This window comes from Scomber scombrus, chromosome 20, assembly GCF_963691925.1.
Source record: "Scomber scombrus chromosome 20, fScoSco1.1, whole genome shotgun sequence".
NCBI classification, from domain to species: Eukaryota; Metazoa; Chordata; class Actinopteri; order Scombriformes; family Scombridae; genus Scomber; species Scomber scombrus.
The window spans coordinates 19,191,063-19,335,241 of NC_084989.1; the positions used below are offsets into that span (position 1 = coordinate 19,191,063).

Sequence of the window (144,179 nt, forward strand, 5' to 3'; positions counted from 1 at the left end):
AGAGGATAAGGATCACTCCCCACTACAGGTTGTATAAGTGGAACTGGCACTGCGTTTGATGACTGGATGAGACCCAGCAGCAGTCAATCTATCAAGCCCTCTGGCCAGCCAGTCCCTAATTGGAACACAATGAACACTGGCGAGGATGTTCTTTCTATTTGTGTACCAAAATGCGTCATTGAAGCAGTATTTATTAAGTTCCAAACAGGGAATGAAGAGCATAATCTTTTAGTGTCTGGTGGCTCATTTCTAGTCAAATAAACTTTCAAATAAAGTAGGTTTTATTCATCTTAAAAGTGCAACAGAAGCGCACATAAAAGTTATAAAAAATTATGTAGCTTTGACGATGAAAGAAATAGTTTGACAGTTTGGGAAATATGCTTGTGTGCTTTCCTGCCGAGGGGGAGATGAGCCTTATGTGAAAGTGGTATCAATCTTCTCTTCTAACTCTAACAAAACAGCTAATATGAATATTTCCCAAAATGTTGAACTCTTCCTTTAAAGACAGTGCCATGAAATAATAGATTTCAGGAGTAAACATGTTTTGTCTGTTGTGCCAGTGATGTGAAATAAAATCCTGCTGCTCCGTCTCTAACCACAGGCTTCATATGTCAAATTCACGGATGTGTGGCCATTCAAATGTACAATTCCCGTTTTGTTCCTTTTGTGCTGTGGGCAGTTTACCTGTAGCCTACTTTCTGCGGTCAGCCCCGTTCTCTGTTCCCTCGACGGAACACTACAAAGCCGCAGCATGTGAAACCTGCAGGGCTTTTTGTCTCATCTCGCTTTCACCAAAAACCTGCATCAAGGTGAAAGACGTTGGCCTCTGGGTTCCCAGGGCAGTGCGGGGGGCATTAGAGCTGGGATAAGTTAACCACCACTGCCAAGTGCTGATGTTTTATGATAAGAACACATGGGGGTGCAGACGGAGGTACAATGAGGGTCTTTGTGGTTCGGCCTGCATGGATAACACAAAACCAAAAGGCTGTGAAATTTGTTGAGTTTTTCCCTCTTTCTTACGTCACTCCTTTGACCCTTCAGGGGTCACGGACAAATGATAAAGCCTGAGTGAACTTAGGACTCCTCTAAAAGTATTAGTGAAGATCTTGTTTACCACCACAGATGGTAAACTTGAGGGCATTTTGAAAGCACAACAATGCAATTTGAGTGCACCAAGCCTCCTAGAACTTCTCTTTTGTCTGCAGTCACTCATATTATCCAAATAGCAGCTCATTTAACAGATCATTTAACATGGAGAGGCCTTGTAGCCAGAGCACAGGCATTACCTTTGACTTAAGACTAAAAATATGAGGAACTTGTTTGTCAAATGTGAGTAAAACTCAGTATGATTTGAGTTTTGAATTAAACAAAAGTCACTGGAACACACATAAGGATGACACTATAATACTGTATATTGTGTTTAACTGCAAGCCTTGGTGGTCTTTACATGGATCAGTGAATTTGGTCAGGGACGTCAGGGTGAACACTTCGACCCAGAGTCAACAAAAGAGACCCTAATTATATTACCACCTTTCAGTCCAGAAGTTGTATCCCATGGTCATGAAAAATAATCTGAAATCTTTACACTCTTAGAATAATATATGCGTGTGCATGCATGCGTGCCTGTTATGTGATGTGACGGCTGTTTGGAGTTTCAGGTGATTAAGAATCAAGAGTGCGTAGCCACATGATAACACTCCCTGAGTGCACGCTGTGTGAAGTGCAGCATGTTTCTGGTCTGTCGACATGCACAATTGACTCTCTTAGTCACCCTAACGATGGCAACAGACCCTACAAAATACTTCTGTGTATGTGTGTGTGTGGCGTATGTTTGTAGTTCAGAGCCCTGAGACTGCAGGTATTTGGATGTCTAGCCTCTCCAGTGAGCATTCTCTCCCAAAGATTAAGGGCTCAGGGTTTAATTGCAGCATAGCAAACCTTCTAAAAACACAAAACCACAGTGAATAAAGAAATGGTCCACTATGAAATGTAATTCAAAGTTACTTTTTACATTTGTAATTCTAAAAGTCTTGTTCTCATTAGGTATGCACACAACAGAGCAGTAGTGACTTTTGGTTGGTCGGTGAATATTTAAAAAGTATTTTTCTAATCATTTTTAAAGATAAAATAAACAGTTTATTCCAACTTTAAATTTCTGTTGAGGCTGAATTCTGATTTAGCTTCAAATTAGTTATAAACAGACACTCCAGATTTAACTTTTATGTCAGTTTTGCCTCACATACATTTGGTTCTGATTTCCAGAAAAGCATGGTTAAAGTTGGGAACAAACAGATACAGTGTGGCGAGGAGACGTGTTAGGCCTGCCTGCTGCACCCACTGTGTGTTTTCCATGAGTCAGAGTGGGCGTTATCCGGGCACAGGGATGTGACCGTCCATACGCTCTTTCCATCTGTCGCCAATGTCCTCTCCTGGTGGGAAGCATCTCTTTCTTTCATTTATCCATTTCTTTGTGTCTGTGTTAATCACGCTGACATACAAAAAGGGAAGGTGAAGCCATGACTCCATCACATCAAATACACATCTAAAAATATTTTATGAACACCAAGTGAAAATTATGAGTGGTTCTTTTGATCTGAAGAACAGTTCTTCATTGTAAAGCAGTCACACTTTCAAACATATATTACAAATGACAGATAGAAATGCAAATGGACTTTTTTTGTGTAATTCAAAGTGACTGTTAGAGGGATGGACAATACATTTCAAAGCATTTGCGTGCAGAAAACAAAACTGAAGCTTAATTTATTTTAAGCTGGACATAGTTGAAAGACAGTTTTGTGCTGCTAATGCAAAACCGTGCATAACTTGTGGTTTTAAGTCTCCTCAAACCTTGTACTTCGTCTTCCCACTCTTGCTGATGACACAGATATGCTGAAAAGGAGGAGAGGTGGGAGAGAGAGAAATTAGTTTTTGTCACTCCAACTTTAACTTTAACATTATATGACCGTAGAAAAAAACATTTGCATAAGATCATCCTGCCGTGAGGGAAATTACAGCATGTTCTGAGAGCCTCAATATGCCATATGCAATACAGCAAGATGAAGCCTGCTGACATTTAAAAGCAGGGAAGGTAATCTACAAAGTTATGACACATTCATTAATCTAACTTTGAGCTTCCCAGGGGATCAACTCATATTTCTTCTGTAGGATAAGGACAGATAAGAGGGGGAAGCTTTAACTCTGCCCAATAATGAGATCCTAACCCCGACATTCCACAGGTCACCCTCCTTCAAACTGTAGTAATGAATACCAACCCCCCTCAAACCTGCACCCACTATCATAAAGTACAGTAAATGCAGCATACACACCCACATGAATACACACACACACACACACACACACACACACACACACACACACACACACACACACACACACACACACACAAAGCTATGGTTATGCTAGGCTTAGTGTTTCACATGAGTCAGAGGTAAATTTGAGGCCACATCGTTACAGATATAAAAATGACAAAGTTCACGTAGGTTTGCGCTCACTAATTTCAGAGTTAGATTGACTGACTGAAATAAACTGTCAAGTAAAGTTGGTTTAAAGCACCAATTAGTCAGTGAGATGCTTTTCAGATGCAAAAGGACCGTGATTTTTCTTTCCCCCCTTTTTTTGTATGATATAAAAACGTAACAGGACTAAAAACTACTCTTTGAGGCTATACTGTACTTAAGAACAGCAGTGCTTTGAGTAAAATACCTTTACAATGACATTGTTAGCATGCTGATGTATAGCAGGTAGCCTATAATGTTTACCATGTTCCACTCGGGGCTAGAGTAAGCAAACCGTGAACCCAACACTGACACATCATCACCTTTTAAACTCTTAACCCTTCCATACTGTTCAGGGTCAAATTTGACCCATTTTTACATTAAAGAGCTGTAAAAACACCCTAGAGCTACACATTTCTTTTAGCCAGACTTTTCTTAATGTGACCGACAGTATACAAACATGGAAATAAAATGCTTTTTAAAAATCTTTGTGCAGCTGATACACATTTTTATATATGCAAATGTACAATTTTGACCTGTGTTTATTAACAACTTCAAAAGTCAGCATTAAAACATGTTGTTGTATTCATCATATTCTATAAAATGTTCTCCTGGACCATACAATAGTGACTGTGAATGTCTTTTTTCCACAAGATTCTTTTTTTTTTTTTTTAACCCAAAAGGATTAAAACCTTTATTAATGACTGATGGGGAGTCTATGAATGTGAATTGGTGTAGAGACTAATTATGAGTCAGAATATGAATAGTATGTAATGGTTAAGGCTTATTTCCACATCCAGACGTTATGGAGCAACATTATCATTCAATTGTGTCCAGGTGACTGTGAGACCAATATTCACACTCCTTTTGTTCTTCTTTTGCTCTCTACTAACTGCTGAGGGAAATATCTAAATGCTCCACTATGTTACCCCAGCTGACACTTACAATGTTCATTTGCTGTTTGGTGCAGAGCAGATACTTTACAGTTTTTTTTCTTCTTAGAGTTTTTTGTCTGAATTTAGCTGCCTATGAGAGCCAAAACAGTAAAGTTGCAGCCAGACAGCTAAACAATGAGCTGAAACTCGTTATAAATCTCCACCAGGCTTTACCGGACTTTAACAGGACGTTCGACTATGCGTCATCCGTGTAGCAATGGGAATCAAAGCCATGTCTATGCATGATTTGCCCCCAGGGTAGCATATAAATAGTGAATAAAATAGGACCCAAAATAGACGCCTGGGGGACCCCACAAAAGAGAAGTGAAAAAAAGAGGAGGAGGCATTTCCAAGCATTACAGAGAATGACCTCTGACAGATTGACAGATAGGAGATGAACCAACCCAGTGCCACATAAATGATGCTAACACAGTATTTCAGACAGTTGAGTTATTTTAGTGTTCATGCCCAGAAACCACCTGCATTAATTTAAGTGAAGTGAGCTGCTTTGCCTACATGTAAAGTCTCCTCAGGCAGGGACGATACCTGTTGGGTAGGTTTAGGTTTCAGAGAGAGGAGTGCATCTCTTTGATTTACTGTGTTTACTCCTCCCCCCCCCCCCCCCAAACAACCCCTGTGTCTTTCATCCCTTTCTCTTAGCTCTTCAAAAGGTCATGTGGTGTGCAATGGTGACTCGGGACTTACATTCAGGTCACGGAAGTATTCATTGTAGTCCAAGGCATAACCAACAACAAAGCGGTTGGGGATTTCAAATCCAACATCTATCAGAGAAGAAACTGTTGTGTTAAAGAGTGACATGATGTGTATAAAATCAATTCAGAAGCTAATTTGGTGTTACATAATATGTATGTATGCATAACACATGTACATGTGAAGAATTTAAGCAGAAGAGTATATATACACATCTTTTTCCTCTACATGTTTATCAGTGCTTTGTACAAGGTCAGAAATATAGATTTTCTGTCAGAGATTCTACTCTTCACAAGACGGCCTTAATTAAGCCGTCTGCAACACTTTCACTTCAAGGTTATACAGCAGCTTTTAGAAAAATGTAATTTGCAGTAAGTCACTAATGAATGGACAAGGTTGAGAAATGTTGATATATTTTTACTAATATGATTTGCGATAGGGACTAATCATTTTTTACATCATTATTATCATATTCAGAAAAACATACATGCTTCACTGTAACAGACATGGCGGTCACAGTACAATCAATGAAGATAATGGCGCCCATTCTGTAGTATAAATGGATGGCATTAAAAAAAGGGATACTTACAGTCTGTCAGACTTTCAGCTATGTTAGGAACCCTTTTCACCAGCAGACTGAAACACAGATCAGATAAAGAGTTATTTCCAAAATACAAAAGCTGGTACACATACAGTATTTTTATTCTTTTTTTCTGTCATACATTTTAATTTGAAGATCTTAACTCTAACTAATATACATCTTAACAATCGTAGCAATCCGTAAATGGGTACAGAAATGCTCACACTTGAATAGCATTACACACACAGAAGGAAGTCAACTTTCGACAGATGTTTATCGTGTCTCTGTCATCTTGGAGCGCATAGGAACTGCCCATGGACACGAGATAGGGACTGTGGATATGTGGATAAGTGATATCTCCTTTTTTTGTGCGTTTGTCACACACTTGGCATTTCCCCTGGTGAGGAAAACACAGATGATGACTGAAAAACTGACTCACCCTGCAACCTTGACCATCTTGGGTTCAAAGGTCTCCACATGCTTCAGCAGGGCGTTCATGGTCTTTCCTGTGTCAACTATGGCCTTAGGGAAGGGAAGAGCAAAGGAAAAGGGAGAGATGAGGAGGGAGGGATGTGGGACAGTGGATTGCTTTGAAAGAGGAGAAAAGTGACAGTCTGATCTACAAATGATGGGATATCTTCCTTAAACTGAGTAGAGTCCATATTCTGCACACACATAACTTTTTTGACATGACATTGAGCAGTCAAATATGTATCTGAGTTACTCACAGAGCTGATTGGCAACTATTTAAACCTATATGTAGTATATTGTTAGATTACCCCTGATGGGTGTAGCCTTACAAATACTTCCGTAGTTTGTACTTTTTGGGGTAAACAGCTCTTGTGATATCGTGCTGGTGTGTCTCCAACTTTTTACAACAGAAACACGATCTCAAAGAGAAAACACTTTGTTCTTTTTGTCCCTTTGTGAAGCAAAAAGCACAAGAGATGTGGCTCTTACAAGCACTATGGCTCCTAAATCAACAAGACACCAAAAGAAGTGCAAACAAAACACGATAAAAGCATCAAATACAGTGGTCATTTTGAGGAAATACTCCATAGAACTAATACTGATGGAAAAAATAAACACGAACAGCAAGTCAGTGAGATTGCTTGTTCTGGACACTCACCTCAACAATAAGCACACACTTGGTAACATGTGAAAAAAAAGAAGACAGAAACAAGTTAGTAAAACATCACCTTTGAATTTCCAGCAAATTGAAAATAAAGGGCTGGGTTGTTTTTGTGAAATTTACATTTCTTAGAGAGGGTATCTATGGCAACAATGTTGGCAGTATCATCAGCGCCTTAACAAAAACACAGAACTCATTCTGTTCTCCTCAGTAATGAACATCTGTGTCTACAGTGAGCAAAAAGTCACTTCTGAGTGTCCGGGGCGCTGCACGCTTTCACTGCTGCACGGTTTCAAGTGACTCCTTGTTCCCTTGGCTGGGTGTATGGGGCTCTTTGTGAGACCAGCAGAGAGTATCTATGGTTTGGGGAGAGTGATCGGAGAGAATGCAGGCGCCTGGCCAATGTTCTCTCAGTCTACACCTGAACACTGTTACATAAAACTCAGAGAAAGGGAAACGGGGACACGTAAAAAGCATGAAAACCCAAAACGTAACTAACCTGTTTTGCTGCATGCTCCAAACTATAAACATAATGTTCAGCCAAGTAAAGCACAACTGTGCAACAGCAATTCTTTTATTCTGTTTAGTATCATTATTTGGGATTTGTTTAGTTCTCCCAGGAGTTTTGAATTATTGCTGCAGAAAAGACTTCATTAATTAAGACTCAGTTAATTAAAATCAATGACTACTTTGGTGTTTTGCGCTACAGGCATTGTTGAAGATTTGATCATGGTGTTATTATGTTCTTGTTTACTTTATAGGATACTTATTAGGATATTTAATCAGTTAAAAGACTTTTTACAATGATATACTGTAGATGTATATTATAGAGTTACCTAAAATGTCTTGTTTTTTTCCCGACCAACAGCCCACAACCCAAAGATTATGAGTTTACTATCATGAAAGACTAAAGAAAATATTCACATTTAATAAACTGGAACCAATTTTTGCATTTTCTTTAAAAAAAAAAGAGCCAAAACAATGAATTGATTATCAAAATAGTTGGAAATGAATCATCTGTTGATTGACTAATCGATTAATGGACTGATTGCTTCAGCTGTAATATATTATGTCAATCAAAAATCTGTTTAGGAGATTACATGTTCAAGTTTAATTTCTTTCTGGACATAAAGTGATGCTATGAACCTTATTTGTTGCCTTAAGAACCCTTAGAAACGAAAAAGGTATTTCATCCATGCTCCAATAATCCACTCATCGGTATTTCAGACACCATTTTCCATTTACGACCATGCTAAACTTGAACTCAACTACTCAGATTACTATAATAACACTGCATGGATATAGAAATCTGAGTGCTACGACTTCACAGACGAGTAGGAATTACAGTAGAAATCTCTAACAGTGCTGTTTAATGCTGCTGGCTAGTATTCAGCTCACAGAAACCAGAGAGTCTGCTCATGTCACTTCGCTTTTACTCTGCTGTCATTTTGTTACCATTATTATAGATTTTAAAGGAGATTATGAATGTGGCACTGTATACAGTACTACATTCATACCCTACCTGGAGCTAAGATTCTAACATTTTTGTATAAGGCCTGCAAAGACTGATGACTGTTCATTTGTTTTTTGAAACTATGAGAGACTTCATGGGAGGTTTTCATTTCATATTTTCATCAAGGTGAAGGATTGTAAAAAAAACAAGCATCAACCTTATTATTGCAGACAAAGTAGAGTGATTCATGCTCTCTGTGCAAGGTGCTTGTCAACCTCTGTTTTTATTCCTTTTGACCTTTTTGCCCACAATGAAAATGCATCTCAGCTCGGTGAACATTCTGACAGCTCAGCTATTCATATACGGGATTTCAACATCGGACTTACTGTCTCGAACACTTGTGAGGACCTATAGTTTCTGTCTTATGTCTATCTCAAAGAATAATGTAGTTAAGGGAGGGATTATTCCTCATGATTCAACAGCCTGCATCCTCTACTGACTCCTCCATCCTCCCCCAGCAGAGCTCGGGGGGGATGAATAGTCAGTTAATCTGCCCTGTGGGAACATTCGTTTGCCTGAAATGTATATGAAGATTCATGGCCAGACTTTAACAAGGTGACACTTATCATGAGGTGTGCAAGAAGAGGACAGCTGTGAAGAGAAAGCTTCAAACTGGGACCAAAAAACTATTTATCTGCTCCCTGTTTGGGAAAAAACTTAGTTGTGTAGTTTGAAAAAAAAAAAGGCCATACTGTAGTTTCTACTTTATTCTAACTCTGATGTTCACCTTTATACAAGTGGTCACCTCCTGACAGTTTGACTGACAACTCCCTCTTGAGGCCAAGGTAGTTTCCGTTACAAAATAATCATCTAAATACCTCCCCTGACAATGAGCACTACCCCTTGACCACATAATATCCTAAATTAAGTGTAATTTACGCACACCTTTCCACGCAGAAAAGACAGATCGCTGCTTCCTACGATGTGCAGGTCTTCTGTTGACTGGTCATTCTGGGGAGAAGAAGACAATATGGAAGGATTATTCATATTTTGCTTCTTTTCTCAATAAAAATGATGTAGCTCAAGAGAGACTGTTTGCGCAAAATCAAGATGTATTCGTTTGATAGCAGAAATGACAATAAAAGCTCAGTCAGATAGTTAACGGGGACATATCATGCACATTTTCAGGTTTACATCTTTATTCCAGGGCTCTACTGGGATATATTTGCATGATTTAGATTTCAAAAAACTATTTATTTATCATATGGTGGCTCTTTATGAAGCCCCTCAGTTCAGACTCTCACTGAAACAGGCCGTTTTAGCCCCTGTCTCTTTATGGACCCCCCTTCAATGACCCCTTGGCAGATTTACGCCAAATCCAGAGGCTAGGTAAACAGTAATATTGGTATTTCACTTATTTTTCTAATCAAATGCAGCCATACAGGTTTGATCCAGAATCTGATCAGAAATATGCGAGTGGACGATGTGAACAACCTTAACCACAAAGACGAACAATCTGACATCTGTTTGATGGGGAAATTGTGTTCAAAGTAGGCAGAAGGCAGAATTTTCACATATGTTTGACCATGTTTAACATTTGACATCATAACAGTATCTAAATGACAGGAAATCACAAGATCATGTTAGGTCCCCTTCAGACCATAACACGTTTATCAAAGACACGTGTAACACTGTAACTTTCTCAATAATTTGGCTTTACTGTAAGATATTTAAAACAGAACAACACTAACGCAAGACAAGCCCACCGGGGGAGACTTATTTTACAGTAAGCATGAATGTAACATATTCAATTTTACATAAACAGAGACGGGCACTCAGCACAGCATTCAGCACTGAAGAATGACTGCTTTGAAGTTCCTATCACTTGGATAAAAGGAGTAGTGACATGGACAAAATCTCAGCCCTGGGGGCAGCTCACATGACGCTGTCATGACCTGTGAGATTGACTAACAGCGTCATCGCTTAGACACCGTCCTCAAAAGGAATGCTGCCATGTTGTTTGTTGACATCAAAAACAATCCTGAGTTCGTTCAAATGCCAAAAAAACAAGACTTAAGGTAGTAAAATGTGCGTACAAGCCAGGCACGTTGACCACATTTATCATTAATGATGATCCTACTGTCTGGGTCAACCACAAAAAAACTATCTATAATCAAATTAAGGCTTCACTTGTAGCTACTTGAACCTCCGAGGAAGCCGGTTCTGTAAATAAAGACAGGGAATCCTCTCCAGTGCTGTAAAGGGAGCAAAGGAATGTGACCACATGCAGCGAAATATAAATTAGATTTTTTTACAGTGCCAAAATACACCCCAGTATGATAAGTGAGTGGTGACAATTGCAAAGTGATATCATTGTAAACATTCATATCATTCCCAAGGCTAATTTTTCACTTTATGCATTCCATGTGCATGATATGGTATAGATATTCTGTAGATCTGCTTGTCTTGGCACAGCACCGAGGTTTCAATTAGCAGTATGGTATTTATTTATCTGATATCATGTCCTGAGCTCTGCAGTCTCTCCAAAATCAGCTGTCCTTGAGGTGTCCTGCCTGAATGGTCCCTTTCCTCATGAAACATATGCAACAGTGACATCTAGTGGCCCAGGAGACGCTAAGACAATTCAGCTTGCTGAGGGCTGAGTTAAAAAAGGCTGTTAAAAATGGGAAACTGTCTTTGGTGCATGAATGTAGGGATGCATTTGAGGAGTATTATCAAGTATCTGTTGAATATTATTTTTTACTATTAGAGCCCGAGCACTGACCAGTCAGTGAGGGACCTATTGCTTTTGCCAAGATTCTTATTATTAGGGCCCGAGCACTGACAAGTCAGTGAGGGACCTATTGCTTTTGCCAAGATTCTTATTATTCTTCTTGTTCACGTTCTTATGCCGCCAAATGAATCGCATTTTTGGTGGCCTGAACATACATGAAAACTCATGAAATTCTGCACACACGTTGCAGCTGGTGAAAATGTATTTAATTGAACGTGATTGGACGCAAGCGTGGTAAGGGGACTCGCTAGCGCCCCCACACGTCAGGTCATGTGACCACAAATCCTCTCGGATCTGCATGAAATTTTAATATGTCATAGGTCTCATCGGATCATTGGGAAATTAATTTTGTGGAATGTTTTTACCAAACAGGAAGTCGCCCACGCGGCGTGGCGTGCACCGATTTTCATTTTTCGAACACCGCTTTGAGGACTTTATGATGTTCTCAGAATCATGAAACCTGCCACGTAGGTTTCAAATCATGAGCTCTTTCATCTGATACCACATTTGCCCAACATTTTGCCCCAACAGCTCAGTAGCGCCCCCTAATGCCTTTATCCATTTTGTACATTTTACCAAACTCCTACACTCACCAAATTGTACACATACTTCAACAGTCACACATATTGACTACTGACAAAGTTTGTGAGTTTTAAGTGAGAAGATGACTCCACAGCGCCCCCTGGAAGATTTCAAAGTTTAAGCCCCGCCTTCTACATTGACATCGAAAAATGAAATCGACAACGCCTATGTATTATGTCCAGACGCACAAAAAAGCCTCTTGGACCCATACCATAAGTCCAACAGGAAGTCAGCAATCCAGGCAAAAATGCTCAATCTTGATGATTTTTTGGCCCTTCACCCACATTCCTTTGTGCTGAGAAGTCACCCAGACTCATTTGTGGTCTTAGTTTGCCATCTAATGGAGACATTAACCGCATCACACAATGTTCAATTAAAGGCACAGGAGCAAAGACATCTACATGCCAGTTTTGACAGCCCTGCCACTGCCGCACGCACCAACGTGCACGTACGGCGCGCGTTACAGTTGGGGGGGAAACTGGGGGGTGCAAGGTCCCTTCGACACTGCTTGCAGTTTTAATTTATTTTTATTATTATATTATATTATTATTATTTTTACTGTCCTGCTTAGTTTGATTTCCTATAATACATGATAAACTAAAACTAAGACAAAAAAAGTAAATTCCTCAAAATAATAACTAAACTAAAACTACTTAATCACTTGTTAAACTAAAAACGAAACTGAAAACTGAAACTGAAATAAAAAAAACAAACTGAAAAACTAAATAAAAAAATTCAATAAATAATAATAATTTAAAATAGAAATAAATAATAATAAAAAAATTAAAATTAAAAATTAAATAAAAACAAAACATAACTATAATAACTGAATATTTTCTTATATATTTTACCATTTTATAGATTAAACAACTAATTGATTAATTGAAAAAACAATCAACAGATTAATCCATTATGAAATATAAACTTTGGTTGCAGCTCCAGCTGGAACCACTTTTGCTTAAGTGACAATTTTCTGCCAACTGACTTATTAACTGTTTCAGCAGGATGTAAATGTATCACAGAGGGAAAATAAATCAGTCACATTGGTAGGTCTTAATACCTGATCTGCAAAAACCTCAAGCATTACATCACAAAGACTGCTTTATTTAGTATAATGTTTTAGTACACAGCACAGTTAACCTACCAGGTAACTCTTCAGACGGATGAACTCCACCCGCGTTTCAAGGTACTTGTTAGAGTTGCGGCCAAGAACCTTGATAAACTCCACCAGGTCTGAGCAGAACTTGTAGCCTCCCTTCAGGACGCAAAGAACCATGATGTTGCTGTCCCCGAAGTCTTCCATGATGTAGCGGGCCAGACGCTCTGTCCTGTGGGACAAATCACGTCATCGCAAATGATCAGAAAATTATGAAAAAACTGTCTCTCTCTCTGCATGTGTGCTGGCTGTGTTGTCTACCTGTTCATTATTACTCCATGTGGAATGTAAACACTCTCTATGTCTTCGTGGTAGTGTTCAGGGTAGGTGAACAGGTCCAGACTGTAACCTGGCCAGTCATCTTTTATCTAGGAAACACAACATACTGTTAGGCATGGTAGTGTTCAAACTACACAGTTTATACAAGCTGTAGCCTTTTGTCACTCCTCTGTTAACTTTTAAAATGTATTAATCATTGTATGACAGCACTATTATTGATTATGAGGATAGGCACAGCATTAGATAATGGTTAGAGAATTCAAGTAGTTGTCCCTGCACTGCTCAGTAGTCAAAAATACAGTTTAAAGTCAAAGCTAAACATCAGATTCAGCCAAACAAATGCTACAGATTAGGTTATTTATAGTTTATCTGTCAGAGAAATAAGGATAGTGTTTGATGTGGGAGGAACCCAAAGTTTGTTGGTCCTTAAATTCTAAATGTCTTGAAACTGTATAACCTTAATCAGAGAACTATTATACTGCTATTATTGACTTTGACCCAATTACTGTATATATTTTTATGGGTTGAGAATTACGTCAAGGTTCTTTAAAAAGTTGCAAATAGTGATTTTAAGGGATTCATTCAGAAAACAGCAGACAACAGCTGTAATAGTTGCACAAATAATGACAAAAACAAAAATGTTCTACTAATGTTTGACTGTCTTACGATATAATGATTTGTCTGACATTTCTGAATGATGCTCTACATAGTTTGATACAACAGGCTTTGTGTTACAACATACCACAATTCCTCTTTTCTTCCCTGAATTCTCCATCTCATCAGTCAACAGTCTTGTCAGGGTTGAAGGTTCAAGATAAGATACGGGTAGCAGTGACCCTTAGGGGAAAGACACAGAAATAACATATTGTATATACTGGATACTTGTAGTACAAGAGAAAGGCAGGAAGTACAAGAAGGAGAGAAACATTCGATTCAGTTGAAGCAGTATCCCCTGTAACTCAGGGGAACTTCATTCAAATCTTAACCTTACATTCTGTCTGTGCATTAACAACATTTTCAAATCAGTTATTACCAAAGCATGAACTTACTGTTTTGTTGCCGTCCTTCTCAGCGACCATTCACAAAACAAACGGGGGAAAAAACAAAGTCAAAAGTGTACGGAGAAGCCAGCCACATGGCTTGCGAGATCATGCTTCAGTCATTTGCATAAATAGACAGAGTTGTTTCAGCCGCAGAGAATTACGGGGATAATCAGCTTCATGTGATGCTATGCTGGCTCGTGGCCGCATCACAGGCCACTGCAGAAAGCGGAACGAAATGAACAAAAAGTAGCAACAAATGTTTGGTGCAGTTTCTATGTGGTACATTTTATTCAGTCAGAATATAGCTAATTTTAAAGCCCAACTTTTTTTGCAGAACAGTTTTCTGACATTATCCATTTATAAAGAAGAAAGGCTAAAAACAAGCAAGAAAGAATAATAATTGGTCATTATCCTTTGAGAATTTACCTTTGAATTTGAGTTATTTTAAACATTTACAGCTAACATAAAGCAGTGGAAACATTTTTTACCCCACTTGTCCCATGAATGATTTTGGTAACCTGCAATTTTTGATATATTACCACAGTCAGGTCACATTTCTGATTTGCAATAAATGAACAATGCACTAGCTGAAGTTTAGACTTTTCACTGATCATAGCGCAGTTCATACACATTTTTATTTCATGCAAGCCCATGTGGTTTATGGAGTACGGCCACAGCACAGTACATGACCAAGTGTCCTAGTTATTGCTGAGGAAGACGGTCTTGAATCTTTCAAAGAGGTTGATGTCGTTCTCCAGCTGCTTCATCGCCACCTCGAGCCGCTCCTTGTGCGCCTTCTTCGACAGGGTGTCTGTGACCAGCGAGAGGCCCTGGTACTCATGGTGCAGCTTATCCCAGTTGGACTTCAGGCGCTGGATAGTGAACCAAGAGAGGGAACAACCCAAACCAATGGGAAAGAAATATCACAATAAAGTCAGCTTGATAAAAAGTGTTGTTAAATGTTAAATCTGTCTTTGTGAGGCACTTACTTTTTAAAGTGCTATATAAATAAAATAAACTTGAAACTTAAAGCTGCTGAATGTGGTCTTCTAGTTGTAACATTTTCTGTAACATTTTGTATGATTGATGCTGGGCAATATGAGGCTATATCTCTTGCAATGAGTTATGTGAGTATTGGGACAAAAAAAAGAGTATTTTCCTGAAAACTTCACACAGTCAGAAATCATCTAATTCATCTCCTGTGCTCTTCCAGTCATTTCCAGATGTCTGTAGGACTCCTTGCTATTTTAGGGAATGAATTGTCACTGTGCAGCCGTGTGTTCAAGTACCTCCAGGATGGCGTGTCGCTCCTCATCAGACAGATGTTTCATGGCTCCCTGATCTGTCTGTTCTCTCACAAACTTGTCATACTCCTCCTTAGCCCTTTGCTCGTCTGCATTGCGCTGCAGCAGGTACTCGGGTACTTCTCCATAATCCTGCAGGGAGTAACAGGAAACAATGAACTTATACAATCATGAAGTTAGACTCCAAAGATGGATCATTTCACTTATAAAGAGAGGTATTTATTTGAGCATTTGTGCATATGACTCATATTTGTGTAGTCTCCAAGGATGTGTCTTAATAAAATCATATATTTTCTATATATTGACTGTAGCAGCTGTATTTCTGTTTCTCAAAATGTTTTTTTCACCCTTTTCTTGATGTACTTGGGGACAAGTCCTGAATTTTCGAGGCGCTCCTTGTGCCCCTTGTTGGTGTCTACACAGGTAGGCTGTGGTTTCATTGGCATCGCTGTGTTTGTCTTTATAAAGTCTCTCTTGGTATAAATGCCCATAGGTGGGTTCTCTGTCCTCGCAGGGACGGCTGGTTTCTTCATAGAGCAGGTGTTACAAACCTCTTTCGGACACTGTTTCTCTGAAAAAGACAAATATTAAAGGTGAATAATAATGATGAAACACATATTGATAAAATAGTCTGTTGGAGAACTCACTTTCAGGTAGTTTGGGCTCTTTTGAATGCTTCTTGAGGTATTTTTCCGGGGAGGGCCCCTCAACTTTTGGTGGTCCCATTGTCTTCATTGCATCCTTGGTTAACTTTTTCTCAAGAACAACTGATGGCCTGAACTTGGACATATACCTTTAGAAACAACACATTAGATCAGACAATAATACAGTATATACTTTTATCTTTTAAATACCAAATCCAATGCTTCCATTACACATAAAGTTAGCTACTGTACAGTATATAAGAAGCTTTAATTCAGGCCAGATATTAGCTAAAGATCCACTGCAGCTGTCAAAATGTAAAACTTTACATCAAATTTGACCATTATAATGTTGTTCTTTTTTAGGCTATACTGCTCTAGAAGTACCTTTGAGGTTTTTGAGTTTGAACCCTCTCTTTTGGTATGAGATTGTAGACGCTTTCCTGTGGATAAATCACTTCAGACATGTTGAATGACTTCAGCAGGAGCCGGATGAAATGTTCAGAAAAGGCACAATTACTGAGTTCAGCCAGTAAAAGAGCTAACTTGACCGAGATAACATTAGCTGGAGATTCAGTGCGATTTGTTTGACAACACGCTGCCGGCTAGTTGCTAGGCGACCGTGGGAGCAAATGTTGCATTCCCTTACAGTCGTAAAATAGAGTTTTTAGATAAAATTGCACCTTCTTACGATATCCAAGCTCCCCGAGTATATAAAGTTATGAGCTGTTTTGTTCTCATTTATAGCGCAATTTTCTTGTGTATACAACTCATTTTATTGATCTAATTAAGAGTATATTTATTCTTCATTCATTCTGCTACGTCAGTGCCACCTGATTTCTCAGCTGTCACCGAAAATTAATGTTTCAAATGATATATGTTGTTAATTATTCCAGATCTGATTATCATACTCTGCATGTGTTCATCTAACCGCTTTTAAAAAATATTTGAGTCATGCATTAAAACTTGGAGCACTACATTTTGTTGTTTTGACGAACTCCTGAACGCAACGTAAGGTCACTCGACATAGCAGTTTTTGCAAAACAAAAAAAACCCCTAAAACATAAAGTCTAACGTTCAATAACAATAGTGTTGAATTTTTAAGTGTCTTGTTATCTTTAAAAAAAATATTACAAACAGAACAAGTACGTACAATTATGTGTGGTACATTTCGACTTCCCAGGACAGATTCATCAGTTTTGTCCCACCAGGCGATCCGTAGTTGTTTGTGGACCGTGATCCTCCTGCAGAGTATTTGCAGCTGACTGCTGCTTTCACGTTTTACAGAAACCACGTTGTTACCACAGACTTTATTCAAACATTAATTAAAAGGGGGTTGAGATACAGAAAGCCTCCATTTCACGTGAGTGTAAAATAACATAACGTTAAAGGCATCATGTATGTTTAAAAGTATTACTAAAGACACGTGCACCTACTGTAGGCGCTGTAAATAGAACCCGAGGTAGCAACTGTGAATAATGTACATTAATTAAAAGTGCTGCGGCATTTGAAATGTCCTCTTAAATAGTATTTTCTCCTTCACAGGCAAATAAACAGATTTGCTGTCATTTCGCCTTTAAATGGGTTTACTGAATGCAAGTCAGCTTGCACTAAGAGTTGTCAGATGCTACCTGAGACCATTTCCAAACTCAAAATCATGGCTGTCCACCAAAGCCTCCCTGCTTGGGGACACGAACATCCTGCTCATGGGTCCTCCAGGAGCAGGGAAGACCACAGTGGGGAGGATAGTGGCCCACAAGCTGGGACTGCCTGTCATTGACGTTGATGACAACGTTTTGGAGACAACATGGAAGATGCCAGTTGCTGCCAAGCTGGCTGCAATCGGTGGAGAGCGTTTCCTGGAGGAAGAAGGACAAGCCCTGTGTAACTTCTCTGCCTCTGGGTGTGTTGTCTCCCTGACAGGCTCGAACCCTCTTCATGCTGAGGCGATGCAGCACCTCAAACAGACTGGGTTGGTCGTCTACCTGGACGTGCACAGTGAGGACATCATACAGAGACTCACCAGGATGAAGGTGAACAGGATAGTGGGCCAGGAGGCAGGGGTATCCATGAAGGACATTTTGCAATACAGGAAACAATTTTATGAGAAATGGCTCGATGTGCGGGTGTTGTGCGGAACAGGTGACACAGTGGAGGAGGTGGCGGAGAAAGTGCTGAAAGCTGTGGAGAGATATCAGAACCATGCTGGAGAAACATATGTGTCAACCAGGAGTGACAGCCGAGGATCATCCAATCAGAAAACATACTTCAGTGATGTGGTGGTTGAGGGTCTGGCGACAGATGGAGGCCTCTATGTACCCAAAAATGGCTTCCCAAAGATGGATGCTCGTGAATGGCTGCGACTAGCTGACATGTCATACCCAGAACGAGCGTTAGTTTTGCTTGAAAAGTGCATACACCCTTTAGATGTCTCTGCTGTGGATCTAAGAGAGATGGTATTTAAGGCATATGGGTCTAATTTTTCCAGTGAGGCCGTCGCACCTGTAAAACACCTGATGCACAATCAGTATGTTCTGGAGCTTTTTCATGGCCCCACCGCCTCATTTAAGGACCTCGCTTTGCAGCTGATGCCCCAGCTCTTTGCTTACTGCCTCCCATCAATGTGCAACTACCTCATCTTGGTAGCAACGTCCGGAGACACTGGAAGCGCAGTGCTCAGTGGCTTCAGCAGGCTCAGCAGCACTGACAGACAAAGGACCGGGGTGCTGGTCTTTTTCCCAGAGGAAGGGGTGAGTGACATTCAGAAGCTCCAGATGATGAGCTACAAAGAGGGTAATGCCCGGGCTGTCAGCGTCCTGTCAGACTTTGACTTCTGTCAGAGAAGCATCAAGAGGATGTTTGGAGAGTCCGGGTTGACTGGGTACCTCGCTGTGGAGTACGGCACGGTCCTCAGCACCGCCAACTCCATCAACTGGGCGCGTTTGTTACCACAGGTAGGTGATGATTACTGAGTTAGTCTGCAAGAAAAAATACTTTCTCAAATAGCAGGAAAAGCACAGACACTAATAACATTAATGGCATTAACAATGGTGCTATTTATACCTGGCATTTACTATTGTGAGATGTCAAACTATCTTCCTGCGAAAAAACCCATATTGTTAAATCATTAGATTATTTTTCCAATATTTTTTTTTAATTTATACATTTTCAAAAGCAGATTTGTAAGAAAATAGTATCCAATGCAGTTTTCTTTGTTCCTAAGAATATATGTTTTCATTTTTAAACCTCATTTAACGAGTTTTTTAATTGAAAACATGTTATACATAGTCACGAAACTTTACAATATTGTGACAGAAAAGGTCTGAAAACAAATTTAACATGAATCCAGACATAATTAACTCTCATATCCTGAATAAAATAAAAGATGGCACATTAAAAGTAATGTATAGAAAATACAGGTTAGCAGAGATAAAAGGAAAAAAAATAGTGCAACTAACTATCATTTTTATAATTGATTATTTCTGCTGAAAAAATGTCAGACAACAGATAAAACTTCCCATTACGACTTCTCAGAGTCCAAAGTGTCATCCTGTAGTTGTTTTGTCCAACCAGCAGGTCAAAACATTTTTTTTTTTGCATTAATAGACTAAATGACGAGCAAAGTGAGTTTAATATCCTATAATTGTCTCAGTCAATGTGATTTAATATGGACATTTCTGTTTCCACTTTTATCAAGCGACTAATTAACTTGAATGTCAACTCAGGGCGCTATGCTTTATTCTAGTGTTTTCAAGAGAAGTGACAATTTTTCTTCTGTTGTTTCAGATATTTTCTACCAGAAGACGTTTTCTCAGTTGCACAGAAAAATACAGTTTGTTTCAGTACATGCTCTAAAAGTTTTTGTGACACAACAGAATACTTTTCATCTTGCAGGTGGTTTACCATTCCTCCGCCTATCTCAACCTGTGCAGAGATGGTGTTATCACGTTCGGGGAGCCCATTGATGTTTGCATCCCTACTGGTAACTTTGGCAACGCCATGTCAGCTGTGTATGCCAAGCAAATGGGCATCCCGATAAGAAAAGTCATCTGCGCATCCAACCACAACCGCATCATCACAGACTTTATCAGCACAGGCGAGTACGATCTCCGGGGACGACCGCTGATTCTCTCTCACTCCCCGGCTATAGATATCCTGAAATCCTCCAACCTTGAGAGGTTTATCTACCACGTCTCAGAAGGAGACAGCCGTCTTGTTAAGGACCTGTTCACATGCTTAGACAAACAGCAGCACTTTCAGGTCCCTGAGCCTCTTCTTAGCAGGATACAGCAGGAAGTGCAGGCTGGCTGGTGCTCTGAAGACGACTGCTTGGCTTCCATCCAGAGCGTTCACACGCAGACGGGCTACGTCATGGACACACACACCGCCGTGGCGAAAGTTGTGGCTGATAGGCTGCAGGACGGCTCGTGCCCCGTGGTGCTTTGTTCCACTGCTCACTACGGGAAATTCGCTCCCGCTGTGTTCAAAGCGTTACAAATCCAAAATATTCCAGAGGATCCTGTGGAGCAGCTGAAGAAGGTGGGATCAACTGCATCCAGACCAGAAATACACAGAGACATGATGGCATGCCTGGAGGAGAGTGGCAGGAGGGGACACACTGTTTGTCAGGCAGATTATGGTGTGCTGGTAGAAGAGATGGAGAACATGATACAGGACAGCTTTTTGAAAGTTGTGTAGGGTTATTTTAGTTTCATCATGAATTTAGGTCAGAATGAATAATTTACAAATAGTAATATTACTCGTTTGATGTCCTATACATATTGTGTATCATTTGTATTACACTTTTTAAAGAAAATATTACAAAATTACAGGACGAAAAATGTTAAATCTTGCTCAAAAAGTGCAATAAATTCAAACAGAAAAAGAATAGATAAAATAAAAATGAATGAAAAGTTCCCATTATAGACAGTCCTGGTCATAATTTAAAGGCCATACTGGTTCTGCCAAGCTGAGCCTTTAGGGTTTAGTACTCTGATTACACTGTAATGGAGCCCTAACCGTTTTCTTGATTGATTTAAAGCCTGTTCTGTTGCTTACTCAACATTTCTTTACATCACTATCTGGAGTCATGGCCCACTAGATGGTGATGTCTACCTCTTGGCCACTGCTGTGTGGAAACCCGGGTGCCAGCATCTCTGTAACAGTATACGTGTATCGCAGACAGAGGAATTAATCTCTGGCTCACTCAGAAGGTCAGATAAACTAGTAAATTGTGATGCTAAATCAATATCTGCTGCTATGCGTGCTTATGCATTGTACTATAGAGAAAGTATATTTGTATTGTATTTCTTCAATAACTGTCCAGCTCCATTGTGTCCTTGATCGAGACACTGTGTTTCATATATCAGATTGTGCCAATTATTTCATCCTCTTACATCCATCTCATTATTTTTCTCTACTGATGTGAAAATAAATGAGATGATTAGAAAGTAACATGGTGGACTTCACAATATGTAATTAAAATACAGATAATGAATTGATCTCTGTGAGGTTTGCATCAATGAAAGCAGCTTAAAAGCAGGACCATAACTAATTTTCCATATATTTTTCTAACATAAATATTCTTGGAAAGTAATTGATCATTAAATATAACTCAGAATTCTTAATGTACAAGTATTAAACCACATGGAAATTGGTAATATGATACAAACACATTCATCCAGTCAACACTTCTTGGATTCTAACCAAATGGCTCCATTTTTTTGCCAGACATCTGCTAAAACAAACATCATACAGTACAGAGGAAGGGCGGAGTGGTCCCGAGGGCAATTTTCCACCCTTCGACGTCACTCCATCCATAACAGGAGAGTCCAGATATGAATCCGGTCTCTGTGGCTATCAGTCGAGTCATTTAAATCCAGGTGCTGCCTCAGCAGCTGTGGGGAGAGGAGGGAAGAAGATAAGTTTCATAGATCTCCAGGATTGCTTATGACTGCAGTTGTTAAAATAGATGGAAAGGCAGGCTAGATTTGACAAAGCTCTTTGCTAGCATGCCCTCTGATCTGGATCACTGTCTCTCTGTGTCATTTCCACAATTAATGTTTTCCACAAGTTTTCTATTCGTCTTTTACTGAATTTTACTTTTTTAAACATTTCTTGATTGTTGAATATCCCATCATATATGTAGGGCTAGGTATCAAACGTAATTATGCATTTGGTATGGACTAAAATATGTCTATAACATTCTATACATTCTATACTGTTGTGGAAATGGTCAGACAGTGAAAACTGCATTGACTGTCTTCTCAGATTTGTCCTCTTCACATTCTCAAATCAGAGATCACTGAAGGCCACAAGATACAGTCAGAAGCTCTATCACAGATTATGATACCAACATGCTCAGGGGAAATTTGGTATAAATAGTTGCTTTTGTCGTCTCATTATCTCACCCAGTCCTAATTATATATGCAGTTTTTCATTATAAATACCATCTTATGTCACATATCTGCAATTAGCAACTACACTAAACAGCAAAATGTGGCCACACCCTTTCTTCCTCTCCCTTTTGTTTTCTGTCAACTTTCAAGCGTCACCTCTTGAATGAAGGAAAAAAAATGCCCTCCAGAAATACTTTTAAATATTCAATCACTTCTTCATTTCTATATTAACATCAAGAGAGTTCAGTACAATGAAATTGTAACAAGGACATTTTTCAACACTGAGTGAGGGAAATGAGTGCCAGAGAGGTCTAGGCCCCCTTATCTCCAATTAAAGGACCAGTGTGTAAGATTTAGTGGCATCTATTGGAACAGATGTGGCAGAAATATAATATATAATATATTATAACATCATTTTAATAATATATAACATAAGTATGTTTTAATTACTGTATAATCACCTGAACATAAGAACTGTTCTGTTTCTGTAACCTTAGAATGATCCCTTTATATCTACACAGGGAGCCACCAAACGTTCACTCTAGAGAGGACCCTTCGCGTTTTTCCTGAGTTTCGCAGCCTCTGTAGGTTCTCCTACACTTCTGGATGCCACTAAATCCCACATAAGTCTTTATGCTACAGCATAAAATGGTATTTTAGATAGGTAAGTGCTTAAAACTTTGTGGCAACACTTTGTGGACGGCCCTTTCCTGTTTCAAAATGACAATATCCCCCGAGAGGGAGGTTTATAAAAAAGTGAAATTCCCATTCCACATTTAGCTTGACTGGTTTGCAGAGACCCTAAGCCAAATCCAACACTTTTTGGGATATGTGTTGAGTCATTGAGTCCCGCCAACATAGTGCCTAACCTCACTGATGCTGTTGTGGCTGAACGGGAGCAAATCCCTGCAGCCAGTTTCCAACATCTTGTTTGAAAGTCTTCACAGAACAGTCGAGGCAGTGCACGCCGATCATGTATGTGTGTAATATTCAGACTTTTGGCCACACAGTGTATGTTGGATTGGTTTGCCCAACGGTGTTTGTGTGAAAATAGGAGAATGCAGTCTCCATGGTTTGAGGTGATCCATTGCTCCTGACAAGAATCAAAGACCTGCGCTCTGGTGTTACTCGGCCTGTGGCGAACGGATAGAGAGAAAGTGAAAGGTGCAGACGGACATCAAGATAAATTATGACTTGGGCTGTTTTTTTGAATCAGTGCAATATATTACGATCATCCCCCCTCTGACTATATTTTAGTGTGTTCCTGCACATTTTTCCATGCTTACAGCATGACCGATCACTTTTTTGCTATGCATGAATATATTACATAGTACATGGTCACATACTGTAGGTTTCTTTGTAGTAACTCAGTGCTCATTCTTTCTCTTTCTGTCTCCCTTCATTCTGTTTCTATGGTTTGCTTCACTGTGAGCATTGGCCTTATTAATCAAGCTGCTTGGCAGGTGAATGTGAGGAATGGGTGGGTAAGAGTCTGAACGGGGAGGAGGGAAGTGTGCAGGTGCATGTGTGTGTGTGTGTGTGTACAAGTGGTGAAGGGAAAGAGAGAGCCAGCTGTTGCTCAGCACCTAGTGGCCCACGGCTGGGTGAGCAAGGATAATTGCAGGTACCAGCCTGTTCCCATCTCCTTAATGTGAACCTGTGGCATAATGGAAACTGCTCTTTCACAGTGGAGGGAAATAGAAAAGGGAGAGGAGGAAATTAACGCATCGGAAGAGTTTGGAAAGAAGATTCGGTGAACCGGGTTGATTTGAGGTTCTGCTGCCAAGAATCTTGACTCAAGCTTCTTTTTTCTTTGTGCTGAAATCCACTGTGTAGTGTTGAGATTTTGTTATACTTGCCAAAACTCTGAGTTTGGTCTACACATATGGTCCTTTCAGGTTTATACTGCAAAAAAGGGGAACTACTATTAACATGTGTCAATTTTAACTTGTTTATCTTTAAATATGCAGGTATTTGTAATTAGCTTCCCATTCAATGAACAGAACTACTTTGTGTAAATTACATTTAACTTAATGTGTAATGTTTATTACGATAACCACCGATTAGACCTTCTCAAATAATATAATTTGTATCTACTGGTATACAAATATAAACTTGTATACAGTAATAATGTAATAATTTGTGTAACTGTAGGATTTGGTCATTACACATGCTATATTCTGTACCATATACTCTTGCCTTTTCATTAAATTAGCAGATTTAATCACATTTCAACCATTAGGAGAGCATATCTTGTTATTATTAGTTATTATTCTATATATTATATCAGAATCAAAAAATCCTTTATTGTCATTGTGTAACCCACAACCACATTGGAAGTGCTACTCCCTTTGTGGCAAGCATACAAGACGTACATACATACGTACATACGTGCATAGATACATACATACATACATACATACATACATACACTAAAATAACTAAAATACAATAAAATCAATCTGAGGTGCAATGCTGTCAATAGAAATAGAATGAATAAAATACAATACAATCAGTCAGTCAGTCCGTCAGTCTGTCTAAAGTGCAGTGCTATTGATAGGCAGCAGTTATAAAGTCTGAGAGTTTAGATCAGCGATGACTCTGGGGAAAAAACTTTCCCTCAATCTGGTTGTACGTGCTCTGGCAGTCCTGTAGCATCTGCCTGAGGGCAGTTGCTCAAACAGTATGTGACCAGGGTGTGTGGAGTGGTTGCAGTGTTGTTAGTTGCCCAGGAGAAGTCATCAGACATGTGGAGTCCCAGGAACTTAAAGGTGTGAACTTGTTCTACACGGGCTCCATTAATCCAGAGCGGAGCGGGTTCCACTCTCTTCTTCCTCCTAAAGTGCAGGATGAGTTCTTTCGTCTCTGTGGTGTTCAGTTCCAGGTTGTTATCTGAAGACCATTCTGACAGTCTCTGGATCTCACTCCTGTACCCAGCCTCGTCTCCTTTAGTGATGAGAGCGACGATCGTCGTAACATCAGCAAATTTAATGATGGTGTTAGACGGGTGAGCTGGAGTGCAGTCGTGGGTGTACAGAGAATAAAGGAGTGGACTCAGTACACAACCCTGGGGTGCGCCGGTACTTATTGTGATGGAGGAGGAGAGGTGGGGGCCGAGCCTGACGGACTGGGAGTGGTTGGTGAGGAAGTCTGAGATCCAGTTGCAGATGGGAGTGGGCAGGCCCAGATGGAGAAGTTTGTTGACGAGGATGTCTGGCAGGATGGTATTAAACACCGAACTGTAATCCACGAACAACATCCTCACATACGTGTCTGTGCTCCAGGTGTCTTAGAGCAGTGTGTGTTGCCATGGAGACAGCATCCTCGGTGGACCTGTTTACCCGGTATGCAAACTGGTAAGGGTCAAAGGAGGGTGGGAGACTGGCGTTGATGAGGTGTGACACCAGTTTCTCAGAGCACCATGCCACCAAATTTCATCATATAGATGCAAAAAGGGGGTCAATTGGTTCACAAACAAAATGGATACAATACAGAAAAATGTGAATCTCATACAGTTATACTAATATCAACACAACTAACAAGTTAAACTGTTGAAGTCATACTTCTTCCAGTGTATTGTGTAATTAAAATTGCCCAGAGATCAAAGGAAGGTAACTTAGTAAACTTTGCCATTTCTAGTTATCAGTGTGCATTTCCTTCTAGTATCTTCTGAGTATCTAGATCTAACCATTGTGGGGTTTACAACTTCCTGACCTGGTGATTCAAATCTGATATGACAACACAGTGCAAACGTGACCGTGTTATCTCATTAACTAGACCGTTATACTGTTATATTGAAGTGTTTTCTCCATGATTAATGTGTTCTTTCTGGAAGCAAGAGCAGAACAATCAGCCAACACATCTCAACATTGTGTTCACCCGAGGCTTCACTGCTAATTACCTGAGACATTGATTCACACCCCAACATACCTTAACCAAGTGTGACGAATAGGAGGCAGAGAAAAGCTGACCTAATGAAGGTGTCAACAGGAGCTAGCCACCAGAAGATGATTTTTATTGGAGTACAGATTGAGTTCATTTGCATTTTGATGCAAACTCAGAGCTGAACAATACACATCGGTGCCTATCTGCTGTTAACGGTCTTTCATAAGCTAAAACACAAAAAGCAATGATTCAATTCAAGGTGAACACAATAACCGATGGGTCCTGAAACAGATTACATTTAACTGATGTGTCCATCAGGCTTCTGGCGACCGTCTGCCAGGATCCTCTCCTCTCTTTGATGAAGGAAAGAGAATCCATTTCTCACTCGGAGAATGAGAAATCAATGACCCTGAGATGGATCTGTGTGAAATGAGATATGAGCCTCGTCTCCCAGGACTCAGTGGGGCTCAGATTGACAGCTGACTGACAGGGGTTAACTGCCAGGGAAGGCCGACAGGCTCGAAGGTGTAAAACTGAACCTCTCTGACTTTTACTCCAAATATAAAGCGGAACTGAAGGTTAAAATGATACATGTTGAGGGCACGGCTGATACACGGAGGCCGGCTGTGGCATGAATCTCAAGTATTCCTGTAATGGACCGTACGCTAAGCCCTGTGCCTCTGTTGCTACGCCTATCAAGCTGTCCCTTTTGGTACAGTTTACATTGACAACCATGGCAGATTTACCACTTGAAATTCTTATTTTTGGAAGACAGAGATCGACAAAATCTGATTGCTGCCTAGTTTACTACTTGGTGGCATTTTTAAACAGTTTTTTGCTTGCAGAAGAAAATACTTTTAAGATAAGCACTAACTGATATGTTTGGCAAATGTAATGCTATCTCAAATAATGAGTTTGGCTGGATTTGCTAGAGTGTAAACCTCCTCCTGTTACCACTATAGTGAAGTATGAATCCTCCTTGAGGTTGTAAGTTTGCAGCATAGCAGAAAAACACACTGTTAAATCCATTTCTTACACTTTTGCTCCTGCATTTTTGGTTTCAGACAGGCTGAAAGGCTAAAAGAAAACAAACAAACAAGCTCTTTATATAGAGACTATCACTGTAAATACTGTAAAATGTATGCTAACACTTATGGTGGCTAAGTTACAATGAATGTTCAGGGGATTTTGTATTTCTTGTGATTCATTATTCCAGGAAGCTTAGCTCTTTTTGAGGAGGATTTGAATGAAAATGTCAATGTCAATGTCAATGTCAATGTCAATGTCAATGTCAATGTCAGTGTCAATGTCAACTTTATTTATATAGCACATTTAAAACAGCCAATGGCCTTCCAAAGTGCTTTACAGTAAAATAAACAGAAACAATAAAAACAAACAATAAAAGCAATAAAAACAATGAAAAACAAAATAATATAGAGAAATAAAACGGATAAAAGACCCAATAAAAGCGGCTATACTCCGCCAAAGGCCAAAGTGAAAAAGTGGGTTTTAAGTAGCGTTTTAAAAGTGGAGAGGCTGTTTGCAGTCCGCACAGTAAGCGGTAATGTGTTCCACAGAGTGGGAGCCGCAACTGCAAAGGCTCGATCTCCTCTAGTTTTTCTGAAGGATCGAGGAACGTCCAGTACCACCTGGTTAGCTGACCTAAGGGCTCTGGAGGGCTGATGCAGTTTAATAAGGTCAGACAGGTATTCTGGGGCCAGCCCATTCAGAGACTTAAAAACAAATAAAAGAATCTTAAAATCAATCCTGAATCTAACCGGAAGCCAATGAAGAGAAGAGAGCACCGGAGTTATGTGCTCTCGTTTCTTTGTCCCAGTTAGGAGACGAGCTGCTGCATTTTTAACCAGCTGCAGGCGGTTAAGCTCTGACTGGTCAATGCCGACATACAGGGAGTTGCAGTAGTCTAAGCGAGATGTAATAAAAGCATGGATATAAATAATTATATTTACCACAATGTTTGACTACAAACTTACTTTCATTTACAGTTCACAGCACTTGGACTTTAATCGCCAACATCAGACATAAACACATCATGCAATGATAATCTTAATATCTTTATTGCCATGTTTTTTGTTTCAGCATTGTCTTACACAGTAAACTAATCTAATTCCTTCATAAATGATACCAATCAGCTGGCCACGTGTGATTTGGTCATCTGATTGGTCGCAGTGATTTAGTGTATAGTTTGATAGAGTTGATAGCAGTGATTGATTATGAGGCGTCTTTGATAACCTGGGTCATAAAAAACAAAGTCTGACGTCTTTGCCCCGTAATTCTCTGTAAGTAATGGCAATGTCTCCGGAAAGTGTTGCCTATTTCCTTAAAGCTATCCTTTTGAATTGTCTTCTCCTTTATTTCTTGTCTGCAATGTCTTCCCTATCTTTTCCCTTTTACAGCCTCCATAAAGTATGAGATTACCAAAAGGGTCATGCTTGTCTTTCCTGTAATAAGGACCTGGCTAAAAATTACTGTAATTGATGAACTGAACTGAACTTCCGAAATATAGGTGTGTAAGGAGTTGCATAATTTGCACGGCCGCCTTTAAAAGGATGCAAGCCTTCCTCATATGTGCTGACAAATGTTTGAAGATGGGCTGCAGGCGCACAGACTGTCTTGCAAAGCCTCTGTCAGGCCTTTTTGAAAAACTTGGATCGTGTGTAGGCTCTTATCCTTTCTTTTTTTTGGTGATTCCTCTTATACTCTCGGCAGCACTTGGCGGAGGCTTCACTTTTCTCAAAGACAGGGAGGACAATGACCTTGAACGGCAATTCACACCCAGGAAAGGACCGTCGAAGGCAGCGAGAGCTTTTGTCCGGGAAAACTTTCCTAACAATGACTCAATGTTTTCAGAAGACAGGCTATATGACAAGGGCAACTTTGCATCCCTCATTGCTGTGCCGACTAACGGCTCTAATGTACTAGCAAATCCTGCCTTTGAGGACATCCTCAGACTCAACAATGAGATACTTAACATCACTGTGGACTATGGGAGACTAAGATTCAATGAGTTATGTGTCAAAGCCAATGGAGAATGTGTCTCAAATGTCATCCTAGAAATTATTAGGGCTAATGAAATCGACCAAAGCACCAACACCATCTACCCAGAACATTCATACGGATCCAGCTTGGTCTTTCTGGGTTTTGTGCTAGGTGGAGTTATTACAGATGCCAACAGCTCAGTCATAAGTGCTCAGGCTGTAAAACTCTTCTACTACTTAGAGAGTAAGGAAAGCCTGGCTGAAGCCTCAAAATTATGGCTGAGAGCATTCAAAGCGCTCTTATCAACTGAGACGGACGACAAATACATTGACGTATGTACCACATTGCTACTAATATTGTACTGAAAAAAGGATATTTCTGCATGTTGTAACCTTGCATTGACAGTCAGTTTTCTGTGCATTTTCAAAGCTAAAACATTTACTAATGTACTCAATACTAAGATTTTAACCTCACCATGTTTTAACTAATATATTTTATAACACTATAGCTCCCATGAATGCACCAATGGATACAGACTTGAAACACCTTAAAACAATTCAACACCACAAATTGCAGAGAGAGTTGGATTTATGAAATTATTGTGTTGTTTATTGATCAATTTGTAATAACTGTATCACAGGGAACTGTCAGTTTATCATCATTTTGGGTTATTTAGCATCAAGAACTTCTTCCTAGACAGGGATAAATAATATAATATAGTGTTAAGACATACCATTTTTTCCACTTCACTGGACAGTAATGCAATGCTGCCACAAGACTTATTAGTAACTGTTTTCATCATAAAAGCTGTATTACTCTTACTCTGTCAAATGTGGACTTTGAGTTTGATAAAATTTAAGGTTAAATTCTTCTAATGATGTCTAGTTGTACTTTATGTAAATTATATCTTCCTATGTGGTGGTCTCAAGGCTGTTTCAGTTCCCTCTCTGCAATCAATAAATATAATTATAGTGGAGAAACACTACATTTTCTTCACTAATTTAAGTTTAAAAAAAAAAAAAAAAAAAAAGACTACAGATATCCGTATCAGACTTAATTTGTGTGTATTTGTATTAAAACTCCACATTTCCAGGGACAACAAAAAGCATATGACAATATTGTCTTTAATGATATCTACACATCTATACTATACGTTCAGGTGTTTAAAAGTCATTGTGGAAATTGTAGGAAAGTCACTTAACTGAAACAGATTAAGTAGATTGTGGAATAGCTGAAATAGAGTCTAATAAATCATGACAGAATAACTCCTTGAATGCAGTGACTGCCATAAAATGTACAATATCTGGAAAGTAAACAAAGCTGCACTTTGATTCATACCTGAAGCCGCTGTAGTGAGGTATTGCTTTTGGGATAGGAAAAGCGTTTGCTCAGTAAATAAATACTTTTAAGGTGATACAAAAAAGCGTGCCAATGCATTTGCTAAACATATTAGTAACAGCCTGACTGCTCCTGCTTTATCTTTACACTTCCTTCTCATATAATGTGGTTGGCAAGGTTGAAGACACACTGCTTTGTCCTGAAATTCAAGCTGCGCTGTCACAGCGGCTTTATTGCTGTCGTGCCATCCATGTGTAAACACTGCTTTCTGAGTGAAGAGCTCATGTTGGCTTCCTTTCTGTTGTACACTATTGTAGGTGTCTTACTACACCTCCAAATCCAAGCAGGAGGAGATTGACAGTCACACCACAGATGGCTTCCCTTTATTCCTCATCACTTATACCAGTGCTATCACCTTATCGGTGATATCCTGCCTGAGGTAAGAAGTGATCAGTGACTGTCACACAACGAGTGATTTTCTGACTGCAGGCCAAGTCCAGGACACAGAGAGCTGCTGTTTATCAGTGTGACTAATACAGGGAAGCCACATAAAGGCCACAAGTAGTCATAATAACCATTTTAGTGCTGTGTACTTTAGTACTTTAGTACTTTAGTACTTTAGTACTTCTGTGTTGTGCAGGTTTATTGCAATATAAATGTGTTATGTTTTTATCTTTATTCATAGATGTGTTTAGTTTTTCTTTAGTTATTTTTTACACTGAAATTCAGAGGAGAGATATCATACATGTCTGCAGCAGTTATATTGTTGACAGGGACTGGACAAAATAACAGAAACAGTTGACATGCTGACATCTATGATAAAAGTGACATACAGTGATAAAGAGGAAAAATTACAAGAAAGTCAATCTTAGCCAATACTGGAAGTATTTGGCAATAACTAACCCGGCTCTGTCTAAGTTATCTGCAGGGACTTCTTTGAATCTCCTCTGGTTGCCTGACAGTCACTGCTGCTGCTACTGCTTTTGCACTTCAGTTTTCGTACTGATTGTACAGACATTTGGATATATAGTCAATGCCTGACAGCTAACTTTGCTGTCTTTACTCCCTCGACAGAACAGACAACGTGAGGAACAAGATGTGGGTTGCTGTCTTTGGGGTCCTGTCCTCTGGCCTGGCTATTCTCTCCTCTTTCGGCTTGCTGCTTTACTTTGGGGTGCCTTTTGTTATCACAGTTGCAAACTGTCCTTTCCTTATACTTGGTGAGAAAAAAAAAACACACCCTCTGCCTTTTTGTTCCATTGTTTGGAGTGCAACATCTATTAGTTTTCTGTTTTAAAGTTAAAGTTCAATAACCATATTTTGCAGAGTTCTGAATTGTTAACCACACATCATTATTTACCTGATTCATATACCTTTAGATAAATCCAACTCTAGCAATTCTGGTTTTTTTTTGAGCATTTTATGTTTTACACTTAAAATCTTGTAAAATGTTTAATGTCTCACATTTGAAAAAAATTCAAATTAAGTGCCTGTACATCAAAACTGTAGGTAATTTTACAACATCAAAATTGTTTTTTTCAGGAATCGGCCTCAACAACATGTTCATAATGGTGTCTGACTGGCAGCACACCAATGTGAATGACCCAGTGCCGAAACGGATGGCTCACTCTTATAAAGAAGCTATCATGTCCATCACCATCACCGCCCTGACCGACGTCTTCAAGTTCTTCATAGGCTATATGTCCGACTTCCCATCAGTGCAGTCGTTCTGCCTGTACACCGGCACCTCCATCATATTCTGTTACATCTACACAATCACCTTCTTTGGAGCCTTCCTCGCTCTGAACGGGAAGAGAGAAGCCAGCAACAGGCACTGGCTGACCTGCATGAAAATACCATCAGACAATTCTCCCTCTCATCCTAAGATTTATAACATCTGCTGTGTTGGAGGGGGCTATGATAAGTACACTGGTGCAGAAAAGAAGCAACCAGCGAGTAATTTCTTCAAGGTTTACTTTGGCCCATTTTTGAACAAACCATGGGTCAAGGGAGGTGTAATCTTCCTGTATGTGGTATATCTAGCTGCTAGTATTTATGGATGCACCCAAGTACAACAGGGGATTGAGCTTCATGATCTGGCAGAAGATAACTCCCATGTCACAAGATTTAATTTGAAGGATAGGGAGTATTTTACTGATTACGGTCCAAATGTGATGGTTATTGTAAGTGAGGAATTCCCATATTGGGATAAAACCAAGAGAAACCAACTTCTGGCATGCATTGATGACTTTAAAATGCTTCCTTTTGTAGATGAGGATGTCTCTATATCTTGGTTGCACTCTTACTTGTCATATGGACAAGAAAGACATTTAAACCTTGATGATAAAGAGTTTTTTCTCAAAAACCTTACTGAATTTTTTGATGTATTTCCTTTTTTCAAACAAGATGTGAACCTCACTGGAAATGCCATTTACGCATCCCGGTTTTTCATTCAGACTGTTAATATGACCAACTCCATTATGGAAATGCAAATGCTTGAAGGTCTTAAAACCACCGCAGGAAGATGCCGTGCCACGTCTTTATTGTTCTATAACAGAGCATTCATCTTCCTTGACCAGTACGGTGTAGTAGTCAGTAGCACGATTAAGAACGTCAGCGTGTTCACAGCTGTGATGCTGGTCATCTCTCTGCTGCTGATTCCAAACCCCCTCTACTCATTATGGGTGTCTCTTTCGATCGGCTCAGTGACGGCAGGGGTGACTGGTTTCATGGCGCTATGGAATGTCTCTCTTGATTCCATATCCATGATCGTTTTTACGGTCTGCATTGGCTTCACTGTCGATTTCTCTGCTCACGTGGCTTATGCATTCGTCTCCAGCAAGAAATCCAACCCTGACGACAAGGCGGTGGAAGCGCTCTCCAATCTAGGCTATCCAATACTTCAAGGTGCCTTGTCCACCATATTGGGAGTGACAGCGTTGGCTGTATCTACTTTTCACACCTTCAGAACCTTTTTTAAGATTTTTTTTCTGGTCATGTTATTTGGGATGGTTCACGGCATCATTTTCACTCCAGTAATTCTGACGTTATTTACATGTAGATCAGAGAAAAATGTAAAAGAATGTAAAAACGAGACTTTTCATGTCAGCAAATTATGACCACTGTTGAAGTATTGTAACTGTAGGCTACTGAAAGTCAGTAGAAATAGAAAAGATAGTAGAAATATTCCTATAATGCAAACGTTTTCTAATTGAATGAAGCCTTTTGTCAACATATTTATGGTGCATCATTTTTACATTATTGTCTTTAAAAAGAAGAGAATAATGCATTTTTTCCTATTTTATACATGATAATAAAGTTTTCTTTTTCATATTGAACTGTTTGCCTACTTTGTGTGCTCTTTGGTTGCAGAAAGTGACATATTCACAGGTGTTGTTAATTACATTAACGATGGCTGAGGACCATTAAGTGGCCCAGTGAGCCACCATACAGCAGGGCCCTATTACAAAGATATACTGCAAAGTCATTTATTCTTTGTACTATTTACTGTTTTATTATTGGACCTAATGGTGAAGAGTAAAACACATCACAATGGAACCCTTTAAAGATCATGCTTTAGTTGTACCAAAGAAATCCAACACATCATCTTTATGCCATTGTCAACTTTCTTTTGGGATGTTTTTAAAGATTAATCAACCTAAATGTGATATGGTGCCTCACTGCAGAATTTGTCCTTTTGACAATATCACAGTCATATGTGTGGCTGCTGTTGTTGCCCCTAAATTCCAGTGGTCATGGTTTCAAAGGTTCTAACACCATAAAGCTCTAATCTGCCACAGTAATCACTTAATCATATCAACAATCCTAAAAGTTATGGTCTGCTATGGAAAATGTTGAAACGTTATCTTCTTTGAGTTTTTGAAGATGTTATTAGATTTGTACCGTTCAGATGTCACATTATCCAAAGAAGTCTGCAGTGCAATTTGTCATTTTATGGAATTGGCATTGATAACATATTCATTATAGTCTCCAACTGGCAGCACATTGACACTCAGAACCCACGCAGATGGCTCACACCTCCAAAGAAGGTGATATGTCTGCCATAATCATCATCACCTTCATTCTGACTGATGTTTTAGAGTCTTTTTTACTGATTTAATTTTTGTCCTCTGAAGCATTTTGCTAAGAATCATATTTTTCACCAATATTTGGAACCTTTCTTGATGAAATAAGTGGATGTTAGTTGGCCTGGTCCCCACTAAATTGCTCCATTGGATGAAGAATGTGTTGTATAGGGCCTAAACAGCAATGGCATAGAGAGAGGACTTTGAATACAATACAAAGCAACAGACAGAGCTGCCTTCAATTTACACAGGCATATTTTTAGTAATAATAAGCTCAGACACATGTGATTTCAGTGCATGTGATAGCTACTGCCACACAGCTCTATTCCCATGAGGCTCTGGGCTTGAAAAGTAGACTGACTAAATTAAAACTAGCTGCTTTTCCAACAGTGGGATACATACAGTCCACTCTTTTAGCACCATGACTTATGAATTCCCTCAGACAGAAATAAATAGGAGGCCAGTCTAGGCTGCATTTAAAATCAGTTTTTTCACAATTATTTTATGCACAGTGGAATTGCTGTCTAGGGCTTGCAGAAATCAAGGTTTCAAGTCTTGGATGCAGCTGTACAGTATGTACACTGCAAAGGTAGACTGTAAAAAAAAAAAAAAAAAAGGTAATAAGTCTGGCAGCAAAGATACCCTACACAACATGACAACACATCTCCCAGGGTCACAGGGACATGTAATTTTTGGCAGAATGAAAGAATGTGAAATCACTTACAATACCAGACAGAGAACCCTGTCGATTAGTGAGATAACAAACATGATTTCATTACTCACCATACTTGAACTGTCAATCCCACAATACTATTTGTGTAGGTTAAAATTCAAATGCCACAGTAACATCTACACTGTATTGATTTCACAGTAACATCAGAGTACAGTATTATAGTGTCAAGTATTGAAGTTGAATGTTGTGTTGGAAGTTTAAATAGAATAATTTATTGAGAAATATTTGTTAAATCTTGTGAAGTCCAGGAATTATGTAAAATATTACCTCACATTTGATGTAAAATTACATTTGAATCTGTACAAATACAATGAATTACCATTCAAAAGTATTATATTCTGTAACATACTCATCTGTAAAATAATACAGACCATTTCCCTGCAAAATTACATTTTTTTTTTTTTACAGTGTAGGTTGGTCAAGAAACTTAGCAGGTCTTCAGGTTTTACCAACCCTGATGGCCAAGCGTTGCAGACTAGCTCCCAGTTCTGTCACCCTCCGTCACGCTTGTCTTCACTTCATCCTCTTTCCAGGACAGGATGCCTCTAGGCCACACAGCGTGACGTGACATGCCCCTACACGCAGGAGAGAAAAAGGAAGAACAACCTAAGAACTTGATCTAATAAGAAAGAGAGAGAGACTGATGGATTGGTGATGAAGTACAGAGTTAGCGAAAGAGATCAGATCCTCTTTCTGTGTAATTTGCTCGGCTAACACACGGAGCAGCCACAGCTTGCCTCAACAATAAATTAGTTTATTGATTAGTAACATATCTAGGTTGAAGGGAAGACATGACTGAATTCCCAAAGTGCCAACAAGCCCAGTAGTAGGTATATGAAAACATGTGTAAAGATGAAAGGCAATGTTTGGTTTGCCGCTGAGCTGTTTCTGTTGGACAGAAAAGACACTCACTCACTTAGCAACAATCCCCTACGGCCATAAAAATGTGAACTAAGTTGCCTCATGAGTTGTGAGAATGGAAAACTCAATCAGTCAAGTTAACTTAACTAGAGATCATTTTCAATAAACTTAAGTTGACTCAACAATTTGATCAGTTACATCAAAAATTATTATAATTATAAGTGCACAGGACTTAATTTTATGCTAACTTTTATCATGGTTTGCGTGATAATGAAAAGAAACAACAATGACTTGTCTTTACATGTAGGATATTAAAGTCACATAGAGGTTGCTTCATTCTGCTGTATGATGTTTTACAGTGTACACTTTAAGGCCCAACGTCTGTGGACACCTGAACATTACACATATGTGGTTGTTGAACATCATTCAAAAAGCATGGGCATTAATATACTTCTAGCCTCCACTCTTCTTGTAAACTGTCAAAAAGTATATGGACATTAGTAACCATTCACTATTGGCCACATTCCTGTCCATATCATCATAGAGACAGTCAAATATGGCCCCTAAACAGCCCAAGATACAGTTGACAAGAAGTTTATCTACAGTATATAATTGTGGAGAACTTATTGCATTTAGGATTATAATTTGTAGAAAGTGTGCATGAAAGTATTGAAAATATAAGAGAAATCATGCTGAAGCCAATAATCACAACGAGCACAACAAAAATATAACAAATGAATATATAATACATGAAAAAACTATTCAGGATGATGATACTGTACTGTCGATCTTCATGTAGGAATAGACTGGGATACAATGTTCCTCTTCTCTCTGTCATCCCAGTGTTTATTGTTTTGCAACTTTGAATAAAGGTGGTTGTAATTAAGGTTTTCTGTGACACTGATCACCAGAAAAAAACAACGACTCTTGATTACCAAAGTGACAGGAAACCTCGATCAATTTAATCCAAATGAAGTTCTCGATTTCGATCAAATCAGCCGAAGCTTACGCTTGATCTGTTTCAGCACCGGACAGCTCCTTCACAGCTCCACCAAACACTGTGCAGTGATTGACAGAAGAAGCGGCCATATGCGGATCAATGGCGCTTCTGGAGCCCTATGAGATGATGAAGAAGACAGGCTCTGAGAGTGCACAGCTCCTGATGTGTCTCTTCGTGGCTTTTATAGGCCTACTTAATGCTTGTTGTGGTCGGAAGAGGGCGGAGTGCGTTTGTCATCCAAGTGAGAAAGCTCCCTGACTCGGTGTCTCCTATAAAAAAAAAATATATAAATATAATAACCTACCCCTTCACCCCTCCCTTCCTCCTCGCTTTGATTCAGTCTATGTAGCCTACACGCAGGAGGAGAACGTCCGCAGCAAAGCCAAGACAGTCTAGTGAGGGAGAGAGAGAGAGAGAGAGAGAGAGAGAGAGAGAGAGAGAGAGAGAGAGAGAGAGAGAGAGAGAGAGAGAGAGAGAGAGAGAGAGAGAGAGAGAGAGGTGGGGGGAAACAGCTGCAAGCGGATACTCAACATCAACAAGCTGTATGAAGCATCTGTAAAGAAGAATAAGGGATTTGGCGAAAACAGCGAGGGGGTTCCTTACGTTTCTTCCCCCCTCTCTCCTCCTCTGCTTTTTTTATTTCAAGAACAGAGGCGTGGAGCTTGCGAGAATATCCTACAAGTGGTGAAGCGATGGTTTAGCGGAGCAATTTGGTAGATTTTCTTCACAGCACGACCGCCCGACGACACTGTAATTCCGAGCAGCAATCCCCCTTAAACATCTGTGGACGCTTTGCTGGAGGGAGATGGCTGTTTTCCGGCTGTCGTTGCTGCTGCAAGTGGGATTTGTGATCGGATCAAACCATGAATACGCGGACTGGTCAGCGCATGGGAAAGATATCAGAGCACAGGGGGCGATTTACGGCGCTCAGACTCACCGTCGGCAGCTGGCGCATCTCCGTGCGTCTCATCCTCCCGGGGAGACGGTGAAGCTGCCGCAGAAAATAGAGGAGTATCTCCCCAGGGTGGTCACGGCGTTTCTGCACACTGGGGACTCGGCCACCTTAAAGCACGCCAACTGCTCACGGAGGTACGAGCTCACCTCTCTGCGGGGAAGGTCACACGCCACCCCGCATTACTCCATGAACAGCGTGTTGGATACGGTGCTGCACGCCACAAACTTCCTCAACATGATCCTGCAAGCCAACAGGTCCAGGGAGCAGACTCTCCGGCGAGACATTGAGTGGTACCATGCCCTCGTCAGGAGTATACTGGAAGGAGACGCCAAGATTCACCGGGCTATTGTCACTTTCATAGCGGATTCGTCCGTGGAGGGGCCCTCGGTGCTTCTCCAAGCCACCAGGGCCGGTGGAGAGATAGTCCTCCAAGACCTCTCCAGCATGGCCCACCACCATCTGAACAACCGCACAGCAGACTCCGAGTGGTACCACGATGTCAAAGACAGGAAGAAACCCAATTTCCATAAGAGGGTGCTGAGCCAAGATTTGACATCAGTTGACAATTCTCTGAAAAGAGGAGAAAGTTTTATCCCGGACAAGACGCATGTCAGATGGTCTGCACCATACCTGGAGTGTGAAAATGGGAATTTTCTTCCCCGCTGGCTTTTGACTCTTTCTGCTGCTTTCTATGGCCTGAAGCCCAACTTGGCCCCAGAATTCAGGTAGGCACACTGATGGTTAAGGTTAAAACACACATAAAAACAAGCTCAGCATATCATCAGGTTTGCCCTTTTGCCATCAAGACTGTTCATAAAGCTTGACCTGTGATGACCTTACATATATTGTACTTACTTGACCTTACTTATGTTGTAAATCTAGAAAAGATTGTCAACTTAAAGGTGATTTCAGGTGCATTTGACCATCCCTACATCCCCAATCCTCATATATAAACCTGAATAGGGCACAGTAAGGTGATTGTGTAATCTTTTTCCTCCCAAAACATAACACAGCTTCCCAATGGCCTCCTCTTGTTATACGAGGGTTTTTTTTTCTTTTCTCCTCCAGTCTGACAAGGCGGCGGGATGCTAAAAATAACCCTTGATGTTAGTGGATGTAGCAGTGGTGGAAACCTCTGGCTACAGGCCTAATTCATTTTTCAAACTCGCTCAGCTGCATGCCTTACTACTACTGCCCTTTATTTTCCCTTCTTCAAGGAGGAGGCTGCTAAATCTGAGATGAGTCAGAACCTCCCTGAGATGAGAGAGAGGCAATTTGGGGGGGAAAAGTGCAGCAGGCAGCATCAGTAGATGCAGAAAAGCTGAAATATGTCTGATGTTTGGATGTTATGTACAATCCATGTCCTAAAGCCACCCCTGCTGCTGGCTACTGGTGTAATATGCCATGTCTATGTCAGCGGTTCTGATATGCATTGGGGTAGTCAAGTGTTAAGGCTCCATAGGATCCTGACCAACATCTTCTCAATGAATATTTAATCTGGATCGCTAGTTGTGTGTGTACTGCGTTCAATGAATCATTAATTGATACACTCGAGTCGCTCACAGGCAGGCACAGATTGCAAATGAGTCAAAACCTGCAGTGATTATACTGTAATAGGCTATCAGCTACCTGGTATTATCCCAGACCTAAAGCCTCTCAGAGCAGCTTCACACATTCACTTTCTCACTGAAGCAATCTGATTGTAAATTAGCCTGCACACTCAACTGATAAATACTCAAAGCTGTTTTACACCAGAATTCAAGTTTACAGCTTATTTTTGAACAAAAATGAGTTTTTCTTTCTCTCCAAAAGAATTGTCTTAGAGAAGCTTTGCCATCATTGCCGAAGGAGCAGTTTTGTGTGTGGCCTCTTCCATAAGATCGAAGGTGTGACACGCGTTGGTGTTTTGTATGGTTTCATGTCTCTTGAGAATGGCCTGCTCAGTAGCACTGAAAGGAACATTCTGCTGTGCTACAGTAGGAGAGCAGCATCCATTCATGATTTCCTTTTTCTTAAACAGAAAAGTTGAATGTTGCACAAGTCAAAATAAGGACAGTATCACATTTTGTCATCACTCCAAGTACAGTAAATAATACATTAAGGTCTGCTTATAGATCTTATGGATTGCTAGTGGAGCTCTCGAGGCAATATGAGGACATGATGGCGCTGCACCTTTAAGACCAATATTGAGTGGAATAGTTCAGTATTTGGGGAAATGTACTTTTCAGATCAGCTTTCTTGCTGAGAGTTGGAAGAGAAGGTCAATATCACTCACTTATCTGTATAGTAAATATGAAGCCTCCGTCAGCAGCTTAGCTCGGCATAGCACAAAGACTGGAAACAGCAAGTCTGGCTCATTTGTTTAACACAAAAGATGCAACATGTTAATCAGTGAGCTTTAGAGCTGCTGGAGGGCAGATTTTGTTACCTTTTAGACAGTGCCAGTCTAGCTAGATTTTAACAAAAAAATAGTAGTAGTAGATCGCCATGCAGTTTCAATTACCTATGATTTGCAAAACCTCGAAAAAATTGAGGTAGTCGTTGCCTTACTTATGTGTATACTTGACTTTGGAGATCAAATTGCTTACTTAAAGTCTTCTTCTGAGTATCCTAATAGGGTTAATATTGGACTATTTCAAATAGAGCTGAAATGATTAGTCTATTAACAAGAAAATAAACCGAATGTCTTTGTCTCTTGTACTGATGATTGGATAAAAAAAGTCATTTGAATACACCACCTTCGGAATTTTATACAACTTTCTGGCACTTTTTCAATGTATTTAATTGAGCAAAAAATTGCAGATGATCTATATTAAAACTAATTGTCAATATGATCCTAATTTCAGGCCACGTACAACATAATTGGCATTTCTTTTTCGCCATGCGCCATCCCTCTCTTAGTTTGTTTCTTGACAGCCATCTTTCAGTGTAGTAGCAGGCGGCTCATCAAGCATCCTCCCCGTGCATCAGCACCCTGTCAGATAAGAAACAGGAGAGGAGGGGAAATGCTGGCTAATATAGCTGCCTCAGACATCAGCTCTCCTCCGTTTCCCCTCCAGATGAATACACAATCAATACAACAATGAATTAATAATGAAAGATGTAGAACAACAACCCTGTATGGGCCATCTTGATTCCAGCCTTTTAAAGCTTCAGTCACTTCCTGTTCGGCGTGATGATGCCACAAGAGGAAAGGTGACTTGTTTTGAGTTTGTTATGTATCTGGTGTATGGAAATTTGAGCCCTTTTTCTCCTTTTTTGTTTTTTGGACACGCAGGTGCTAAACAACTAATGTGACTTGTTAGAGCAGGAGTGTGTGGACATGCGTTCTTGATAGATCGACCTGTTGTTTCTGTGAAGGTGTAAGAAATCTCGTCTCTTGCCGTCTGTCTCTTCAGCTGCACTAGAGGCACTTAGACCACACAAAGAGGACTGGCTGTTTTCAAGCGTGCAGCGTGTGTGTGTGTGTGTGTGTGTGTGTGTGTGTATGAGTGCGTGCATGCCATTGTTGGAGGTTCAGACATTCTTCAAGAAGATCGGGTATCGTCATAATTGGCAGATCACTCGACCTTAAGACACATAAATGATAACAAAAACAGTTTGAACAAACACACAAACTGGGAATTAGCAGGAATGGGATGCAGGAAGTGGATGTGCTCAGTGAACACACACAAACTCACCTTTCACAACACAGACGTTAATTGCTGTGAGGCTGAAGCTCAGGCAGCAGTGGCAGTATAATAAGGCAAACTAATTGAAACTTTAAAATAGTACGATCAAATGGTTAAGATGTTTTTTCAGCACATTTCTCTGAAGGTGAACCAGGTTCTAATTAGGTGGCAGGATCCTCTACATTTACGCTTGGCTTTGCTTTCCATTTTGCTGTACAAGCAGCTCGAGCCTGGACAGCCTGAGTGCTCTGGGACGCCTAGCTGTCTTGCAGATCAGGAGGCCTCGAGCTCCATAGAGGAGCCAGCAGCAGCATCTGCTTAGATGGACACCATCCAGAAACAAATAGGATGGAAACCCCACAATTCCCGGGGCTAAACGCGATAATGTTTGATGCTAAACTGAGATGAAAGAGAGGAGGGGGGGAGGGAAAAAAGCATCCATCAGGAAAATTAGTGGATATTTGTGGCCAAGCATAACAGAAAGAATGCTGATCTCAGAGCAAGAAGATCTCTTAAGGACACTGAAAGTATAAGTGCACCTGAAATGAGTCTTACCTTGTCGGTTTTCTACAACATGAAGCATGCAGGGGTGAAAGATCCCTAAGGTGCTCCTTCTCTCACTACTGACGTCACTGGGACTCCACTGCTCAGTAAGGTGGCCTGTCAATACGATACCTTCAGCAAGTAAATGTCAGCGTAATGGGAAGAAAATCCAACCACCCAGGCTTGCTAGTGTGCTGTAAAGAGATATTTTCCTAATAACACTGCTAATGAAGGGAATAATCTGGGTGATTTTGATAGTATTTCAGTATACTGGTGTAATTCAGTTGCCCTTCAAAGGATTATAAATCTGTAATATTGTTACTGTAGGTTTATCCTTTAGTAATCTGGTGTGAGAGAAATAGAGCTGTGGTATTAAAGAGGAGGCTTCAGAGTGGAAAACTGAAGGCAGTGATGGGTTTGAAAGGTATGAAGAATTATAGGAAAGGATTTAAGGAAAACTTGAAAAAAATTGAAAGTGGACTAAAATGTTACTCAAAATAAGGGATAATGTGTAAATGTAATGTAAAAAGTATTACTTACTAATTCCTTCCATAATGCTTATTATAGTAGATGCCTCATATTAAATGTATAAAGGGGGCTTAAGGGAAGTGGACAAGATGCTGTGACTCTGTATAACACAGATGTCATGTTGTCCTTTTTTTCATTCAGTGTATCTTGCTTATCAGATTTCCACACATGGATCATTACAGTTCCGTCCTGTTTTAGCCTAAAACTATCAGCGACAAAGGACAATTTTGAAACCCAGGGAAAAAACTACTAATTCTGCTATTGAATAAGGGAGCAAACACAGTATCAAGATAAAGTTGGACACCGCTTTTTGCATGAATTGTAAAAGTTATCAATGTTTAGGACATCATAGGATGGTAAAAGTGGAAATGTTTAAAAGTCATGCATTAATTTTCAACCAGAATTATACAAGAACTATTTTTTTCCCTTTCATGTGCACTGTCACCAGCTTCAATCAAACTATCAATCAATGGACTGACTCCAGCTATCAAAACTGTCAGGTTGCTTTTGTCAGCAGCACAAATATATTGAACCATCGTCCGGCTTGGCATTGGATCTCCAGAAGACGACTTTTAATGACAGTGAGTGTCAAGAGTCCAGCTATGACAGCAAGTGCCAGCTCTCTCTAAAATAAAATAAAAATTTATTAAAAAAAAGGGGGAAGTCTTTGTTCGCTTTCGGTGACAGCCGTTTCACCAGGGGCGTTGTGTCTTTTTTGATGACCACTGACAGAACTCAATAAAATGACCCAAATTGCCAGGGATGTGCAGGCGATGTCAGAGGGGCAGGTGCCTAAATCACTACTTTTGCGACACCGTCAAAGAGATATTAAAATGTATGTATTTAAAACAAAACCGTGCCTGAGGTTTGTCCAAACACTGCTACATGACAGTTAATTAATGATACATGCAAAAAATGTAGTATATTTAAATAAATTCCCCTCACATGTTAACCAGCTCAACTCTTACCTACTGACATCCTCACTTGCAGAAGCTCAGCTTAATACTGCTGACAAACATGCTCTTCCTCTGACTGCATGGCTGCTTCTCTTGCCACCATATTTGTCTTGTTTACCACCTCTCTACAGAAAGCATAATTGCCCAGTAATAATGTCCAATAAGAGGATGTTGATATTGTATGGTTCAGATACTATGTGCCCACAAATTAGTGTAATATAATTCACATATATCATAATACTGAGGCTTGGAAAAAACAGGTGCATTTAAGGCACAATTAAACCACTTTTTTAGACACTGTTTGTGTGTTTTTTATTATTATTGATTTAACATAAAGATTTTAACATTCTTTCATCCAATCCTTTCGTCTCTCCCATCATGATGCTGCTTAAGCCAATCACTGCCAGATAAATCTCTGTATTTTACAAATATACCACCGTTTATCAATCGGTGGTGTCATACCCGCGTTGGCTGGATGATGCATACTGAGCCAGCTAACTTCTGGTTAGCTCTCAACTAACTTTAATGGTTCCCCCAAACGTTAGTTCTGCACTACTGAGTTCTGTCTAATACAGTCACTTTCTCTCCTGGTAATGCAAAAACTATCAACACTAACATGTGTTATACGTTAACATGTACAAATTCTCTGTCAGCTACACATTCAGAAACAAAGCACGTGGTACTGAGTATATGTTTTTTGTATGTAGCAAATACACAAGAAAAAAAAATCCCAAAATAGCCCAAACAAGCAGCTACTCAAGCCCCATATGAGGTCAATCTATACACGTGCTGATATAGGTTCCATTGAAACGCTGGTTGACAAGCAGCATCCTGCCCAGCGGCTAGACTCACATTAACTTCTGCTCCTCCTGTCAGCTTAATGCATTTCCATCACATAAGAGACATTTTTCTTGGGGGGTTGGGGGTTGGGGGTTGGGAGGGGGTTGCACCGTTCTTGCATTGTGATCGTTTCACGACATAATGCACAAACTGTGCCTTTCTAAAAAGGAAAGTAATGTGTTCTTGTCAAGACTGAGGCAGGAGAAATGTGCATATGGGTTCATCTAAGCATGCAGGTCTTCTGGCTACATGGATATGCTAAAGGGGAATGTTTAAGCTTTTGCCAGTCTTCCATGTTCACTTCTCCTTTACAGTATTACTGATTTATCTTCAGAGTCATAGCTGAAGATGTCAAGGTCCAATTTTAAGAGCGAGATCACAACATTACGATCATGTGAGAATCTATCTTGTCAGGCTTCAACTAATGAGGATTCTTAGGTGACTTTGCAAACCTCTGTCTTCACAGTGAAGGTAATCCAACCCAGATTTCAGTGGCTAGCTAGCGGCAAATGAGGAATATGTAAAGACAACTTTGGACTTCGTGGAAGGTGTAATGTTATTAAAAATCAACATACAGGGGCAAAGATTAGAAAGTATGAAATTTGGACACAGCTATTGTTACCTTACACAGCAGGTAAACCTGCTTGGTTTCACACAATACATCAGCATGAGACCAAATCTTTAATTCTTTTTAATTTTACCTTAAAATTCCATTGAATAATGATGAAATTAAGGCCTTTATTAATGGATGTTTAAGGGTATATTTAAGGGTTAAATTAATGATTATTATTACATCTTTTTAGAGGGGTAAAAAAAAATTGTTGCAAAAACCATGAAAACCACGCCTTAACGTAAAATACATTAATTTTCAATTACATTTTTCTGGGGTATATTAAGGAGTAATTTATGGCATTTCAAGGGATTCTTGTCTCATAAATGACACTGGTATATCAGCTTCATGTAATTACTTAACCTCGTATGAGATATCTCATAATAGCTATTAATTGATTTGATTAGTTTAGATTCTTATTAGGTTTAATCTACTCACTGTACTGCACTGTTTTACCATAACACTTTGCCAGAGCAATGGATTTAATTAAATTAACTATGACAAAAAACTGCATGAGTCTCCTCAGAATTTTTAGATGTCTCTTCAGTATCACGATTAGTTGAAATTCAGACTTTACCACAGCCTCTCTTTGCCCCACAGAGAGGCTAAATGGGCTAATCAATCTCAGAGACCATTTTCTGGTCCTGAATAGAGACATACAGCACAAAGCGTATTGGCCTGACATTCAGTATTCATTCATGAATACATCAAAGACTGACTTGTAACAAAGAGGGCATGTGAAGGCCTTCATCGTGAGCATGTTTTGATGAATATCCTTTTGTAGCCTATAAGCAATTACCAAGATATATACAGTCAACTTCATAATGCTGGGGCTAACATTAGCACAAATCTGACTGGTCTGTCAGGGAAACCAGAACCCCTGCTGGTGGGATGCTCCTCTCTTTGCTGGCCTGGCCTTTAGACCCATAAAGAATGGGGGATGAAAGGAGAGAGTGCTCTGTTTCCTGGGGCGCCACTATCTCCTGCTCTCTGTGATAATCCTGTCTTTATGCCTGAGGGCCTGGATGGCCACCATGATGCCTCTGCTCATGCTCCTCCACTTTTAAATTAGGACCCCGGTCTTTGTGCTGTACTCATATTCAGTCGACAACTCTGTGTCAAACCCTGCATGCTTTTTTTTCTTCTTTTTTTCCACAAGCTATTTTGTACGCCATATGTCCATTTTGGTCAGGACGCTAAAGATTGCCTGGAGAGCTCGAAGCTCATTAAGAAAAGGAGATGACTGTGGATTTTTTCTTTGTATAGGCTCTCAATTTGAGCGGACATTGAAACGGACATTTTGATGAATCCCACATCATAAAGAAACGCTCATATTCTGTGTGCATCAGTGGACTGTTGTATTTGTGTGTTTCTTCCCCTTATTACATAATGGTGAATTGAACAGAGGTAATTTCTTAGCGAAACAACCAGCAGTGCCGTCGAATACAGCAAGGTCAGTTTGCCCCAAGGCAAATCCGGAGCAGCAGTTATTAATAACAGAAGTGCAGGCAAAGAGTGTTGCACTCACCCGGCGTCCACTGGGAGCCGAGTATAGTAAACCACCTCCTATGCACCTGGAGAACATGCCACTCCAGCAGTATTTGTAGATGTGTGTGGGTGTCAGTCCATATGCCTGAGAAAATTGAGTAAGACGGACATAGAGAATATTGGCCTCTCAGTGGTGTCAATTACATTTTCTGCCATGTTTTAAACATCAATATTTTTTACCATTTTCGAGAAAAAAGAGATTTTTGACATGTCTAGAAGTAAGCACTCACTGCTGTAGTGTGTGCATTTACATTCACAATTACACTTAAACTACTGGAACTACTGCTTCATTCAACCACACACACTTCAAGACTTTCTCTGGACCTCCATCAGCCTCTCCCTCCATCCGAACCTGCAGACCCCCGGAACCTCCTGGGACTCTAGCCCAATCACACACACTTTGCAGTTCACACTTGCAATCCCTCTCGATTGGCACCCCGATGGCGAGCCTGCTGCACTGCACACTCCTTGGAGCTAAGCGGCTGTGAGGTGCTAAGCAGGCAGCGTGGTGTGTCACCAGGGCGATGGAAAAGGGGAGGGGTTGGGTGGAGACCCTCAACTTCTCCAGACTTACTCTTCATGATTTTGTATAGCAAAACTGTGGATTCACACTATTTAGTAGTCAAGAGGGGGATTTGCAAGACAGATTTTTTTTTAAATATCAAAATCATAAAAGCAAAGGCTGAGAGATCCTGATTTTCAGTCCCTAGTGTGGGCCAAGCTCCAAAAATGATGTGTCTTAAATTTCCCATAATGCAGATTTCGATATTGTTATGGTTTAATGTCATCTCAGAGGGACTGTTATTACAAGATTCTGACTTGCAAATAGTCATAATTAAGATTAGGAACCTCAGATGTTTCTGAAAGTTCACATGTATCCAACTTTTTGTTCTTCATAATATGAAAGTACCTGAAAATCAAGCAATTGGCGACATCATTATCGTCTAAAGGGGATTAAACCCATATTTAGTTAATATGATGGTCTATTCTCACTATATATTAACCCTCACTCCAACCAACACTGTATTGGATCTATATTAGACCTCCCTAAATGGTAACACTGACAGCCAATATAAGACAAGCATTTTACCGTGTTGAATTTATAAAAACTATGAGACTGTGCCAGATAAAACCTTTTTCATTGTTGAAATGTTGACAGGTAATTGCAGGAAATGCACAGGTGTAACTAATAACACTAATCGTGGCTCCATTCTATTTCAGCCATGCCAATTAGCAGTGATTAATGTTATTAATCACACCTGCTCTTCCCGCTATGACGTGTAAAAACTGTCTGCCGAATGCAGTTAGAAAGGCCTATTATAGATCAGTACTGAGTTTGAACTATCCTTTGGTACCCGCCGCTTCTCGCAGTTTCACAGTTTGTCACAGTCACAGTTTTCAGTGTTTCATGTCATCCCCTTCTTTTAATTATAGAAGGCATGAGCGGTGTCTGTTCTTCTTTTTTTCCCTCCTTCTTCCCAAAAGCAACGCTGACAGCATCCTCTGCCGCTTTCTGTTTTATGTGTTGTTTAGCTTAGTTACCACAAGAGATGGTTTGACTAAGGTGTTACTATGGAAACAACACTTTCCTTGTTCACAAAACCCAGCAGTAGATGGGACAAGGTGTTTACATGCTTCACTGTCCCAGCTAATATCAGCACACTGTATCTTAGTTGCCAGGTTTCTCATAGCTTGCATTTAATCCCATATAACATTTACATGCTCCATTTACATAGTTTGAATAATTCATGCCTGTGAAACGCATCACTTATCATGAGCCTGTCCTTGACACTTTCAAACTAAAGGTAGAGCTGGAACTTATGATTATTTTCATTATTTATTAATCTTTTGATTTTTGTTTTTATTAATTGATTAATCATTTTGGAAAATAAAATATCAATAAACACTGAAAATGTCTATCACAGCCCAAGCTAATGTAAAACAACTGATTGATTATCAAAATAGTTGCTGATTAACTCAATGACATATTGATTAATTGCCTAATTGTCATAGTTCCAACACATAACAAATATTTAATTGATGTAATTACTTAACACTTTATTTTATGGGTCTGTAATTTCCTAGAAATATGGTAATATGAAACAAAAGTAATATGAAACAAAACCAAAAAGGTAATTTGCTACTAAATAGAGAGAAAATAGACGTTTTAAGACACTTTAGTGCGGCTGTGTTGACTTGATCAGCAGTTACTGATTATACTGGAGTTAATTTAAAATAAATCAATAATAAATATAGTAGGCTATCCTGTGTGAAAACCTTTGAATCAATCAAAACTGCAAGAAAAGCATAAAACAAGGTGTGAAAAGGGCTGTTCAATTTAAGAACGTATGCCAGATAAAATATTGGTCTCCATTAATTACTTGCTGAGACCTCCAAGGGTTTTTTAACAAAGTGGCACTGGGGGCACAATTCATTAATAATACAAATTATAGCACTCGAACTGAAGCTTTATTAGCCAATGATCACTATTAAAACTTGCACAGTGTAAAGGGAAAATCAACCCTGAAGTGTAATATACATGTCCTATTGTTGAGAATAGAAACATAAAAACAAATTTACCCTAGTTAAAAGTAACAAAGGTTAGTGGTGTATACATCAAAGTGGGTTTTAAAGGTCATGACAAAGACAGTAATTGTTTCATTTCCAGTGATTCAGTGATTAAACAGATTACTGCACTAATTCTTCATATTCATTGTCAGGAGTTTTCTTTTCTTTTCATACCAATCAAACTGCCTAAGGATGTTGTTCGTAAATTCAAGTTTAGCCTAGTTATAGTTTCCAGTTCTTACATAGATATACGTTTTTATTACTAAATATTTACACTTTCGTTAGCTATCTGAATGATAGCAACGTTAGCAACTAACTAAACTAACGTTAGCCTGTTAATACGTGACCCGTTTCTACTGAAGAGTAAAAGAGGGAATATGGCATATGGTTTACATATCTTACATTTTACAAAAAAAAACCACACAAAACTTAAAATTACAGAACTTTATGCCACTACAATTCGATTCAATTAGCAAATAATAAAAGTTAGCGTTGCACAATCTGATATTTCCCTTTCACTGTAAACTGTGTGAATACTTTTAATACTAAAACACACATATGTCTAGGTAAGTATGTTATTAAACAAAGTCAGACCTACATTCACCAAGGATGGGTATTTAAGTTTATTTAATCTTTTGGCTCCTAAAGCTGTCATTTTCGGACGTTATGTGAAAGTTTGAGAGGCTAAAGTGACTTCCTTTTTACGTTGTTGGTTGGTTTAAAGATTTCCTACCGACCAATTTACACATTACTGAAGTGTTTACTAGCAAAGACATTTAAATTTAATGGTGCACCCTGATTTACTAAATCATTAGTTTGAAACTTGTTTCTAAGGATGTAGACTTTTTACGGGTTTTCTCCCTATTTTAATGATATATGCATCTGCATGTAAGTGTGCCCTGTGTTAAGAAATTTGTACATACTGAATCATACTGATCAGACACATTTATTGTTTCATCAATGAACATTATGGTGTCAGGACACACATGGTGCTCATCTATTGTAACTCTCGAGTGTCACACAGCTTGTCTTCCACAAAGTTTAACGTCAGAATAGATTTTCCAACAACAAGTAGCCTCGGGCTGCGCTCTATTTATACGTTTGCCAGAAGGGAAAGCCTGTACGTGGGCCGAGGTTTCCAAGACTGTTGAGGGGTTCTTGATGAAAGTTGCACATGTCCGAAGTGTATATTTATTGCATTAAACAAACATAATGGAAAAGGGATTGCTTGTTTTTTCCTGTCAGCTGTTGGTTTGTCCTGTGTGCTGCAGCTGTCAGCAAGAAAAGACATATGCCACACCTTTGAAAAGAAGCAGAATCAGAGAGTCTGACCTTCTGAATTAGAGGCTGACCTTCTCTTCATAGAGCTTTAGGCAGCTAAGTAAGTGTAAATCCTCTGCAGCCCTGTTATAACTTCCTAGCTGGCTCAGCCGGCCGAAATTGAGCAATGAACGCAGCCTCTCCGAGCTAGTTTTGTTGTGTTCAGTGATCTTTCAGCAGTTTCTTGTCTCTGTGTCAGACTGACTTTCAGCTGAGCAGGAAGTGAGGATGTTAACCTGTGGATGAATTTGTTAATTTTTCTTTAAAAGCACATTTTAACATGGGTTGTGTGTGTGTTGTATACAGACACACTTTAATACATATATTCTAAAGCCAGTGTCTCTACAGAAATAGAAACATGAGGTTTGAAAATGTACACACACACACATGCGCAAAGTTTATTGACACTCAAATGAAACTAGATATAGTACGCTGATGTAACTGGACTCATTCCTGGGTTTAACTGCACCACTAGTTCTGTAAGTAATTATTGTGTATAATATCAGTAATGCTTGAAGTTGCAATTTGGGGATTGTATGCTTTTGTGGTCACTTGTTTCTGAATTGGCCATTTATTATAATTTGGTGTTTAAAGATTGATGTCAAATTATGTTTTTCTGTCTTTAAGAAGGAACACCTAAACCTGAAAAATTACTTTATTGGGTGTATTTTTTATAAAATATAATGTGTAGAAATGCATATTGTAATATTTTTTCCTCAGTTTACATGTAACATGTTTTCAGTTCCTCAGCAACCAGGTTAATGGTGTCCTCCTGTCTTGCAGGGGCGTGGTGCGAGTGGACATAAATCTCCAAGATGTTGATATCGACCAGTGCTCCACTGATGGCTGGTTCGCTGGAACCCATCGTTGCAACCTGACAACTATGGAGGTGAGTGTGCCGAACACGCAGATTAGACAGAAGATGGATTTGCCCTGTAAACCTGAACTGTAATGTACACACATTCTATCACATCTCCACCAGGCACTAAATGGAAAAGCACTAAATCGGGACAACTGGTGATAAATGGATGGTGATGTGATTCTTCTTTAATGATACTTTTACAACCAGCTACCATTTAACTAAACACTATAGACTAGCTTTCAGATATATGAATGTGTGCAAATATCTATCTCAACCCCACCCCACATGTCAATAAGTCATGTGAAGTTTGAGTAATATTGCATCCAAATGCCATACATATATTTGATTGGTTCATAAAAAAGACTAAAATAAACTGTAATAGTATAAAGAATCACTTGATATTTATCCTAATAAATGTATCCTTCAGTGTATCAAGGTTGCAATGAAAAAATATGTTTCAGTTGCACACGCTTTGTTAAACACACCCGCACCTCGTCTCAGTTGTTACCTCTATCAAGGTTATGCTATGAAGTATGATGTGTTTGTCTTTTGAAAGCTGAATGCGCAGCTGTGGGTGAAACTAGGTGGACTCCTCATTGACCCAACATGAGCAAGGTTCACTTAATTGTATGGTTGATCCAGACAACTATCTTCTTTTTTTTCTCTATTTTCCACTAACAAAGATATAGAAACTTCCATATCTTCAGGGACTGTTTACAGGGTCAAATAATACATTTAACTTAAATTTTGAGTGATGAGAGTAGGATTGGAGAGTTGGGGAGAAAATAGCAGTGGCTATTTTCATACTGATGAAAAATATGCTCAAAGCCTTGAAACATGTGGGCAGAGGTCTTGGATAAGATAATAAAACTCCCAGCACCATGAGGACATCATATATACTGACATCCTCCATGTTGAAATGAGGCAAATCTCAAAATGATTATGAGTTAGAATATAATTTTATATGTTTCATATCTAAACATCATAATGAATATATAGCTGTTTGGGGCCCCAGGCTGCTATGATCTGCCCCCGATTATAGCAGCTTTGAATCAGTAGAGGAGAGATAAACAAAGCCTTAACAAAATATTTTTTACCACGGCAACCATTAGACGAGCAACGAGCAATTCATAATGCTGTCTTATATGCATATTATAAGCACAATTGACTAAAACTTTATATATTATCACAACATATTCATTACTTCTGACTGCTTTCATGTGAATCTCTCATTCGCCCATTGCTGCTGTCTAGCTAGCAGCTAGTCTCTTGTTCAATGCGCCCTCATGCTTCCTTACCTTACCTTCTGTTTCAGTCCCATCGTTAAGAGTGATAGATTTTGAAGAGGTGCTGTAGATCAGACTGCTTCATAATGCATGTGATGTAATGGATTGCAGTGAGCCTGTTTGAATAATTAATCACTCTCTTTGTCTGAGTACTTCCACCTCTCTATGGACAGTCAATGCCAGGGACATTTGACATAGTGTGTGAGTATGTGTGTGTGTTTGCACGAGTGTGTGTGTGTGTGTGTGTGTGTGTGTGTGTGTGTGTGTGTGTGTGTGTGTGTTTTTTTAAAGTGGCTAAAGATAGAGAAATACATTGTTACTGGTATAGATTTTAGCTGGGTTGGCAAAATAATGATCTCTGTGTGCTTACAGTGCAGGGGTGTGTCTGGAGTGCGGTTGCTTACAGCTGAATGATGAAAGCTGTTGTGGTCATGGCATGTTGCAGGATGCGCCTTGTCTTGCATGACAGCTTCATCATACAGGAGTGTGCTCATTATCGTCATATCTCCTATATAAACAATATAGATAAGGGAGAGGTGTAGAGGTATAAATATATATCTATGGAGGTAAATTTAACGAGCAGCAGTGATTTCAATAACCTCATTATCTCCAGGGAATTTGTATCGCAAAGGTTTTGTCACAATCCATAAATTACACAAGATCCCCTCACAATATACAAGTCTTGTGCATACAGGAATTACAGCATGACATCTGTATATCTATTACCTCTAACAATCTACCTAGATGGTCCTAAAGTGCATGACCAGTTAAATCAGAGGTGACGTGGGAGGCAGATTGTCTCTCCAGCTATGAATAGAAAGCACGGCTGCAGTGTAATCATGTCTTGTAGGGGCCGTGCGTGTGTGTGTGGTAATGTGATAAAAACAGAATTGGGAGGGATGCCCCGTATTTGCAAACAGGGATTCATTTTGTTTTATTGCTGTATTTTTTTTTTTTTTCCCATGCAGGTATTCCCTCTGCATGTGCAGCAGTTTGTTGTTTAATGGGTTCTTTGGGGCCGTTTAAATAAAAAAAGACAGTCATTTCAGGCTGCTATGGATCTATGTAAGGGTATTTTCTGTGTTTAATTGGGAACAAAGCAGTTGGTTCCGTTGGTTTTAGAGCAGTTTATTTACTGAATTGTTTCATTGACGTAGTTACATTTGCATATCACCCTCGGATACTCTTTACAACAACATTTGCAGCAACACTACACTTTCTACTCGAGACTCCACATTCTGTTTTGCATGCACATCTGTGACAGGATTTATCCAACATCTATGACTCCCTTTCCTCACACATCCACTGTTGTTGTTCGTCTGCTTCTTACTGTAGCCACGTTTTAAGTGCCACCATTCCAGCAATTTAATTTGACAAAATGCAGTTGTTCCAGCCAGCCAGCCAACCAGGCAGCCAGGCAGCCAGCCGGCTCTCTGGCCCCCCTGCACATCCTGCCTCTCAAGCTGCTGTTTGCCCAGCCAAGCATGCAGGCAGTCCAAACTCAGATGGAGGCAGATGCTATGGATGACTGATTCACCAGGCAAGCAGTGAAGGCTAAACAAAATGAGGCTCTCGGACTGTTGACAAGAAAAATACAATAACCAAACAGCATCAAAAACTTATGGTTATTTTAAGGCACAGAACGCTATTTTAAAATCCAACAAATTGCTATTAGTTTTCCTTCATTTCTCACTGATCATTTTCACATAAGCCTACCTTTATTTCTTTGTCCTATTGTGGCACATTTAACCCGAGCTTTAGAAAAGTCCTACCTAAACCCAGCAGGATGTATGTTTATTTGTGTGTGTGTGTAATGCTTACAAGCCTGGGAGTGGCTGGCATCGACCCACTCTATGTGTTTTTTAGGATATTAATGGAGGAAAACAGATCTTGGAGCATGGCAGGCTGGCAGACTTCAAAATGCCCATCTTTTTGTGTTATTTTCTCTTTAACTAAGCCCTTAAAGTCCATATTAATTCTACTTATTCTAGGACAAAAAGCTTGTTTCTGGAATTCGCCAAAAACTCGTGTCTGTGTCCTGAAATATGAAAAATCACTGCATTTAAATCAAGTAAAATGACACCTGACTCTTGAAACTTGAAAACAAGTTTACATTTTCTTAATCAGTTGTTTTTTATATAGAAACCTCTTGGACTTAATCAGCTGTTTTTGCCAATTTTGCAGTATGCTGTATATCTCCATTAAATATAAGCATGCCACAGAAAACAAAACAACCAGACTACTTTGGCCAACGCCAACGCTGCTGTCAAGGACAATGTATAGCAGACCCGTCACTGCATATGTTAAGCCAAGAGCAAATATTGTATTTTCTTTGATTAAGGATGCAGTTCTGACTTACACCAATCACAGTGAAGCAGGATGAGTCATTACACAGCCATGCATGAAGGCCAAAGATTATCAGCGACAATCTCGACTTAATTTCCTGCTGAAAAGGTGTATACATGCAGTTTGAGGTTGATGTTTCCTCATCTTTTTTTCTACTTCTCATCTCTCACTAATTGCACTTCCATTAGTGTGTTTCACCGTTCTTCAAAAGTCTAGGACTTTGCCGCCCTGGGGGCACCTTTCATATGAAAACGTGGCTGTGGATGATAATGAATGTTTCAATCAATTAGCTTATTGCTCAGAACAAGTGGTGGGGCCCTCGGGGACTGTAGCCTGTGAAAGCCAGTGACACATAACCTGAATGATTACTCCAACCGTCACGTCAAGGGCTCCTGACTGTGCGCTGCTGAGAGTGAGGGCCACTGGTTAGACATTCATAGACCAAGAGTGATATGAAGAAATTGAGCTTTGACCATACATACAGCAAAGTATTGTGCACTTTAGATATTACCAATTTAGATTTATTTATTGTGTGTCAATTTGTCCTGTTAAAGGCTAAAAATTCAATACAGGGATTTTGATTAAATATCAAGAAACAGATTGTGTGAAGGGCTCATCTTTAGTGTACCACTGCTGCTCTGAAGACATGGCAACATCTGTTTTGTGCCTATTTTCTGAAAATCGTAATGTTGGTTTGTTGGTCCCGACTGAAATAAGTCAAAAACTAGTAAAAGGATTGCCATAAAAACAAGAATCATGGTACCCACAAGATTGAGCCAACAGATTTTGGTGATATTTTTTTCTGTAGTGCCACCATAAAGTTCAAAATCATTGGATGGACTGCCATGAAATCTGGTACAGATATCCACTGCACCTTAAGAGGAATCCTAATGGCTTTCACAACCATTTTTATGATTGATACATTTTCCTCCTCTTCTAGCTATTTCAGTCCACACAAGTTTAAGTATAATTAATATTTTACACATTCAAACACTAACTTGAACAACCTAAAGGCTGCAAAGCTTCACTTTCCACACAAAAAAATACCAGAAATACAACCCCCAAATTTCCACATGGTGTCAAACCATTGCGTGGCAGGGGACATTCAATGGTGTTGATGTTTCGTAACACTGAACAGCATGTGTGGTTTATTTTTTGCCCTTCTTTGTTGCTCTTTCTACTGTTTCCAACTGAAGTGGATATTCCAGCTCTGTCTGTTGAATCCCTGTTACATCTCGACCTTGGTTCACAAGGTTGTCCTGGCCCAGCCTGCTATCATCTCAATCACACGCTAATTTCTCCGTCGTGTACCTTGTGCTGCTGAATTAATAACACCATCAGTGTTAAACAACCGCTTCTAGCCTCCTGATCTCTTTTCTCTATCCATTGGTCTCTCTCTGGTTTCCTGCCTGCCTGTCTCCTGTACTTGCAAACAGGCAAGTATGCAATACAGACACTTGTTTTTGTCACTTGTGAAAACATTTTATTGACTTATATTCATTGCCTGAAGGCTTACCCAAACCCATGGGGTTTGGGTAAGTTTGAGATCTCCCCCTCAGATAATCGAGACAACTTCTTTGCCCAGACTTCTTGAGTTTTTGTTCCCACAACGTGACCGAGCAGCTTTACTTTTTTTTGCATGTGAACATACTTGTCCCAACAATGCAAAAAGAGACAGTACACACAGCCATAACAGAGAGAACAAATCAGCTCCCCCATCCTTTAACAGTGGTATTTTTACACTGATTGAGACAATAGTTAGATTAAATAATTAAAGAAAGAAAAACAGCTGATTGGCATTGACCCCAGTGGTGACCCTAGCTATCCATGTCACGCATTGTGTCTGTGATTTACATCTCATTGTCTCTTGTCCTGCAATCTTTACTAGCAGCTGTCTATATCTTAAAAGATCCGACAAAGACCATGCATTGTATTGGCAGCTATGATAACAAATATTTTATTTACAAAGCGTGGGAGCGGCTGCAGAAGAACGTACATTTCAAGGATGCTGGCACAGGAGGGTAATGTAAGCATTAGCTGAACCACCAGCGCTTGTTTTAAATGAATTAGGTGCTCAAGTAAATGGTTCCCTTCTTTTGATTGGTTCATTCATTCAGCCTGAGAAAGACCCATGACAGGTTGAATTGATGAGGTTCACTTTAAAACACTTGATTGCCAACTGAAACTCATTAATCAGTGTGTCACAAATAAGATTGAGTTGTTCGTCAGAAATGTTTCTTCATTTGCATGCAAAGGTTTTAGGCTTCATTCTGTCCCATAATGAGTTGTCTTTTGTGCTACCAACCATTTTATATGAGGTATTGTCAATTTTTTTTTCCAACTTGTGCATAAAACGCTTGGGTAAACTGTTAAAATGCACTCTGAGCACAGCATAAAAGCCAATGAAACATGAAATTATTATTTTCATATTTAATTCACTTACTTTAATAAATTTCTTAAGGAGCTCTCAAAGGTAGAATTGTACCCCAGAGCCACAGAAAAAACAAAAACATTTAAATTAAAAGGTGTTTTCAAGTTTTTTACTGAATTAAATTATCTGCCATTTAAGAAAAATAGACACTCGAATGGTTGAATGATTTCTGGATTGTGAAAATTATTTGTTGCATATTGCCTACATACCTTTACTTACACAAAGAAGATTGCAACTTTATTCCCAGATAAATGCTGAACAATAAATATCAGGAATCAGCTTGCATAATGCACCATTCAGCCATGAATTCTTATAGTCATGCACACGTCTAAGATATTGCGTCATTGTATTTCACATCCAAATATATCATTCTTTGCTGTGACTTGATGTTTTCACTTGACATGCTGCATGCTCTGTAAACTCCCCAACTCCTCTTTGTAAATGTGATACACATTAGTTGAGCAATGGTGGGTAACGTCTCTCTGACAGCTTCCCCGTCCAAGAGTTCCCTCTACGCTCATTCAACAAAAATGCTTACCCCTCATCTGCAGGCCCAGCCGCGTATTGTAAGATAAAAAATAGCAGCCTTTTCAACGTCTTGGGAATTCACCCTGCTGTTAGAAAATACGGCACCGTAGTGGGGCAGGGATTCCCACAAGGGACCCATGTCAAGAGCAGTTTCACACCAGGCCACGGCCCCTTTCAACCTACTGATCTTGTTTCAGCAATTTGGGTGGAGAGAAAGGCTTGAAGCATCCTAATTAACTACGTTCATTGCTATGTTGCCTATTAGAGTATGTTCATGAGCCTATAAATAGGGTAATTGCTAATTATCTACAGTGATCTCACCAAAGCTGTGATTATGCTTCAGAGTTGATAAGGGTGCTTGATAGGAAGGAAACAGAATACTGCTGTGCAGCAGATTTAGATTCACCCTTCAATTTTAGCAAATCCTTTTGCAATGGGAGAACAACGCAGCATGGTAGTAAGGTAGTAGAGGGACCAGGATGTAAACAATTAATAACATGTCCCACTAACAAGCTCTAGGGCAGAATACTTGAATACTTAAATATTTTCTGTGGGGAAATGTAACATTTCATCATTCAACATGCCAAAAATATATAATAATTCAATCTGATCGATGATATCATCCAAGCATAAATGTTATTCATCTTTTAGGACATTTTTGTTTATCCAGTGAATTAAAAATAATTCTAATCTTTATTTATAGAGCACTTTTCAAAAACCCACAAGGGCAGCAAAACTAAACAAATCATACAATCTTTCAATTTAAAAAAAGACCAATTTAGTCCAAGATAAACCAAGAGAACATTTAAGAGAAAAAAACTGTTCAAAGAAAATGCAAACTCAATTAAAATCAGGAAAGGCTGTCTGATGAAAGTATGTTTAAACCACTGATATAGAAAATTCAAATCTCATATTGGTCAGTAGTAAGATGCGACGTATCCTGCAGTCCTTTGTCCTAAGGGGTACTGCCGATGAAAACATCAAGGTCTGTTGGCCATAACACAGTGGGACGAGAGATCACAAGACACTTCTGGTTTTAACTCTGGCCCCTGGCCCCTGGCAATGCAGCCCTTCCTTAACCACTGTTCCTGCTAATTGGCTCTGTGGATAATGCTGGAACTCAGAATTTACATGGAAACACTTTGAAGACTTGAATACACTCGCCCCCGGGTGCAGTCACATCCACGCTGCCCAGTCTTGGCGGTACACTGTAAACCAAGGCAGAAAGCAAACATTTGGTCCAGAGAGGACAGGAAAAGAGTAGAATGTAGAGGTAACATTTGTCTAGGGACCCATGAGATTGGGTGGGAAATCAGTACAGTTTTGTGCTTACAAAGGACCAAAATAGAATGAGCGATAGAGAGAAAAGGGATAGAGGTACAGCAGCTATTTACATGCACAGAAATGGTCTCAAGTTTAGGCTTTACTCTGCTGTTAGCATTAACCTTATCCTGCAACTTGGTGTTTCCACAAGTAAACTACTTAATAGAAAATTGCTCTCTACCTGACAGATATCAAGTCCAACAAATCAATCATATTTTGAGGCCATTCATCCATTTTCCATCACTCATGGTGCGAGCCACGAACTCCAGCTCCCAGATCAATTGGGATTTATAATCCCTCGAGTGTGTTCTGGGCTGCTGCTGGTTTATGATTTACAGTCCACATAAACAGGGCAGAATCATTGACAGAAGAAACCTGGACTCGACTGATGCTCTTAGAATTCAGTTATGATTTGTAGTCCACATAAACAGGACTGAACCATTTACAGAAGAAACCTGGACTCGACTGACCCTCTTGAAGTTCTGTTGCTGCATCGAACGAGACACAACGGAAAGAGGGTGAACCCAGTGAAGCTTTTACCCTCTACCCCCACTCAAGAAATGATTGCTGATTACAATACGGGATTGTAAAACCAAGTCCTATGAGCTCAACTGGGTCTGTCACAGTGTCTCCTCCCAGCTGGACTTGCCCTGTGATACTTCCACAAGGAGGCATCCAGAAAAACCAGATGGTCAAAACATCTCAACTGGGTCTTTACAACATAAAAGAGCAGCAGTTCTAGTTTGAGCTTCTTCCAGATGTCGGAGCTACTCACCCTGTCCCTAAAGGATGAGTAGCTTAGTATGTTTCAGAAGAAATGCTTGTCAGATGGTCTAAGAGAGTCTGAAACTCCCTCGCCCCACATCTGTCTGACAACAGAATAAGACAGGGATGCATCTGACAGTTTCTGTAACTTTCTGTAAACCGACAATCTGACACAGCCAGGTGTGCAGAGATGAGACAGTAGGCAGGTTTTGAACTTCTCTGTCAATCTTTAAAAAAGAAAAAAAAACTCCTTACAGCTCTTTCTTTTATTTTTCATGTTTACAACTAGGAGTAACACTACGAATGCCTTCCAGGAGAGACAGTCTGAAAGAGTAAGCTGTCATTGTCATATGTGATTATCACATGATGATTTTTACTCTGTGTTTGAGCGTGGGTATTTGGAACAGCTGTAATCACTTTGTCTGTCCATTGTGGTCAGATGACATGTTGTTCATACTAATTATTTCCTGATGTAGTCTGGATCTAAGGGTGTGCCCAGACACCCTGTAAAGGAAACTGATTTTGCCCATTTGTTCTTGCAATTTTTGTCTTTTTTTTAAATCATCTGATATCACAAATAAGGGGACCATAACAGGCTTTTTGTGATTTTCTGTCATTTATTTTCTATAACATCACGTGTTAAAATTCCAAAACATGAAGTTAAGGGTTAAATTCACTTGAAGGAGAAAGGGTTCCCAAACTGTGGAGTTAACCAACCAGAAGTGAGTGGACTCATTGGGAGGGCGGCTGTAAAGAGACAGGAGCTAAAATGGTCTGTTTTAGACAAAGGCCGAACTGATCATAACATAACGGACCAGTATAAGATAAATAATGAGGATTTTATTTGTACTCAAACTCATCCAAAAAATATTCCAGTAGAGCCCCAGAATAAAAATGTAGGCCTGGAAATGTGCATGATATGTCCTCTTTAATGAAACCAGAGCTAATGAACATACAGTAAGCTACCGACTCAGTAAATACCTGCTACAACAGCCACTCTGATATGGGAAAACTTTTAAATAAATAAAATAAAATAAAATTGGGCTACTGGAGTTACTAATCACTCCTACAGTAAGAAAGCTACAGAATAGAATGATTGAATATGCGTAAGAGCTGCTGCTGTTTCCCTGTTATATGAGGAGAGAGGAAGTGAAGGGTGAGTGGATAACAGAGACAGACTTCCCTGCCCTTTACTGGAGGCTGCTACGAGGATGTCAGAAAACTTTGTGCAAGCCCAATCCCTTTTTTTTATCAGTGCTTATTGTCCTTCTTTGTGCCTGAATGTGCTCATGTGTTGTACGTTAGTGTCTGTGTAAGCTGTGTGTATTTGCAGGACAGTTTGTTGCAAGTTGCAAGAGTCAACATTACTGTGCATTTTCCCATGTACACACAGAATAAATATGCGCTCGGCCAGCTTACTTTGACACTTACATAAGCTGTGAATGTGATTATGAGAGCAATATCCCCGTGGTGTCTGTTGTGTGGAGCTCTAAGGAGCTGTATGTATTTACTAGTCCTAGCCTGATGGCAGTGTTAAGCTCCCTCTAGGCCAGAGTGTTTATCTAGCTGGTGTTTAGACTTTGGTCTTGGATAGCACCCAAAGCAAGGCCCTGCTGTCCGGGCAGCTCTGCTCTGGCTAACTCCTGCTAGTTGACCTCGTTTAAAGGCCTGGTTGGCTGCCTCGCTGTCCCTCTGAGCACAGAGACTCCGCCGTCCAGCTCTCTGCTGTGTCTCTGTGACTGAGTATGAGTAATTCACAGGACTGAAATTTTGGTCTGAGCCAAACCCAGCACCGATTTATTTAGCCTAGTACTACCTGCCTGACAGCTAAAAAAAAAAAAAAATCAGCACAATCCCAGCCTGAAGCAAATACATTGACGTCAAAACTCTCTCTCCTTTCTCTCCATCTCCCATTTCTGTCTCTAGCTCTCCCTCATACACACATACACACACACAGAGATGCTGGTACACTTGTCAAAGTCTTGCTGCTCCATCCATCATGAAGCATTAGGAAACCAGTGAACTGACTGTACCTTTCAACCCAGTCAAACGACTGGGTTGAAAATAATGGCTCTAACACTGCGAGACACCTACATATTTTTGGCCCATTCTTTTCTGTTGGCCTGCTTCCACATCACATGACTGTCAAGTTTCTGTCTGCGAGAACAAACAAAATGGCTGGCATTCCTTTTATTCCCAGTGGAAAATACGTTTGAAGATAGTTTTGGCGTTAAAATTCATTATGATAAAATTTCTAGTGTCAAATGCCCATTTTACTTTTATTATCTTTGTTCAGTGGATGTATCTGATGTTTAGTTTGTTACTTATTGTTTCAGCTCCCGCCAGAAAATAGCTTGAAAGCAACGTTTTCCATCGTTGCTGTGGTGGTTGCTATGGATGTTGCTATTGCTGAGAACACATAGTTTGTAGTTATTTGAACTGTTATGTTATTTGTGTTATTTTGTGTAACTGATGACGTTCTTTCCGTAAGAAAATCTAGATTTTAGAGCACGTTAGGGGTGACGTATTTCCTCTTCTTCTTTGGATTTCTAACAGACCTTAACTGTTGTTGATTTCAATGGTTTTTAATGATCAACATTTCTCAAGACAAACACTTTAAAGTGTCCTTAATAACTCAAGCATATAATAAGTTAATTTTAAGACCATCCATTTTAATTATTTTACCTTAGATTCTGAGAAATCTAGTTTTTTTTGTCAGTTTTTGATAGCTGGACCGGCTATGTTACCTCTGAGCCTCATCAACTGTTACTATGGAAACAAAGACAGTCCACTTTACATTATGTTACAAAGACTTTTGTTGACTATTTTATCTGTTATTTACTTTTAATTATTGAATTTATTACAAACCAATGAATATTTCTGTGTGCAGCTAGTTCAGTCCCCCCTCTCATTCTCACACCCTGATGCACTATGATGCAGCTCTTTGTCAGACCCCCAAAGTCTTCTGTTAAAATCTGAATGCCCCAAACCAAAGGTGAGGTAATCCTGATGACATTCTCAGAGGTTGTTTTTTCAGAGGTTGTTTTTTCAGACCTGACAAAGCTTCTCCTAAGCCATTGAAAACATTAAACAGCAGTTTTCAAAGGCTGAATAGTTCTCTCAATTAAAAATAAACAGATCTTTATGTATAAAGTCAGTGGATTCCTCATTAACATTTATCTATATATGCATTTATTTTATTTTTGTGTATCTAAGTGTCATAAAAACCATTGCGTGATGCTGCAGTGTTTAACAGAGCATGTACACCTCACATGATTTTCTTCCTTAAAAACAAACACTGGCTCATCATCTAATTTCCCTGGTGCCTTCATTCACATCCTGAGCTGGCGGTTCACAGCAGATACAAACACACGCACAGACACGGCTGTATCGTACAGTATATGCGCAGGAGTAAAATGTCCTGCAGCCAAGTCGTCTCCCTCTAACCTCCTTTCTGTGCATTCTATAGTTCAATCAGTAATTATAAGATGATAAACTTTCCTCAGGGTTTATCCTGCACTCTGAAGGATCATTACAAATATCTACAGAGGCCTATTAGCGGTTGATTAGACGCTGTGCTGGACCGGAAGAGCGTGGGCTTATTTCAAGAAGACGGAGAGTCCTCGGCAGGCCCTAATTAGCCCGCAGAATTGAGCTAGTTCCTGATTTCCTGGTCAGGTGGAAGACGCCTGGCCTCCGCATCAATTAGTGCGACTCCCAGAGTTGGTTTTATTCCCCTGCTTCATGTCACAGAGAGGTGATGGAGGAGAACTGTTGTGTTTGATGTCAGGGGAAACCATATGTAGTGTGCCACAGTCTAATGTATATTAATGCAATGAGCTACAGTAGATATGATAATTTATTGAGGCTCTTATTCTCTTGTTTGCACAGGATTTCTCTATTATGCATCTTATAAGAAAATATATTGCACATGTTCTTCTCATTTTTGGTATTTATATACATTTTTTATCTTACTATGAAACTGTATGCAAAAAAATCCCACTTCAAAACATCTTCACTCAGACATAGAGCACAATCTTTATTGTATTAAAAATCTGTCACACCTAAATAAAGTTCAATATCATATCATAGGGAATCTATTTAACAAAAAAGAAATGTAGAGGCAGTAAAAAAATTGAAGTTCCACTAGCACAAAACCATTCAAGGCCATTATCAGCCACAATAATTCTGCTAACTTCTAAATGCCTTTTGAAATCTGAAGTGGTCTTTACTGAATCACAGCTGCAAGTGGCCTTATCATCTGGCACTGCTTCATCAAAAAGAATAAAACATTTTAGGCTTCTCTGTGCTCGGTGTGAATCAACATTCACTGTCAATGTGCAAGTTCAGAGGTCACACACAATATAAGGTAGTCTTCCAAAGAGAGGTCAGGGTCAACAGTACGGCTCCCAGAGTCATAAAAACCAGAAGGCGAGCACATAATTGGAATCTGCATAACTCATGCTTCTCACAGCACCACTAAACAAGTCTGTCAGCTGGTCTCTTATTAAATTCCTAGTGTCTGGCCGGGTCTGGGCAATGGAGTATGTCGAGAGAAAATGGAGTGAATGACAAATAAAAATTAAAAAAATTGTGCAAAAGTAATTAAATGTACATGAATTGAGAGGCTGCATAAAACATTTTTTTTAATTCTTTATTCTGAGACCCAGACTAAAACTATAGATCTGGAAATGTGCATGATATGTCCCCTTTAATGTATATCAAATTAAAATTTAGGAATTATAATTCATGCAACATTAAATCCTCAATCCAGCACAACCATGTTACAAGCAACACTGATGTATGAAATTGTATACAAGCCAGCAAGAGATGGAGAGAGAGACTGAATGTGTATGTTTGGTCTATTTCTGAGTCCTGCGGCCTGTTGGAAGTGCTCTGTCGCTGGCAGACCTCGCTGGTCTGACAGCATGACGCACTCCGATAAAAAGACTCTCGCTCGCGGTCACACACATGTCACCATGGCAATTAGCATGTCAGAGTGTATGTGATTGACAGCTGCTACAGCTGGGATGTAAACAACAATGAGCGGTGCTGGCAGAGAGACCTGGGGTGTCGAAGACATACAGCACAAACTCCTTCACATGTGACTGTCATAAAGAATAAATGAGGCAGATCATATTTACTTATCTCTGCATAAATAATGTAGATGACTGGAATAGATGGACTGAAACAGACACTGTTTAAAAAAAAAAAATATTATCACAGTTAGTATGTTATACTAGTAATGATCAGTTTTAAAGGGCAAATTAAATCATATTTCTTACATTCATATCAGCTCTAATCAGAAACAACAGAGATTCTTTAGATTATTTTTTAGACCTAATTAATTATCAGTTAATGTGATGTGATTTCTGCTCTCTGGTAGCACGGTTAATGCCTTCAGCTCATTTGTGAAGATGGAAAAAAAAGATTTAGCTGCATATATATATATATATATATACATATATTGTGTATATAATTCAAGATATTTATACTGGTGTATTGATGTTTAATTTTAACAGGGCTAATCTGCAGATGGTTTTAATGAATAATTATTTAGTCTATTCATGTCAAAAAATTGCGAAAAACGTTCATCACAAAATCTCAGCGCATTAAGTGACATCTTCAGGTGTCTTGTTTTGTTCCAGCAACAGTTTCATTTATTGTCAAGCTGAAATAACTCATTGTTGAGACGCTGGAACCAGCTGAACCTGCTTCAAAAATGTCTGCTCATTATAAGAATAGATAGATATTGATAGATAGATAGAATAGAGTTACTTTTCTTTCGATTAACTAATTGCTTAATTTTTAAAAATTGTATTATTCGACTTAAAGTAGGGATGTCAACATGTTTAATGCCTTTCCTTTCCAATAAAATATTAGTAAAGCTGTTTTTTTAAACTTTGAAACCTGTTTTGTTTAAATCCATGTTTGCAGCCTTCGTCTTCCCTCCATGTTGCTTCACTTTTCTTGGTGCATTACTGCCACTTGTTGATCAGTGGCATAGTGTGAAACAATGGCATCACTAAAAGCATGTTCTCATGTGGTTGCACGAGATAAAAATAAAACTAGAATACACTCATCAAAACATTGCCTCATAGCTCCACAGAGAACCTTTAAGTTGCCTACTGATGTGATAAAATATGTAATTTTTATTGATTTCTTCCCCCTCAAACGCTAAAAATCTCATCTTGGAACAGAAATCTTAATATAATCTCTCTAGATACTCCTCAGCTCTTTATCTTTGCAGGGAAACCTTTACAGTTTTGGCCCAAGAGCTCAATTTTATGGCCCGCACGTTGAAATGAGTCTGGCTCCTGGCTGGCCCGCTGCCTCTGAGATCACATGTGACTGATGGCAGGTAGCTGGGAGGCAGGCTGCGCCGTCTGGGCTGCTTCCCCGTTCAACATGCTCCACATCCGAGCCCCCGCATCAATCACTGCGGCTAGCAGGAGTGGGATGCACTGCCAGGGCTATTCCTGGCTCTCACTGTCACACACATGAAAAATATGCATACTCACACACACACACCTGTCTATGTCTGTTTCTTCCAGTATCTCTGCGAGGTGGGCATATTAACAGTGGCAGGCAGTAGCTGTAGCATGCTCCACCTGTCCTTAGGAGACAAGTGTTGGAGGAATCAGAGATGAGATCACTTACCTGACTCACGTTGCACCTCAGTGTTCATTCAGAGCTGCACCAGCCAGATTTTTCTCTGCGAGATCATAGCAGAGATCGTGTTAATATAAAATCATTGAAAAGCAGATGAAAAGAACAGCTTTAAAGTGTTGCTAGTTATTGGATATATTGAATATGACAGAACCATAGACTATATATAAAAATAAACGTAGCAAGGTGTGACCTCACCAATTGGTTAGCACTAAAGCTAGTAAGAAACCCAGAGTTGCTGCTTATGTCAACACCCACACAGCAGACATCAAAGCTACTATAAGTCTTCAAATCTTACCCAATCTAACTCAATGCATTTATTACAGGGCCTGAATTTAGCAATTTTGGTCATAATGACTCAGTGAAAAAAAAAGACTGACTTAGTATTTCTAGAGCTGACTTTGCATTTTAAGATACTTCTACATACGCTTACGCCTCAAGACGTTGTTGTTGCTGCTTGGGCAGAACCCTTTTTTCTAGTTTCTAGTGACACATTTTAAATCACAAAAAGAAAAATGTATGGTATGTGGGAGCTTTTATCCTAACCCTATTAAAATCACTAGTGTTGGAGGAATATAATACATGATAGTGATATACATTCAAAACATCTGGGACAAATGTTCAAACATATGTTAAATATGCAATGAAAAAAATCTGACTCAAAATAAGCAAATATTTCAATATAAGTCATATTTCTATAATTTATTTGAGAAATTGAAATGGCAAAGAACTACACACGGGTTTGAGATTTTAAGATCAAAAGGACCCTTTTCGTGGCTGTCACCGCTAAAATGAGGAGCTGTCTTCAACAGATTAGTGTAGTGCCACTTTAAATGCTTTGGTCTCTTCAGTGGAATTTTGTTTGAGGAACTTGTTCGTTGAATCGTAACCTGGTAATTACCTTGTGCTTTTGAGCCCTGGCTGGCCTCTCCAAGGCTTTGACTGAGGACCTGCACTCTCAGACTGAAAAATGCATTCAGACCTCATGAGGACCTTGAGAGATAGTCAGAAATAGCTGCCTCTTAAGACGTGCAGAGTCCAGTCCGCTGTGAAGAGCATCGCAGTGACTGGTGCTTCATTTAGACGCTGCCACTGGCCTTGCCTCTAGATCTCACAGTCAGGTCACAAACACTTCATAGCATGTCAAGTGTCAGCTGAAGTACTGCTGCTATTCTAGGTCCCTCGTCGTTTCTTGGGACTCATAAGTCATTATCGTCTCCGATAAGAGAAACATGTTCATGTGGTGTGAAAATAAGTCTTTTATTATAAGTTTGTAGTTTGAGGGATAGGGCAAGAAGGGCTCTATGTCAATGACCAAAATGTGTTCATATAGTAAAGATGGAGTCTTATCCCCACAAGAAGTAGGATTCTCCTCTAATTATGCAAATTACGCTGTTCTTAAAGGGGACTTATTATGGTTTTCCTTAATTTCAGTCATAATATTACAAATGTTGGTCTTTCATGTTAAACATTTTCAATGTGTCATATGTAATAAGGTAAACATATATAGAATGAATTCCTGTGAGCAAAAAGCTTCAGATTGCTCTTAATTCTCAGTTTTTAACGTTTTTTTTTTTATTTATTTTTTTTAGCCTGAGCTGACATCAGCTTGTGACAGATTAGTTTATATTGTCATCAGCTCCACGCTCAGTTGACACGTTCACTGCTGCCCTAGGCTAACATTGTTGGGTTTTTTGATGGTTCTGCGTGTAGTCACACCAAGCAATGATTGTATTACACTGCAGACAAAGTAAAGTAAGTAGTTTACCTGTTGGAGGTGTGCTGGTCGTCCGCAGCTCTTCATTAAACATCATCAACACTGTGGCTGTTTCTGTCTCTACTATTCGTGAGTGGGGGGCTTAAAGAGACAGGAGTTAAGACTGTCTGTTAAGATGCAGAGGCTGAACTGAGGGGCTGCATAAGGGGGCCAGTGTAAGATAAATAAGGAGTTTTTTGAACTGTGAATCATGCAAAGTTACTCTAGTAGATTGGAAAAATAAAAATATAGTGCTGTAAATGAGCATCATAGGTTCCCTTTTATTTAGATCCCATATCTTTATATCTTGTAATTTGGCAAACAGCTCTGCCAAGGATGCCCCTTGACGCCCCTTGTGTTTTTCTCAGCAGCCCTCAGTCTGCTTCCTATCAGACTTCTAATCAAATGGAAGATGCTTCGCTAATTTAATATCGAGTGGTGAGAAGGCACGGTCAGGCAGAGAGAGGAATCTCACAACAAATAATTAAACCTTTGTCCCTTTGCAAAAGACATTTGATCCCACATTCTCGGCTACTGGCTTCACTTTTGGTTTAGTATTGACATGTTTTAATTGCTTTTATATTGGTGTGTTATCAGTCTTTATAACAGATTGAGGTGTTAATGACAATGTTGAATTTGTTAATTTAAAAAGACAGAAAATGGAGATTTAAATAGCTTTCATTGTCCACTGTCTGTGATTAATGTTGATGTAATTTATTTTTTTCTCTTCACAGTGTTTGCCGATCCACGGTCATGGATTCGTCTTAGACAAGTACAAGTGCCACTGCAAGAAAGGATTCTACCACCCCAACAGAGTAGCTGTCAATGGCTTTACAAGTAAGTCAGTTACAAATTAAATCATACGTCTCAGTGATTACAATACGGCTCTACTGTACAGTAACAAGGATCATTTCATTACATATTTCATTTATTTTATTGGTTTTCCCAGTTTTTTCAAATGTACATAGGTTTAAAAGTGATTTTTGGCAGTTAAAATGCTCAAAAAGCTATGTATAGCATATTAATTTCAAACTCCAGTAACAAGGAAACAAATAAAAGTGGCTGTTAATTACTTCTGTCCATGTTTATCACACTAAAGTGGGCTGGTGAATGTCCTTTATACAGGGCAGGCCTCGGGTGCATTTTAGACTTTAAGGGCATCAAAATGTAGCCTATTTGGAAGAGAGAGTTTATGATGGTCTTTTTTTTAGTGTTGTTTATATGTTAATCTGTGCCTTATATGTTATCTTAATTTTATAACGACGGAAATAAAACAGATGCCCTGTCTGAAAATTGAAGTAACCTCAGTACCTTGGGGAGGCTAATCAGGTTCGAGATGGGAAATATCTTTTTAATGGTAGTTACTTTTCCCAGTTTATTCTGTCTGCTGTGAGTTAATTAAAAAAGGCTTTTGCAGACACAGAACCCCAGTGGTTTTCACCTGCGCTCCATCGCTCTCTCTGCCGTACTTCCATTTCAATCCACTTTCTCTCCTTTCTCATCCCACTCAAACCTCATACAGCATGTTCCTCTGTGTCTATCTCAATTTTACCCCTTGTCCTCATTCATTTCCCCCTCGCTCTGTTCCTTTGCTCATCTTATTGCATCTATTTTTTTTTACCTTAAAACATTTTCCTTCATGCACAGAAAAGCAGAAAAAGGGCTGCACAATTTCTCTCACAAAGAGCTGGATATTTGTGCTGTCTGCTTCTGCCTGCCTCTGCTGTTGCTGCGATTGCACACAAACTGGTCATGTGTGCAAGTCTGCATGAAAGCTCAGTGTGTGTGGGTGTGTGTGTTTGACTGAGTGTGTGTGCGTGCATGTGTGTGTGTGTCTTTTAGAACACAATAATAGAGAGGAGAGGCAAGCCTGTTAGCGAGGCGTAGTGCTGCAGTCTGGCCCACCATGGGGCCAATAACAAGCCTGTTAATCCACAAGGGGACATCCTTGACACTCCATTGCAGAGAAAGCCAGTGCAACTCACTTTCCTGTGTCTCCCAGTGATCTTCCACTGTGGATCTTACATATGAATATGCAGGAGAAGTTACAGTGAGCTAAGCTTCCTCTGACTGTCAGTCAACTGTTTGAGCAACAAACCAATGAGTATGAGCTAGAGGAGGTGACTCATTGCTACGGAGATAAGTAGTCCTTTTGAAGGATCAATGATGTGCAGAGTCATAGCTTTGAAAAATAGGCCAGTTTCTTTTTAAAGGCAGAATCCCTGCAAATCTCTGAAACAATGGCTGTTTCCAATAAAGCTACAACAAAAGCTCTATATAATTCTGCCATTCGTTATCTGTCCAACCATACGGGCATCTGTCAGGGGATTTCTATACGAACCAATAACAAGTCCAGTTTCTTCTTGTTGTCCCCTGGGTTTGTTTGGTTTTTACCTTTTACCTTTGGAAGATATTTTTACCTACACTAGCTGCACGACTCTACAGTAACAGCAATGTTGATCTGTCGGTTGGTTAGTTGGTCACCGCTTCCAGACTCAAATATGTCAAAAACTATTAACTATAGACTATAGGCAGCAGGTAAAAGTTCTAACACATGTAGTGAAATATTTCTTTATCTTTTGGATATATTGACACCAAATTTTGTACAGATATCCATGGCCAGAGGATGACTATTAATGACTTAGTGATCTCTTGACTTATGCGTGAAATGATCCCCCTCATGATGAATTTGAATAACTCTGGAAACCCCTTAAAATGGCTATAAATCATATTTTTTATCACAATGTTTTAAATGACAATGTGTAATGTCAGAGGCGTGACTTCTTGTGATGAACCTACAGAGAATTATTCCCCAACTGTTCAGCTCCCCTTAGCTTCACAGAGCTTTATAACGAGTTTCAGCTCATTGTTTTCATCTGTTTTCACTGCAACTGTTTTGGTTCATTCTCACTGCTCTCATAGTGTCATTTTCCACCACAGCAGTCAGCTGCACCACAGCAAAAGCTCTAAAAACCCACTGTGAACTGCATGCCCAGCACCAAACATCAAACAGACACAGTTGGTGACTAGCTGGTGAACATAGAGGAGCATTTAGCAGTTAAGGAGCCGGATATTTCCCTTAGGAGTTGGTAGAGAGTAAAAACAGAGCTAAAAAGAGAGTGAATATTAGACTTACATTCACCAGGTGGACAGAAACACGACTCCAGATGAATGATAATGTGGACATGGATATGGAAATAAGCAACTATTTGCTAACAACTCCTACATATCAGCTTATGCGTGTGACCCAAGTCCTCCACTCGTGGCAGATATCACATTAGCTAGCCAGTTTAGAATTGGATACATTTTCTTTCTCTGCCCAGATCTTGCACCTACAGCATGAGAAAGCATAGATTTTTATGCTTTGAGTCAATCTGCCCTTTACAATATCAAGACTTCCCGTTGTCCCTGTCCTTGCCAGGATAAAATAACTAAGTACTGGCATGTCTCTGTGTGCTTTTTCTGAGAAATCCGCAGCCACTGGCTGTCATTGTATGATATGCCAGTGACTGAACAAGGTGCAGCAGTGTTGACTTTTCATGTTCACACATATAGATCCATCTCCCTTGTGTTGACACAATGTCGATGAATCCTTGTAAGGTCAGAGCGGGATAAGCATATATATACACACACACACACACTTAAGAAGCTCCAGTCTGTCATAGAGCCACTCCATCTCTTTTGCTGTATCTTTTAATACTGGTCTGAACAAATCCTCAAGAAAATTCAATAGCAAGGAAGTTTCAGAACATGATAGTTGTCGCTTTGCAGTATAACCTGCTTGTGTTCTCTGTTGAATTTGTGGAAACTGAACAACTGAATAGCAATGGCAGCTGTTCATTTTAAAATGTGAAAAATGTCTCAGCCAAATATTTTCTTCAGGAGTTGTTGGAGATCAAAACAGGGCTGAAAAGTGACAGTGAGTGAATGTTGATGGCCAGAGGTCTATTAGATGTGTAAATAAACAACAGTTTGGTAACACATTCACAATAACTACTTTAAGGTCATTTTGAATGTTGCATTTTCAGCCTTTTCTCCTTCCCTTAAGTAGCTTTAAAAAATCAATTAATGCAGCTTTAAAAAGGGACAGTAGGGAAGATTTTATTGCCCTAGAGCCAAAAATAACAATATGTGTGGAAGTTTGATAAGCTTGTCAATCGATACCAATGAGGAAAAGATTACTGAGTCAGTTTCTGAGATTTTTTTGCCTTAAATTTTTACTTTCACTGAGGCAGTAACTGTGCATTTTCATTTGTTTTTTATTACACTTTACTAACTAATCAGTCTTGTGTTTGACAGGAGCAGGGAAAAAGGGGAAAGGTGCAGACAGTGGCCCTAATGCAGATGAAGGCTCTTCCAGCGATTGCCTCCCGTGCCAGCAGGGCTGCGCCTACTGTAAAGACGACACACCCTGCGTGGCACGAGAGGACGGCGCCCTTCGCATGGCTGTGCTCTCCTTCCAGTGTCTCTGTATTCTGATTGTCTTCGTGAGCATGGTGCTCGTCTACCATTTTCGCAGGAATAAGGTTGGTATTAATACATGCTCCAAACAAGCATTTACTTTGATATGTTATAATTTAGTTGACACAGTAAATAGAGATAGTAGAGATATTGTTATAGGGATTTGGTCCCTTACTGTAAAGTTTTAAAATGCAACAGTGCATTAGAGGGAACTACCCAGATTGAATTCACAACTACAACATAGTCATCAGTTACATGTTTGATGTTTTCTAAGCCATATGGTCATCAAAGCCCTTTGGATGAATAAACCAGTGATTCCATGTGTGGGTGGTCACAATAACGCTTTGAAATCATTTCAAACAGCTCAAACACTACAGATCAACAACATCAGCACCTTGGACAGCGACCAGTGTGTGCAAATGAGAGCACTAAAGCAAATTTACTCTGATTCATACATCAGGCCACTGAGCCGAGCACTTCATCTCTCATAGTTAGAGTGATAATATGTGGGCTTGTAACTTTTTGTAAAGGAAGATGAGAGTGCACTGCAAGCTCCCAAAAATGTAATGAGGCAACAATTCAACCTTCAAGGTCTCTTGCAAAACAGACAACTAAAAGCCAATCAAATACAAAATCCATCGTTATGGTGGATAAGTGCGGCACTTTTTAATTTATCAGAGTTTGAAGGGTTGCACCTCTCCTGCTAATAATGTTATTGCGATCTAAGGACATTATCATTGATGGTATTTTCACTGCATTAATAATTGATTACGCAACACTGGATACGTCAGCATATGGAATTAAAAGTTAATTTAATTACAGTCTTGTGTAAATGTCCTGGTCTTGCATGGTGGTAAAGCTAATGTTTTTTGCTCCAGATTATCATTTAAAAAGAAACCACTATCTCGTTTTTAAGTTTGCCACTGTAATTGGTATCAAGGGGTTAACGTTATGCTTCTGCATCTTCCCAGACATCAGTCAAACAGTTAAGAGTAAATGGAGACACTTTTTTAATGCTAACTGCTCAGCAATTATTCTAAAATTATGCATTCCTCCAAAAATGATTTTACCCTACTGAGCATTACCTTAAAATACAAAAAGGTTTCACAAGTTGGCTTTTAAACAGAATTATTAATATAAAGTAAAACAGACAGTGACTGTAGGTACTGTCTCACAGTTTCCATGTGTTTTGTTACTGAACTGCTGCACTCAGTTTAAATGAAAGTCGGTGATAATTTACTTACTTGAGTTCACTTTCTGCCCAAGTAAACTTTTAACTGAACTTGTGAAATCCTCTGAGCCTCTAGTTGGTTCAGTCAGTTAATTGGCTTAATTAAAGGATTTGTCTTCAGCATTAGACATGTGAGGATTAACCTGAAGAGTCACCACTTCCCTGACAGGGGAACATCTGGCTGCTCTATCTCCAAACACCTGAGGACTCTGCCATAATATCAACTCGAGTTGAACAAAAGATTGCTCACTTTAATAAAGCAGATGAAACTTTTAGATACTCCAGGGCTTTGTCATAATATAAAAACCTTCTTATGTAATGCTCATTAATCTTATCGAACAAAGTTTAAGAGATTACTTTCAAAGCCTTTCACAGACTTTCTGACTGATTAAAGACGGCTCATTTTCATATACAAATCAGCTTCATTTGGTTTGCAAATGTGTATTTTTTTCATATTTTAAAGAAGATAAACACTCATCCTGTGTACATAGCAGGGGCTAGTGTTCTGTGTTGTCTTTTGTATGTATTTTTAAATGGGTGGCACAGCTGTCCTCTGCTCTTTGAAAGCCCCTCAAGCGTCTTGTCAATTAGAGGATGATATGTTGTTAAATATCTTACACAGGAAATGCACAGAAAAGGCCTGAAATGGTGAACCCTTCTATAAAAGGTTGTTGAGGAAGGAGCTTTCACTCTTTCAACCAACAAAAGGCGGAAAGCTCCATGCCCCCTTTAAATCCACCTGGCATATTATTTAACATGTTGTTTTAGACTTGTTTAAACCTTGAGATATGAAGGCAGTTTTAAAAGTTATATTCCAAAATGCTCTATAATCAATTTGTAGAAAAACATAGATCATTTTATTATAATATAGAAGATTATAATATTGCAATAAATCACCTTCTATACTTTAAATATGTCAAATGTCTGAATATATCTTATAAGAACATCTCTTAATATATACAGGTATTCTATTCTATTTTTAATGTGACTTTCTGCATAATCATCAAACATCAACAATACATCAAATGACTGTTTAACTTAAAAGGAGGTACTTATAGTCACAAACCCACAGAAACTCTGCAGTTAGCCTAAGCTTTATGCAACATTTTAGCAACTCATTAATTTTGTTTTTACAGTCCACAACTTTGCTGTTTTGCCTCAGTCTGCTGAATTTAAATGAAAAAAACCCAAGATAGTGATTATAGTGGAGCATTTAGCTTCTACAAAAACACATATTTTCCTTGTGAGTTTGCTGGGACCAGACCAGAGCTAAACAATATTGGTCTGGACTGGACTTGGTGTCATCAGGTGGCTAGAAACTGTGGTTGATTTTTCTCCATGTCTACTGGATGTGTAAATGTTTGCTATAATATCGTATGTCAGTGTTGTGTTTTCATCCTTTTGCCCACAAATGGCCCAGTAATGCAGGTTTATGATGTATAAATTAGTAGTCTGATGATTGTACTGTATGTTTCTTTGTGGGCAGAGTATCAGAGCATCTGGTCTAGTCCTGCTGGAGGCCATCCTATGTGGAGCTCTGCTTCTTTACTTCCCGGTAAGCCTGAGATACTTGCTAGTTTGTGTGTCTCTCTCTGTGTGTGTGTTTCTCTGTGTGTGTATGTGTGTGTGTGTGTGTGTGTGTGTGTGTGTGCGTGCGTGCGTGCGTGCGTGCATCCTTTCATGTGCTTATTTCCCGACGTGTTTGCTGATAATCCTCATGCCATGCTCCTCTGAGCCGAAAACAAAAATCTTCTCCTTGACTGAAGGTTGGCATTCGGTTTGACCTTCAATACACGATGTCGCTCATTCATCTAAACCAGAACCAGAGCTCAGAAGAAAGTTTCATATCAGCAGCAATGGCTTGTCAGAAAGGACAAACGTAGTCCATAAATCATACCTTTTGGTTGTGTGGTTGTTTTTTGACGGCTGCACCGAGCTGTGATAAGCAGGGTTTTCACAGCCAAGGTGTGCGTGTGATAAAACGGGACTGGCAGAGAAGAACATCCCAGGGCTTGTTGGTGACCCACCCGCTAACTGTACACAGAGCTGGCCAATGAACCCAGCAGCCTGTCAACACTACCATCTGTTGACCAGCCACTCACGCTGCTTCATACAGACTGAGCTCATTCAACCCTTTACGAAAAATAAACTCCTTCAAATGTTTCTGACTTCAACTTCTGAGGATATTTCATTCTTAACCCAAACTCTGGACATTGTTTGATGCAAGACTCATTTACCCAGTTTTTTCTTTCTCTTCATGAAGCTTTTTGAACACTTAAACCCTATTTTGATGGTCAGTTACTTTATTATTACTATTACTAACTAGTATTATTACTTGCAGCCTGTCAAATGTGAGGATTTGATGCTTTCCTTTTGCATATACGATAGTGTATATTTGATAATATTTGAGATATTTTGAGCAGTTGTTCAGATAAAAACAAGCCACTTGAATATGTAACATTGGCCTCTGGAAAATTATAATGGCCATTTTTCACAATTGTATTGACTAAATGACTAATTGAGGAAATAAACATCAGAATAAAATAAACAATGAAAATATTTGTTACTTACAGTCCAACCATTTTTTATCATTAGACCCCTGCGGGGAATTTGGACATCCAGTTTGCAGGAATTCATCACATTTTTGGGCTGCCAGACTGCCCTGAAAGAACATTTTTAAGGGGTTTCAGCTGTAAGTCTGCCAAGCAATTTAGTTTTTGCAACAGGGCTTTATTTTTGAAAATAGGACCAAAAGTACAGGAGTTTGATCTATACATCTATTACAATATCATACCCATATAACTTTTTATTGCACTAACAGTGTGTTTCTGTAAAGTTCTGCATAGTGCTGGCATCCAGAGGGCAGAAGAGTAGGTGTTACAAGGTTAAAATGTAAGCAAAGAAAGTGTTATTACAGAGTCAGCAATCAATGAAAAAAGTATTCTTCACTTTCACCTTTTCACTTTTAACATTGGTTTCTGATTGTTTCTTTTGGCCCATTATCACTTCTTGGTATAAATAATTAAATACAAGAAAGTAGCCAGAGGTTATATACTTATACTGCTATTTTTGCTTACTATAAAATCATTTAATATGCTGAAAAATGCATGAATATATTGCCGAAAAGAGCTCAAACATGTGGAGACTTTGGACGTGGATACAATTCACATAACAATCCATGTCATTTGGTGTCAGTAATAACATAGCGACATTGTTTGCCAACTTCTGAAGCACCTCATTATTTTTGCCGATGACCAAACACTGTCCACCACCCACATACATTGATTTACATGAATCCTCCATTATGTCCTGCTCTTGGGTGCTTGGGGCATTGGCTAATTGCAATTTAGTTGCAATCATGTGGAGCTATATGCTTAGCGAAGCAATGCAGGGTAAATGGAATTAAAGCCAACTGATTTAGAGCTGGCTAATCAATGCAATTTGCTGCAACAAGGTCCTGGAAAGTAATAATGTTTGAAATTTGCAGAGTGAAAGCAAGCCAGAGAGTCAGTTTATTGCTTCGTGAATGAACAAATAGCAGATGATATTCCTGTATCCAGCTGGTGTAGAGATGGCAGAGAGAGCTAAAAATAGATGGCTTGTAAAAAGGTTGTAGAAAAGGGAACTTTACTGTATAATCTTACCCAGTTTAGAGATTACAATTTCATGACTTTGAAATACCATAAATAAGTAGCAGTTTTGATGGAAATTCAGTTGGATTGTTCTGTGCTGACATGGTCACTGTGAACAAGACTGATCTCGGTTTGATAAAATATCTCAGCCCGATCATGTGAAAATAGCATCTTTCTGCACGGCTTTGTGCGGCACGCTAGATTGATCTCCACCCTGATGCATTTCCATGTCTTCCCTGCGAATCCCACATGAGCCGCGGCTGCGATGGTGAGACGCATCACTCCCAATCTAAATATAGATTCAGAAATATTCCGCCGCCGCTGCTGCTTCTATTTTAAATAATTCCACTGTTATTAAGCAGCAGGAGATACATCTCATCCTGCTCCCATGGCATTCTGCTTTGTGGAGTAATTTTTTCCCCCCTTTTTCTCTCCAGAGTGTGGTGTGTCACATGTAATAACTTCAGCCCCCCTGCTTTGAAATGAAAGAGGAGGAGGAAGGAACAGGGAGTACAGAAGGAGAGAGGCAAAATTATGGCAATGCCAAAGCCGGCTATTTCCGTCTGGCTGTGGAGATGAGAGGGGGGGGGAACGGACATGCATTTGTGATTCACAATGTGATCCCTGGATTAGCTTGCGAGGCTTGCATTTGTTTCTTCGCAGCTTCTTATTGACGCTGCTGGGGAGACTTAAAATTTGAGGTAAAGTTTGCATTGGTTTTGCAGCTTGATTTTTCAGTTGCTACCAGCTCCTGAAGTCAGGCCAGGAACACATACGGGCGAAGTAATGAATCAGAGGCGTTGCATTGTGGTGGCACCTGCTCTCTACTTGCCAAATGACACTCTGATAGGTGCTTCACAGTAATGGGGGAAATGCACAAAGTGGAATAATTAAACATGATTTTACTTGTCATAATATTTTTAGAACCTTATTGTCCAAACTGCTGCTCAGCTGAACAATATGGGAGATTTTGGACTGACATGTTGTATTCTCATTATTGTAGAAAAACAACTTTTGTGCGTGCCTCCTCCATTATTGCATGTGACGTCTGATGCAACAGTCCTGCACTGCTGTTTTGGGTGTGCAAAGCAGAGCAGGCTGCACCAATAGATCACATTTATCTGCACTGATTGTTCAAACTAAGGCCTGGACTCTACTGCTTGCATCATTAAAGAAAGAACAAATGAATAAAGAGCATTAATGTGTGTAACCATACAATAACCAATCACATTCAGACCAAACACAACATTTTTGGTGGGCAAAATGTTTGCCTCTAAATTCAGTTACAAAAACACGGTTTGAGTCTGGTAACCGAAACACTTCAGAAGAAATGATAAAATAAAGCAAATTTCAGCAACTAAACTGCTACAAAAACTAACGTAAAGTGAGATGTATCCTGCACGGAGCAACGCAGAACATGATAATAATGAGCCTAATTTTTCTGCTATAATGTTAAGAATGTTTAAACAATTTCCACCACCATCATCACAACACCAACTTGGGGAATTTTCTTTGGAGGAATCATGTTCATCCATCCAGTACAGTTCCAGAGACTTAGAGAGTCTATGTCAAGAAGCACTGAAGTTGTTCTGCAGGCTTGTCATACATTTCTACAATACTGCAGTGTACAGTCTTTCCTGTGGGTGCACATACCTGTATGTTCGAACAGTCTACTGTTCAACTGGAAACAGACCTTCAGTATGTATTTTAGTTGCAGTTCTAGTCAGACTTTGCTGTCACAATCTGAAGCCTGTCATGCACATACAGTACTGTATGCACATGTAAAAACCTTGTCAGAGACCTGGCCCAGGAAATTAGGTTTCTTTAGTAAAAATCCTACCAGGAATAAGGAAACTACAATGTTAACTGAATCAGGCTACTGTAAAATGCTGAGAACAACCAGGTCACTGAACTGCATGTAAACATACTGTATGAGAAAGCTGAGAACAACCAGGTTACTGAACTGCATGTAAACACACCATATGAGATGTATCTTTCCTTCCCAACCCATCTGTGTGTGCACCAGTGCAGGCTGCCCCAGAGACAGTTGTCGTTCTCTCCCCGCATGCTCTCCCCTGTGAGACATGTCACACCTCCTGCTCTACTGCGTATGCATTCATAAATGTTAACAACGTAAAAGTGGTAATGTGAAAGTTTCTATCTTTAAAAGTTGGCGACACCTTTTGTGCTAAGTATTCATTGTTCACATCTGAGAGATCAGTTGTTATTCAGACTTCACTGCAGATTATTTTCAGATAAGATAATCAGCTGATGAGTTTCTGTGGTTCTCTTTTCTTTGTCTGTGCAGCTATGCCTATGCTCGCTGCTCATGATCATTATTATATATTTCACAGACTCTTTTGTTATAAAAATTGAAGATTTAAAGAGTACAGTCTAGACTTGCTCTATATAAAAAGTACCCAGAGATAACTGCTGCTGTGATTTGGTGCTACATAAATACAATTGACTTGATCATGTCACGAGCAATTAAAAAACAAAGAGAAAGGACTTTCTTGTTAAGAAAAATCATAGTTTAGAGAATTAATTGTGGTCTAATCTAAACTAATATGTATAATATCTATCTATCTAAACTAATAGATGAATCGTTTTGTGTAATTTTTCAGAATAAGTGTCAAAATTCCCTGGTGTCTCCTCCTCCTCCTCAACAATGTGAATATTTATGTTATAGATAGAACAGGTGGACCAAAATGCAAAAACTGTAGGCTGAAGAAACTTCTTTTTATTTAGAGATGTGCAGGCAAAAAACTAAAAGCTTGCTGAGCAAAAAAAAACAAATACAGGACAAGCATGAAGAAACTGAATGGCCTAAACTGAACAGAGCAGCATAAACTGGAGGATCGAACAAAACTAAACTGCAAACCAAGACTTAAATACAGACAGAACTAATGAGGGAATGGGGAACCGGTGACTAGACACAAGGTCAGGCTGGGAGTTGATTGGCTGGGAAGACACTGGAAGCAGACCAGACTGATACAGGGCAGGTGTGAAAGTAACAGCAGGCTGTGGAAAAACACTGGGAGCCGGGCAGGGCTAACAAACATGATGCAGGGCAGGTGTGGAGGGGGAAAAACAGTCTGGGGAGGAGTGCAGGAACACAGAAGAAACTGAAAACCAAAACCCAGAAAACACAATACTCTTATTACAATCCACCATGCATTAAACCATCCGAGAAAACACATGAATATGAACCCAAGTACACAACAAAGCTAAGCAATAATGCAAGGCAGTCCTTCAAACCAACAACCCATATAATATAAATAAGCAAAACCAAATTCAGTTGGATAAGTAAAGTAAATTAAAGTCCAAAAAACCATGAGTACAGGACAATTTTATAGTTTGTTTAGTTTTCTGTGATAATAAACTGAATATCTTTGGGTTATGGACTGTTGGACGGGACAAAAGAAGACATTTTATGATGTCACCTTGGGCAGCTTAGCAGCCTACATGAGTTTAAAACGTCAGAATAACACACAGTTGAGAAAGTGTGCATCCTGATATTAGTTCACTTATAAAATCCTAGCCCCTTATGGAGCATCTCTATTGTCAGGTTTCTGTTGGTAGCCAAAGAGTCCGTCACACTGGACAGCACCAGCATCTGCTTCAAAAGTAGTTAAGCTGACTCCGCAAACGTTCAACACCTGAGCTGAGAGAGTCGGAACAGAAAAGGAAGTCGCTTTGCTCTCTGCATCGCGCTGTCCTCTGTTTACATCACAGTTCTGTATTTAGGTCATTTTGAGACAAGACTCTGTAAAAGTTTTACCGCATGTCACCCTGCGTTACTCTGCCTTTTTCTTTATTTTGCCTCGTCATTGTATACAGTGATTCAACTGACAACATGCAAGTCGACTCAGAGGCTTCTCATCTGATGCATCAAATCATAAACAATTAGGGGGCAACTCTGTGACCCATGACACTGTTGTTTTTCTGATTAGGCGGTCTGTATCTAATATTGCTGACCCAGCAAACTCAGAGCTGTCAAAAATTATGAGAACACTTTGAGAGGGATTATATCACTCCGCCATCCCTTGTTAACCTAATCTGTTTGTTAGGGAGCAGAGTGTCCTGCTCAAGGAATCCTTTGTGACTTTCAAAGGACTGGTGGTCTTTGGGGGGGGATTGTTGCCCCCATCCTGTTTCTTGTCTTTCAGCCTGTCAACACACATTGTCTGAGACTTTTGGTGCCAAACTGGGCCAAGGTGCCACCTCGGCCCAACTCTTGGATTTGCCGTGCATGGCAGGCAGGGCTTCACAGCACATCAGGGGGCTAATGAGAAACAGTATGGCCAGGGGATAATGTATCCTGACCTGACAGGCCATGAAACACAGTCTGCCAGCCATTTTGCTCCCTTGCTCTGCTTCTGCCTTCCATCCAAGCTGTTCTGACACTTTCAATCTGACTTAAGTGGATCTGGAGGGCGCTGTGTGCGTTTCTAGCCCTCCCTTCACGCTCCCTTTCCCCTTTTTGCAACATGCTGAAGGGTCTCCCAAAACATAAGTTGAAGTTGAGGATGCACTGCTGCTGCTGGAGTGTTATTTCTATCTGTGGGAGCAGATAGATAGACAGCATGAGAGACTGGAAGGAGAGCTGGATATTCCCTGTCTGACCATCCCATTGTGCCCTGGCAAGTTGGGAATATCTCTCAGGATCTAACTGGTGATGATGAGAGAATGAAATTGTGGGAGGCAAGCGCCAGCCAGCCCCAGTCTTGCCTGTACAGAGGCCAAGCTGGATGTAATTTACACTCGGCCCACCTCAGGGAGCAGAAGCCAGAGAAGAAACCATTACCTCCCTCCAGAAAGCTACCCTCCCCGTGTGGCAGTGAGTGTCGGCTTTCATATAAAAATGGATCCATTGCTATTACAACACCCCACCTCTACTGCACCCCCACCTCCCACCGGTGCTTCCTCCCACTCTCTCATACTGAAGGTGTTTCGCAGATTAGAAAAAGAAGAGACGGGGGGGGGATCGAGCAGGAGATGATGACCAGAAAAAGCGGGGCATGGGCGGACCGGATGGCTGTCACTATTTCATGTCAAAACATTAAAAGTAGCACAAGAGCGTTGTTGTGACAGAATGATTCCCGAGGCTGCACCGTCCCTTTCTTTACTCCGATGGAGACAGCAATGGCTGAAAGTCATTTTTCTCCCCTTTAGCTGGTAGCAGTTTCCAAAGTAACTGTAATAACAAAAGGCTGAAATTCAGCACTGTCTGTTCTTTTGACTTGTACTGGCTAACGTTTTCAAGCTCTCTATTTTAGTCTTTTTTTTGTTTATGCTGACTCTGACAGATGACTAATATATGATATTTTATTTTGGCATTTTAATTTTGGTAAGTGCACCATTAGTATGAGATTGCTCTTTTTACCCATTACAGCTGCCAACCCTGATAATAATTCACCATTCAAACTGTAATTTTGAATTTCTGCTAGGTACAATTTAAATACATTAAAGTCATTTGGGTCACACTCTCAGCATCTCAACTGTACTAAGTTCTGACCACTTTTACTTTAAGATATTAACGTAATTAATACAAACAAGGTAAGTTTCTGTATGGCAGTCACAAATCACCAATATTGCTTTTTCTCTTTGGCTATCAGGTGTGATTTGGCAAGAAATCTGCTCAACTGCTTTAGGGTCACAAAGTAAAATCTATGTATATATCTATCTATCTATCTATCTATCTATCTATCTATCTATCTATCTATCTATCTATCTATCTATCTATCTATCTATCTATCTATCTATCTATCTATCTATCTATCTATCTATCTATCTATCTATCTATCTCTAAAACAGTTAATGTAGGTTCAAATACAACATGTTAGTGTAACATAACAACCCATTTTGGCTTTAACACACCTCCTTCGTGCAAAAAATAACAATTAATTTAAATACAGAGGCTATGAATATTACTGTTTGTACTCGTTTGTATAAATTTAGTGTGAACATGACAAACTTTTCTTTTTGAAAAAGTGACATTAAGAAGACAGATGTATCCATTTATTCTGGAAAAAGGAAAAGAACTGCTGCTGTAATGAACATTAAAGACTGGAACCACAATCAAATGATTCATGATCAAATGATAGCTTGTACTTAAAAAGACGGATACAGTGTTAAAATACTATACTATTACTATTATATATGATTATATACTATACTTTTAGTACTATACTAAAAGCATATTTTTACTCATTCATAACTACTATAGTTTGGTATTTTTAATCACAGCTGAGTGTGGAAAACTCATTTGGCAGCATTGAGGGTAAAGTCTGACATATGTGATCAATACCCTGTGGGATCCTGACCTTCACAGGGAGGGGATCGATCCCTGAAGGTTTCACCCTCTTCATCGACCCTCCTGCACTTACAAATAACATTTGCATTTTTATTGTCTACACGTTACAGGTTAATTACACACTGCTGCTTTTTTGTGCTAAATGCATTATTCTAATAAAAGAATCCACTGACTTTCTTTTTTTAGTGTAATTTGTTGAATATCTCCTGTTTGCCCCTCAGCGATAGCTAATTATCTAAAGCGGTCTAGCACAAAATAATTTGTGTATGCTCTGTGGTGCATCCAGTTGGGCGTCATATTTTGGTTGTGGGTGGGTTACTGTTCTCACATGGAGCCTTCAGGGACTGAAGAGTGCCAGAGTTTGTGTTTTCATAACTTTAAAGTTAGGCACTAACTGCCTGTGCATATATTTAAGGTTAACCAAGGTATTCATGTTGGTTTACACACAAAAAGGAATAAAAGTAGTGAAGAATAAAAAAAGAGCACTTGGGAGAGAAACTTAAACCCACCCTACTTTATATTGCAACTGTATTCCTTCAGTATTTTGTAACTGTGTCTTTTGCAAATAATAACCCAAGAAGCGGAAAGTTATTTTCTACCTTAAAACCACCAGCACATTTTACAGCCAACAGCTCCGGTTTCTCTCATACAAGTTTGACTTAAAAACCAAAAAGTCCTCATACACATAATTTGCTGCCTGTCAGTGCGTTTTACAAAAATGACTCCCTGATGTTCTGCTTCTTTGGTTATGTTTATCCAACTAAAACTATGCCGGAGAACTATGCAAAGGGAGGTCTACAATTTGGAAACCAAACACGTACTCACTATACTCACACAACTGCAAGAGAGATTACTTGTCAGGAAGACCAGTGACAAAGATTGTCGAACACACATTTATGATGAAACTCACATAAAGGCTTGTGACTGTGCTGTACAGTTACATATATTTGGAAAAGATGAGGGCACGAGTAAGATTCTGATGCAGCTTTAATTTTATATGGAAATTGTCGCTGGCACCACCTGGCTGCTTGTCAGTGCTTATCCTCCTCACCCAAGTAAAATACATCAAACGCTACAAGAGGCTTCAGTCTTCATGCATCTTTTTATTTCATTTTTAACATTTCTGTAGTGTGGAGAGCAACAATAAGCAGAGGAGATCGCCTGTACTCTTATTCAAATTGTACAGAATAATCATATAATCCCCAAACAGAAGCAAAAACTAAGCTTCACTGTGTAAAACATGAGAGTTTAACACAGAGGTACCCAACATCTAAACAGCTCCCTGGAAAGCTGCTCGCACCACAGCTGGCTGACTTGCGTCACGGCCGTTTCAACAGGGACACTGTCTAGTGGGTAAACCAACCCACTGAATCTCTGTGTGGAGATGGCAGGTGGGCGCTGAAATGACAGCTGATTAGAAATAAAAGAAAACTGCAAATGAAGTGACTGAGTGTTGATTGAATGAATAAGTGTGTGAGCATGTGATTCTTCTTCTTGTCTGTTCTTTTCCCCATAACCCCTCATTTTACATTTTAGAGATCATGCACGTCAGTAGTTTAAATCTACTGGGACTACATGTTCAGTCCTTTCTTTTTTAATCATTAATTATATGAGGTGACATGTATTAAATGTCTTGCTAATAAAAGCTTTTACAAGCAACATATCATACACATTTCCATGCTTATATTCGTATTCTGGGCCTTTACTGGAATATCTCTGCATTGTCTTAAGAAAACTAATTTATCTTATACTGAAATGCATTTTTACATGTTCACCTCAAATTTAACATAGACATCCAACATCATAACAGTTTAAAATAGCAGTAATTCATGAACAGCATGATGTATCCCCTTTAATACTGAGAGGGGCAATAGAGTATTTATTATTTTAGTGTTTTATTTTATACTTAAGATTGATGGTTCCTTGGTTGCAAGATGCAGTAATCTTCCATAAAGTCCAAATAACCATTTTTGCATGTCCACTTCCCTCAGATTAAAGCAATAGATAATTATTAGGATGATAGAAGGTGAATGACTCCATTATCTAGAAATATCTGTAAACTGGTCTGATGCATACTGATCTAAACTTCCTGTCCAAAATGAATAGTCAGAGGGGAAGCATAAAGTCAGAGATAAATAATTTAATATCAATAAAAACATGCCAAGAGCCTTAAAAGAATTGCCTCTGTCAACCAGATAACTGAGAAGCATTCCTCCAAATATGCCGTTGTGCACGTCTATAACTTCAAAAAAGTTTCAGCTGTCTACATGAGCCAAATGTTGCTCCCCTCAGGTGTGCATCTGTGGAACGTGTTGTTCTGTTTGTAGTTACCACATGACAAGACTTCATTTTGGAGTTTGGATGCAGAACCTGGTTGTGTTGGAGTCAGGTGTCTGGGGAGCCTGGAGATGAACATCATCAGCAGGGCAGACATCCAGCTTGGACGTGTTCACCTGCTTGCCTGCCTGCCTGCCAGAAAAATAAAACTCCCCAAAAATATCTTCGCTACCAGTTAAAAATCTCTGCCACTTGAAAAGAGGAACGCTGTAAAGGTCTTCATTGAAATTGTGGCACTTTTTTTGAAAGAGGTGACATTTCTACACGTCCATCCCACTGATCTGATGCTAATGAAGCCCAGAATAATCAGCAACATTTTAAACGTTGGGTGCTAAGAGGGCTGCTTGGCAACGCTCACTCAGCATTTCCAGAAGCCTTTACTCATGTTGTAACTGAGATGAGACAAACAGAGGAGAGGCAGGCTGAAGAGTAGTAAGTGTGTTGATAATTGTCTCCTCAGTATTGATGTCCATTAGATAGGTATGCAGCACCCTGATCCTCTCAATCCCTTCACGTGTGCGCACATACACACACATTCACCAATAACACCTGATCCCCTTCCTTTCCCACAGCGCTGAATCCAAGATTCCCAGCACTTAACATTGATTATTAATGGAAGGTTTCAAAAGAGAAGGGGGGCAGAAACTGATCTTACTCTTTATGCACGCTGGCGTTAAGAGAAACCTGTCAAAGGTTGAGGGCCAGTCTCTTCCCAGAAACCCTACTGATTTAAAATGCAGCTGCAGAGCAATAATTTCTGCTCGGCATTGTGTGGTCTGAGGGTCATGGCATGTCACAGTACAATGACAATGCTGGATTTTACCTTAAAGTATGACTATTGACACTGATTTGAGCTTCAATGAGGGCACTGGGGGATGGGGATATACCTTATAGTATCAGATGAACTGTGGAGAGCTGAGAGTCCAGGGGGAACGTATTGTTCGCTTGTGTTACAATGAGCTCTGGATCTTTTGATCCTTATCCTATTTTGTTATAATTTCTGAATATGCTTTTCCCAGACTACTACAAGCACATTAAAACTCTGGTGAATTTACTTCCTGGGGCAGGACACAGAAATGTAGGTGGCAATAAATCACAGTAAAGAGGCTGCCTGAAAATGTATTCTCCACTGTAGTTTGACATTGTGTCCTCCCATAATTCTTACTCCAGCAATCATAGAGTTGTTGTTATGTGTCGAGTTATCATGTGAGTCTTGGCATCAAACTGTAAATATAAAGTCAATCTTTTTTTTTTAACTAGTCATTATGGTCTCAATTGTTAATTTCAGGTCCTCTATTAAGTGTGCTTTTGGAAATTATTGCTCTGTTATAAAGATTTAAAGATTTAGTAGCTTTGATGTCTGCCGTTGGCTCACCTGCTGCTCTCTTCAGCTCTGGGACTCACTGAGTCAGACTATTGTTAATATTTCTGTAAGTTTAATGTTAATTGATTCTGATATCCGCTATTCTAGTGTAATGTGGCCAAAGTGGCTAACATTAGTAGCTAACGTTAGCCCAAGTAGCCCTGTCCAAGTTGGCGGGACGTGTTCCTTAAGTGGGAGGTCCTGGCTCCAAATGGAAAGGATGGCACCAACCATAGGCAGCAACCCAGGGCTTAAAACTCTCTCCAATGCAAAGCAATGGCTGAAGTCACACCTCACTACATCCATCTTTATATACAGTCTATTGTCCAGACTGTAAATGTTCTTTCGTAGAGACATGCAGGATACATATCTGAAAATATGAACATCTAAAAGTCCTCTAATCACCCTTGTCATGATCCTGCACATAAGACCTGATGCATGTTATATACTTTAAATGTCCCTCATGGATGACGCACACTGCTATTATATCTAACTATAATGAATATCAAATTCAAACATCAATACTTATCTCCTCATCACAGGTTATTTCTCATAGTTAACTGTTTTCTTCTCTGACGTTTCTCTATTTTAGTTCCCTGCAGCAGCACATATTGATCTTCTATTTATTAGGAAGGCTCGGAAAGTGCTCTTGTAAACAGAAATCAATGCTAACATGTTTGGTTTACACAATACCCTTTTTGGGATGTTATTTAGGTGCATTGCTGTGTGTACATTCACAGAGACATATAAGTACTTCAGACACTTCATGTCTATTGTTGCAATATTTCAGTAAGTTTAATGTTGTTTGATTAGGATACCTGTCCTTAGTACAATTTAGCTAAAGTTGCTAACTAGTGTACAACGCTTGGTGTTTCCAGTAAGCTAGCATTTACTTTAGCATGAAAGGCAATTCTGGGCTTCAAACTGGCTCCAATGCAAACCAATTTGTGCTGTCACTCCTCGCTACATCCATCTTAACAGTCTATATTCAGAATAACCAACACTGCCTGAAATCAAGAAGTTCTAACAAAAAGTGAGGAATGTCTACCCAAGGTCAGCTGGGGTGACGTCACCTTACCAAACATTGTGTAACAAGCAGCTTTTCTGACACTGGCTTGTTTGTTGGCAGGAAACTTTAAATAACTAAATACACAACTTTTCCACTTGAAAATGAAGAGTAGGTGAGATCACACCATTAAAGAGAATCTCAAACTGCTAAATGGTTTGAAATTTTTTTATGACGACTCGTTTGGATGATTTGGAGCCAGACCTAGAGGGAGCAATGCTGCTGGCAACACCTCCCCGCCTCTATCTCTTCACAAACAACACCTGCCTTTAACTGGCACGTGATAGAGATCCAGGCGCTATTTTGTAGTTTATCTAAAAAGGAGTCATGAGCTATGTTTTCCCCTGGTGCATTTTTACTCATCTTCCTGTGCCCTCTTCTGTCCCTGTGGACACAAATGTGCGTCAGCAAGTTGCTCAGCGGCCTGCCCAGCCTGCTATCTCTTTATCGGCTCCTGTGTCTCTCTATTTTGTGAAAAAAAGAAATGTACTAAGGAGCAGTCACATGTTTTTATTTTGATGTTTTCCTTTACCTCACTGGTTTTCTTTTTTTTCCAGACTGCTAAAAGCAAAATTCAGGACAAAACCATGTATGCATTTAAAATTAACAACTGAGCACGCATCTATTCATTATTTGTTCTGTTCCACATTCCCATCACAGAGCTGACTCAACCCGAGCGAGCTTTGTTTGAGTCAGAAGTTGCTGTGTACGGTTGTCCAGCGTCTGTGAGCAGATGAGGATGCGGGCCACCCTTTTTCCCGTGGGGTCTTCTGTGTCCCTTAACTGATTCAAACCTAGCGAGCAAAAATATCCACATGCCTGCGTCTTCATTGTTGCCTGAGGGAACGTATTAATGCCTCGGCTAATCCGATTAACATTAACAATCCCACAGGGGAAATCGCTGCACATCTGCAACGGACAGATAATTATGTTGCCTCAGATGTTTGTTTCTTTCTTTTTTTGTGTTTGCTTTGGCTCTTTTTATGTCTTTGGAAGACCATCACTGTTTTTTTGTTTTTTTTTGTTGGCTGGGATGGGCACCATTTCAGTGTGTTTCTAAGTCGTTGTAGCAAACATGGGTGAATGCCCTCCTCCTTCAAGGGAAAGCTTTCTGTGATGTTAGCAGACTGAGATGGATTTGTTTTTTTGAGTAATGCCAAGGATGGCAACAGAGCTTCACTGTCCTATGCTGTTTTTAGCTGTAAATCATGAATGTTCTCTTTGATGAGTAAGGTGTGAATTTCTTGAAAAAATTGTCTCACAAATGGAGCTCTATCTCTAAATTACGGTAATTAATTTAGCAATAGTTGTCATAGGCGCTGTACTATTCATAAATTTAATAAATGAAAGCATGAGCAAGATTCATGCAAGTTTAGAAATATACGAGTTCTTTTCTTTTTCCTCTCATGCTTAAATGATTGAAAATTAAGGACTTGTTTACTTGTACGACTTGAAAGGATATTACAGCACTGGCTGCTCCGCACCGATGTGTGTGAGGCAGAGAAGAAGCATTAAGTCACTGTGAGGGATTACTGTGGCTCACTCTATGCCTATTAGAAGTATGTTTCTTTGACTGATTATCTGAGCTGAGCCCCTCAGAGTGGGGTTCAGACAATGAACTCCACTGTGGGCTTACACCAAACACACTGCACAATGTTGAATAATTGTGGATTTGATTGATTTTTAATTCATTTTATTTTGCTAAAATTGGGGAACAACATACAGTTCTTGCATGAGTTTGATTTTGTTTAACTGGAGTAGCTGGGTGATAATCCAAATTCATCAAATTATCCATTACGTGGATGAATATCTCATTAAATTTACTATCATCACAGTTATAATAAATGATCTACATCCCATACAGTATATTTAAACTTAAAATAACCCCAACCAAACAGTCAATTCGGCAAATGGTAAGTAATCCACATGAACATAAAAATAAAGGAAATTAAATGTACTCATGTACAAATATACTCATCCTTACAATTTTTATTAATATAACATTTACAGTATATCTTTTGTCTCCCTCTTTGGGGAAATTTGGGGAACTTAGAGTTACATGAGTGTGTATGTTTTCCAGCATAGTGTACTCAAATTTCTTGAATAAAACAGGGTTGATTCACATTTTTATATTGATAGTAGTGATATATGGTATACAGAAAATAAACCCAAGACTTCAAAACTCCAACAACACTTGAAGTATAAAGAAAAACTTAACTTTGAGAACATTTGAGATGTTCTTTGCATTGTTTATGATGCCCCCGATGTCATTGGGCTCACAATAAGGTTGTTCTTTATACTACAAGGACTTTTTACTTCTTCAGTATTGGATGTGACACCTGCTGTAAGCTTTTGTTTTTCTCCACAGACAGTTTGAAGTGATGTCAAACTTTACTTGACTCTGAAGAGAAATAATGAAATCTTTCAGAAACTCTTCTTATCCCTTTAAACCTAGCAGATGGAATATATACTACAAAGTTGTTTATATTTCCCCTTGAAAGTTTAATGGTAGAAGTAGAAGAAGCAGAAGAAGTAAAAAAGATTCTTGAGGAAGGTGGACGGGTGACTGATGACTGTATGAATTAATGAGTGAGTTTACATCCTGTATATTAAACTAAACTGCATGAACCCACTCATGCTAGATGCTAAAAGGAGACAGTTGGAACAAACATTTAAATTTGATTACTTCACTGTTTAGAGAGCTGTCCACTGGGGCACAATCAGGCAGCAGCTTCCCACGTCTTGTATTTAATTTGGAGCACTCACAGTCGGATGGCTCTCTCACTTATTATTGCTTTTGTTTTTTTGTTGTTTTTTTTGTTGCACAACCCTCGTTATTTAAGGCTTCTTCCGTCCTCTCTCAGGTCGGGATTCTCTATTTCCAGCCGAGCGTGTTCCGCTGCATCCTGCTGCGATGGGTTCGACTGCTGGGCTTCGCCACCGTCTATGGGACACTGACTCTGAAGTTGTACAGGTAACACACACAGCACACACACACACACACACACACACACACACAACTGCACAAAACCCATTTGTCCCAACGTCGTTATCCATCCCAGGAAACGACTATCGGATTACATTGACCTCTTTAAGTGCAATTACACTCTGTCTTACATCTTAATTCTTTGTAAAAGTAAGAGCCATATGAAGTGTTGAGGCAGCACGTTTCTCAGCTACATCATCACCAGACTACACTGCTGAACATGTTTAGTGGTGGATTTACTGCCTAATTAAGTGGAAGTGAGAATTGCCATGTAAAAGTAATTAAGAAAAGCCTAAATGATGTATAACATAGTATTGAATGGTGGTTGGCAAGAGACAAACTGAGAGACAAATCCATGTGAGTGCAGAGGAAGGGAGAGGACCTCACAGGGAGAGGACTGCCAGAGGATACAGCGAGGATGAGAGGAGAGTAGGTGGGGGTTATCCGGCACTGAATAGCTGATAATGAGACAGGGGCCTCCTGTATTTAAAGTAATACACTTGGAATTGTTCATCTGTGGGGCTTTTTGTCAGGTGAATCTGTCAAAAAGGCTTAATAAGGATGCTGATTAAGAGATGTGGCTAACGCGAACGGGAGCTGAGAAAACCCTTAGAGGTGTAAGTTAACATATTGCACAGATCAATTTTTGATGGGGGGCTCATTAGCAGGGAGCGCAGTGGACACTTCATCAATGTGTGTGAAGGGCAGAGCCTAATAATAGCCGCGGTTGGTCATATGTTTGGGTATAGTATAATTCCTGGTTAGCAGTGTTTGTCTGTGTTAAAGCTGTTAAAGTCTTGTAGAAGTGCGACGAATAACTGCTTTGAATTATGATGCTTTTGACGTGTTGAATTTTCTCTGCTGTGTTGTATTATATTAAAAGAAATAGAAAAATAAAAAGGCATATTTAGACAATCTAGCTCTTTTTAAAAACAGCTGTTAGACACGCACTTTGCACTTGACATAATTTCAGCTTTTTAAAATATTGTGAAAAACATTAAAAAAAGATAAGACAAGAAAATGTGCAAGTCCTCCAAACTAAATGACCGAACAGATTGTCATTGCCTTCCAAAATGAACCCATATGAGAGTTTTCTGTCATTTTTTTCGTCAACTCTGTTCATTTTTTTGTCTACCTCAACACAATACTCACCTACCTATTTGCATGCTGAGATAAATATTGGTCATTATAACCATTCCTGTCCATACTGGCTGTGAAGGCAGCACTGCTACACTAAACTGTAAGAAATAGGGGACTGTGCAAAAATTCTTTCATTATTTTAACCAATGCTCATATAAGATTTCAGCAGTCTGAGTTTATCAAATCAAGATGTAAAAAAAAAACCCAAAATACCCTATTTGTGTCTCACGGGACAATGTTTCTGAGCTGCTGTTAGGGGTCATATGTCCTGTCAGGTACATTGCCAGGACAAAACACCACCAATAAAACTATACACAGCTGCCAGGATGGATATATCAGCTTCATTTGGCTCATTTGGACTACTTAACACTCAAAAATATGCACTCAATTTATTAGAATAGTCACTCTACAAAGGTATTGCTTCATGACCACTATGGATAAAGTGAGTATAGTGACCCAACTCTCTCAATGTACATATGTGTATGTAAGTATTCTACTAAGATGGACTTGAAGAAATCTGAACCTAACTACTAAAACTACTCAGTTTAGGTTAGGAGAACATTGTAATTAAACAAACATATGCTCTTGGTAGGAAAAGAGATGTGAACTGATGTCTGGTATCACAGTCACACATTCTGTTGATCCAACTATCGGCTCTCATACTTGCAGTGCTTTGTAGCACTATAACAACATCACACTACTTCCGTCATGATTTGCACAGCGACAACAGGTCCTCGTCAGCAAAAACACAGTGAAAGGTTGCTTTAAGTGTTTGATTTTCTTGATGAATACTGTTGTATTTATGGTGAAGACAATCTCAAAAGTTTTAGTGGTGGACCTGAGGGTAATTCCTACTGTCGACTCATGAACATTTCCCACTAATGTTCAACAATCATACAGTGACAGCTTTATAATGGAAAAAGCAATTCCAGTTTCTCCACCAGTGCTATTCTCAATAGACTGCAATGATTTGCAGCCACAAGAATTGTTGTGTTTTAGTAAGAGCTTTTACTTACTTACTTTCCCTTCGGTGCTGACAGAAAAAGGTTGAGATTTCTGTATTGGATATTCGAAAATGAAAGAACTTACGAAGAGAAGTTGGCTAAAGTAAATCATTAAAACTCTCGTCAATGATGATTTACAACAATATGAGAAATCTCCCTTTAATGGATGCTATCTTTTACTGTCCAAACATGATCATGTTTACAAAGTGAGTGTCTGTCCCCCTCCCTACAGGGTGCTGAAAGTGTTCCTGTCCCGTACAGCCCAGAGGATCCCATATATGACCAGCTGGCGAGTGTTGCGTCTGCTGGTCATCATCCTGCTTATCGTCCTCTGGTTCCTGGTGGCTTGGACATCTGCTGTTTGCCAGAACCCGGACAGGAAGTTGGCTCTCATCGACGTGGGCTACACGCCTGACGGGTTGCAGTTCAGTATGTGCCTGTTGGATCGCTGGGACTACATGATGGCTGTCGGTAAGCCTTACAACTGTTCTCTGCCTGCATAAGGTGTTATGAATAGATTATACTGTGCTGTGGTGAACATGGGTTATTTGAGGTATTCATGGCATAAAATCAAAAAGTAATTACTTAGGAGTGATAGCATGAGTTGAAGGAGAACTTGGATGAGTAAGACAGTCTGTCTCCATCCACATTTGTTTTCCTGTGTTGGAGAGGGCAACCAGCACCAAACAAAGATGATAAATCAAAGGTGCTCCTCGGAAGGGAGCAGCATCTCATGAGTTAAAGAAATCTGCATGTTGCCTGCTGACTAAGGCTTCATGAGAGAAAATCTTGGTCCTTTCTGACTTCTGGCCAAACATATGGACCCCCAACAGAGCCTTCATGCTGTGATACTGTATACTGTGGAGGCGTTTTCATTATGTTTATTAGGAGGTAAAAATAGCTTGCTAATAGGGATGTGTGGGTCAACTCTGATATCATCTGCGTACAGATTATAAAAACATCTTTCAGATCAAGAAAGTCAGCCTTACTGTAGTAGTAAGGTAACTTTATACTCTACTACTTTACATTCTAATTTATTTTCACCACACAAAAGCCAACAAGGAAAATTCTAGTTTAAAACCAATAACAATTTATCATTTGGCTCCAGTATGTGCAAAAAAAATGCAATTTAATGTATTTGATCTGAAATATTACATTTAATTTAATGACATATCATGCCCACAAATGGCCGTCTGTTCTGCAGCCTTTGTTGCTAAAGTTGTTCCACATGTAGTTTGCTTTGTTCACTCACATATTTCGGATCAGATTTCGGCTTGACCATTTATGGATCTATTTGAGAACTTTGTATTTTGAGAGGCTAACCAATCAGAACAAAGTGGGCTTATCAAGCTCCTTTTAAGAGACAGAAGCTGAACTGAGGGGCTGCATAGGGATTGTGAATAGATTAATACACACTGTGAACACTGCGGGTGAGAAAACACAGGTTATTTTCATGGCATAAAATCAAGAAGTAATTTGTTAGGAGTGACAGCATTGCAGCATTTGGAGTTCAAAGAGAGGGAAGAGTGAGAGATGAGTTGAGAGGAACTTGGATGAGTAAGACTGTTGGCCTCCATCCACATTTGGCACTGCTCTTATGTTTCCCAAAAGAAGACATTAATCCTCTCAACTGGTGCTGCACTTTTGGATGTTTTCCTGTGTTGGAGAGGGCAACCAGCACCAGATAAAGAAAGATGATAGATCAAAGATGCTCGGAGGGCATTAGCATCTCTTGCGTTTAAGAAATCTGCATGCTGGGTTGCGTCTGCTGACTCAGGCTTCATGAGAGAAAACCTTGGTCCTTTTTGCCTTTGAAAACCAATCAGAATAGTGTAGGCTCATCAGAAGGCGGGGGGGAATGAACTGAACTGAGGGTCTGCCTTAGGGCCAGTATAGGATAAATAATGAGTTTTTTTTAATTATTAGTCATGTAAAAATATCCCAGTAGAGTCATGGAATGAAAATATAGACCTGGAAATGTGTGTAATACGTCCCCTTTATAGGCCCAATTATGCATAAAAGTGACTAGACTTATGTCATATATTTCTGAGTTGTGTACTTACATTATCCCAAATGTTTCTAACAATGTTCAAACCCAGAGAAATCCATAATTTTAATCAAGGTAAAGGCCCATTTCATTTGGTTGCCTGTCAATGACGTCATATTCCCTTTGCATATGTGCCAGCATTGTGGCTGTCTGCCAGAAGACTTTTTATCCACTTTTAAGCCACATTTTTAAGATATACTTTTTAGATCTTGTTTGTTTTAACTGTGTCTCTTAAAGGGATGAAAGATTGTAGTCACTTGATGTCTGGATCTTATCAGAAAAAACAGGTTAAAGGCACAATATGTTATATATAATGTTTCTGCCTAGGGGTCCCTCGATCAAAACAATAACAAAAGACGGAGTTCGATGACATTGTTAGTTAAAATAGGTGAAAAATATGCCAGTGCAATTTTTGCTATTTCAACCTGCTTCCAAAAAAGTTAAATTTTCTCATTAGCAAACTCTCTTATTCTTTCTTGTTTCAGGATACAGACCTTAATTTACTTAAATGTATTGATACTTTTAAAGATATAAGGTATTAGTACTTAAATATAGTAGACAAAAGAAGATGAAGAAGAGTTTTTGCGGTATAAGTCAATCTGTCTATGTCTACTTACCTAGTAGTTCATTGGGTTGGACTTTCGAGGTGCATTTTTAATAAATGCAACCCAAGCATTGGAGATATAGGGAGATTCATATTTTTTAGGATGGATCTGTTTTAGATTTCGTTGTATTGACCTCAATGCAATGACAATAAAGACAGTTCAATTCAATTTTAGACCGAAAAAAATCTGAATCCTCCTAAATGCTGATACACTGTAGATTCCTTTCATTCATCTAAAGTATTTTGATCTCCATATGCCCTCACACAACCCTAACAAAGAATACTTCTCTGAGTGGGACATCACATCTAATGTTCACTGTTGTTCTGTTGTGAGCAAAAATTGTGATTCACCTAGACCTGACAGCGCCACAGTCCAAGCAGACAACACCATAAATGTCAAAATGATGCCCACAGATTTTCATAGAAAAAGCAGTGTGTTTATTGCTGTGGAGCTGGGTACCTGGGAAACATTAGATGGGGTTGCCATGGTGGTGCATGGGGATTTATTTAGTGCCCAGAGAATACAACCGCAGCTGTTACAAATGATTTTAATAGCTTCTATTGAACAGGGTATTTTCCTGTATACCTGTGTTGTACAACCGTTTACACCAGCTCCATGAGAGCATTGAACTGTGAAGTGGCTGCTCAGTGGGTGCAAATCCCTTTTTTTGGCCTGTATAGCTAGCATGCATGTGCACAGCATAGAAATGATTTCTTGGCCTGTGCTTCCACTGTGTTCACCACTTGTTCCTATGGCTTTCTTTACAGCTGAGTTCCTCTTCCTGCTGTGGGCAGTGTACCTGTGTTACGCTGTGAGGACGGTGCCGTCGGCGTTCCACGAGCCTCGCTACATGGCCATTGCTGTTCACAATGAGCTCATCCTGACAGCGATATTCTATGTCATCAGGTAACAACTCTCCCCAATCATCTGGATTTCTTAGTGGATATATGGCAATTACGGTTCAATGACCACTCCCTATATAATAGGTATTAAATAGTTTACACTATAGTGACTGAAATTCATCAGTTTGCATCAACAATATTTTCATTTATTGTGTGATTTTGCTATTTTTTTATTCTTTTGTGGGATTTTTAGGGTACTGTATAGTGCGGACATTTCACACAGACAATTCAGAAACTCAAATGAAGTGGCTAAGGATAACTATAGTGCATGATATGGTAAATAAGGAGTGATTTCAGACACTTTATTATTAAAACAGGACTCTAGACTCTGTTTTTTCTAAATTTTGTGAACTGAAACTTCAAATTTAGACAATCACAGCAAAATGTTAAAATATCAATTCCTGTTCTGAGTAGCTACACTGATGCTCAAAGGAGGATAAAAACACACATAATTACTATCAATTGCATAGTCTTCAACATACATGCTGTTCCACATTTACCAGCTCCATTTTTTTATATCATGGCCTTTGATTGCTCTCCGGTTTTGTCATTTTGACATTTACGTCCCCCACCACATTGTCTCATTTTCATCACATATAAGCTACGGCATGAAGCTCAACCCCTCTGTTCATCAGAGAGTTGTCTTTTATTGTAGTGAAATCACCCCTCTCCCTCCAGTGTACATGTCAAATAGCTGCACCGTGTAGTTTATAAATGAGACGTTTCAGCTGACATCGCCACAGCTATTCCTAGTTGGAGTCCCCTCTAATTGAGAGCTCAGCTCCATCACATCATTTACTAATGAACCATGTCAGAATGATTTATGTATTTTTTCAAGACAGCATAAATAGCTTGAATTATTGGCAGCCATTTTTCAGTTATATATTAGCATTCATTACCAATAAATTCTGCATCATCAACATATAAACATATAGGCAGTTTCTTTTAATTTTGAACATCTGGCTCTTTGCGATTACTTTGCCAACTCCCATAATGGGCCTTTTCAGCCTTGTTGTGAGGCTTTTCTCCATAGAAAATAGCCATATAAGACCCGTAATAAATTGGAACAGTTGCCTGGTGCAGCGAGTTGATTCCGACTGGCTGACACCAGAAACTACGCTGTACGCTGGGGCTTGTTAGAGGCATCCGGTGTCCATTTATGCTAGTCACAGAACCTGCTATTTGATCCCACAGTGACCAGTTAAAGCCCAGACCTTTCTTGTTTTCTGTGATAGTCATCAGATTTTAGTCAGGTCCAGGTGCGAACAGGATGCTGAGAGAAAATGAATGGAAGGTAATAGCTTTAGGTCGAAGCATGAAGTGAGACGCTGCACGCTGTGAGGTAACGGCATGCCAAGGTTATTAAATCCTCATCTGCACAGAAAACTTCTTGCAAAATATAGACTTCAAAGCTTTGGGTCGTTTCATTCGCTGGACGTTTGCCTTCATTCGCGCCTTTAAGCTATTACTGCCATAATTGGCCATTTGCCAACTTCAACAACGTATCAACGCATCGGCCTGGTAGATGACATTTGCTTGGATAGAAGGTCTCCAGTGGTTGAATTAGCAGCTGACAGGACATGCCTTCATATCCAGCATTCAGGGTCTCACTGTGCTGAAAGCCTGTTAGCTCATTTTAAATAAAAGGCCTGAGCTACTCTTCGCACCACTACTGTTTCTGCCAGTAATTATCTCATTTTGCAGCAGCTGCTACACCACAGTCATCCCTGTGTATTATTGTCTGATGAATAAATAGACCGAATCTTGTGACCAGATCAAGGTCACTCCCCTTTATTAAGAATCCAGTTCAAAGAATGAGGAAAATATTGTGTCTTTGCTGGCAAAAGGATCACCCAAGTGGAACATTATATGAGCCTACTAAAGCAGGGGAACTGACGCCTAGATAGTGTATTAATCTACTTTGGCTGCTGCTCTCTAAGAGGTTTACTGCGGACAGAGAAATGTGTATGAATATCACAACGTTAATTAGTCATAGTTCACTGTATTTACGTACTAGAATCAGCTCTCTTAAAGACGCTCAGGATGTGATTCATAACTAAATTCTTGTAGTAAAAGAAAATAGGAGCATAGATACTAAAACACACTGTCTATGTACACAGTGAGGATGAGCAGCTTGAATAATGATCCTGCATAATATTATATATACTGTAGTATAACCAATAGTAATGCTGTCTGCGGTCACTAAAATAAATCAGCTAAACATCTGGGTTTCTCATTCAGGGTTCGATTTCTAGTTTTCTGACTCTTGTTTCTTTCTTCCTGTTATTCTCTGTCCCCTCTCTCACTTTTCTTCACATCCTCATAGGTTTACACTTGCTCCTGAGCTTCATCCAGACTGGATGCTGCTACTGTTCTTCACCCACACCCACTTAACTGTAACGGTCACACTGGGGCTACTTCTCATCCCTAAGGTAAATTACCCAGTTCATACTTTACTGTACCAATATGAAAAATACAAAAAAGACAGTGTGGGCTTTTGCTTATTGACCACATTTTAATTCAAGTTGTACAATTTAACTGTTGTCTATATAAAATCTTATATTCTTACTTTTAATTTGATCTTATTTTTTAGTTTGATCCATGCATTTCCTAGCTTTCATGTATTTTTTTTTTTGTAAAGCACTTTGAAACTGCTTTTGAAAAGTGCTACATAAATTAAGTCATTATTATTCAATTAAGAGTAACATTAGGAAGTATGGTTCTCGACAACCATATGACATTGTGTGGTCCAATTTCAATAAGGTCCACCTTTGAACAAACACATTTTGTTCTCTTTTAATGTTTTCCCAACAGTTTCTTTTTGCTGGCACCCACATGAGAGATGATATAGCCTCAGAGGCCTATGAGGACGAGCTTGACATGGGACGTTCTGGGTCGTATCTCAACAGCAGCATCACATCAGCATGGAGTGAACACAGTCTGGATCCTGAAGACATTCGGGTAAGCACCGTTAACACTCTTTTATGGCTTTCATTCTTCATTGTATAACCTGGTGATACCTTTTGAATCCTCCAAAAATACTGAGCAATGGCAGTTTTTTATTGCAGACACCAGACGAAATGGGCCATCTCAGTTCTATTAATGGCTGTGGCGTAAGGTCTTGCGACAGTCTTTGGGAAAAACGTACCAACGTGAGCAGAGATTCCTGTTTGTCTGTTAGAGCTGAAGAAGTCTTTCTACCTATGAGTTTGGCACTTTGTCCACTTCAAATCTATTTAACTGAGGGAGTGGTATTATAATGACATCCTGCTACATGAGAAGATTGATATAGACAAAAAAACATGAAAATTCAAGACCTGAGCTTAGAGGCTGTTTCAGACCTAACATTAAACGCGCTCTGTTTCCTTATTTGATGCTGTCCAAGACTGTCCTGTCCTTGCTTTTTTTTTCGGCACGCATGTCATATTACGTATTGCATCATTTAACAACCGTTGGTAGTCACGTGTCATGAATTTGTACTGCATGTTTTCTGTGCAGTAGAATGTCTGCTTTTTTATTATAAGTGTTTTGATGATGTCCCTTTTTTAAAATATGGAATAATACAGTTATTTATTTGTAAAGAGTGACTGATCACTTTGCTTCTATCTTTCCCTAAATTATTTCATGAATCTGTAGGAGGAGTTGAAGAAACTCTACTCTCAATTAGAGATTTACAAGAGGAAGAAGATGTTGGCAAACAACCCTCATCTCCAAAAGAAGCGGAGCTCCAAGAAAGGGCTAGGTCGTTCTCTGATGAGGCGCATTACTGAGATTCCTGAATCAGTGCACCGGCAATGCAGCCGTGAGGACAAAGAGGCTGGAGAACATGGGAGCAATCGTAACAGCATCTGTATGTTGAAGAAGAACCCGTTCGATCCAACTCACCCGGTAAAGCCAGCAAAGGAGGAAACACTAAAGAACAAGGTTTTCTCCCTGAAGAAGTCCCACAGTAGCTATGACCATGTCCGTGACCAGAGTGAAAACTCCAACAGCTCAGCAACAGACAAGATGGAGGTGACCACAGCTGAAGGATCCCTCCTGGATACACTTATGGGCAAGAAACTAGTCAAGAAGAAGTCCAGTGAGACTATAAGTGTCCCCAGTGAATCTACGGAATCAGTACCCCTGGTCTGCAAGTCCGCCAGCGCCCATAACCTCACTGCAGACAAGAAACCAATTCATCCTCGAGCCTCCATGTTGCAGAAGTCCCTCAGTGTCATTGCCAGTGCCAAAGAGAAGACTTTGGGCTTGACAGGAAAGACCCAGAGTACTGAGGACAGCAATAAGAAGAGTCCGCCAAGGGGCAAAGACACAATGGCAAATGCAGAGTCAGAGAATGAATGTCAACCCAAGATGATCATTAGCCAGTCAGTTGAGTACAAACAGACCACGGCAAAAGGCATAATCATGAAACAGCCAGTGAGTGGCAGCCAGCCTTCAATCTGTTCCGATCCAGTTAAGGGAAAAGATCTCTACGATCTCTCAGAAGTGTGTCCCTGGGAAGTAGAGGATCTTCCAACACCTTCTGAAAACAAGGTCCAGAAGCATGTATCCATAGCACCAAAGGAAACCACAACGGTTCACGGAGGTAGCACCAAAGGCAACAAATCTAAGCAGCAGAAGCAAAAAGCTTCTGATCAATCTCCATCAAGTGCCAGGCATTCAAAGGAAATTCAGAGGACAACCGCTGTTCGGGCAGAGATTTGTCCATGGGAGGATGGAGGTGACAGTCTAACTAGTCAAGTTGAAGGGTTGAAGCAACAAACTCATTCCAATGTAGAAAGCTCCCAAACACATCTGGCAGAGGTTGGTCCTCGGAACTTCGAAGAGGGACAAAAGACAACAGAGTTAGCTTGTTCACCAAATACAGCCAAGCAGAGAAAAAGCACCTCTCCAGTGGATGGGCAAGGGAGAAGTACCTTTTCAGATCCATCTAAAATAGGAGTCTCACTGCAGCCACCAACTTTGAAAGCCGATGTATGTCCCTGGGACTATGAAAGCACTTCAGTATCTCCAAATTCTGAGAGAACACCTAGTCCCTCTCGAGGTTCCAAAACCAAGGAATCCCCCTCAAAAATGGCGGGTACCACTTCCACAAGAACAGTTGAGAAAGAGAAATCAAAAGACGCTGATGATGAGAGAAGTAGAACAAAAGCAAAGGACAAGAGTAAATCAGCAGAAAAACACATGAGCCAACCAAAAATGGCTGAGGTATGCCCCTGGGATGTAGAGAGTCATCAGGAGGTGCCAGTGGTAGAAAAAAGGAAAAGTGCTAATGTTGGAGCAGCCAAAGGAAAGAAGGCTGAAGTCTGTCCGTGGGATTTTGAGGATACATCAGATAAGAAAGGTACTGAAAAAAGTGCTTCTGTAGTGAAACAGAGCAATCCAAATCCTAAAGGCGGGGTTGTAAGTGCTCCAAAAAAGGCAGATGTATGTCCCTGGGACTTTGAGGATAGTACATCGAGCAAGAAGGCGTGACACTCAACCTTAATGGACCACTGAAATTATAGTTGTTGATGTATACTTTTTTTCACTTTGAAATCGTTAAATATTACCTTTTACTATTAGTACGGTGACTTGGAAGAAAAGTTGATCAAGTTCCACAAGTTGCCTTCCTTTCCGAGGTTTTGTTCCGGTTTTACCTATTTTGAAAATAAGTAAAATGTACAAAAAACAAAACAAAGTCATGACGAGCATTCCAGATTATTACAGGAAAATCCTGACGATGAATCTTAGACTAATTATGCAACTTTTGATTCAGCCTTTTCACTTCATGAGCAATGTTGAAAATCTGCATTTTTCCATGTTCTGTATTCCGCCAGCAAATCTTACATCGATTTTTTTTGTGCATTAAAATCATTACTTGGACTAGGATATGGCATGACAGATGTGTAGAGAAAAATATTGCTGTGTATAGGAACAAGAAGTATGACATTAACTACAAAACAGCAAAAGTGAAAGCCAAAGAATAAGGGAACAATTGCAAAAAGGAATGTTGGTCTTTAAGGTGATACATTTAATTTATTAGTTAGTGTCCAAGCCTTTGCACAGAAGGAAGGACTCAGTGAGGAAATCAGTCTAAAGCACTTTAGCCAACTCCATAAATTAAAAACTAAGGACAGACTGTCCTTCTTGTACATTTCGTCTTCTTACTTTCAACCTCATGGCATGGTATCAAACAGGATATCACACCTACCAAACGTAGGCATTGTTTTGTTCTTTTAGATCTATTTAATTGTAGTTCTCAGCAGATTAAAATGCTTCCAAGTCTGCAGAGATGTTCTGTATGTGCCTAACTAACTAGCATTGTCTTGTATCAGTCTGAAGTGAAGCAAGTGGCTTCTTCTTCAGCATTTTGTGACGGTGAATTATATAAACAGCATGCACAGCCAGGTAACGAGAGTTGTTGATCCCTACCAGTTTGTCAACTAAAGCAGTTAATGTGTTGACAAATATAATGTCGTTATAGTTGACTTTTTTTAAATACCAGAGGCACTCACTTTCCTGCTTTCATATTTTTAAAAGCTCCTTCAGGGTGGTAAATATTATAAGAGAGCAACATTAATATGAATGTGTCAAAATGGCTCATATGTACACTGTAAAAACAAAGCATAGAGAAATACTGAAGGGATTCTGAGGAAATAATTTGCACCAGCTTTGTTGATGAATCCAGCATGGATCTTTTTGTCAGCTTGCACCAAGTTTGTATATGTGTGTGTGTGTGTGTGTGTGTGTGTGTGTCCTTTCACACAGTATCAAAAGTTTAAAGTAAAAATGTGATGCATTTCCCTGAGAGCTGAACCTCTGGAGTCTCATATATGATCGAGTCCTGGCAGCGCTTTGTAAAAGGTGAACAGGTCGCCAATTTTATTTTACAGCTGATACAACCTGCAGCTTGAAGGATAATATTGGTTCATCACAATTTGGGTGTTTTTGTTTTGTTTTGTTTTAGCCATTATTCTTGCCGGTAACATTGTACTCACCAAATTAATTGCTGAGATCTGGAACCAAGGAAGCTACAACAAAGTCTAATGGGGCAAGAAACATGAACGGTCAGACAGGAATATGCATACCCTTATCTGGAAAAGAAAAGAAATGCAAACTTTCCCAACTTGTCCATTGTGAACATTGGTTACAGTTTACATACCGTGTTGCTCTGCTCCCAGATCTTAGCAATTACTGTGATGAGTAAAATGTTGTTGTAACAGATAGAAACAATGGTCAAAACTATGAAAAATAAGACACAGGCTTTTATAAGCTGGAACTATTCTTTAATAAGCATTATACTGCCATTGTTTTTTTGATGCATTTCTATATTGCAAGTTCACAAGTAGTGTAATGCATGTTTTTGTCCCAACTTAATACAAAATAGGCTATAGCCCAATTGATTAATTATGGTAATCATTTTAGACTTACGCTTAGCAATGTGGTTATCAATTACTTATCTTACTAAACCCTTTGAAGGTTGATTCGTTCAGTGTTTTGTATCAAAATGTCTAAATATTCATCATGCACTATCCATCCTGGGACCACAGTAAAAATAAGAAATCTCCCGCTTACATTCAAAATAATAACAGCTGAAAACCTGACAAGAATTGCTGTATTGTGAGGAAAACTATGTATCAATATAGCATCTACAGTACTTTACGGTATCTTGTGAGAATTACATGGTATCACTGAATGTTGTCACTGATTGTAATTATCTGTATTTGATGTCAAATTCCTCATGACAAAATATCAAAGCTCTGTAGGAATCCTTACTGTCATTCAAATCAGTGCTTGTCAGTGAGAATTTTACAAAGTCCTCATTTGATTAAACACAGTTCTTCAACTGCTAAATTTTTATTTTGCACTGTAAGCGATCCAGTGACAAATATTAGCCGTGTACTTATCCGATTTTGTTTAACACGATTCTACAGCTAGACTCTATAAACATGATTTAGACACTACGTCTTATATCTTTCCTCCACCTACTGAGAAATTACCTCTGCCATTGACCTTGCTTGTCTGAAATATTTCAAATGTGGAGTGTTTGCCTTACAGCGTGCTTTTGTCATCACCTCTGCTTTATGAGCTCCCTTAGAAATAGTATCTGAGAAGAGCCGTCACCGTGCATGGATTGATTGTAATGCCTTGATGGATCTATATGATATTTATGAACCAGATATTAGGCATCATCCATCAAATGCATTGTAGTAGCGGATGCGCTCTCCCATGATACAGGGAATCCTGACCCATGGTATGAGAACGGCGACATTTCAAAAACCCTTTCTGTTTTTTAACTGACTTAAGTCTTTGGAATCACTGCCGCATTACACTTTACTGCCCTGGGTGATGAACAATATGCTGTATATTAAAAATAAAAAAACATACCTCTTTTTTGTCCTTGTAGGAAAGCTATTATAAATGAGGAGATTAGTTTATTTCATGATGATTATTTTCAAAGTCGAAATGACTTGAGCTCATACAGGCTCTCAAACAACTATGATCTGGGTGAAATTCAAAACATTTGTTTCAAAGAGCACCAATACAAGCAATATTTTATGGCAATTTCAAGCAAAGAAGTTACTTTTTCTGGTGTCTAAACAAATTTCTATTTATTTATGTATTTGCTTATGTTGATTTGAAACTTTTACACTCTTGGCCCATGAGATTTACTGATCAGAGAGCGTTGGAGCACAAAGGATTACAGTTATACTGTCTTAAAGCAGAAAATAATAACAGTGCAATATCCCACCATTAAATTATGGAATTATGCCACATTTATTGCATAAAAATCTATTTGATCTGTTGTATTATTTGCATAATTTCAAAGTGTTTGGCGTAGCTTTCCTCAGTTAAGTCAGTCCATAGCTGTCTGTGTATTAAATTGTGTATGCATATCCAGTGTCTTATTGTCTGTTTCTCTGGAGACATTGTATTTTAGCCGTATCATCGATGAATCAGTGAAAGTTTGAACCTGAACCATTTACTTGGGTGTGCAAACCAAGACCATTGTTCTTGTACCATCCTGACATAGACAATACTGTGTCCTGTAGCTCTTTGTCCACGAATCGGATCTTTACCATGGTGCGTTCTGTTGGCTAGCTGCTCTCATTTCAAACCTGACTTCTCTTTTGTGACCAAATCTAGTCACCCGATGGCAAATACAACTACTACTATTGCTACTACTACTATTCAATGCTGTAACGTCGTAAATCTTGCTCTTGTGGCTTCTGCATGAATTCAAGAAATTAGTAGGACCGATGTATCACTGCCCTTGATAGAACAAAAAAGAAAAAAAATTGATCTTTTATGGACTGTTACAAGTTGTATAGTGAGTGATTCTGTCCCTAACCCACTGTATTATGTGCTTGTTATAATTATTGCTCTATGACAAGCTTATAGCATCAATATATGGGAATATTTGGTAGATTTATATTGTGTTATATTGTGATAGCATGTACATAAAAGATACCTCCTCTGCAATAAATATTTATATGAAAATGAAGTGTGTGCTTACTGTGTTTCTGAATATGCTGCATTTCAAACTAAAAAACTTGAGAAAAAAGATCTCAAAGCATCTTCACTCTTACTGCAATAATTGTAATCCCATAGGAAAAATATACAAGACACTCCCATGATGCATTTGTGCTTAATAATCATCCCTGCCTCAGGTTTGTTTGCTTATTCCTCATGTAGACATGCAGTTGGAGAAATGCAGGCCTTTAAAAGCCTTGTGCATCATAACCACTTTAGGATATGCGCATCTTGGCGACTGTCCTGAAATGCTTTTATGGTTTGTTGTGGTCTTTTGGACAAAGATCAATGAAGGCTCTGCAGGAAGCAAAAGATAGAAGATGGTATCAAATGCTGACTCCAGACCCCTGCAGAAAAAAGAAAAAAAGAGCACTGTTATTTTTCATTTCCAAAATAATTACTGGCCAAGGTGATTTTTTTTCCTATGCCAAAATAAATGATATCCAGAACTTGCTCTATTAATACTTTGTCAGCCTCATGAATTTGGCCTGACGAAGTATCAGTAGTACTTATAGTATGTCTCTGTGAATGTACACACAGCGATGCACCGAAATAACATCGCAAAGGGTATTGTGTAAACCAAACATGTTAGCATTGATTTCTGTTTACAAAAGCACTTTCCGAGCCTTTCTAATAAATAGAAGATCAATATGTGCTGCTGCAGGGAACTAAAATAGAGAAACGTCAGAGAAGAAAACAGTTAACTATGAGAAATAACCTGTGATGAAGAGATAAGTATCGATGTTCCATTTGATATTCATTATAGTTAGATATAATAGCAGTGTGCGTCATCCATGAGGGGAGTATTTAACATTTAAAGTATTAAACATGTATGAGGTCTTATGTCCTGGATGATGATAATGGTGATTAGAGGACTTTTAGATGTTCATCCATATTTTTAGAGCTGTATCATGCACCAAGGACATTTACATTGTGGGCGTTTACCCGCTAAAGTGGATAGTTCAGACAATAGACTGCATATAAAGATGGATGTAATGAGGTTTGACGTCAGCCATTGCTTCGCATTGGAGACAGTCTGAAGACCTGAGTTGCAGCTTATGGCCAGCCCTATCTTTTCCATTTGGAGTTAGGACCCTCCAGATAAAGAGTGCAGGATGTTGCCTCTGGAAACATGCCCTGCTACCTTGGACTGGGCTACTTGGGCAAATGTAGCTACAAATGTTAGTTACCTTAGCTAAATTGCTCTAGCATAGCAAGTACTGGAATCAATTAATATTGCCATATTGCACTTACAGAAATATTAACAATAGTCACACTCAGTGTGAGCCGGAGATAGCCACAGGTGAGCCATATGACAATCACAGCTGTCAACACCCACACAGTAGACATGTAAGCTATTATAAGCCTCAAATCGTGTTTGACGGAGAAAAATAATTTTCCAAAATGATCACCAGCACACTTACTTTATTAAAGGACCTGAATTTATTGATTGAGACCAAAAAAAATATTGACTTAGTATCTCTAAAAAAAAGTTGACACTGTTTAAACTGGAGTAAATTGGGGCCAGGGATTTCTTTGGAGCTGGCATCTAGTGGCTGTTGGCATCATTACACTTTAAGGTACCTCCAAATTGGCATTCAGCCTGAAGCTAGTTACCACTTGGTTCTGCTTGGCTGCCTTGCTCAATTGCACGTTACCATGACAGAATGTCCTGATGAACACAATTTGGCCATTAAAGGAATTTAATGACCATTTTTCTATTTCTGATACCTACTAAGACTACCTCCTGCAGTTTCAGTTTTTCACTGAAAAATCTCTCATAAACCAACTGTACACTACCTGCCCAGGAACAAAAAGCACACACTGACACTTTACCGACACCAATGAATGCTAATTTTGTTCAATGTCTATTTGATGTTGGCATTTTTGTTAGCTGTACTTAAAACAAATGAGGATTTTATTTAAAAATACTGACAGAATCACTGCTACCATGCAAGTAATTTATTGGAAATTGAAGGAAAAAAACATTCGAAAAAAAAACATCAAACAAAAAGTGAATTCAGTAGATTGGGACCACACTGTTACCTTGCAGTCGCTGTCTCGTATTGATCCAACATGTGCTTGAGTGTGAATTTTCATTTAATGGGGACAATCTAAAGTGTTAAGGAGATGCATTCAGGTTTTTAAATCCCATAAAAACACTAGTAACTTGGAGAGGACTCAAGTTCTCCTCCACTCAAATCACCACGCCAGGTTTTTTCTTCTTTTTACTGACAGAAAGCCAAACAGAAACCAATCCCAATTACCTGTCTGCACAACATTCAGATCAAGTTTCAGGTATAAACTCTATAGCCACAAATCTGTTTTTTTGTTTGCTTGTTTGTTTTGTTTTGTTATCATTAAACCTCATAACTGCAGGACACAGACTCCTGCAGCTACTATGTGGCTGCAAAAGACACACCCAACATCCACTGCAAACTAAGCGCTCTGGATCTCCCGTGGTGCATGTGAGAGTCACAGCTGGATGTTTGTGTGTCTCTTTGTTGTCTTTCTGGGACAGCGGGACACATCTTCCAGCATGGCAGGACTTATTTTTAAACCTCACACGGTACTCGGTGCATGAATCACAGACTTTTGTGGTAGGGGCCATGTGGGTAGAGATGGACGGCGGTGGGGAAGAGGACGGACAGGAGATGAGAGGAAGCTGATCACTTGGCACAAGCCAGCATGCTCCATTGCTGACTCATCTGTCTTTCTGATGCAGGGACGGCCAGGAGGGAGGGGGTGGTGAAGGGGGGAGGAGTGGGAGGGGGTGCAATGTTGAGGACATCTCGTGTGTCACAGTGGACTGATGACTCATAAAGAAGGGTTGCGTGCGTGGGCTACACCGAGCAAGCGATGTGTAGGGACAGACACAGGTAGATATTCACAAGTGGAAACAAACAAGCACTAAATACTACACTACATAATTACAAGTGCAGAGTTGTGTTTTACTCATAGTGCACCTGACAACCCCTCAGACTTCAATACCCCTGAAATCATGTCGTTTTCTTACTCAAACATTAACATTTTGTGCTTCCTGCACCCCAAACTTTAAATAAATAAAGACATCTTTCCCTGCTTCTTTCTCTCCTTAACACCCATTTAGATCACATTATGACACCTGATTAAGATCCATTTGCTGAAGTAGACAATAAGATACAGTTGAAGGCTTTTTAGTTCAGATAATTTACACATTAAACTTTCTTTTATTGGTGAATTTGGGTGAACTGAACCTTTAAGTAATCACTCTTACACAAGCAGCTTTAGTATGGAAATTTATCCTGATTTTTGAGAAAGCAGAGTCTCTTGTGATGCATGATTTATTGTAGCACCCAGTAATTGATGTTTGATTTGCTGGAGACCAAAGCCAGTAAGCAGATAGCCACCCACAAGGTCCTGTTCCTCTGAAGCCACACTCCGATCTGGACTCCTACACAGCTTCAATGGTGGCATCATCATTAGAGGAGCCCCTGGTGATGCGAGCATCCATGACTCACCGCGAGCCTATGCATAACGCTCCTCCGCCACAGCTGCCACCTCCACAGCTGGAACGCTGGCAGATAATCCACAATATACACATTAACACATTCGCACTTGAAATTCAGCATTCAGTTCCACACACACACACGTTTACAATTACTTACGCACTCATGCATGCGTAAGATAATGAATAGGTCATTCAATGAGTCATTTCATGCCCTCGTCAAAAAATGTCCTCATCTGACTGCTGCAGTGACGAACAACTGGAGAGGCAGCTCAGCAAAACCTTGAAGCTGGAATCACTCAGCTGCTGTATTGTAGCTGGTAGATCAACTCTTAGCAGCTACTGACGCATCTCTGGAGGACTGACAGGCTAACGTCATTTAAAAACACCCATTAACATGCCTGTGTAATTGACTTCATCTTCATCTCCACATGCACCTTCCGGACCTTTTAAATCAATACTGAAAAGCTGTAAAGGATTATTCCAGGCAATCAGTGTCTTCATAAGGCTTTCATTTCACAGGATTTATATGACAAGCTTCCCTTTTAAGTTAAACAATGGCAGGCTATGCATTGTATTAAATATAATGACTGTGTAGTTAGACTTTACAGCTCTTTACAGCTAGGATAACATTTTTCATTCAAGTCAAGTTCAGTCAATTTTATTTAGATAGTCCAAACTCTCAAATTTCTCTCAAAGATGTTGCAAAAATGATGTTTGATGCACACGTGACCCCTTAGAATCTGTGATCTTGTGAATTTGAGTTTTCACAAGATCCACTTGGTTTAGGTTATGGTAAGGCATCACAGAGATTAGTGGTTTGAGTTACAACTGAGGTGAAGTGGTGTAAGACTGATAAATACATCAATATGCTAAAATGTATTTATACCTTCAGAAAGAGGACAAACATTTAATCCTTATGTTGTTCAGGTCAAATTAGATCCGTTTTTACATTTGAGAGCAGTAAGACACCCTCAACACCTTTTTTTTCAGCCTGAAATGTTGACGTGTGTTCAGCTGACACACATTTTTTGAACCTATAGGGTGTTCTGGGTTAAATTTGACCAGTATTTATTCAGTGGTTTGGTAGAGAATAATTATGAGTGGATGCTGTGAAGGGTCAGGGTATGTAAATGTTAAATGAGAAATAAAAAAAACCAACCAATATAAAAATCTCCGCTGAAACAATTAGTAGATTCGATTTGTCAAGATGTCCACAAGTATACTCAATAGATAGGAGTAGTAAGATAAAGGCAGGCTTTATTCAGTCAATAAGGGATCATGCAGGCAGGCAAAAGTCCAAAAAATTGCTGGTGTCAAAGTCTCACAATCAGGTATGAGGATACAAGAAAACAAGGCTGAACACAATATAATTAAGATGTTTTTTTCTCTATATTTCCTTTTTTTGTTAGTAGTGTGTGCGTCTCACTTTCTTCGTGATATTTTATAAACTAAGCATTTATTACAGTAATATAAAGGTTGTGTGCCCTAATCAACTAACTCCTACATATCTCCCAAAAACAAACACACGTAGACTCCCTATTAATACAGCTGAGGACAGTTTTGTAATAATGAGATGAGCCTCCATTTGGCACCCATTCTTACAATATGATTGATTGCACAGAATTATCATAACTCCAAAAGGCTAATAGCCAATTTATCTCCTCGCTTGACAGGATGAGGCCAATTTTGGCTCCTCTGTGATATTCAATGACTAACTTTAGGTAATGGCTTGGGCACAAAATGATATATAGTATTTTTGGAGATGAACTCCTCCAGTATTGGCAATCAATGTTGTTATTAGTGTTACTGAAACCTAAGATGTCATTAATCAACAGTCTCCTCCCCCGCAACCGGGGTTCATTAGGTATTTATGAGCCGAATTAGATCTAAACTGCCCAGAAACGTCAGATGATACCAGAAAAACGTTAGAGGCGGACTCAGGCTGTCTGAGGGGCAGGGGTGAAAAAATATAATAGGCACCTGATACATTCAAAAGGGCCCCCATCAGCAGTAAAAAGGCTACATCCCCCATTAAGTTTAACATTTTATAGGGTGGTTGAGTATGTAGGGAAAACAACACCTCTGTATTATTATTTTGCAAATATCTCCCTTATAAAATACAAGGAGGGGGTAATGTTTTAAACGTTTATTTCTCAAACACGTCTGTAGTAAAAACTTTGATGGATTTTATGGCCTCCTGGCTCAGGAAAGACAGTGGGCAGGATTGGATAAATTATGCGTCTGCATCAGGGCAGTTTAGGCCCTCAGCCTATTTAGTCAGCTTCTTTGTTAGCCTTTCCCTATTTTTTTCTTCCCAGACCTCAACCACCCAGATGGATTAGGGCTTTGTTTTGTCTGTACGCATGACATACTTCACTCATCTACATATTGCATTAATTAGCCTTCTGACTTAGCTGACTGACATTATATTTTAACTCGAGTTGACAATAAATGTCATTTTAGAAGCTTTATACATGTGTGATTCCCTTTTTTGTCAGTGACTGTGCCAGTTCATGACTAATGTCTGGAATTTGAACCCAGGACCTTTCTCATCCCAAGTGAGACCCTGACAATTAATGACCCTGTTATGGTCAGTTGGGGTGTCCCTCTGACCATAACAAGGCCTTCCTTCTCCACCTCTGTTTTTAAGATGGGTCAAGATCACCTTCAGTTTGGAGAATGAAAGTTGACTGAGGCAGTTTAAACTAAACTGACTCAAAGATAACAGAACAATCTAAAGAGGGTGTGGCTGACCAAACTAGTGAGTAGTACTGAGCCAAAATCAACTAAATGGAGTAATGTCAACAACAATTATAAAACATTTTTAAGGGTGCTTTATTTTCGTAATGGTCAACCTACATAAAGGATACTTTAATTGTTTTAATTGGCCAGTTTACTCAATCATAAGGGCATCTTATAGGGTATCTCATTTTCTTTACTGGAAGGGCACAATGTTTTTTCACCCATACAGTGAGTGCACCATATAGAGCAAATTCACCATGTTTTTTGTTTCCTTGAAACGTGGACTCATCATGGTATCACCCTAGAAGGCACCTAATCCCTTTTTTTCATTGAAAGGGCACCAAATTCTGCATTTCATATAGACTTAGGGGAACCCTAAATCACATAGTTTTCCACTGGGAGGACATCCATACATAACTTCCAGCTCATCCCATTGCAACAGCAACTCATAGGACACTACATATTTGCATTACACCTGTGCATTTCATCGTTTGGTTCTCTACCGAGCACTTACTTCCTCTGAAAGAGCATCCATGAGGGCATGTAATACCAGACTGTTATATGTAGAGGAACTCTATGGCACTTCATCCTGATTTAACCATAACTAAGACAGTGATAACAGAACTTTGGTATGTTCTCTCCTTTGGGTGGGCAACTTAGAGGGCACTTTCACAGTATTTTTTTTTGTCCTCAGGGGCAATTACACTCCCTGTAGACATGACAGGAAGTTGTGAATTTCGAGGGCCCGATGTGCGAACAATTGTAGGGAAAAAGGAGTACCGTTTTCCCAAATGATGAGTTCTCCCTGGCAGCAATTCTCTCTTCCATATTGCTGTGATTAACTGATGGTGGAAGCGATGACACCTCTCCCAATTAGGAAAGCCCTTCAGCCCCTGTGTGCTGAGAGGAGACCATTCCAAACTCTTCTTCTTGCTGTGCTGTCAGACAATATCGTCTGCCTTTTGGAAGACACAACACCCCCGCCGATCCACATGAACACACACATGGACACACTCCAGCTGTGAACTTGAAAATGTGTGTTTCTGACTGTGACTCTACTATGTGTATCTCTTCTATGTGTCAGTCTGTCTCTGAAGATGCTGTTTAATGCATAGTAATAAAAATGATGTATCTTGAAACTGAAAATGCAATGAATTAAAAAGTTAACAGGTCAGTATCCTTCTAAGTGCCTTTACTTTACTCAACATAAGCAAAACTATTCGGAAAGGACAATAAGGGAAAAAAGATGGAGGACAAGTTGCAAAAATGACTGCTTGGAGCTGAAGAAAAAATTATTTTTTGAGTTGAGTTTATTGTCCTTGTCTGGCAGCCAGGTGAAACATATAGATCACACACTGATTTGAACATCAAATACAAAAAAACATATTTAAATAAATATCTAAAATTAGAACATTTTCTTCACACATGCCATCACTCTTTGATCAAACACTTAAATCAGTCGCATGATGTCGGAATCAACCACTGTGCATAACCCTGTAAGACTTAAAAACATCTTCTGTACCTACAAATGATAAAAATTTCATGAGTTTTAAATACACATTGTGCAATAACATGTCATCTATCACTGTCAAATATAGATTTAAGCAGGCTGTACTTACTGGCACACAAATAATCACACATGCATAGACTGTACATAGTAATCTACATTACCCATTCAATATTCATTCAATATTTAACTGCAGTCCATGCACTTTTACATACCTCTGCACAACTTTTATCTTTGTTTCCAGTTTACAGAAAGAGATTTACCTGCACATTGTGTATAGATATTGTATTTATTGTTCGCCTTCTTGTTTGTACCTAATAGTCACGTATTTATGTTCAATTATCTTTGTTCAGCTTTGTTGTCCTTGTTTTGGATTGTATGTCAATATATATCTTCCTGAATGTTGTTCTTCAAACTGTGCATTGAGAACCACCAGAAACCAGAATCAATAAGCCACTTCTTCTTCTATTTTTCCTTTTTTTTTTTTTTTTTTTTACATGAAGTTATTATTTTTCGTCCTCATTTTTCTTTTATTATCATCAGAAGTATATATTATTTAAAGCAGCATTTATCTTTGGAAGATATACATATTTAATACATATTTAACATGACAGTCTTATTATTTTCTTTATGTTGTGTCTTCTATTTTATTAATACTGTAACTTTGAGTTTCATTATGAATAAAAATGTGCAGTACACATTAAATATATACTATTACTGAGACCTAGAGCTCTGTCTGTTTGTATTACTTAAGGCAGGTTGTTGTTCTGTCTTGTCCACCTTGTTAAATCACCTGTGAATTAAAGGTCACGTCTTGTTTCAATGAGAGGAAGCAGCTCTCAGACAGCAGTGGACGCTCAGCTACGCACCGCCCCCTCGTGGCGGCAGAGCTCCACGTCATGACGTCCTCAGCTGGCGATGACGTCTGATCCGTCGTGAGCTCCATTCTGCAGGTTTTAAATGTTCACAAATTGAAATTCACCACTCTCCTTCTGCTCTGCTCCTACTCATTAGACTCCTGTTTGCTCCACCGCCCCCTTCCCTTCCCAAGTCACGATTTAAGAGTCGTCACCTCCAAAGGTAAATATGTTAAAGCAGTTCAATTCATGTTATTGCCAGTGTGTTATTTAGAGGTTTATCTTAATTATCTGGGTTTAAATGTAAAGTTTATTTTCGTAAATGTCAATCACATGTTAGGAAACAAAAAATCTACCAAAGAATGACTCAGACTGCAGGCAAAAGTTAGCAAAAGTTGCAGTAATTAATCAGTTATCTTGTTTACTTTTGCTACACGTGTTTTTTTAATTAGTACGGTTAAAGTTGGAAATGGTGGCATTGTGTTGGTGTACATAGCCTTAAACTGATGTTGTTTGTCCTCATAGCTACATATAATACATGTACTGTAGAGTGGCAACAATCAGTCATTTGATCATTGCACAAAATCTATAAGCAACATTTTTGATAATTGGTTAATTGTTAAAGTGACTTGGTGATCAAAAATGGCAAAAATAGATTAACTAAATATGCGTATATATACAATTTACTGACATATACACCAATTAATTGAAATAATTGTTAGTTGCAGCCGTATTTGCTTGTATATCTTTAAGCGTGTCATTGTAATTGATGTGTATATATGTAGTTGTTGAATAACATATCTATCTATTTATCTATCTATGAATGCAAAGAAGACCATGGAGGGTGATGAGGAGTTACCAACATATCTTCCTCAGTGCCCAGCTGGATCAGAAGTGGTGTGTACAGTAAACTGCTAGCTATACTGCTCCTGTATTCATGTGCGATGGGATATTGAACAAAACACAAACAAATTGGGGTTAGGGCTGCTGTGAAGTTAAAAAATCTGAGAAAAACTTTACTTCTGAGTTATCATGCTTTCACCTCTCCACGTCTCTTGGTTCTTTCGAAGCAACTTATATATACTGCCATTGCAAGGAACAACGACATCTACGATTATCCTCACAAGATGTTTGTTTATTGGTTTTCTTCATAGTAAGATTTTTAAATAAAACTAGTCAAAAGGAAATAGATAGCAGCAGATTTTGAAGCATCGGATGACCGATCTTCCCAGCAGCTCTTGAACTCACTCTCTGTTTTAGTTCAAAGACAAGAAAAAAGTCAGCTTCTGCTCCCCAAATATATACTGTTACCACATTGTTGCCTGACTTAGACTCTAGTTTGGAGGCTGGAGTAGCAGTTTATTGAACACATGTGTGGGAAAATACAGCGTTCATATACAGCATTAGCAAAGAGTCCACATGTGTTTGGGAACAGTTCCTATGTGTTTGAGGACAGTTCATTAATGCATCCCTAAAAGATCTTCACCTTAGTTTTAACAGTTTCAGCACATTTTAGTCACCAACCCTGTATATAAAATACTCCCTGGACAGTCTGTGTTCCTTTAGAAGGCTCAAACAACATGATTCCTTATCTCATGTTTATGTATTTATGGATGATGTTCTTAATACAAACTCAATGAACTGTGAAAGTTCATTGAGTTCATATTAAGGACATCTACTTCAGAGCTCGTCTGAACTCTATGAACCCATATTTTAATGGTCTCTAATTCAGCACTGCTTATTTACATTACTATTAACACACAATATGATTGCATGATATCAAATAATAATTAATATGACATAAAAATAAAATTTATAATGAAACAAGAGTACATTAAGGCTGATTTGTTGACATGAAAATCTTTCTGTTTTCCACAGGGTAGGAGAAATGTGGAGGTAAAAAATGAAGAGTCCAACAATGACAGAGTTCAGTGGACGGTTGGGATGAGAACATCCAAACCCAAAATGTCCATCGAGCTTTCTTCCTCTGTTTGTAAAGACAAAGAACCCTGCATGTAAGTGACATAGTTACTGTTGTTTAGCACTAAAGATCAATTTAATACTCAGCTTAATAAATGAATGTGATTACTGCAGGGCTCATCTCCAAAGTGATGATGAACAGGAGGATGATTCTGACAGTAATTATGGCCCCAGAACTGTTTACGCAAAAGTGAAGGGCATTCAGCATGGAAAGGACAAAGGCAAGTCCACACATCAAATAATCCAATTTGTTTTGATTTTACACTAGGTGCAAAAATGGCCTCTTTGACTCACCACAATCACTTTGTCTCTCACCAGGGACTGCTGCAGCACAAACACAGATGCCGAGCTCAAAGCCCAAGGCCAGGATGTCGGTGAGTCACAGTCATGCCAACATGCGTAAATGAAGGCTGAGCAACTGCGCATTCAGTAAAAACGGGCTTTCATTTGACGTCACGGGTCTTAATCACTCAATTACAGCAATTTCCAGAAGTAACTGTGCTTTATCTTCATGATTTATACCTCCAGGTAGCATGCAGGCAGCTTATTGATGGGAGTGAGGCGGCCTCTCTCAGGGACCAATGTGAGATCATTCACACACTGTTAGTCATTCACTCTCAATCATTTGTGCTGAAATATGTGAATCATACTGTATGTGTGTGATGGTGTATTCATGTAAGTAAGAGATAAAATAAGGTTTACCAAGATAAAATCAGACAAGACACCCCCAAATAAATAAGTATAAAATGAAAAACGTTACTTAATGTAAGAGGACACGAACAAGAAAAACATGTACGATATGAGCAATCAACAGTCTATATGGCTAAAAGCATGTGGACACCCCTGTCTTTTAATATGATGGTACAACCATCTACAAAGCCCATAAAGACATTGAATATAACGCTCTCTGTAAAGGGTAAAATGTGTTGATTCAATAGATTCCAAGTGTGTGTGTATCATGTGTGTGTGTTGAAATCTGACAATTATATGACTCAGACAAAAAGGGGTGTTTGTGCCAAACTACTTTTCCCTTCCTCTATGTTTCCCCAATAGACTGGCACCTGTATGTTGCCAATACCACAAACAGCTACTAACCTCAACTTCATCCAACATTTTTGTGATAAATTGGATCACCAAATACGAGCCAGGGCTTATCACCCAATAACATCTCACTAATGCTCTTGTGTCTGAATGGGAGCAAATCCCTACAGCTAGGATCCAAAATCTGGTGGGAAGTCTTCCCAGAAGAGTGTAGGCTGTTAAAGCAGGTTTTAGGGTGAAATGTCCAATGATCAGATATGAGTATAAGGTTTGGGTGTCCACATACTTTGTTCTGTACGTCCTGGTGACAGTTTAAGCATGTGAGTATGTTGAGAGATCCATTTAGTAGTAGTTCTGATGCTTTCTATCATGTCACGTAATCTTCATCAACAGTTGCAGTTTTCGTGGTTGAAATAGTTTCTGATAAAAATCATGTGATATTATCAAACACTTCAGGATAGTTAATTAATTGACCTTGTGGTTTATTGTTGGACTTTGTTTTCTCAACCAACGTCAAGGATAAAGTTGAACCTCTTGTGAACGTAAATTGCACAACATATATATTTTTAAACACAGCAGCTCTTTTCACTTAAAATATATTTTTACTATGTATACACAATACCAAGCCAAATTCATTGTAGGTGCAAAACTACTTGGCAATAAACCTGTTTCAGATTAAACATAGTCCTAAATAAAGACTAAGATATGCTCACTGACTGTAAATGAGCTTGTGCAAGCACGACATGATGAAGCATAAAATCTCAGTATGTATAAAACAGTGGGGGCATTATGAAAAGACAAAAGACTTTAAGTCAATATGATGCTGAATATAACAATTATGTATTTTCCATCCTGTGTTTCCTTTGTGTTAAAATAAAGAGGACAGGTGTTCATGGCTGAAAGAGAACCGCGAGGGAATTAAATACACATTACAGAAGCAGTGAATTAGTTAAGACTCCTTAATATTGTAATGACTGCCTTCATGACAATACAACCTCCACACACACACACACAAACACACACCTCCACTCATGGTAAGCCTGGGCGAAGCACTGTACAAGAGGAGTGTGTGTTTGCATTCACAGCCTGAAAGGGAGCATGAGTCATCCTGATAGTACAACTTATTATGAGTGGGCTTCACTATGGTGGGAGCAACTCTGGCTGTCATAGAGAGGCGTTGTTGTTTTTTTCCTTTCAGTGGGGGAGAGACTGTCTGGTTTGCTAAATAGATGTATTGATTTACTTTATGTGAGTAAAACAGAGTTTGTGTTTACTCTGAGCAACACTATTAAGGTCTGGAATTTAAACTGTTGCATGTTCAGAAAGGGTTCACTTTAGAAAGAAGAGAGAGAACAGTTAAATTAAAGTTGATTTCTGCTTATTCTTCTTCCTCAGCTCATCTGCCATTACTAACACTGAAAGGATCTCTAAATCTGGCAAGCACGGACCCCACAGGGAAAGCTTCAGTTCATACATCTATCACTGTATGTTTTATAGCAAGTGTACCAAATTGCTGTCATATTTTATTTCCTTAAAGAGGATATATCATGCAAATTTCCAGGTCTATCTTCCGGGGGCTCTAGAGGCAAACAGTAGTAGTAGGATTTCACTTCTTTTTCTCGATCTTTACTCAAAATATAAGCTCCTTAAATACATCAGCACATGTTTTAATCAAATCCAAATTATATGAATTAGATAGGTAACTATGCAAAAGGAGCTTTCATAACAAGCTGAAGTCCTGGGTTTTGTGTTGAAGGCAGCATTTTTATATGCATTCACCTCCACCTTTTTATATGTATTTTGGAACGATGTTTAACATCTTATGCAAAACATTATAACAGACAATCACAAAAAGCATGATATATCCCCTCTAAAGGGTAGGACAGTATTCTATATTGTTGCTATTGTCGACGAATCTCATTAAATGACCAAATCTCATGGCCTATGACAAATGTACACTTTAATTTTTTTTTAAAGGGCATAATAAAGCCGGCACTGTAGTTAATTAAAACAAAAAAAACAAACAAAATAAAACACTACTGAAAGGAATAATCTTCATCAGAGTTTGGATAAACATACCATACTTGTTAGTAGATCAGTTAATTGCTGGTTCTGGTCCTTCAATGGTATTTGCTGACAATAAGAAAAAATATAGAATAATACTGAAATAGTTCTTCAAAAGAAATGTAAACTGTAGTTAGTGGATGTAACCACTAGATGATGGTGTTCATCCATGTTTAGCAGTGATTTAGCAGTGAGGATACTGTTCATAACAGTATCAGCTCAGTGCAAACAGGTTGTAGAATTGTTTCTTTTAGGGAAATGATTCAACATCAAGTGCTCAGCAAGAAAATGTCATCAAAGACCCAAGATTGAACCTGAAGCCGTGTAACAACCCAGAGGTCAATATAAACCTGGTCTGATGTTTCCCTCTGCATATTAAAAAAATCGGTTGCACTGTTCCTGTGTGATACTTATTGTATGTTTTCTTTAGGACACCAAAAGGCAATATAACAGAGAGCTTGCTCAGCAAGTAGAAGAAAGGAAACAACTGAGAGAGAGGGAGAGAAGAAGAAACACCACTGATGAACATAAAGTTAGTTTGTTTGATATTTGTGATTTTAACGATCCCAATAATCACACTATTTGGTCCTTCATTGTATTTAAGTAATAATATTGCTATTTTTTTCTATGATAAAACTGATGTTAAATTACTGTGTTCTCTAATGATTTCACAATTCTCTCAGCACAATGACACCATGCAGCACTCTTTCTGGGGGATGCCAGGAAGCGGTGCCCCAAACTACCACCTGGGCACAGCGAAAAGGAGCAAAACCCTCTACGCCGCAGGGATTTTACCTCAGGAGCAGGTGAAAAATGCACCATTTATTAGCCCGACATTGTTCCATGCAACAAGAGCTTTGTGTGCATGAAAGGTCTCATGACCACTCTGGCAGTGACGGGAAAAGAACTGAAAGATGCTGCATGTATGCAGATCTGTCTAGTAAGAAAGACGGTATGTGATGCTGTTACATGCCATGCAGAGTAGGTCTCCTAAAGATTTTATTTATATAAATAATTCTGACGCTAATGTGATCTTGATGCAGAATTGATCGCACTGAATAAATTAAACTTTAATAGAGGTCAAAAACACACAAAAATATCTGTTAAGCATCTCCACTTATTTTAGATATAAAAACAAAATACATTGACCAAGTGAATACAATCTCTTTTTTTTCCTGCACTGTTGAAATAGAAAATATTGACATACAAAAATCTGTCTGGCCTTCTGAGATGACAACTTTATCAGAATTTTTATTTACTTTTGCCCCCAAGAATTTCCCATTTACACTTATGTCAATAAATGAGGCCATTGCTGCCTCCTGTAGTTCTTTGCAGTCCAAGAATATTTTTGTAAGTTAAACATCAACCTGACCTCCTTTACACAAATTGCACTAGTCTCATAGCAGCTGAAATTGAAACCTGTGTCTGTGATTATTAACAGTTGGAGCTGGTCAGACTCTAAACAAGTTGTGTTTGAGGTCATAACATGAGTCTTGGTCCTGGGCCAGCATGATACTTCAGCCCATTTCTTTGGCTTCTGAATGCTGCCTTTGTTTCCTCCACAGATCCATGATATAGGCTTGAGAGGGAACCCCCTGCAACATAACATCCCAAAACCGAGACAGCGGGGGGCTCAAGGGCCGTCAGGCAGATATACTCTCTGACTCGAGTTAGTTCAATAATCCTGAAGATATCTGGGCTTTTTCAGCAGCAGTGTCTTAATGGAGAAAAAAAAAACCTCACCGAGGAAACACGTCACTGTGAAGAATTTTGAGAATACAAAAACAAGAGAGACTTCTTTTTTCAGCTGCATTTCCTACACTAACAGGTGCTTACAACAGCGCCCCCCATTTTCAACATTGCAGTTCATTATACAGCAATTCATTTTAAACTGTTGGTCGGGATACACTCCTTAAGGGCAAGTCCAAGTCAACTTTGATGTTTTCATAAAGGGGCACTCAAATTATTTAAATGAGCTGCATTTATATACTGTAGCACTCAAAACACTTTACACTGCATGCCAACATTCACCCATACTAACACTGATGGCAGAGACTGTCATGCAAGGCGCCAACCTGCTCATCAGGAGATCTAATCATACTGTATGCTCATTCACAAACACTCACACACCGATGGCACAGCCTTTGGGAGCAAATTGGGGCTCAGTATTTTGCTGGAGGAGCTGAAAATTGAACCACTGACCCTAACCCACCACCATCCTGCCTCAGTAAAAGTCTATAATTATCATGCCCCACAGCTTCAGTTTGTAATGTAGGCTTTCTGTGAAGAAAAAGGAAAATCTCAAACCCATGAGGAAATAACCAATGACATCATCAGAGTAATTTTCTTAAAAACCAGGAACCTCCAGAGCAAGAAGAAGTTATACAACTGTCTTCAGTTGATGTAGCACTCCCCATTACAAATTCTCTACAGTCTTGCAGTGATCTATTGATTGTATTTGAATATTTTCCTTTCAAGTTTATGAGGGTTAAATAAGTAAGCTTTGTGGTTATGCAAGACCTATCTTAATCTCAAGTATTTGGGAAATCTTTAGAAAGTAAAGCAAGTCAGCAGTCAAGTTCAAGTCAAGTCTTAAGTTTTTGGGATGCAAGCCTTAAATCTAAAGCCCTGCTGTTAGCTGGAAAGCTGGAAAAAGCTGGAAATCGAAATCCCTGTGATTACTGGACCACGTAGCCAACAACTGAACAGCATGAGTTGAATTTAGATCTGTCAGCAAAGAACAAGAAAGGAAACTTTGATTCAATATCTGACTCACAAAAAAACTGAAAACAACTGGTATGATTGCAGATGACTGAAGTCGTGTTGCTAAGAGTGAGATTACAATAGCCTGCACAGGTCAGTTATAGGTTTTGAATAAATGTATGCTTTGGTTAAAGACTACTGATAAACGGGGAGAAGAATAGAAAATGTCGATGATTCATATCTTGCAACAATGTGTGAAATTGTCTTCATTATAATGTTTGACCATAGCAAAACCTGCATTGTGTGAATAACTGATATAAACACTTTGTCCCAAAACTTCCCTCCTGATTGATCTCCCAGGTACTCTTCAGATGATTATATAGTGAAGAGAGATGACTCATCCCCTCTAATTGCATGGCTTTGTTGGTGTGACGTTGGCAAGCTCTTAATTGGAACCGTTAACGCAGACGCTGCGTGCATGTGTTCAGGTTTCATGGGCTACTGGGGCTTGTTGTGAAGGGCAGTAGGAGCTTTGTCCCTCAGTGGGTGAGTAATTATGATGTAGGGATAGTTAGAACGAACAGTGAAATATCAATGGTTATAGTGTAGGCTGGCAGGGTTGCTAATTACTACTGTGGAGCATTAAACTGGTTTGGTTTATTATTGTCTCACACACAACAGAGAAACTAGTTGTAACTTTTACTTGGTGCTTTTACCAATTTGTGAATTAAAGTTGGTCGATTTGCTGACATGGTACAACAAGCTGTACAATTAGTATTAAAAAGAGTTTCAGCCAGTGATTTAAATGTAACTCAATGTAACGTATATCCACATATGTTAACCCTTAATCAGAGCAGCAGCACCTACAGCATAACACATCCAGCAAGGTCTGAGGTCAATGACTGAAAGTTTTATTAATAAAGACACACCTGAAAAGTAAATAAGCACAATCAGGTTCAAGTTCATTTATTCATGTATTTATTATGCATTATTATTTTTTCTTTTGATTTCTGATGTTCTGTTTTCACTTGCCAACTTAATTTAAATTCAGATTCTTCTATTTAGTGTGTATATGGGGCTTCTATTGAAATGCTACCACTGTTTATTGTAGTATTAAGGACAAAGTAAGAATGCAATTGCATTGTCTGAACCGCAGTGTTTTTACTATGCATAGGACAAACTTCTTGAACCTTGACTCTTTAATCAAACATTTATTAAATGTATTTTACTATCATGTGAACACCAGAGTAATTGTTACTGACGCAGCAACTAATGGGATTCAAATAAAACGATTAAATCACCGGTCAGGTGTGCTAAAACAGGTTTGTAGGACACTTCAGCAGAGCAGATGGATGCTGACTGCTAGGTCATCTAGTTTATAAAGAATTAACCAATCACTAGTCACCGATCACTGAAATTATAATAACACAAATGAAGCCTGCTTTATTCATAAGAAGTAGTTTTTATTATTTGGATTTATACTTATTCTACGATTCACAGTAGAGGATAAGGAACAGCAACTCTTACAAAAACTGAATTAATGACAGATTAATTTTAAATGAGCCATATTATGGTAGTAGTGACACCATGAAGCATGATGAGATTAGTGTAAACCCAGCACTGTGTAACGCAGACAAACTGTGGGATTAAACAGTGAATCAGAGTGTAAATGGTTAACCCGGTGGTGTAGCGGTCCGTGATGACGTCACACTGGTTTCTGTTACTCTGGGCCGCAGTTTGCTGAGGAGGACTAATATCCCAAAACTACCACACCACTTTATCCCAGCAGATCGCCAGCTTCCGCCGGACAAACATCCGAAAAAATGGGAAACTGTCAAGTAAGTGTCTTTCTGTATTACGTTGTTGTACTGCCAACGAGCGAAACAGCGCACAAAATCTCAACAAGAGGCAGCGATTTGGGTTTAGCTCGAACTATGAGCGATGAGTGTTTCGGGTTGATTAAATGGATAGCCTGTAAGATTTCCATCCAGCCAGTCATTGGGTTTAACGTCATATACGGAGGTTAAGATTAATATCCAATCAGATTTATTATACAATTCATTATGTATTATATTTCTTATTACGCATGGGTCTAACACGGCTCAATCCTTGCACACAGCGTAATCGTGGCACTTAAAAAAAGGTGATACCTTTAAGTGAATCACATGTTTCAAATTCATAATATTTGGTGTTTCTTTAAATATAGCCGGTTTTAACGTTGCAAATGACACCGTGTGACAGACAGCCGTGTCTGCTTTACGCAGGGGAAAGGGCCACTCCCCTGCGGAATTCATCACAGCTCCGTTAGATGTGTGTGTGGATGAATGAGGGAGTTTAGTATGGAGGCTACACCAGAGTTAGCGTCTGCAAGTGCAACGATGGGGGAGGGTGACCGGTTTGTTCCAGTACTTTTTGGTGCCTTGCTGTTTTATCTTCATTTGTTCATTGTCTTCTTTGACACACAAGAAAACCAACATACTGAAAAAGAAAGCAGATATTTAAAAGTTCCATCTTCATGTTTAGACCACGTACTTCTATTAATAATAATAATAATAATAATACACTTTTTTTCTTATGGTGCTTTTTAGAGCTGCCACAATTAGTGGATCGGGCCTAGTCAATTCCCAGAAAATGATTCAGCAACTTTTTTTGATGATAGTAGTATTTTTAGTTTTAGTTTTATTTTTAAGCAGAAGTGCAAACATTTGCTTGTTTCAACTTCTCAAATGTGATGATTTAAAGCTTCTATGTGTCATACATGATAGGGATGTGAATATCTGTGGATGTGTGAATGCTGATCAGACCAAGGAAGGCCTCACTTTCACTTTCTTTTTGTCATTTTTTTACCATTGTATAGAGAAAAAGATTAATAGAGAAAATAATGGTGGTCTTCAATATAAACTAATTACATAATATTATAAGCAGGTGAAGATTCTGGTGTTTATAAAACTTTACATTAGTTGAGCATACTGTTCTGGAAAAGATGTATTGTTAGGAAATGATTTAAAACCTGCATCCAGACCTCTACTGGACAATACACCACACTTTGGTTACTGCTGACCTTATTCATGTGGCCCCCACCAAGTTTGTTTAAAGACTTCTGGCCTTGAATTCCTCAACCAAAGCATTGTATCACCATCCTCCCCACCCCCATCTGCCAGCTGCTCCTGCATCGCTATCATGAGTCTGCCTGAATTTCATTTACCCAAACAATGATCCGTTTGATAGAATCAAGAAAAGGTGGTTTTGACCGTGTCCTTCTGATCATTATTTCTGATGTTTAATCGTTTTTTTCTCCTCTCAGCCCACCGTTGTGCCCTATGAGGATTTTGATGTCGTGGCTGACATCAAGGCCATCCGCAAAGCCTGCAAAGGGCTCGGTAAGTTTTAAATACTGCTTAAAAAAAGGTGTATTTGAGCTCTAGTAATGTCTCTGTATGTAATTACATGCAAATGACACTGTTTATTATTGTAATGCATCTGTTTTGTGTTGCTTTCTCTTCAGGAACTGATGAGAAGGCCATCATTGAAATCCTGGCAAACCGCTGTTCATTTCAGCGTCAGGAAATTAAACAGGCCTATTTTGATAAGTATGACGATGTGAGTATTGCACAGAATAAAACACGATTTAATTTTCACCACAAGAATAATTTGATTATTATTCAAATTTGAAACATTTGAGAACATTTTTCTTTTACTTTCCACCAACCAAATCATTCATTTCTGTCCCTGTGCACCAGGAGTTGGTGGACGTGCTCAAGAGCGAACTGTCAGGGAACTTCGAGAATGCCGTCCTCGCCATGCTCGACCCCCCAGTTATTTATGCTGTGAAGGAGTTGAGGAAGGCCATGAAGGGAGCGGGCACTGATGAAGATGTCCTGGTGGAGGTCCTCTGCACTGCCACCAATTCTGTCAGTGTTAAATTATCAGCTTTAATGAAATTATTCTTTTTATGAATTCATTCAGTATATCAACAATATGTGGACTTTTCTTCATATGTTGAATATTTAAACTTTATATTCATTATATCTAATTTTTTTCCACAGGACGTTGCCTTGTTCAAGGAGGTCTATTTTCAAGGTATGGTAATAAGCAAAGTAAATTCTGGAGGAAATGGTGACTAATTTGAGCGTGCTCACAGTGCAACACACACAGCACTATTCCTGTCCCTTTAGCTAATGTAATGTACGGTCACACATTGTTTAGTCAAGGCCCATCCGGCTGTAACTTCCTGTTCATTATGATAGCAATGATGATAAATGATTTTATTTACCAACATCTTCTTGGGATACTCCAAAGTATTTCAGCCACTGACTGATTACACAACATTTTACTTCTCAGTCCCGCTTTAATCAATCCCACTTTAGGGGAGTGGTATTTATGGTGGTCGGTTAATCATTCATAAATACTTTATCAATACAATGGTACACATGCTGATAACCTATCAACAACCTATGGTTTACCACGTTGTAGTAAAAATACATTTGTTTAATGTACATCTTCCTACACAATAGGAAGTTTGATGATTGATTTACGTTGAATAAGGCAATCAGTTACATTTTATAGACTCTAATAAAGTAGGCTGTGTCTTATAGCTACCAGCTTTTCCTCTACTGTATATATCCTAACATTGAGCTTTATGTCCTGATCGACATTCAGAGTGTCTCATTTGGATAGGTTGACAGGAAACATGCATCAATTCATTTAAATATGCTTAAAATAGATGTATTTTGAGTTTCTGGGGCAATTAAACATTTTAATTTCGTTGAAAAATATCAACTTTTGGTGTTAATGTTTAATGATGGAAAAGTGAAGAATGGACTCATACAGGCAGAAATGAATTTATTGAAAAGGCTGAGATACCTCATTCACCTAAAATGCACTGCAGTCTCAGGGTTTGTGCTTTGAAAAGTAAACAGGTCAGACTTTGAAATTTGGGATAATTATTAACTTAAAGTGGAAGCAGAGAACTTTTTTGACTTAACTCATCATTATGAAGTAAATGTTGGTTACACAGTGTTATGGCAATAAAATAATGACACCTTTGCCATTTAAATTATATCCCTATAAGCCTCATTTTCACTGTGCAGTCCTGTCTGTCACCGAGCATGATCTGGAAAATGAAGGCTTGATTTTCGGTACAAAGGAAATATGTCAACTAACGGGCAACCAAATGAGGAAGAGGATAATGCTTTTGTTTTGTTATTTGTTTAGCTATGGGTAGCTATAACTCATAATAACCAAATATTTATTATAGCACAAGCAAATCTGCAAATCTGATGACACACTATCTAAGGTTAAATGTAAAAAGTTTAACAAATGTACTGTACACGACACAATTGTAAACACAGACCAAGAGCGTGTCTGAGGGTTTCCATGTTTAGATATAAAATAAACAGTAGGCTATTTTTCGTCATTGTATTTGACCGTTCTTTTTGTCCACACTGTTTTTCCCTTTTAGTGCATGAACGTGATCTTGAAGCAGATATCGAGGGAGACACAAGTGGGGATGTAAGAAACCTACTCACAGCTCTTTTGCAGGTAAGTGGCTTTGAGTTTCTGCTCCAATCATGTAACTAGATTCCTCCCGTCTCCCATCAGGCAGAAATCAAGCCCTCACTCTCCCTGGGCCCAGTCCTTTGCTATAAACACACACACACACACACACGCACACACAGGCTGGCCACATTCCAGGCTTCCTTTCATTAGTAAAACAGAGGCCAGATACTCTTGCTTGAGTCAGACAGAAAGGCCTCACTACACAGCAGAAGTCACTTTTATCCTCCTCTTCCAGGGCAACAGAGATGAGAGCTACGATGTGGATGACCAGCTGGCTGAAGAAGACGCTACCAGCCTGTTTGAGGTACTTTGTTTCTTTGCAATAAAATTGAATAATACTTTTAAAGCAAATTAAGTAATCCTAGAAAATGTTTATCTGATGCAGGCTGGTGAGGGAAGTTTTGGAACAGACGAATCCACCTTTACCCACATCCTGGCCTCCAGGAATTACCTGCAGCTCCAGGCCACTTTCAAGATGTATGAGCAGGTAGGGTTTGCTGTCACATTTAAATAGCCTGCAGTGACACTCTGCATAAGTTTATATGGCTGAGACATGCCATCTTTAGTTAGCATATCCTTTAATGCTAATGCTCTTGCTTTACCAGAAAACAAACATGTTTGCAATTTGAGGCATTGCTGGAAATTTATACTGATTGAAGCTTTTTGTCTCTGTAGCTCTCCGGAACTGAAATCCTGGATGCCATTGAGAATGAGACTTCTGGGACACTGAAGAAATGCTACATTGCTCTTGGTTTGTATGAAATAATTTATTCATTCATTCACTCATTATCATCAAAATAAGATAACACTTAGTAAGTGGGTTCCTCACATAATGCCTGCCACATTTAAAGTTAAAAAAACCTAAGGTAGAATATAAATATTCATTATTGAACACCTCTGGGGGTGGATAAAGTCAATGTTGGATGCCAGAGGTTGGGGGAAGTTTTGAATAAAGAGATGTTATGAGAGAGAGATGTTGTATTATTTAGTTTCATGTAGAGAAAAGTTGGTGGTGGTGAAACAGAAAGTAAACTGCTGTGAAATGTAATTAAAACTCTTTCACCCTCCCCTCAGTGCGAGTCGCTAAGAACCCCCAGCTCTACTTTGCCAGACGCCTACACGACGCAATGAAAGGAGCAGGCACTGACGAGGATACCCTTATTCGCATCATTGTGTGCCGCTCTGAGGTAAAGCAATCATTTTATTTCTTCAATAAGTGAAGTCAAAGCTCTTGATTTACAGTGTGTGGGATTTAGTGGCATCTGGTGGTGAGGTAGCAGATTACAACTAAATCAATACACCTCTCACTTTCCAAGTGTGACAGTGAACCTATGGTGGCTACGAAACTTGCGAAAAATGCAAGGAGCCCTCTTTAGAGCCATTGTTTGTTTGTTTTCTTTCTGAGGTACTTTAGAAATATGGTGATGCAACATGGTAGGCTATGTAGATATAAGGGCTCATTTTAAGGTAATGAAAGCACAACATTGCTTATCTTCAGGTGATTATACACTAGTTGAAACATACTTATGAGTATTATATCAGATTACTTTGTCATGTTGAATCAGCTTTCTCCAGAAATCAAATCTGCGAACTCTAAAGCTTCCATATCCATGCCTTTTTTTGTTGGTTTAACAATTTTTTAATGATCTAAAAAAAGATTTACACAGCATGAATGTAAATTGGAAGTGCAAAAGTGTAAAAGAAAAGGTCAAATAGCATAATACAGTAAATGCTAATGAAAAGAGGTGTATAAATAATGTAGTAGACCAATCATAGATACATACGTTTTAAAAATTAGATGACTGTAACTGGGTGTGTTTACCAGATGTAGACGCTGATTGAAACATGATTCCTATCCTGACCAAGGCTTGACTTCTGGTGCGATCGGGCATGAAGTGTACTAAGTGTACTTTTTATTTCCCATATTGTCAACAGTATGATTTGGAGACCATCAAAGAAATGTACTTGGAGAAGTATGACGTGTCTCTGAAGGACGCTCTGAGGGACGAGTGCGGTGGCGACTTCAAACGTCTCCTGTTGGCAATCTGCCACTGAGAATCAGAGAGGCGAGCAGGGCGAAGATGGAAGACAGAGGCAGAAACAGCCGAGTATGTTGGAACGAGGGCGCTTCTGTTTTCTGTCTAACGTACTAACACTACTCAGTCTCTCCATGTGGCATTATATAGGGAGCGGGAGGGTGACATCAAAGAAATAATAAACCTGACTCATGTATTTTTCAAACTGTGTGAATTTAGGTGGCTCTCCATTTTTAACTTTTTTCATAGACAAGATCTTTGAACTCGATTTACTCATCTGTGTGTGAATTGGGTCTCCTGTGTCTGTTAATTAATGACAGTTTCTTAGTCAGTTTTTAACATCTGTACTAGCATTTATGAAGTTGCGAGTATTCGCTGTAAGGAAGGACCAAATTTGTACATTTCCAATACCAACGGGAGCCAACCAAAGTCACATTGATGCAATTACAGTACACACAGCGTGATGATATCAGGAGGTTCAGAAGTTGATAGGATAATCACATAACATAGGACGTGTTCACTGGGGGAAAAAGTGGCTATGGCCTTATTTACTGCTGCATACACTGAGGTAATCACAGTAGTGTTACATTATTACCATCTTATAAGTATTATACTGTTCTAGATCAACTCATTCTGTGTCAACTTATATTTTTTATCCATTATCTTTTGCCCTCCATACGCCAGTGACTTCACTGCTGTTGCAACAAATGCAATCACTCCAAATGGCTTGAAGCTGCCATACTGTGCTTTTAAATGAAGAAATGTGAAAGTTTGAACTGAAAGAATATTAGCTTGAATAATGAAGGATATGCAATGTGAAATGTGAATGGATTTTACTAATTTTCATCGCAACAAGATTTTATATTTTGTTGGTTGCTGAATTGAAAGAAACTATGTACCACATGCACCTCACCTTGTTATATATTCTTTTATATTTTATGACTAACACAGTAGAGTGTTTAATATATATAACTATATATATATAACTATAATTATTTAGTTTGTTGGAAATAGGCCAGTGGGTATATGAGAAGAAACCTGATGACATTGAGGTGAGCTGCACATTTACAGCGACACCTGGTCCGTCTGATGTCTTGTGTCATTTGTGTGTCTCTGTAAGGCAGCTGAGATTTGTGAAAATTACCACTATTGTAAACATTTTTGAAACAAGCTGAATAGATGCTCAAGTGAATCACAGAACATGAGATAGTTACAACATCAGCCAGGACATCAGTGTAGTTGTGGGACTAGTGTTTGTCTCTATAGCCAAAGAATTTTAGTCTAACTGCAAATAAAGTTCCCTGTAACATCAAGTCCGGCTCTCTTTGACTTCTAATTGTCTTTGATGATTGATGGATTAGAAGAAAATTCATTATTTTGATAACTAAGCAGTTGTTTGTTTGTGTGTTTTTCTCTAAAATACCAACTTCAAAAATGCTGAAATCAGTTTTCCTTTTCTATGAAAGCTTTTTGTGAAGTTGGAATATTCGTCAATGCCACCACTGAAACATTAAAGCATAACAATTAAGTTGTCAAGGCAACATATCAGTCCTCCTACAGGTCAATATTGTTGCCATGACAACTTTATCAAACATTTAGTGGCTGTAAATGTAAAACTTTTTCCATACTGCTTAAGACTAGAGATGTGAATTGGGATGATCTTACTGTTACTTCACATTATATGAAATGACACGCCCCCTTCAAACCTGCTGCTGCTCTTTTGCTGCATTCAGTGACTGGCAGACATTTCAAAATTTAAAGCTGAATAACTCACAAAATTGAAAAAAAAAAATCTTAATATGAATTCAGATATATTTGGACATCAGGTAAACTGGGGCATCATTTAAAAAACAGCTTTGTACTTCTACCCTGAAAAGTGTGAGTCAAAGTAATAGGTACAGGGAAGAGGTACAACAAATGACATATGCTTCAGCTTGAGTTTAATATAAAGGTATAACATTCGAATAATAATATAGTATTAGTATAGACTAATATATAGATATATATGATACACAAACATGTATGATGTAATAGTGTAGTAAAAGAGTAGGCAAACACGCACCAATGCCTTTGCAAGGTGTTTGTACTAATAGCAGAATGCAGACAGGATAAAAAGGATGAAGCAGAAAAAAGCACTCTTTGCTCCATTTTTAGTAAAAACTTTTTTGATTAAAAGAACTACAAATGGAGCCTAGTGTGCGGTGCCTTTATCCTATTTATCCTGTCTGATGTAATAGTGTAACAAAATGTTGATGCTGTTGTTGTAAGATTTAGGCTATTATATGTTTTAAATATTACTTCACTTACTCACAACCAGAAAAAATAGTCAGATAGGTCAGATACCAGTCACGGCTGAAAATGACAAAATAAATTAACAAGTTTGCAGATTTCACATACCAAGTTGTCTTTCTGGAAGTGACTGTTGTTGTGATGCAGAGGCGATTTTAGAGCCTTTTTAGAGGTTGAAATGAGTAATTTAGCAGGGAGTTTGAACACTTGCAGGGCATTGTATGTTAACATCTCACTCGGTGCTGAGCCCCCTAAAGGTCTGATCCTATAATCCCCTCTGTTGAGATGCAGCCCAGCCAATGATTACAAATCCCGGTCGCGTCGGAATTGTCCTTTAATGCAACAATAGAAAGCACGAGTTTCCATGGAGCACTTGAAGGCAGCGTGGCGTCCTGGTCTCGTCAGCTCTCGCTTGCACCGCCCCTCTCTCAGACATGCAGGTTGTAGTCTCGCATTTTTTCACCCGTCTCTTGTTTATATTTTTTTAAAACGGGGTATTTCACGCCGAGTGAGACTTCTGCGTCCAGCAGCACAAACACAGGATCATCATCATCACCAGTTTTGTCCGCTGGACTGTCTTGAAGGTACGTCTGGCTCTGTCTTTGTTGCTCCTTTTTTTTACACCATTTACTGGCAATTACAGTCATTAGCATCCATCTTGGTAGGAGCTAATTAAAATCACTGCAATGAGAAATGGTTGGCCCTTTGTAGCCTGTGAAACATGATATATCTGTAACTTTTATAACGTTATAATAGCGTATGTCATGCTGGATACACAGTTTTAATATTCTTCTACCCACTATTAGTCTATGCTATACAGCAGTATGAGGCTGGTGACTTATCACATTATCACTCTTTATAGGAATGTTGCTCCCTGTTATATAACTGCAAAATGAACATGGCAGTTAAGTTTGATGTGAGTTAATTGCATGTAAACAGGTTCTGTCAGGTGACGGGCAGATTAATCACTGCAGCACTTATTCCTTACTTGTGTTTGGTTGCTGCAGCTTGCACATGTTTAAAGACTCCATCAGCATCTCCATGGAAACATAAACTGATTCAGTGATGTCCACTTCCTGCATCTACAACGTGTAAAAACCCCACACTGCATTTCCAGTCAGTCAGTTTAGCCTTTTATACCATCCAATTATAAAGCACCTGAATGCACCACTGTACAGTATACTCTGCAGCCAATTACTATATCAGAAAACACTTTATAGTAAGGTAACAAACACATGCTAAAGTCATGCACTGTTTAATGCAGGATGTGTCATGATTTCCTCGCAATACAAATAAAGCTTATTAGTTTAAAGGTGCATGCCACCAATTTTGCACATGAAGTTTTTCAAGTAATAGGATTCAGCCTGTTATTCAGGTGTCAACAGGACGCCAAGTACACACTTCAAAGTCTTGTAAATTACAAGGTGCATGTCTGTACATGCTGCCACCTCTGATATTTGATGCCACTGATGTTCTACAGTAGAAATTATCCCATATGGAGTTTAAGCTACGAAGTCTTCAAAAACAACACGAAGCACCTTGGAGATACTTGCATTTTACAGTCCAGAGCACATTCAAAGGGCAAACACATAACTATTGGTGTAAGTTGACTTTTTTCTGGTGGTGGCCTGGGTTAGTACTGACCAATGGTTCTTATTTTACTGATGAGGTTTCCCACTTTGAAGTCCATTTAGTAAGATTTTGGTTGAAGAGCTTTGGATATTCTATTTTTACACTTAACTTAGAAAAAAAGACACATTTATATTCCCCCATATTCACAGCTAATGTACTGTATATGTGACAAAATGGAAAACAACCTCAACAGGGAAATATTTCTTCACACCTTCAAGCAACATAACAAAATTCTGCAGGCTGGTTGAAAAATAAAATTAGTATCTGAGCACAAAGACAATGGTTCCCTGTTCATGCTTGATAATGCTTAACTAATGCATGATTCATCATGTTCTAATGAATGTATTAATGCATGATATATCATGAAGTCATGCAGCTGTGGATTAATAAATGATTAGGTCACTATTAGCTTTGTCTGCTGTTATTAATTCAGTACAAAGGTGAAAGCTTTGAACGCTGCAGTAATTAAAAGACACACAAAGATGAAGCAAGGATTGTTTGTCAATCATTAATGAACACTTCACCACATGACCTGATGATGTCATGGAAAGCTATGCTCTGAATATAAATTATAATGCAATTATAATGATGAAAATATTATACCTCAGACTTTGCAATGATAAATGTATTGTCCCTGTATTCAGATATGCATGAGTTGCTGTTAATTCATACAATATGCATTTCTTATAATTCATGAAGTATCTCATGCATAAATTCATGCTTTTTTAATGCAGAAATTCATATATGAGTTAATGTCAATTAATCTTGCCTACTTAAAGCTTAAACGACAGTCCTTATTTAAATTAGACTCAGTACATACATTGCAATCTTTGTTTTTATGAATACTATTTTTTTGCAATAGTTAATTACAGAAAGTGCATTGCATTCACCAAGTTTTTCTATAAAGAATAGTGTGGTGTTGGGATCAAGATATTGTAATTCTGAAGAAAAAAAAATCTCGTAATTATGAGTTTTTTTTCTTGTATATTTGAGATACTTAAGTTATAATTACAAGGTGAATGCAATTACGTCACCATTTTCAGAATTACAAGATCCTGACCTTGTTATTATGAGAAAAGGCTAAAGTGGTTACCAATCATCATTTGAGAAGACACAGGCATGATGACGCAACCTGACTGATACACGCATTTCATTTCATACAAAGTGGCAACTCAATGTGCTTTACATAAAACAAACATTTAACAGAAAAAATTGGAAAAAAAACATGGAATTTGAGCAATACAAATAAAACCCAATCATAGTAAACACATACTCCGCGATTTGCTTTAAAATCATACTTTGATTTCATGTCTTTGATTAAAAACAAAATGGACAAGTGCAGAATGACAAGTAGTACCAAACTATACATTACTGTATGTCTCAAGCTTGCTGCACGTTGTTTATACATTGATATACAGTTTCCATTTAAAAGTTTTCCAAACTAATGGCTTGATGGTCCACTGATACCAAGTGACAGCAGCTCATGATGCATTAATTGAAGCATTGAATGAATTCCAACATGATCATTATTCATGCTTAAAAGAACAATGAGTCATGCTTTAGTTTTTCATTCTTTGTATGGAAGCACGTTGCTTTCACTAAGTAAAAAATAGGAGTGTCGTCTGCTAATTATGTGGACTGTATGTACTGTATCCTGTAATTATAAATGAGTATCTCATAATTACAAGAACTGTATCTTGTAATTTGGAGTTTGTTGGGCTTTTATAACTACATTTATAATTTTTTTAATATCCACATTCCCATGGAGTGATATATCAGTATACACTAGTTTTATTTTAACAGTCATAGTTTAACAGTTTCATACTCCATAGACTTTTATACTTTTATCTTACGCAATCTGCTGGCCAGTGAAATGGCCAGTGATTCAAATATTTGTTATTTTTGTTAAGATTTTAGATTTGGTTCTGTAACCCATTTTAACTTATGCTATAAACATTTAGAACAGGAGTACCTCAGAAGTCATCCTTGGAAACTGTTTGGAAAAGGGCAGGCACTTTCAAAAAAATACTTGGCAGGTGATTGGATGAACCATCTGTCTTTCACCATCTATTACTGTCTTACCTTGCAAGACAGCTGGATTCTTGAGATCACGCGAGAATCCTCATAGGATGCTGATTGGTCCCACCCTCCGCCGGTTCAAACACAAACTCATAATTTGAAGCCTGACAAGATGGATTTATGTGTGATCTCATGAATTCAAGCTGCTTCACAAGGTAACCTAAATGTAGTTCTTTGAATGTTTATTTTGTGTTTATTTTGTGTCTTTCTTGCAGGATACCACCCACAGTACGTAAAACCTTTCATGAACTGCCCTTTAAGAACTTCTAGGCTACATGACTCAAAAAACCCCCCCTCGTGTCCTCTCCTAGGTTTGAGGAGATGTCCGTGTGGCAGCAGGAAACCTCAGGTTATTCCCCCTGCATAGAGATCGACTCCAGCTCTGTGAGGACCAAGGACAGGTTTGGCTCTCCGGCCAGGCTGAAGCAGGAGCAGGACGACCTCCACATAATTAAGTGGGAGAATTTCCAAACAGGTGTCTCGGCAGATGCTGTTCAGGACAACACACCCAGCAGTGCCATGTCAGGTAATTACTGTAACAGTATTGCAGTTATAATCATGGTGTAAACAGACCACGTTTCCTGTGTATGATAGACTGTGCAGTCTCAGTCTTAAAGCCACCATTTAAAAGGGAAATATGCTTTCTGTTATTTTGTTATTTTTATACTGTTATAATGTCAGATGTCTATGTTAAACATGGTCCAAAACATGACATGTACACATGTAAAAAATACTCCTCTGCAAGTCAAACGCTCTGAACATTGCCTTCACTTGTCCACATAATTCTCATGTGGACCACTAGATGCTTTTGGAGCTCCAAGTCCATAGCTATTCCAACCATGTGCAGAATATTGAAGATGAAGTTCATAACGTGTTTTGTACTGTTTTCCCATGCTTCCTCGCTTTTCTGTAGCTGCCTCACATGTAGAGAGCCTGCCCCCAAGGGTGCTGCTGACCATCACAAAACTGCAGTGCATGCTGGAAAACAAACAGGAGCGCATCACTGCACTGGAGAGACAGGTGGAAGATCTAATGCAGGACCGCAAGTTCCTACGGAGCCAGATTGAGAACCTCACAAGTAATCGCTCCATGCCTACTTTTGCATCACCCAGTCCAGTGAGTGAAGGTCAGTGCCAGAAGTGAAACGATAGACCGTGTTCAACATCACCATATTAACATTTATTCTGATGCTCTTATTCACACCGTTTCTGTAACCGACCACTTGCAGTTCATAAATCCAGCAAAGTGCAGCACTCAGAAAACAAATCTCGGAAGAGGGAAAGAGTTTCTTCCAGTTCCTCAGCCAGCATCGACAGTGGCTCTGAACGGTCTGACTCATCTGAGGTGTCAGCGGCCTCGAGTGAACACAGAAGGAAGAAACACCATAAGGACAAGAAAAGATCAAAGAAAGGGAAAGACTACAGCAGAAAGAGAGGTAATAACTATGTTGATGTGAGCTGGAGCAGAACTAAAGCATAGAAATGTTTGTGTGGCATGCTTTGCTGCAAGAAAAAAAATTTCTGACCACATTTGAAAATTAGTTTTGAATTCTGTGCTCCAGCTTTGTCACACTGGTACATGCTTATCATGAACATACCTCTTTATTGACAGCATAATTTCACCTCTTCTGTATTGACCACAGTACACATTGTTTCATTTACTCTGCATGTTATTATTCCCAACAGCCACCGGTGTCCAGTACGTCATCCACCGATACAAACAAGTCCTTTCAGCCTTCATCAAGAAGAAAAGCATGAGTGAAGCCTTCCGCCATCTGGGAATCGACAGGAACACCATCGCCAACACAGCTTCGATCGCCGAGCTCCACCTGGCCGGCAAAGACATGGTCCCCTTAGTGGGCATGTTCCGTCAAGGAGAAGAGACTCTGGTCAGCTACGCACAAAGGTGCACCTTGGTCATTGACAGCGACGCTGATCTGTCCAGGAGAATAGACCAAATGAAAGCCAATGGCGAGCTGCTGCCCATCTCAGGGAAAAGGCCGAGGATATTGCATTCTCATCTCCCGCAGCTAGGGGGAGCTGCAGAGAGTATTTTAATAGGTTGATGAGAATTTTATTACATTGAGAAGAGGTGACATACAATATAATAACATCATGGAATTATGTTTGTTTTGTTTGTTTTCCTCCAACCTAAACTGCTGGATTTAAGTTTTTTTATGTAGCATTTTTTTGCATATTTTTAAATGTTTCTTTATGTCTCAAGGGAACCAGGGCAGTGGCATCATTAAGGCCAATCATGTAGGATTTCAGCCCATGATTGGCCTTAATGAAGCTTGTGCTTTTTTCAGGGTCTATCTCAACTTCGGAGGGATAATTAGCATTATTAGGGGTGTGCACACACACACACACACAGCACTCTCCAAAACTACATAGATGTTGAGTTATTCAGATTCAAGCAGGTTTGTAACATCTTAGACTAAATTTTCAACAGTAATGTTGGTCATGCGTCGCTGAATGAAACCTGGGATTTTGCAGAAATTGGCTGTGTGTAGATTTCCTTCCAACTTGCAGCGATCCCTCGGTAGTAACGATGATAATGTTCTGCACTCCTCTACACATCCAACAGGTCAGATCTTACACACGTTCCAAGTTTATGAAGTGATTTGTTTTTAATAAAGCCGCCCTTCTCAGGATGAGTGCTGAGCTCCATCAGCGCTGCCGGGACATTTTTATTGAAACTAGTTAAAAGTCCAAGCTCTTCCTCTTGAGTTTCCTCTGTCCTGTCAAGTTTTTAATTACAGTTTTGCTGATTAAATGCAACGCCAATATTTGCTGCAGTGACTTTACTGTGTGCAATTTAGGTCCTTCGTCTTTACATTTAAAGAGTCCCCCACCCCACACACACAAAACAACAATACTCGCACTCTTAGGCCTACCTCTTTATATTTTTTTTGTTTTATTCGTGTATTCGTTCAGGTTTGGAGATTTCTGTCTCTGTCTCTGTTGCTGCCATCTCAATACTGGGACCCCTCAACAAACTTTGTTAGTTAGGTTGACTTGCTTTCCAAAGTATGACTACCAATAGTCTAACCGTTGACAATGATGATGCATGTAAATCTTAACAGTAATATTAAGCCCCCCTCCTATCCTGAACAGGGAATATTTATTCTTCATTTTACAGATACTGTGTATATTTTGTACTTGATAGTCATAAAAGTTATTTGCAGCTGCTTTCACTAATGGAAATAATGGATTTTTAAAAATGATTTAAGAGCAGAATGTGTGTAATGTTAGAAACACCCACAAGATGGCAGTGCTTACATATGAGATGATGTTTACAAATCCTTCAACACTGCAAAATGGTGGATAGTCAATTTCCATTTTCCTGGACATATTTTTTGTTGTTGTTGAAGGTGTTACTTTATGTTTATAGGGTTTGCGAAAAAATAATTCAGTTGACATTATACTGTGATTTAACAAGCTGTAAATTAATTGAACTGAGCATTTTGTTCGTAAGTGTGTTAATGTTTATGAACTGCCAGCAAATGAAAATGAAAACACTGTTTGTTTAAAGAGATTTCACTGAGTTTTGTTTCATTGGTTATTATGAAACAAAAGTTAATTTGATGGGAGATATGATGGGATACTGTGTGCATGATTTATTGAAACTAACCTTCATTATCAATTGACCCCAGGTTAAGAGATGGTAAAGGGCCTTTCCAGTAAAACTTCACCAACACACCAATCTTAAAACCTATGTTAGATTGTGTCATCTGAATGTGACTGACAGTGTAGTACAACTGTATATTATGTTAAATTTGCTGCTGCTGTCAGAGTTATATTTTTAGTCTGTCTCTTGACCAGATGAGTGGGCAGCACCAGTGTTTGTAGACAGATGGGAAAAGCTTGGTAAGACATCCTTGGGCGATGGTAAGTGTCAGTGCAAAGTGTTGCCGTCGCCTTCCCTGCTGTTTGCTTTTCACATGGAGTGACAAATTACTTGTGCAAAGCCATTACAGGGGCTGCACCCAGGCTGTTTATCTTTGCATGGGACTCTGTCACTGTCACTCCCATTCACACGCTGGCTATCTGCTTATCTTTCACTCTCACATCCCAAATCCGTCTGTCCCCCTCCACTTTCCACGCTCCCATCCCACCCCCCGCCCTCTTCTGTTATGAACTCATTCAGTCATGTCTCATTACCAATCACTTCTCCATTTCTCTTCATCCTTTCTTTTCTTTCTGTCTCATCTTTTCAACCAAGTAATACATGTTTACGTTGAGGAAGAATCTGGTCAAGTTCCGGACAGTGCAGGAATATTTTATGCCAGCAGAGGCAACCTTTTAGTTTCTCTCCGCCTGTTCACAGCCAGAGGGGACAAGCGCATGCTGGTTTGTTGAGTGGCATGAGGGAGAAATGGGTGGGCAAATGTCTGCCAGCATATATATCTCTTTCTACCTCCTGAAGCATACAAATGTCACTTTTCTCCTTGTCACTGGTATGAGACATGATGGTAGGTTTTCTTCAAATCCTGAAGTGAAAATTTTACATTTTATTGAGGTCACTACACCTCCGTCTTTATTCTTGTTGGTCAGCGTGGCCCCCCCCGCCCCCCCCCCCCCCCCCCCCCCCCCCCACACCCAAAAAAAAAAAATGCAGCCAAATGCTGCCTCCACCGGCTAATACTCCAGAGTGGCAGCTGTGAATTTGATGCTAATGACTCAGGGTGATGGAGCTCAGAGCTGAGGATGGAGATAGGATGTGGGCCCAATTGAGCTTGAAGCATTCTCTCCTCCCCCGGCCTTTTTGACTCGCATTGGTGTGGGGACAGCTGGGACTCCATTTTGTGCCTGTCTTGGTTGCAGGTGCCGCGTCATTGCGTGGGCTCCAAGTGCCTGATGGGTACAAAAATTCAAACCCCTCCACCCCTCTTCCTCCTCCTCCTCCTTCTCCTCCTCTTTGTCACGCTTTGATCCTGACCTTGACAAAAAGAGCATCTGGACATTCTCACAGATAGTAGCTTGTAATAACCACCAATCTCGCTCTTAATGGTGCAAGGGAAATGTGTTTGAACTGGTGAGGTCCAATTGGCCAGGGTTATGTTCTGTTGTTATACTGGCAGGCCTGCAGCATAATAAATGTTGTAGACATATTATATAAAGGATTACAAAGCTTGTAATGGAGTGAAAGAGCTTGGGCAACTGATGTCATGCTGTCTGATGGAAATAGTTCTTGGCTTAAAAAATACACCCAGTGTAATATCACCTTTTACTGAGATTATTGCTAGATATTGAGTAACAGTGCTCCACTTGTGCTGGCATTTCCTCGGGCCTGTCGGGGCTGTTGGTTGTCCAACAGATTTTTAATGGTGTGTCATAACATTTGGCATTCTGATGAATAAGAGTAATTGTGAAACATTACATTTTTCTGTATAACAGCGTGTTTATTGGTCTCACATGTAAATATCAGGTTTTTTTCTGTCTTATTACACTATGGCCTTTAAACTGAGGGCTTTATTTTCTATTCATGACTGCCATTTATGACTCAGGAAGAGTTTGACATTTTGAGAAGAGTTCATTTATTGCCAGAAAAGATTGATACCACTCTCTCATGTCTGCATGAGAGGTATCTAAATAATAAGTTACAGACAGCAGCTGGTTAGCTTAGCTTAAGTTAGCACAAACATTAGAAATAAGGGGAAACAGCTACCTTGAAGAGAGTCGGGCCAGATGTTTGCTTGTTTCCAGTTTTTGGGCTAAGCTAATGCCAGCCAACTGCTGCCTTATATTTAATGGACCCCTTGAGAGCATGGTTTCAATCTTCTCATGGGGTTGCACTGGACTGCTTATCTGACTGCTTGATCTGATGCTTTCAATATATGAGGCAAGAAAGCTGATCAGGTCCTCTGGCACAAGTCTTTTTGTTCCAAAGTACAGGACAAAATTTTTTGTTGTGGCAGCTTTGAGTTTTTATGCTCTGAGCTGTTGGACTAGTCTGTCTGCAGATCTGAGAGCAGCTGAAAGTATTTATATATTTAAACATGAACCCTCAACTTCTGGCTTTTGATTAGAATGTTTTATGGCCATTATTAATTTTATTCAATCATTTATTTTATTGTATTCATGTTTTAAAATGTTTTATTCCCTCTCATTTGTTTGTTATTGTCTTTTATCGAAGTACTGTTTTTTAATCTATTTCATTATTATGTTTTCATTATTTTTTAGTCTCAAATTGTTTAACGATTTACATTTGTACTGTCTTATTATCAGCTTGTCAGCCATCTGTAATGCAATTTGAATTACACTAACCTGCACAAAATAACATTATTTTTCTTTAGATCTTAGTAAGAGAGTGAATAATCATATTTTCGAAATGTCAAACTACAACTAAAGGCTTTGTTGCTCCACCCACTTGACTTGATGTGTGATCCAAGTTACCCCTGTTATTCAAATTGGTTTATATGTTAAGCATGTCTTCAGGGTATGTCTGGTGTTGTGTACACTAGTGGTGATCACGCTCAACCTTATGATTATTTCCCCTGGAGCAAAGAATTGACATAACTTGAGGATTTGGGATCAAACCAGTCGTCACCACTCTTGGAAGCACATCCTTAAACATCAGTGGTACTTAAATGGCAATTTTTGTTGCACACAGGCAGCACAGGTGCTCGGACAGATTCTGAATTCTCCCTAAAATTAGG

The 144,179-nt window shown here is 39.2% G+C and overlaps 7 protein-coding genes across 9 annotated transcripts; 5 read left to right on the plus strand and 2 right to left on the minus strand.

Annotated features, from left to right (window-relative positions):
- Positions 1-2,841: 2,841 nt before the first annotated feature.
- On the minus strand, positions 2,842-17,153 carry prtfdc1a (phosphoribosyl transferase domain containing 1a). 2 transcript variants are annotated; one of them, XM_062441346.1, is made up of 10 exons: positions 17,124-17,153; positions 13,880-13,906; positions 13,120-13,226; positions 12,847-13,030; positions 9,272-9,337; positions 6,871-6,888; positions 6,181-6,263; positions 5,751-5,797; positions 5,156-5,232; positions 2,842-2,889 (listed from the first exon to the last, which is right to left on the minus strand). In XM_062441346.1, exons 1-10 carry the CDS (start codon positions 17,151-17,153, stop codon positions 2,842-2,844), a joined length of 687 nt encoding a protein of 228 aa, XP_062297330.1. The 2 variants fall into 2 exon arrangements, with proteins under 2 accessions (XP_062297330.1, XP_062297331.1); XM_062441347.1 differs by lacking the exon at positions 17,124-17,153 and having other exon boundaries at positions 13,880-13,912.
- enkur (enkurin, TRPC channel interacting protein) lies at positions 14,879-16,592 on the minus strand. 2 transcript variants are annotated; one of them, XM_062441345.1, is made up of 5 exons: positions 16,513-16,592; positions 16,132-16,277; positions 15,832-16,055; positions 15,470-15,616; positions 14,879-15,052 (listed from the first exon to the last, which is right to left on the minus strand). In XM_062441345.1, the coding sequence occupies exons 1-5, from the start codon at positions 16,590-16,592 to the stop codon at positions 14,879-14,881; spliced, it is 771 nt and encodes a 256-aa protein (XP_062297329.1). The 2 variants fall into 2 exon arrangements, with proteins under 2 accessions (XP_062297329.1, XP_062297328.1); XM_062441344.1 differs by having other exon boundaries at positions 15,832-16,035; positions 16,100-16,277.
- Positions 17,154-17,386: 233 nt separating the features above from the next.
- LOC134002075 (threonine synthase-like 1) lies at positions 17,387-21,579 on the plus strand. The gene is made up of 3 exons (XM_062441343.1): positions 17,387-17,488; positions 17,671-19,079; positions 20,020-21,579. Exons 2-3 carry the CDS (start codon positions 17,706-17,708, stop codon positions 20,821-20,823), a joined length of 2,178 nt encoding a protein of 725 aa, XP_062297327.1. The 5' UTR covers positions 17,387-17,488; positions 17,671-17,705; the 3' UTR covers positions 20,824-21,579.
- Positions 21,580-29,014: 7,435 nt separating this feature from the next.
- On the plus strand, positions 29,015-33,865 carry LOC134002522 (patched domain-containing protein 3-like). The gene is made up of 4 exons (XM_062441872.1): positions 29,015-29,740; positions 31,064-31,185; positions 31,821-31,966; positions 32,289-33,865. The coding sequence occupies exons 1-4, from the start codon at positions 29,018-29,020 to the stop codon at positions 33,863-33,865; spliced, it is 2,568 nt and encodes an 855-aa protein (XP_062297856.1). The 5' UTR covers positions 29,015-29,017.
- A 4,365-nt stretch (positions 33,866-38,230) lies between these two features.
- Positions 38,231-103,498, plus strand: gpr158a (G protein-coupled receptor 158a). Its single transcript, XM_062441732.1, has 12 exons — positions 38,231-39,105; positions 51,748-51,853; positions 69,665-69,767; positions 73,230-73,456; positions 76,109-76,177; positions 92,201-92,310; positions 94,699-94,937; positions 97,886-98,024; positions 100,347-100,452; positions 100,835-100,981; positions 101,089-101,172; positions 101,657-103,498. Exons 1-12 carry the CDS (start codon positions 38,231-38,233, stop codon positions 103,496-103,498), a joined length of 4,047 nt encoding a protein of 1,348 aa, XP_062297716.1.
- A 22,123-nt stretch (positions 103,499-125,621) lies between these two features.
- On the plus strand, positions 125,622-132,831 carry anxa13 (annexin A13). Its single transcript, XM_062441777.1, has 11 exons — positions 125,622-125,761; positions 127,228-127,303; positions 127,429-127,523; positions 127,664-127,834; positions 127,970-128,003; positions 129,385-129,464; positions 129,718-129,786; positions 129,868-129,969; positions 130,158-130,233; positions 130,557-130,669; positions 131,418-132,831. The coding sequence occupies exons 1-11, from the start codon at positions 125,747-125,749 to the stop codon at positions 131,535-131,537; spliced, it is 951 nt and encodes a 316-aa protein (XP_062297761.1). The 5' UTR covers positions 125,622-125,746; the 3' UTR covers positions 131,538-132,831.
- A 4,481-nt stretch (positions 132,832-137,312) lies between these two features.
- Positions 137,313-139,670, plus strand: LOC134002123 (coiled-coil domain-containing protein 106-like). The gene is made up of 6 exons (XM_062441405.1): positions 137,313-137,319; positions 137,734-137,746; positions 137,830-138,044; positions 138,432-138,644; positions 138,747-138,953; positions 139,204-139,670. The coding sequence occupies exons 1-6, from the start codon at positions 137,313-137,315 to the stop codon at positions 139,581-139,583; spliced, it is 1,035 nt and encodes a 344-aa protein (XP_062297389.1). The 3' UTR covers positions 139,584-139,670.
- The last annotated feature ends 4,509 nt before the right edge of the window (positions 139,671-144,179 follow it).

What these genes read in the sequence shown, in the direction of transcription:
- enkur (XM_062441344.1), bottom strand. Translation starts at nt 16,592, where the DNA reads ATGTCTGAAGTGATTTATCCACAGGAAAGCGTCTACAATCTCATACCA. An exon ending in CAAACTCAAAAACCTCAAAG is followed by an intron (nt 16,278 to 16,512) that starts GTACTTCTAGAG and finishes TTGTTTCTAAAG; the next exon opens with GTATATGTCCAAGTTCAGGC. An exon ending in AGCGACACGCCATCCTGGAG is followed by an intron (nt 15,053 to 15,469) that starts GTACTTGAACAC and finishes TTCACTATCCAG; the next exon opens with CGCCTGAAGTCCAACTGGGA.
- prtfdc1a (XM_062441346.1), bottom strand. Translation starts at nt 17,153, where the DNA reads ATGTCGAGTGACCTTACGTTGCGTTCAGGA. An exon ending in AAGATGGTCAAGGTTGCAGG is followed by an intron (nt 5,798 to 6,180) that starts GTGAGTCAGTTT and finishes TCTGTGTTTCAG; the next exon opens with TCTGCTGGTGAAAAGGGTTC. An exon ending in AATACTTCCGTGACCTGAAT is followed by an intron (nt 2,890 to 5,155) that starts GTAAGTCCCGAG and finishes CCTCCTTTTCAG; the next exon opens with CATATCTGTGTCATCAGCAA.
- LOC134002075 (XM_062441343.1), top strand. Translation starts at nt 17,706, where the DNA reads ATGGGTTTACTGAATGCAAGTCAGCTTGCACTAAGAGTTGTCAGATGC. An exon ending in GGGCGCGTTTGTTACCACAG is followed by an intron (nt 19,080 to 20,019) that starts GTAGGTGATGAT and finishes TTCATCTTGCAG; the next exon opens with GTGGTTTACCATTCCTCCGC.
- LOC134002522 (XM_062441872.1), top strand. Translation starts at nt 29,018, where the DNA reads ATGGGCTGCAGGCGCACAGACTGTCTTGCAAAGCCTCTGTCAGGCCTT. An exon ending in CGGACGACAAATACATTGAC is followed by an intron (nt 29,741 to 31,063) that starts GTATGTACCACA and finishes ACACTATTGTAG; the next exon opens with GTGTCTTACTACACCTCCAA. An exon ending in TCGGTGATATCCTGCCTGAG is followed by an intron (nt 31,186 to 31,820) that starts GTAAGAAGTGAT and finishes CTCCCTCGACAG; the next exon opens with AACAGACAACGTGAGGAACA.
- gpr158a (XM_062441732.1), top strand. Translation starts at nt 38,231, where the DNA reads ATGGCTGTTTTCCGGCTGTCGTTGCTGCTGCAAGTGGGATTTGTGATC. An exon ending in AGCTGTCAATGGCTTTACAA is followed by an intron (nt 69,768 to 73,229) that starts GTAAGTCAGTTA and finishes TGTGTTTGACAG; the next exon opens with GAGCAGGGAAAAAGGGGAAA. An exon ending in GCGATATTCTATGTCATCAG is followed by an intron (nt 98,025 to 100,346) that starts GTAACAACTCTC and finishes ACATCCTCATAG; the next exon opens with GTTTACACTTGCTCCTGAGC.
- anxa13 (XM_062441777.1), top strand. An exon ending in ATTTTGATAAGTATGACGAT is followed by an intron (nt 127,524 to 127,663) that starts GTGAGTATTGCA and finishes CCTGTGCACCAG; the next exon opens with GAGTTGGTGGACGTGCTCAA. An exon ending in ACGCTACCAGCCTGTTTGAG is followed by an intron (nt 129,787 to 129,867) that starts GTACTTTGTTTC and finishes TATCTGATGCAG; the next exon opens with GCTGGTGAGGGAAGTTTTGG.
- LOC134002123 (XM_062441405.1), top strand. An exon ending in ACCCAGTCCAGTGAGTGAAG is followed by an intron (nt 138,645 to 138,746) that starts GTCAGTGCCAGA and finishes GACCACTTGCAG; the next exon opens with TTCATAAATCCAGCAAAGTG. An exon ending in AGACTACAGCAGAAAGAGAG is followed by an intron (nt 138,954 to 139,203) that starts GTAATAACTATG and finishes TATTCCCAACAG; the next exon opens with CCACCGGTGTCCAGTACGTC.